Consider the following 108,737-nt stretch of genomic DNA (forward strand, 5'->3'; position numbering starts at 1 on the left):
TAATTTTAATTTTTTAACTTATTTTGTTTTTTCATTTTCAATTTTGTTTTGTTTTAGTTTTGTTATATTTGTTGAATTATTAAAGTTTGTTATTTGTTTTATGTTTTATATTATTTTCGCTTTTCATTTTTGTTTTCATTTTAATTTAATTTGATTAATAAAAACACATTTAAGACATTGATTTATTGAAAAAATTTCCAACTCCAATTAATTTTTTAATTGAAAATAATTTGGTAATATTTTTTTCTGTGTATGTGCTTGTATATAATAACATTAAGTAATTAGTAATTGGGCATGGAACAAAAAATTTGACGACGTAAAACGAGGGAATTGAAATTCATGCAATACTCACCAATCAAATTATTTAATAATAATGTGGGCAATATCGGATTGTGTATACTTGGCACCCCATCGAAGTGCAATGAACAACTCCAAGTTTGGCAGAACATCCTTAAGGGCATCAATCCACTCATTCCGATGCGTACCAAACCTATAAAGATTGAAATTTAAACCATCTGCACTAGTCCATGAGGGACAGTTATTTCTTTTTACAAAACTCAAAACTCAACTCAACAGCGCGGGTATTGTGATAACATTATATATATATACATATATATGTCAAGTTACATGACAAATCACATTAAATATGTCATGTTATATGTCATATCACATCATCATGTTACATGACACATCTCAGAACACGGAACACAAAACTTAGTTTAACAGCCCATGTGGGACAAGGACCATATCCCTGCAAATTATGTAAAAAATCAAATTAAATTAAATTAGTGCTGAATTACAATATCATCTTAAAATAAGAATAAGTTAACTTATATTCCGCCCTATATACCGAATATTCAATTCAATATTGGAGTATGTGTGTGAAAAACAAACCATATGTAATCGTGTCACAAAAGCCTATCTTAATAGAATAATTACACGTGAATATCAAAAACTAAAGCTACAGAATAAATGGATATCACTCCATCTGATTATATATAACTTCTTTTTCTATTTCCCTTATCACCAAGTCCTGCCCGATTCTATGTTATTTCGACAACAAAGAAGAAAACAAAAGTTAGTTCCTCGTGAAGTCTTCACCACCACATCTGTGGCTAAATCGTATTTCTAAATTAAACTGAATTTTTATATGTTTTTATTAAATAAAAGAATTTAAATTGTTATTTAAGTTAAACAGTTCGTGTTTTAATTTATACAACCTAAACAACTATACAGTTATCGAAAAATTCAAGTCTTTCTAAACGGCTTCTAAAGATTTCCAGACCAACATAAAGGTGGGTATTAAGTTCGATTACTTTTCTTAATTAATCCACTTTAAGGAATGCAAACTTTGTGAAAATTTGCTTTGGTCTATTCCCCATCAAGTTACAAAAAATTTGCAAAAAATATGTATAATTTTATGCATTTTTTTAACTGATTTAGTTTTCACTTTAGTGAAAAAATTACGATTTTAGCGGCTAAACTGGAACTTAATACCCACCTTAAGGAAAAATAATTCAAATTCAAAATCTTTATAATTTGAGGTTGAAACCCATTCTCAACATGTATACAACTGGGTTTGCAAATTGCTTTCCTTTAACCCTAGCTTTGGCACTATATATAAATGTAAATATTTCATTTTTGACACTCTTGCCATTTCAACAGTATTTATCCAATTTTTATGAAATTTGGACTCAGTTGCTAATTTTTCGTGCACTTTCATAATATGTAAAAATTTAACAATATAGCAATTTTTCAAAACATTTTTGTATTTTTCTTCAAAATCTGCCACTATTTACAAATGTAAATATTGTGGTTTAAGATACTTTTAGTTGATTTGTTTTGAATTATTTCATATGAAAATAATACAAATAAATGAAGAGGATATAAAAACTTAAAATTAAAAAAAAAAAAATATATATATATATATATAAAGGGTGATTCTTTTGAGGTTAGGATTTTCATGCATTAGTATTTGACAGATCACGTGGGATTTCAGACATGGTGTCAAAGAGAAAGATGCTCAGTATGCTTTGACATTTCATCATGAATAGCCGAACGATCTGCCACAACGTCGAATTTTCAGTGAATGGGCCCTAGAAAAGTTGGCAGAAAATCCGCTTTTTTATCGACAAATTTTGTTCAGCGATGAGGCTCATTTCTGGTTGAATGGCTACGTAAATAAGCAAAATTGCCGCATTTGGAGTGAAGAGCAACCAGAAGCCGTTCAAGAACTGCCCATGCATCCCGAAAAATGCACTGTTTGCTGTGGTTTGTACGCTGGTGGAATCATTGGACCGTATTTTTTCAAAGATGCTGTTGGACGCAACGTTACGGTGAATGGCGATCGCTATCGTTCGATGCTAACAAACTTTTTGTTGCCAAAAATGGAAGAACTGAACTTGGTTGACATGTGGTTTCAACAAGATGGCGCTACATGCCACACAGCTCGCGATTCTATGGCCATTTTGAGGGAAAACTTCGGAGAACAATTCATCTCAAGAAATGGACCGGTAAGTTGGCCACCAAGATCATGCGATTTGACGCCTTTAGACTATTTTTTGTGGGGCTACGTCAAGTCTAAAGTCTACAGAAATAAGCCAGCAACTATTCCAGCTTTGGAAGACAACATTTCCGAAGAAATTCGGGCTATTCCGGCCGAAATGCTCGAAAAAGTTGCCCAAAATTGGACTTTCCGAATGGACCACCTAAGACGCAGCCGCGGTCAACATTTAAATGAAATTATCTTCAAAAAGTAAATGTCATGGACCAATCTAACGTTTCAAATAAAGAACCGATGAGATTTTACAAATTTTATGCGTTTTTTTAAAAAAAAAAGTTATCAAGCTCTTAACAAATCACCCTTTATATATATATATATATATATATATATATATATATATATATATATATATATATATATATATATATATATATATATATATATATATATATATATATATATATATATATATATATATATATATATATATATATATATATATATATATATAGCATTTGTTTTGGATCCAGCTGTGTACCAGCTGGATCCAAGGGTTATAACGACACCAAGCAAATATGGCCCCATTTCAACTTAAACCGCACACTAGATATGCTAATGTTCTCGAGACGTCAGATATCACTCCTGATATCTGCTATAACGGGTCGCTGCCTGATAGGCGATTTTGCAAAAACTATTGGCGCGAAGTATAATGACTATTGTATGAGCTGTCATGATGCGGAGGAAAAAGAATCAAACACCTCTTGTGTGAGTGTCCTGCATTTTGTGTAAAGCGCAAGCAACTTTTAGGAGCATATAGCTTCAGATTACTGGCGGATCTGGAAAACGTTAACTTAACCAGTCTGCTAATGTTTTTGGAACAATCTGGTTGGTTCAACAAAGAAAAATAATCAAGAAGTTTCAGCGGTTAAAACTAGAAGTGCCCATATGTAATAGGTACTTTTAGTTAATGTGGTATCACAATGGACTGAATAGTCTAAGTGAGTCTGAATCTTAATCGGGCTGCCATTTTAACCTAACCTAACCTATAGGTTCACCGATAATGTGTCTACAATGCTCAATTTGTTTTTTGTAATTGGTTTAGAGCCGTTAAAACAAGATTCACGAAAAATTTCATGTTTTCGCTCCATTTAGGATTTTTATCCAATTTAAATCCGTTTTTACTAACTAAAAATTGCTACCTGTCTAATTCAGATAGTTCGCCGTTGTTTTCCATATGATATTCCCCCACTTCATTCTCATGTAAATCGGAGAATTTGGCCTCTGTGGTCATATGTGTATAAATCGGACTAAAGATATACATGGGAGCTATATCTAAATCTGAACCGATTTAAACCAAATTTGGCATGCATAGTAAGAATGTTAAGTCTACACCCTGTTCAAAATTTCACGTAAATCGAAGTAAAATTTAAGCTTCTGTGGCCACATCTGTATAAATCGGGCGAAAGATACACCAACCCTAAAAGTTTGAGCGAGCGGAAAAGAAATCAAAGGGGCAAACAGGGCAATCTCTCTCACTCTCGTTTGTCAGCGGTGCTGAAATGCCCGCAATTTCCTCTATGCATGGCACTATTTCCACAACAGAATTCGAACCTTGTTTTTTTATAGAAGAAAGGTGAGTATTAAGTTCGAGTTTAGCCGCTAAAATCGCTAAAGTGAAAACTAAATCAGTAAGAAAAATGCATGAAATTATACATATTTGTTGCAAATTTTATTATAACTTGATGGGGAAAAGCCCAAAGCAAATTTTCACAATGTTTGTGTTCCTTAAAATGGATTATTAAAGAAAAGTAATCGTGAAAAAATTACGTTTTAGCTGCTAAACTCGAACTTAATACCCACCTGAATCCAAAAAGTACATTTTCCAGTCAAAATCCAAAAAAGTGGGCATTTTTTACAAGAAAAGAAATGTTTTGTGGAAATCACACCAATAAATAAGGAAAAAACTACATTGCCAAAATATTTTGAATTTGACAACAATTCTTAGAAAACAGTTGTATTATAACCAGGGATCCGGAGCGGTCCATTTTTTTCGCTCCGCTCCGCTCCCGCTCCGGAGAAAAAAAAACCGCTCCGCTCCGAGAAAAAAAAATCGCTCCGCTCCGCTCCTCTTCGAGAAAATTATAGTACAAACATTGTATTATTTGTTCAATTGAGTTTTATTATACCCTGCTCCACACTGTGGAACAGGGTATTATAAGTTATAAGTGCATATGTTTGCAATACCCAGAAGGAGACGAGATAGACACATGGTGTCTTTGGCAAAAATGCTCAGGGTGGGCTCTTGAGTCGATATAGCGATGTCCGTCTGTCCGTGAACACATTTTTGTAATCAAAGTCTAGGTCGCAGTTTTAGTCCAATCGACTTCAAATTTGGCACAAGTATGTGCTTTGGCTCAGAATAGAACCCTATTGATTTTGGAAGAAATCGGTTCAGATTTAGATATAGCTTCCATATATATATTTCGCCCGATATGGACTTATATGGCCCCAGAAGCCAGAGTTTTACCCTAATTTGCTTAAAATTTTGCAGAAGAAGAACAATTAGTACTAGAGTCAAGTGTGCCAAATTTTATTGAAATCGGTTCAGATTTAGATATAGCTCCCATATATATCTTTCGCCCGATATGGACTAATACGGTCCCAGAAGCTAGAGTTTTATCCCAATTAGGTTGAAATTAGGGGTACAATTAGTAGTGTAGTCAAGTATGCCGAATTTTATTGAAATCGGTTCAGATTTATATATAGCTCCCATATATAGCTTTCGGCCGATTAACACTCATATGACCACAGAGGCCAATTTTTAACTCCGATTTAGTTGAAATTTTCCACAGGGAGTAGAATTAGCATTGTTGCTATGCGTGCCAAATTTGGTTGAAATCGGTTCAGATCTAGATATAGCTCCCATATATAGCTTTCGCCCGATTTACACTCATCCGACCACAGAGGCAAATTTTTTGTTCCGATTTAGTTGAAATTTTGCACAGGAAGTAGAATTACCATTGTAGCTATGCGTGCCAAATTTGGTTGAAATCGGTTCAGATTTAGATATAGCTCCCATATATATGTTTTTCTGATTTCGACAAAAATGGTCAAAATACCAACATCAACAATCGCCACTGCTTAGTCGAAAAGTTGTAAAAATGACTCTAATTTTCCCAAACTTCTAATACATATATATCGAGTGATAAATCATAAATAAACTTTTTCGAAGTTTCCTTAAAATTGCTTCAGAGTTAAATGTTTCCCATATTTTTTTACTAACATTGTGTTCCACCCTAGTGCATTAGCCGACTTAAATTTTGAGTCTATAGATTTTGTAGAAGTCTATCAAATTCTGTCCAGATCGAGTGATATTTAAATGTATATATTTGGGACAAACCTTTATATATAGCCCGCAAATTTAGATCTACAAAGTGATGCAGGGTATAATATAGTCGGCCCGCCCGACTTTAGACTTTCCTTACTTGTTTTATTTAGAAAAATCGGGTGGTACATATATGGGAGCTATAGCTAAATCTGAACCGATTTCGATGATTTTTTGCACATATAGTTAGTGCTATAGAAGATTACATTTAGCCAACTTTGAGTAAGATCGGTTGATAAATAAGGGTTTTATGACCTTATTTGGCAAAATCGGGCGATACATATATATGGGACCTATATCTAAATCTGAACCGATTTCGATGAAATTTTCAGACATAAAGGGTGATACAGAAGATTATTTTGTGCTAAATTTGACGACGATCGGTTAGTAAAAAAGTGCAACGTGACCCCATTTGTCGAAATCGAGCAATACATATATATTGGAGGTATATCTAAATTTGATCCGATTTCTTCCAAATTCAATAGCGTTCGTCCAAAAAAACTCCCTGTACCAAACTTCATCAAAATCAGTTAATAATTGCGACCGGAATCCTGTGAACAACAAATACATGGACAGACGGACGGATGGACGGACGGACACCAAGCGCTAGATCGACTCAGGAGGTGATTCTGAGTCGATCGGTATATATTTTATGGGGTCTAAAATCAATATTTCTGGTAGGCACATTTTTTGGCAGATCAAACTTATTATACCCTAAACCACATAGTGACTTTAAAACAATGTGTTGAAACATTTTATTAATTTTGAAGATTTTTTCAAAAATATTAAATCCATTTTGACTTCATTAAAACGAAATTTTCATTCATGTTAGGATACACATTTTTATGTCGAATCACTTAGCTATAAGGACAAACAGACTTCATTGAACAGTTTAGAGACTTTTAGACAAGGAAACAATTTTATTTCAGAGAAATACGTCTTCTATTCTAAGCAAAATTCGTATTTTAAGCATGTGAAATATTTGGCCTCCCGATAATATTCTTTGCGGTGCACCATCTACTATTTAATATGTGATAGAAATTTATGAAAATGGACCAATTCTGTTTGGTCCGACCATCGGACCAAATTTAAAAATTAGAATTTTGGTCCGATCGGACCAAAACGGCAACGCTGATTGATTAAGAAATGTTAGTTCTCAAAGAAAGTAGATAACATGCAATAATACAAACATTAGCGTAGCTAGACAATTTTTCTAGGGGGGGCTATAGCCCCCCTAGCTAAAACTTTATAGACTGAACTTATAGGTTCAACTAATGTTTTATTTCATAAAATTGAATAAAAAATAGACATCAAAATAACTCGACAATCAATTTATAATAAAGCAACTAAAAGTACCCTACGGGAAATTGGTGCAAATTGCCACTGACGAACCTATCACAGAACTGATACCTGTGCTCCAGTTACACGGATGAAAAAGACTGTTTTTCATATGTTTGGCTATAAACATTATATGTTTGGAACACAAATTTTTAAACACAATATTTTTGAGTGCAAGCATATAATGTTCATAAACTAGCATAACATGTTTGGGACATATATGTTAATATGTTAGAACATATTATGTTTGGGACATAAAATGTTTGTAAATATAATATGCTTGGATGCAAACATATATTAATTTAGAAATAGCCTATAAACATATATGTGTTTAGTAGCTTGGAGCGCTATTTAACAGGGAGCGATATTGATTTAAGTTGGTGGTTGTTGCTTGTTATTACAAAATTAACATCTTATTTTTCCTTGGGCAATTGATCAGCTACTTCTTTGATCCTTACAAACTGTGTGGTCCGCTGTTCGAATCCCCGTCCGGCAGAAGGTAAAATTAAAATAAAAAAAATCATACAATTGAATAATTTCTTCTACAATGTTTGTATTACAGAAAAAGGTGCTAAGAACTAAAAAATCTCGTGGAAGTGAGAAAGATGTGGGGGAATATACAATTGGGCAGAAACAAAATTTTGAGCATTCAGGTCGAAAACCTATGTTGTTAGCACCTATATTACCTGTTTATTTTCATAATTCATTATGATTGTAAATATATAAATAAATAAATAAAATTTTGAGCACTATATTGTTTGGGAGAATTTTTTTTAAGCATATAATATTTTTGGGTGCAAAATGCTTCCAAACATATTATATGTTCACATAATAACATATTGTTTTTTGGAAGACAACATTATTGAATTTGGATGCAAAAATACAAAATGGTTGGAACTTAGACTACCCAAACATATATTGTTTAGACAAATATGCATTCAAACATATTATATATTGGAAGAGATCAAACATATAAATGTTTGGGCAATACCCAAAAATGTATATGCTTGAAGCAAAATATGTTTGGGAGTATATGTTACAGAAGCGATTTTTTGTGAGCGTGCATACGTTTTGATCAGAACTGGGACTGGTCCATACACACCAGGGACTAGACCTGTAGCAGTTCTGTGGTTGATCCATTTCCCGTAGGGTAGTTCCACACTTTTCCCAGCAAAAAATTGGGAGTTGTTCTAAAGGCACAACTTTAAAAGCACTTCCAAAAATGTCCTCACAAAGAAGTTAACTATTTTAACTACACAGGAAGTTTTTTAGTTCATTTTTTTATATTTTAATGCGTAATTTTTTGTTTTATTTTTTCAAATAGTTTAAAAAAAGAGTAAGAATAAATAAAATGGTACAAATTATTCAAATTTTGCCACAAAAATGCTAAATCCATTATATAAAAATCGATAATATTTGAAAAAACGTTTCAAACAAGCGTTAGAATGCATTAAAAATCATAAAAAGTGTAAAAATTATTTATTTGGGAAAATATTCAGATCACACCTTAAGAAGTGATGCAAATTCATTGCAACGGTTGTTGAAACGGTGGGCATTCGTTCTATGACAAGTTCATATTACATTCATCCCTTCTCCGCCAATTTTGTACCACTTCCAGACCCAAAAGGAACATTTTCACTTCTTTTTTGGCGACGCTTTTTTGCAGCATTATTAAGATATTAATTTATGAAAGAATAGTTTTAATATCAATTACTATTTTTTATTCAACTAAATCATAAGTTCAACCACAGCTTTATTTCATAAATATCAGACTTCTACCACAACCCAAGTAATTCGATTGTGCATGAAAGTCTTTAGTGAAACTTTGTGCGTTGTACGAGTATATACTTGTTTAATTTTTATAAAAATGTAAATCGTAAATAGGTTTTCAAATTCTGGGGGGGGGGCTAACATTTTTCTGGGGGGGTCTAAGCCCCCTCCCCAGAGGCCTTCCTACGCTTATGAATACAAATCAAGTCATTAGTTTTCAATGTGAGAAAAAATTAAAATAAATGTATATGCGCACATTTTTCAACCAAAATTGAAACTATCCATAATTTTAATTAAATTTTCGAGAACTAATATCAGAAATAAGAGAATGCTAGAATATAGTACGATAATAAAGCAAATATGAATGTCCTTACACTGAAAAAAAGAATTTTTCTTAATTATTAAAGTCGCGTTGACCTTACCTCAAAAAATTTATCTTTCATGTTATGATACACATTTTTAAGTAAAATCATTTAATTATAAGGACATTACAACTTCATTCAAAAGTTTATTGACTTTTGGACAAGGAAAAAAACTTTATTTTAGAGAAATGCGTCTTCCATGTTAAAGGCCGGTATGCACCTCTAGCGAAAAATTTCATTCCCATAAGAAATGCATTGCTATTTATGCTAACAAAATTTTCGGCAGCGTTCAATTTCGTAAGCTGGTACGCACCTCTAATGAAAATAACAGGGTTGTCAAAATCATATTTTGGCAGCAAACATTTAATTTATTACAATCATTGTGTGCGTAAGAGTTTTAAAAGGGCTGTAAATAATAAACAATTTATTTGAGGAATATTTGGAACATATATTAACAATTTTTAAAAGCGATTAGCTGGTTTAAAATTTGTGTACACAGCCCTGTTTTTTTGTTGTAGACTTAAATAAATTTTTGCTACCGAAAATTTCGCTAGAGGTGCATACCGGCCTTAAGCAAAATTTGCATTATTATTCTAAGGACATGAAATCTTTGACTTCACGACAATATTTTTTTCAGTGTAGAAAAAAAAAATTAAATATAAATAAGATCGTTTAATTGCATTTATTTGACGTTCATTACAAACATCTTTGTAGTAATACGGGATGAAATTGATCGAAAGTACTGTTGTTACTTTTACAACACATACTAGAGATATATTTTGACATTTGCCGTTTTTGAAAACAATTACTAAAAAAACACGTTGTGTTTTCCCCAATGTACGTACGTACAAAAATACATATCGTACATTTTAAACGTTTACTCACACTACGCTAAGTACTAGCTATATTTGAAATTACCTACACAGTGTAATTGCAAAGTTACACATTTCATTCAAGTAATATTTTATTCGGAGCGGAGCGGTTTTTCATTTGGAAACCGCCTACGCTCCATCTCCGCTCCGGATTTTAGAAATGCCGCTCCCGCTCCGGCAAAAAAAGGGCTTGCTCCGCTCCGCTCCACGCTCCGCTCCGCTCCGGATCCCTGATTATAACACCCACCCAGTCGAAAACAGTTGTATTATAACAAAAATGCAAATGGCACAAATCACGCAGATCGTCTCTCTCGCTACAAAATCCACAACAGTTGTTTTCGTTTTCCAATGATGTCTATGTGTCAGCATCTGGCAGATAATGTTTTTATCCTTATCACTTTGAATTTCGACAATTTTTCACCAATATACCTTTTACAATTTTAATCGTAAACAGGGAGCAATATTGAATTAAGTTGGTGGTTGCTGTTTGTTATTACAAAATTAACATTTTATTTTCCTTGGGCAATTGATCTGCTGCTCCTTTGATCCTTTGTATAGTTTCGGAACAAAAATATAATCCGTGTTTGTGTTATAAACCCACACAAATAGTTTTAATAAATAAATTATTTCTTAATTCACATTGCAAATGGCGCCATGCTATAAACGTCAGTTTTTCAACTCGAAAAAACAAAGTACCACAAATGGAAAAATTTCGCTAGTTTTTCGCATTTTTTAATTTTGTATGGAGTTTCAACGCGAAAACCGAACAGAGTACCGGCCTTAATATCTGACAAAATATCACTTTATTCCATTATGAATTTCTACAAGATATTGAAATATATCTCGAAAAGTTGGACACGGGCGTTATATCATGCATAAACTGACCATTCAAATGATGATAGGGCTGTTTTCTTTTTGCACTGGATACAACATTTGTATGGGCTATCCAGAACACCGTTGCACTGGTGTTCTATCCAGAATATCTCATCAGTGCAAGTCGCACCGATCTTGCCAGATTGTGTTTTGGTAAAGTGACGCTTCATCGATTCACAATAGCACTTTATTGTGACTAATTTATCGAAAAAACATGAAATTCAAAGCGGTATAGTGTCATAAATAATCGCAGCAGTAAATATTTATTACTAATGGAGCATTTCATACATTAAAAATGCAAGATTTCACTTCTTTTCTGTGATTTATTTTGAACAGCTGATGACAGTGTTGCATATTTTTGGAGATGTCCTGGATAAACGAGTACTCTGTTTTCTTTTAGTCCTCCACGGCTTAGGGTATCCAGTGCTAAAAGAAAACAGCCCTGATGATAAAATCGAACTTTGAAATGCTGGCAGATACTGTACTTTCATTTAGATTTTTTGGTGATTTTACATAAAAAACTTGGCAACACTGGTTTAAATCAATAGAAATCATTACCCAAAAAAAAACAAAGATGAGCAATTCATATACAACCGCATACCCATTTGAGAGTGGACCCATTCTCAGTATAAATTCAACTGTACAAAATGCTTGCATTCAACATATTTTCCAATATGTTTGAAACATAAAAATTACAGATTTAATTAGATAAGTAATTTTTACCAATATATTAAATTCTACTGTTGAGGGCAATGTCTGTTTTTGACAATACGATTTCCTGAACAGTTTCTCAAATTGAATTCTAAGCTAATTTTATGAAAGTATTTAATTGTGTTGTGTTGGACATAAATACTTGTATTTGTTGGTTAAGAATGAAATCAGCGTTGCCATGTGTTTTTTTTTTCATACAAAAGTACAGTATGAACGCGCTATACCGCCGAAAGCGTGTTGGTGAAATCGCCGTACTGTAAAAGGCTTTGTACTCTGGTAGTAACTCATCCAAAAATTCTATAGTTTTACAAAAACGACTTGTCAACTTGAAAGTGGTAAATAAAGTGATTACAAACTTGCAGACACGATGTCTTCTAGTTCTTATCAAACACCCAACAAAAAACTTCCACCCAGGAACAATGCATCATGTGGAGATGTTACATTTTTAATGCAAGCTCAACGAAGAGTCTACGCTTTGAATTGCTGTTTTTGCAATCAGATTAGTTTACAGTGGGATTCCTTCATCGACCACATGGAACAGGACCATGACGAAGATTTGGATTTTGATCAAAAGGGATTTTCAGAAAGTTTGAAAAAGGTGGAGCAACATAGTGCATCAAAGGTTAAATCAAAGAAATCTATGAAACCAGTATATGTCTATGAGGTATGATGCTATTGTTATTACCCATCTTATTCTGGTTGATCAATGGGCAAAACGTATCTTTTTGAGTTGTTTAAAGATTGTAAGACTTTCCATGTTGTACCATGAAATTACGCATCATAGCTCTTTGTAGTTTTAATAAAACAGAGGGCTAAATGTGTTTTTGTGCCTTTTGGTATTCGTCGTCAACCAGAACAGAAAGGCGGGCAATGTAGTATGTGTGTGTATGAATTCCGCTCACCTCTTATTTTCTTATTTAGGAAGATGAAAATAATGCAGACTTGCATTCCGACCCACTAACAGATGGATCTAATTATGCCGAATGCTCGAAATTTGAAGGTGCAATTGAATTGATGGATCAGTACGAAGGCACATCTATCATTATAGAAACACAGGATCCTTCATATGATGATGAGGTATTTATCTATATAATTAATAAATATGCATATCGTTATAATAGATTTTTGAAAGATAAAAGAGAATTACAAATTGAGCATGAAAGGAAATATTACGACAAATTCTTACAGCACATATTTAGTACTTAAGGCCGGTATGCACCTCTAGCGAAAAATTTCATTCCCATAAGAAATGCATTGCTATTTATGCCAACGAAATTTTCGGTAGCGTTCAATTTCGTAAGCTGGTACGCACCTCTAATGAAAATAACAGGGTTGTCAAAAGCATATTTTGGCAGCAAACATTTAATTTATTACAATCATTGTGTGCGTAAAAGTTTTAAAAGGTCTGTAAATAATAAACAATTTATTTGAGGAATATTTGGAACATATATTAACAATTTTTAAAAGCGATTAGCTGGTTTAAAATTTGTGTACACAGCCCTGTTTTTTTGTTGTAGACTTAAATAAATTTTTTCTACCGAAAATTTCGCTAGAGGTGCATACCGGCCTTTAGCCAAAAAAAAAAAAAAGACAATTGGTTCGATATAATAGTTTTCCACTCGAAATTTATTTTTAAATATTTAAAAAAAAATCGTTTGGATAGAGCTTTGTTTTAGCGATACTCACAAAACATTTCCTGAACATTAATTTTATTTTTGCAAAACCAGACATCGTACGAGCAACCCCACTCCATAGAAAAGCAGTCACCCGAATTCGAATCAATTTGGTTTTTTTTCTATTTTGGAAAAAGCCTTTCATTTGTATGAGTATAGATCGAATATTTTCAATTTGTTGGCCCGATAATTCATACAAACAAAACATTTCTGCCTTCTTTCCTACCTTTCGAATTAGTAGAAACAAATTTATTTCGTTTGAAATGCGAATAACAGCTTTCGCAATCCTTTAATTATAGCCTTTAAATAAGAGTCAAAACTCTCTCTCATCGTCCTATAATAATGACCGACTGATATACTTTCATTGTCTGATATCCTCTAAAGGGGAAATGTCTGGGTCCCATATTTGATTTAAAGCTGAGACATCTATCTACTTATACTATTTATATTCACCATATCCACCAAGTATCTAGATGTAAAATTTAAGTAATTTGTTTAACAAAAAAATTTGATCTTTTCATTATGATCCGTCTATTCGAAGTAAAAGGGCTGTCCCTCAAATCGTGTATTTCCTTCGTACAATTCTGGGTTTTGGGTATAATCTTTTACACTATTGTTGTCTTCCTATGGCTTTCTGGAAATCGAGCTTAAAATTCAAGTTCCTTCGAGGTATTGCCACACTCGCCAAGTGTATTTCTATCCCACCTAAGAAGAAGGGTTTCTCTTGGACAATTTTATGCCCCTTGTGCAATGGTTACCATGCCCGCCTTGCATACACAAGGTTGAGGGTTCTATTCCTGCTTCCACGGAACACCAACAAGTTTTTCAGCGGTGGATTATCCCACCTCAGTAATGCTGGTGACATTTCTGAGGGTTTCAAAGCTTCTCTAAGTGGTCGGACTATGCTATAAAAAGGAGGTCCCTTGTGATTGAGCTTAACATGGAATCGGGCAGCACTCAGTGATAAGAGAGAAGTTCACCAATGTGGTATCACAATAGACTGAATAGTCTAAGTGAGCCTGATACATTGGGCTGCCACCTAACCTAACCTAACGTACGGCCCTTGGTCTGTCTTTGTTGCACTGGCTGCTAGTACCAGATCTTTTTCTTTTCTAATGTCATCACTTTTACCTTTGTTTTTAGAAACATTCCAAGATTATAGAGTGCCTATGTTCATATACTCTTGAACGTTTTTTTTTTCGCTCTAGTAGCTAAAATACGTCTTTGCTAGGAGTTTGACTATCAGACCTTGTATCCCGTGACACTGTTGGAATCAACCGCAAGTTGATACTGTTGCCACTTTATTATACATTCTGATAACATTTCTTTGTTGATAGCCGAATTGAGTCTTGTGGGTATTGCTAGTAGATGGCTAAGATGCCTAAACCAGGAAAATGAGTGCCCAATATTCCTGCAACGTCTTTAATGGTCTCAAAATGTTTAATGTAATACGGAACGGAGTGAGTTGGTTGTGTTGATCCCTTCTCATTTCTTTGCTTATATCCTCTTGTTCTTCTAGGCATGTCAGTCCTCCGGAGCTTCAGTGAAGTTTGCCGTGTTAAAGACCTGCCCATAGAAAAATCTAGTGGTATTTAACTCTTTTTAGAACACCATGATGGCCGAGTTGGTCCACTTGACTTTTCGCCGCGGATATACTGCAGAGAAGTTGAAGGCTGTTATATTTGCAGACCTTTTCGAATTTTTTAGTTAGAACTATTTTCATTTATAATTTTAGATACAATATAATTATATAAAACAATATATAATTATATAAAATATATATTTTTTCGGATATCATTGTGCGAAAATTTAACTTTAAGGTTAAACATTAAAAAAAAAAGTTAATTGAAAGTTTCAAAAAAGTGAAATTTTTGCAATATACTAGTTCCTATAAATTCATGTTCTTCTGTGATATGTTGATCTAAGTGTCGTATATATTTTGTTCCTATTTTTCAAAGACGTATGCCATCTTCTATAACGTCTTAAAAATATCAAATGAACTGAATATTTTGACTCGGGCCAAGTTAAGTGGATTTGTTTGTTATTTTTCCAATAGAGGTTTTAAATGTTAAAGTGTTGGGTATATTAGTGCCGGAAGACAGCTCCCTCCAAATGTTTTACGACTGAAATTTTAAATTTTCTGTGTCATGTAGTTATTCAAAGATTCTCACATTGAATGGTTGTGGTTTAAAAATATTCAAAGTTTTACATGTTGTGCATTTTTAATACAATAACAATATAATTATAACACAAAAATATACAACATAAAACTCATATATGTTTATAACGTTTGTAGGTGGACTTTACCAGCCAATCCAAAATTTCGAACCAAGCAAATAAAACGGCAACCAAATCAGGTAATAAATTAGCATCAAAAATTGTTTCAAACATATTTTGTTATAAAAACAAACTGTATATTTTCATTTCAGATGTTAAAGCATTAATGAATAAACTTGATTATTCACAAAAATTAATATCTCAGTTAATGGATGAGGTAAAGATGTTACGAGGTCAGGCAATGAGTGCGAAAAAACTCCTAACAAGCAATGGTAAATTGCCAGCAGTTTTACCTAATGCCCCGTTTACCGAAAAAGAGGACTTTTTCCGATTTGAAAAAAAGATACAGTCATCTGATGAGCAATTTATGGATTTTGTAATAGTGTATAAATATTCTTTATTTGTTTGGGAGTTAAGGTTTGTGTTTTTTTATTTACAGGTTGCCGAACTAAAAGAAGGTGTTTCGGGAAATTCTGCTAAATTCATTAAAAGTTGCTGGAGAAGAATTATGATTGACGATTTGGCTCAAAACTTTTGTTGGCAAGGTTCTAGTGTGAAATCGGCTTTGAAGAACTTATCGACAACAATAGCTATTAAAAGTAAGAAGCATTTCTATTACTACGCTGGTGGCACTATAATTTAAAATCTATTCTGTTTTATAGGAGCTTATACTGAAAAATATGCCGATCATTCAGATGCAGAATTTGAAAAGTGTACGATTGGTCTATTCCAGCAAGCAAAAGGTCGAATCAGCAAGAAATTCAAATTTAAGCACATGTCATAAGTTATCACAATATTTGTAGATTTTTCGATATTTTTTAGTATATCTATATTACTTATTACAAGACAAGCAATTACATTTTGGAAAACCAACGGAAAAAGAGATAAAATTTTCTTTTTTGCATATAAGTTTCAATGTAAATGCCTATTCAAACAAAAATATTTTTTTTTTTGGCACGACTACAAGCACTTTATCGTAATAGAAACCAAGCGATTTATTCAGATTTATTTTATTTAGACTTACTTTGAAACTCTCCTCTAAAATCGAGACATTTGATAAGAAGTATGAAAATAGAGCTAATCGAAATTCTCCAACCAATTCAGGATATATTTGATACTTCATCCATACCTTTAATTTCCAAGCAAGAGCTTTGTATTGCGAATATTTTTTGAACTATGCCTACGGGAAAAATTGACATCAGCAATGGTCTAATTTATGTATGTATGAACAATTAATACATATCATTATTTTGCGATACGCATAAGCAACAAGCAATAGATTTCCGCTATTGTGCATTTGTAATATCTTGTCAACTATTTGTACGTTTTTTGTACACTCATATAGAAAAAAGTTAAAAAAAAAAAAAACTTCAAGCCTTCCTTTACCATGAAAATTCCTTCGCTAAATTGTCAATTTGACTAGATTTTAAACAGAGCGAATTTAATTTTACTGTTTTCTAGACCTTAAGTATTTTTAAAATCCATCTAATGTTATGGCCAAACATGTGTTTTTATTGTTATGTGCTATTTTGAAGAAAATTCTTCCAAAAAACATTCCTTATGTTTGGCATTCATTTTTTGTGTGCCGTTACCAATATGAAATAGTGGCAAATTTACTCTTTTCATTGTTGTACTAAATCTCATATTTTTTTTAGTTTTTGTGAGCTATGGATACGTAAGGGCAATTAAAAATAATTCACACAAAAAAAGATGTTTGTCTTCATTCACGAAATTAATTGAACCAATTAATTTTTAATTGAAATGTCTTCAATCACAGAAATCATAGTGTCAATTAAATAATTGATATTATTAATTTTTGTGATTGATTTACGTTTCAATTAAAAATATTTGTTGAATCAATTAAATTTTTAATAGAATATTTTTTAAAACTCGAGACTTTAATTGGGAAAATTTTCGGGAATTTTCTGTGCATTAGGGGGTTTCGTTTAATAAATTTAGGAACAAATTGTATACTCTTAGAACAGTGTTAGGTCGCCAAAAAGGGAATCTGGATGTTGGGTTAACCGATGCCAGATTTGTAACCAAATTGACCGAATATTAGACCTTTAAAAAATAAGTTTTTTTGTGCTTGCAACAGTGTGACTAGATTCAAAATTTTTTTTGAAGCTAAATCAGCATTTCAATAGTACTAACAAATATAAAATGCTAAAATATAGTGCTAAATTTTAGGACTATTTTTTTAATTAGATGATCAATAAAAAAGCAAATTTTTATTTTCAATGTTGTCTTCGAAATAGGCTGGAATAGCACAAAACATTGTCGAACAGATTTTTCAGATTTAAAACATTTTTTGTCAATCGTCTAATACTACGTTCGCACTAGACACGAAATCCTCGTAAACGAGGATTTAGGCCGAAATCCTCCTAAATCTCAGTAGATGATTTCAACAAAATCTCCTTCAAAATCCTCTATACACAAGGCAGTATAGAGGACTGTTGTTTTAGTGCTAAAAACGCCCTTTTTGCAACCCTGCCCCAATTTTCCTTGTAGATGAATGTGTGTGTGCGTGTACGCGTTTGTGTTTGTATTGATATATTTAGAAACAGCTCTTAGATCCCCAAATCTACGAAATTTCGTTATTTGGCCAGTCCGAACACTTGAGATTTGAGTTCTAAATAGAGAGATTTCGTGCGTAGTGCGAACGTAGTATAAAGCCTCAAAATCGTGTGCTCGGTGCGAGCATTTCTTATGGGAGCCAAATTTAGCTAAATTGTAAAGCTATTTTTTTAAAGATGATTAATATCACTATTAAAATTTTCTTTTCAATGTTGTCTTCGGAATGGCACACAAACATTTTTTTTCTGATTCAATCACGAAATTAATTGATCTAATAAATTGTTTAATTGAAATGTCTTCAATCACAGAAATGATAGTATCAATTAAAAAATTAATTGAAAACCAATTAAAAAATTAATTACAAATTATTAATACTATTAATTCTTGTGTTTGATTTTTGTTTCAATTAAAACATTTGTTGAATCAATTAAAATTTTAATTGAATATTTTTTAAAACTCATTTAAGACTTTAATTGGAAAAATTTTCGTGAATTTTTTTCTGTGAGGATGTAATAGTATAAAACATTGCCAAACCACAAAAAGGATGTAATAGTATAAAACATTGCCAAACAACAAAAAAAGGAAAATTTTGTAACTTTAAGATTTGGAAAATTTTCTGGCAAAATCTCTAGTGAAAATTTCGTGTATTTCTTATGGGAGCAAAATCTAGATATTCAATAATAACGTATGGAATTTTCGGTAGCTAAGGCATTCTTAATGGGTATCGGATATTCCAGCTGGCGGTTCGATAGCAAATATGCCAATACATTTCTATCAGATATTCTCGCCAGCGGAGTTAATATCAAGCTTATGCTGACACACTATATTAATGCGGCAAGTAAAAACATTTTTCTAACCATTCTTCAAAGTTTTCTATAAAAATAAAGTACTAACGTATTTTATTTTTCGGGATATAATCATGAATAGAATAATGCAAAAAAAAAAGTAATAGTCCTTTCACATTAGTCTCGAAATCTACAAAAATTGGATTTGAAATTCATTTTTAGAGGACTTTGGAAGCTAACTTTTTTTGGAAATTTTATTATAACTTGATTTTATTATAACAATGAAACAAATGAAAATGTTGATCAATATTATTAAAGAAAAGTTATTCCGGACAGAATGTCGGTGTTTGTAAAGAATCTTACAGTGTGTCGGATCGATACGACTTGTCGGCGATGACTAAATAATCGGTAAATGTGTTATCGATCCCATAAACATGCAGCAGCATCGATTATGCCTTCGGACTTAACTTATAATGTGCACAAGGGATTTGTTCGACACGAGCACTGTCGTCCGGAATAACTGATAGTCTGTAAAGCGCATAACAGTGGAAAAATGGCTACTTTAGCGCGATAATGTAAAGTTAATACTGGGCTTTAGGCAAATTAGAACTAATGCTGATGTAAATTGCTGTAATTATTTTTTTTTTTTCGGAAAAAAGATACAGTCAGGTCCATATATTAAACTGAATATAGTGGACTTATTGATTGATCTTAGAGAATCTGAAGGTAAGGGAATTTTATTAAACATACATATTTTTCTATACCCAAAAATGATGAGTCCGTAATGTTACGATAGCAGCTAATATGCACTTCGTTCCTCGCATATACATTATATAATGTATATGCGAGGAATCGTTACAGTCATTCATCAAATTTTCCGTATGCAAAGAGAAAAGTTTCAGTTTAAATAATTATATCATAACATAACTTTCCGATTATAATAACTATGAAGACTCCATAGATTTTTTTCTATTAACGAAGGAATATCAATTATTATTCTATTCAAGCAAACTTTTAACTCTATCAACAACCAATTTTTATTTTGAGTTTATACATTTTAGTAATGAAAAAGATTTTTTTTTATTTTATTAAGTTTTTAGTTTAATAAGTTTCTTACTTACAAAATTTAATATAAGATATATTTTGTGGCTAGAATTGTTGTTTGCAACGGTTACAGCCTCCCAAAATTTACACAAATACAATCCAAATATATTTCATTAATATTTTTGAGATAATATATTAAGTATATATAATATAAGGACTTACTCTTGAAGATGACCGAATTATTCCGCTTTTATTATTTTAATTATTATAACATCTATATGTTGTTATTTATACTGTGTATATGTAAGTTGAATATAAATAAACGTACGTTTTAGAAACCAACCATTCCTTTCTTTTTTACTTTAGGATGTACTCTACTTTTTCTAGGGAAGTTTGCTATTCAAATGAACCGAATTGATTACCATTTGTTGTTGGCAAAATTTTATTTCTATAGAAAATTTTGTAAAAAAATTTATCTCTCTAGAAAATTTTGTCAAAATTTTATTTCTATAGAAAATTTTCTCAAAATTTTATTTCTCTAGAAAATTTTGTCAAAATTTTATTCTCATAGAAAATTTTGTCAAAATTTTATTTCTACAGAAAATTTTGTCAAAATTTTATTCTTATAGAAAATTTTGTCAAAATTTTATTCTTATAGAAAATTTTGTCAACATTTTATTCTTATAGAAAATTTTGTTAAAATTTATTTCTCTAGAAAATTTTGTCAAAATTTTATTTCTATAGAAAATTTCGTCAAAATTTTATTTTTAAAGAAACTTTTGTCAAAATTTTATTTCTATAAAAAAAATTGTCAAAACTTTATTTCTATAAAAATTTTTGTCAAAATTTTATGCTTTAGAACAATTGTCACCATCTTATTTCTATATAAAATTTTGTCAACAATTTATTTCTCTGTTAAATTTTCACAAAATTTTAATTCTCTAGTAAATTTTCTCAAAATTTTATTTCTCTAGTAAATTTTATCAAAATTTTATTTCTATAGAAAATTCTGTCAAAATTTTATTTCTCTAGAAAATTTTGTCAAAATTTTATTTCTGTAGAAAATTTTATTTCTATAAAGAATTTTGTTAAAATTTTATTTCTCTACAAAATTTTATTTCTGTAGAAAATTTTGTCAAAATTTTATTTCTATAGAAAATTTTCTCAAAATTTTATTTCTCTAGAAAATTTTGCCAAAAGTTTATTTCTCTAGAAAAATTTGCCAAAATTGTATTTCTCTAGCATATTTTTTCAAAATTTTATTTCTATAGAAAATTTTGTCAAAATTTTATTCTTATAGAATATTTTGTCAAAATTTTATTTCTATAGAATATTTTGTCAAAATTTAATTTCTATAGAATATTTTGTCTAAATTTAATTTCTATAGAAAATTTTGTCAAAATTTTATTAATCTAGAAAATTTTATTACATTTTTATTTCTATATAAAATTTTGTCAAAATTTTATTTCTCTAGTAAATTTCATCAAAATTTTATTTCTCTAGTAAATTTTATCAAAATTTTATTTCTATAGAAAATTTTGTCAAAATTTTATTTCTCTAGAAAATTTTGCCAAAATTTTATTTCTCTAGAAAAATTTGCCACAATTGTATTTCTCTAGAAAATTTTGTCAAAATTTTATTCTCATAGAAAATTTTGTCAAAATTTTATTCTTATAGAAAATTTTGTTAAAATTTTATTTCTATAAAAAATTTTTGTCAAATTTAATTTCTATAGAATATTTTGTCAAAATTTTATTTCTATTGAAAATTTTGTCACTATTTTTTTTCTATATAAAATTTGGTCAAAATGTTATTTCTCTAGTAAATTTTCTCAAAATTTTATTTCTGTAGTAAATTTTCTCAAAATTTAATATTTTGTTAAAATTTTATTTCTATAGAATATTTTGTCACAATTTTATTTCATTAGAAAATTTTGTCAAAATTTTATTTCTATAGAAAAATTTTGTTACAATTTTATTTCTGTATAAAATTTTGTCAAAATTTTATTTCTATAGAATATTTTGTCAAAAGTTTAATCCTATAGAAAATTTTGTCAAAATTTTATTTCTATACAAAATTTTGTTACAATTTTATTTCTATAGTAATTTTCATCAAAGTTTTATTTCTCTAGTAAATTTTATCAAAATTTTATTTCTATAGAAAGTTTTATCAAAATTTTATTTCTCTAGTAAATTTTATCAAAATTTCATTTCTATACAAAATTTTGTCAAAATTTTATTTCTATAGAAGATTTTGTCAAAAATTTTATTCCTATAGAAAATTTTGTCAAAATTTTATTTCTATAGAAAATTTTGTCAAAATTTTATTTCTATTGAAAATTTTATCAAAATTTTAGTTCTATAGAAAATTTTGTCAAAATTTTATTTCTCTAGAAAATGTTGTCAAAATGTTATTTCTATAGAAAATTTTGTCAAAATTTTATTTCTCTAGTAAATTTTATCAAAATTTTATTTCTATAGAAAATTTTGTCAAAATTTTATTTCTATAGAAAATTTTGTCAAAATTTTATTTTTATTGAAAATTTTGTTACCATTTTATTTCTATATAAAATTTTGTTACCATTTTATTTCTATATAAAATTTTGTAAAAATTTTATTTCTATATAAAATTTTGTAAAAATTTTATTTCTCTAGTAAATTTTCTCAAAATTTTATTTCTATATAAAATTTTGTCAAAATTTTATTTCCCTAGTAAATTTTATCGAAATTTTAGTTCTATAGAAAATTTTATCAAAATTTTATTTCTCTAGAAAACTTTGTCAAAATTTTATTTCTATAGAAAATTTTGTCAAAATTTTATTCGCATATCGATCTTGAAAGACATGAGAAAAAAACGGTTGAGCACATACATATGTACATATTTGGCAGAAATAAAAATAGAATTCGTTGCCACAGGAAAACATTTTGTGATTCCAAAAAAAAAGAAAATAAATAAATAAAATTAATTTTTCGTTTTAGCAAATGCGTGATGGATCTAAAAATGTGGAACCCCCAGGGCAGAAAACTATTGATGGGGATACCACTATTAATATTAGTGGTGACGATAACTATGAAAATATAGATTTGGAAAAAAGAAAGCTTATAGAAATGCTGATATGCTATTACAAATCACGCCCACAATTATGGAATACTTCACACAGTGATTATGGTAATCAGAAGAAGGCCTATGAAGCTTACAACTATATAACCAATCAGATTAACGAACAAATGAATACACATTACAAATGGATCAACATAAGATCTGAAATAGACAAATTAAAATCAGCTTTCCATAAAGAACATGAACTACAATCCACTTGTAGAAATATAAAACGTGAAATAGACGCTGATGACACCTCACAAATTCCAGTTAAGCCATCATGGGTATATGAACAGTTAAATTTTCTCAAAGACTGCATTGAAGATCAAACTCAGCATGACCCACCTACTCGGCACGACGCACGTTCGGTAAGTACAACACTCTATAATTAATTATTTTTGTCAAAAAATAACTCGTTTTTTTTTTTTAATAATTTTTTTTTCACTTTGTAACCGTAGAATTATCCGAACTATCAAAATAACGATGTATTGGAATTATTGGAAGAAATGAATCGAAAAATCCATTATTTAACAGGTTTGTACAAAATGCTGCCATGCAAAAATATAAAACAAATATTAATTAATATTTTTTCGATTTTTAACAGTTAAATTCGATGTGTTTCAAAGTGATGTCAAACAACAAAATTCAATCGTTATTAGGGCTTTGGGTAAAAATAATGTCGCTATAGATAATATTGTTAAAACGAACGCTCCAAAATACACCAAAATATTTCCACTAAAATCTCTGGAGGAGTTTAATAAATTGGAAGAATCGATTAACGAAACTAATGAAAATGAATATGTAAGTATATTTATATATTTTACTATACTATATACTGTACAATCCAGCAAAAATAGATGACCGAATATGAAATCTTTACTTATTAGTTTAATTGATAATAAAAGAAGGATGAAAAACCATTAATATTGCTAATGCAGGACATACATGAAACATGGCTTATACATACAAAGGTTGATGGATTCTATTCCAGTTTCGAACACACCCAAAATCAAAGTTTACTTGGATCCAAAGATTTTGAATCCGAGCCTAATGTGCGTCTTCTTCAAAATATAGACAATTTTTATTGGTTTATCTATCTTTAAATCTAGGATCAATTCAAATTAGGATACAGATTCACGGTTGGCACTAGAACCAAAATTAATTCTACCAAAAAAAACTACCAAACAAAAATTTTATTTCCATAGAAAATTTTGTCAACAGTTTATTTCTATAGAAAATTTTCTCAAAATTTTATTTCTATTTATTCTAATTTTACAAGATTTTTATTCTATAGAAAATTTTGTCAAAATTTTATTTCTATAAAAAATTTTGTCAAAATGTTTTTTCTATAGAAAATTTTATCAAAAATTTTATTTCTATAGCAAATTTTGTAAAAATTTGATTTCTATAGAAAATTTTGTCAAAATTTTATTTCCATAGAAAATTTTATCGAAATTTTATTTCTATACAAAATTTTGTCAAAATTTTATTTCTATAGAATATTTTGTCAAAATATTATTTATTTTTGTAAAATTTTGTTTCTATAGAAATTTTTGTCCAAATTTTATTTCTATAGAAATTAAAAAAAAAATCAAATATTTTTTTTCTATAGAAAATTTTGTCAAATTTTATTTCTATAGAAAATTTTTTCAAAATTTTATTTCTATAGAAAATTTTGTCCAAATTTTCTTTCTCTAGAAAATTTTTCCAAAATTTTATTTCTATAGAAAATTTTGTCAAAATTTTATTTCTATAAAAATTTTTCCAAAATTTTAATTCTGTAGAAAATTTTCTCAAAATTTTATTTCTATAGAAAATTTTCCCAAAATTTTATTACTTTACAAAATATTGTAGCAATTTTATATCTATAGAAAATTTTTGCAAAATTTTATTTCTATAGAAAATTTTGTCCAAATTTTATTTCTGTAGAAATTTTTATCAATTTTTTTTTTTCTATAGAAAATTTTGTCAAAATTTATTTCTATAGAAAATTTTGTTAGAATTTTATATCTCTAGAAACTTTTCTCAAAATTTTATTTCTCTAAAAATTTTTTCCAAAATTACATTTCTATAAAAAATGTGGCAAATTTTTAATTCTATAGAAATTTTGGCAAAATTTTAATTCTGTAGAAAATTTTCTCAAAATTTTATTTCTATAGAAATTTTTGTCAAAATTTTATTCCTATAGAAAATTTTGTCCACATTTTATTTCTATAGAGAAATTTTGTCAAAATTTTATGTCTTTAGAAAATGTTGTCAACACTTTATTTCTATAGAAAATTTTGTCAATATTTTATTTCTATAGAACATTTTGTCAAAATTTTATTGCTATTGAAACCTTTGCCAAAATTTTATTTCTCTACAACATTTCCTCAAAATTTTATTTCTATAGAAAATTTTGTCGAAGTTTTATTTTTATAGAAAATTTTGTAAAAATTTTATTTCTATCGAAAATTTTATCAAAATTTTATTTCTATAGAAATTTTTCTTAAAATTTTATTTCTATAGAAAATTTTGTCCAAATTTTATTTCTATGAAAATTTTCGCAAAATTTTATTTCTATAGAAAATTTTGTCAAAATTTTATTTCTATAGAAAGTTTTGTCAAAATTTTATTTCTATAGAAAATTTTGTCAAAATTTTATTTCTATAAAAATTTGACAAATTTTTAATTCTATAGAAATTTTGGCAAAACTTCATTTCTGTAGAAAATTTTCTCCAAATTTTATTTCTATAGAAAATTTTCGCAAAATTTTATTACATTCGTGTTTTGTTTTTTATTGTGGGTTTGTACTTCAATCGTATTTGTTGTTTTGATCTCAGCTTTAAAACCATTGTGTTGACTAAACTACAAGAGTAGCTTAATCAACAGAGGAAAAGAATGTTGTCAAAGGGGAAGCACGCTCAAAATAAACCAAACCAACTGCACTCAAATCGATGATTTGATGGTGGCAAAGGAAAAGAGAAATGTTTGTATGAAGCCAAACCAACCGCACTCAAATCGATGATTTGATGGTGGCAAAGGAAAAGAGAAATGTTTGTATTTAGCAATTTCTAATCTAGAAACTTCCTAATTTACTTTCGTTATATACACATATTCTCCAAATTATCTTCGCTTTTATTGCATAGCCATTTTACTTTTCTAATGAACTATTTTTATTATATTAACAGGTTGCTTCTATACGAGCTATTGTTGGAAAGCGTGGTGTGAAGAAAGGTCTAGCGGATCTTATAGCCCCCGAGGTATTGGTGCATTTCAATGTTGAAGGCATTCATAATAAAATGAGACTGTTAAATTACGAAAAGTTTATCAACGTATTATGCAGTGAGTATAGCTCGGATAGTACCAGCGATTTGGTCAAATTCTACAATAAAAACTAATTTTATTACAGTGGGTACTTACGACATGAATGAATTTTCCCAAAAAACCTTTAAAGAAGAGCTCAAATATGCTGTGAAACTGGTAAAAAATCGTTTCTTTAAAGAAAAAGTAAAGACACGTGAGAGTTCTGCGGCAACACTTGCATCATTAGCGAATACTCTGGACGACTCTATGTCATTTCCACAATAAAGATTTATAGCATTATAGTCATTGTCTTCAAATCGATATTTTTAATTAATTTAATATTCATATAATAATCTAATAGAATAGAAATTCCATAATCTTTTGTTTTAATAAAACCAAAGAAAATATTTTAATTAATTGATTTATCTATATTGATAAATGGGATCGAGAGAAATGCAACCAGAGGCATTTTTTATATTGCACTGTTATTCTTAAATGTTGGTCGTGGGGGCGTTTAGTGGTATTAAATAGAGGTCTGCATCGAATAACTTTTCACTACATGTATGCAATTCGCTGTCGAATGTAGTACATACACTGTCTTTCTCTCAGAGCGCAAGTAGTGAAGTGAAGAGAACACTTCCTTCTCAAATACCACCAAGTACTTATCCGAAAAAAGGAACAATAAAAATGCAAGTACTTGAGAAAAAGTACAACATGGATTCTCTTCACTTCACGTGGTACCACAAGTATTTCTCAGTTATGTGTGAAGCAAAACTTTCCATTATTATTAATCATAGATACGTACATATGTATGTCACATATTTCATATATTTATATATGTCACACACTTACCTTAACGTTTGCCGTTCTTTATAACAAACCGAAAACATATATTATGGAGAGTAACTGTTTTTTGTATTTCTGAAACTGCACGTGGTACATGGAGTACTCTATGAAGTTTTGTTCTCGCAACATACTCGACGTGATCACTCTGAGTACACTTCAATAAGAGAGAAAGAGGAATATGTGTTTGTTGGTAGTGAAGACATCAGAGTAGCAACAAGAAGTTACTCGTGGCTTTTGGTGTTCATCAAAATGCGTACCAACTGTTTTGCGACTCTCAAATAGATGTACTCATGTAGCAAGTACACGTGTATTTACAAATGGAATTGTGCAGACCTCTAGTATTAAACCAATCGGCATCGGTTAAAAAACGAGTGTATATCGGGAATGTGATTGCAATGAACGTGGGAGATTTTCAATGTTGACAACACTCATGTTTTTAAATAGATTTGGCGATTTATTCATAATAGTTCTGTTAATTTTAGTAAATAAAAGAGCCATTGAAATTGTCTTTAATGTTTCAATGGGGTCTGTATATATTTATGGTCGGATATGGACACGGATATTTATAGGCGGAGACCAATGTGTAATCTGTCCTGCTGTATGGATATAGAACAGCGGAGATTATACTCATGAGACTGAAGAGCCTGGACTCGCTCGAAAACTCGGTAAGCAGACACACGGAACTCGTTGCTTCAGTTGGGCGAGATATTAGGACGGACTTTATGGCGACTCAGCATGTATATTAGGAGAGACCTGAATATATACAGATGGCTCGGGAATGGATGAGGGCACTGGCAGTGGTATCTACTGCGAAGAGTTGGGTATCAGGGAGTCATACAAGATGGATGACGGATGCAGCATCTTTCAGGCGGAGGTATTTGCCATTGCGAAGGCTGCTGAACTACTGTTGATGAGGCCGACATTCAATGGCGATATCAGCTTATTCATCGACAGTCAGCAGCAATAATGGCCTTACGAAATCCGAACACAACGTCGAAAGTGGTCAGCCGCTGTCGTAGAGAGCTTAGAGCTCTCACTGAACAGCATAATATCACTCTGTGCTGGGTACCTGGACATTATGGAATAATGGGAAATGTGGAGGCGGATGTGGCTAATGAAGGCGCATGCGGGAAGAAAATCATCGTTACCGATGTCTTCCCCCCTGCTATCTATATATACTTACAGGATCAATGTCAGATACGATGGTTTATGGAAGGAACGTTGGGCTTCCTCTGCAAATCCTGAAAAAATATAATTGTTTAATTGGGAACCCCTATTTTGTTCATATCTTTTAAACTATGCGCCTTAGAGCGAAAAGGAACTCAATTCGTGATCACCTTTAGAAAATACAAAATTCCACCTAAATCCCAAAATCGAAATTTTTATATGAACAATTTCTATTGCTCATATCTTTTAAACTATACGTCCGAGAGCGAACTTATAGAAGCCATCGTAGTGCAATGGTTAGCATATCCGCCTGAATACAATCCCCCTACACCGAAAGAATATTGCATGCATCATGGGATTACGTTTAGGCGCTCATAAAAGGGATAACAGAAACACAGAAAAAATATGAACACACATTTTTTGAAGAAAAACGAAAATATATTCCATGGTGATAAATTAAATCAATTTCGTTGCAATGACATATTTTTGTTAGTTTTCCTGATTTATTTACAATAAAATTACGTCTAGGGGTATGCATAATTAATCTAAGTTTTCAAAACTTTTTCAGTAGTTTTGCATGTCGTTTCATGTGTAATTGAAGACTACTCAGTGTGGTGAACATTATTCCACAGTCGTGGCACTTATGATAAGAACTTAGTGCTAAAGCAACGGGTCTCTTTGTCACACCTTTAGAACTTGTATTTAACAGTATATTAGAATTAGCAGTAGATTTTATTGTTGTTTGCTTTTGTTGTTTGTGAGCCTGCATGTGCGCTTTCAGTTCAGATGCATTTATAAATTTTTTATTACAAAGTTTACATTCGATATTTAAGTCATTCATATGCCATTTAGCATGGTAAACGTATAGGTTGGACGTTCGGAATTGTTGTTTACATAAAGAGCATGTAAAAGGCATCGGACCACCATGAGAACTGAATTTGTGTATTCTCAGTGTAAATGGGCATTTTATCTCGTCTTCACATTGGGGACACTGGAAAGGCCCCACGTGATGCCAAAGGAACGTCATATTTTTATAAAACTCGTCCGAAAAATTTGTCATGGATGAATTATTTTTTATGAGTATCCGCTTCTTCTTTTCTCTTTGGCAAAAACTGTGAATACATTGCAAATATTTCCTTAATGCATTAACACTGACTTTTAAATCTAATTCCATTTCTAGGGTACGTGACATTTCTTCAAGGGCTACACGTCGTTTGTTATTACAACAATATTCCACTAAATTTGTATTCCACAAATATGGAAATTCTTGATATATCTGCAGGATTTTCAGAATTATTTCATGGGTCAATTTCGAGGGATGATTTTCTATCTGGTATATGTTTCCATCCTTATTATATATTTCCAGAAAATTTAAAAATTGAATATACCAATTTATTTTTATGCTTTTCTCGCCATTGGTTTCATTCAATTCTTTTGAAGACTGATTGTATTGATGCTGCAGAAACTCGATAACAGCATTTATTTCTTGACAGGTTGTATTCAATCGGCGTTTGTTATTAAATTTCGATGTGATATTTTCTAAATCACGCCGCTTCAATTTTGGACAATAACTAAGTTTTGTTTCGTTATCCAGCACGTGTCGCTTATAGATAGCTATAAGTTCAATAACATTTGTCCGTGACTCCATAAATGTTGTGACAAATGATGATAATGTTGTACTATCAGCAGACATATTCTGAAAATAGATGATCATAATTAGTATGTGCAAATATTTAGCGATATAATAAAACAAAATATTCAATTATATGGTCCGTTATATTTTTTATACGAAGGCAGCGAGTTGTTAGGGACGGATGGACGCCAGATGTACAGAATTTTTGTACCTAATTATATAATCATGAAACTCGGGTCTCTTTTTGATAATAGCTTAAAAAGTATCTTGTCTGACATCCACACTGTTCCCTGTACAGAAAACGACTATCAGCAAAATATATAAAATTAAAAACTTGATTGAAGTTGAAAATTTAATTACATTTTGTGGCAAAAATAATTTAAATTTTTAAGTGAACCAATTAAAAAAATAATTCAAAGTGTCGAAGAGATTAATTATCTGTTTGATACTACCATTTTCGGGATTGAAGAAATTTCAGTTAAAAAAATCAATTGGATCAATTAATTTCGTGAATGAATCTGTGTACATGGGAGCATATTATGACTATAGAAAATGTTGCCAAAATTTTATTTCCATAAAAAATTTTGTGCCAAATTTTATTCTATAGAAAATTTTGTCAAAATTTAATTTTTGTAGAAAATTTTGTCAAAATTTTATTTCTATAGAAAATTTTGTCAAAATTGTATTTCTATAGAAAATTTTGTCAAAATTGTATTTCTATAGAAAATTTTGTCAAAATTGTATTTCTATAGAAAATTTCGTCAAAATTTTGTTTCTATAGAAAATGTTTTCAAAATTTTATTTCTATAGAATTTTTTGTTAAGGTTTATTTTGTAGAAAATTTTGTCAAAATTATATTTCTATAGAAAATTTTGTGAAAATTTTATTTCTATAGAAAATTTTGTCAAAATTTTATTTCTATAGAAAATTTTGTCAAAATTTTATTTCTATAGAAAATTTTGTCAACATTTTATTTCTATAGAAAATTTTGTCAACATTTTATTTCTATAGAAAATTTTGTCAAGATTTTATTTCTATAAAAATTTTGTAAAATTTTTTATTTCTATAGAATTTTTTGTTAAGGTTTATTTTGTAGAAAATTTTGTCAAATTATATTTCTATAGAAAATTTTGTCAAAATTTTATTTCTATAGAAATTTTGTCAAAATTTTATTTCTATAGAAAATTTTGTCCAAATTTTATGTCTATAAAAAATTTGTGAAGTAAGCCTTAGTTGGAGAGGAATATTCTGCAAAATCTACCAAAGCATCAGGAATTCTACCAAACAGAAAAAAATATACCATTTTCGGTAGAATTCTACCGATTGTGGCAACCGTGATTCAAGGTCCACATGACACACGTCCCTTGTGACAAGTTTAGAGAGAGTAACAATATTCTGTCATTGCTGTTTATTTCGTCTATGATAAAAAGTTAAAGACATACAGCCCTTATGGGAAATTGGGTCAAATTGCCACTGACGGAGGAATCACAGGACTCTGGTACCGATGATCTAGTTTATCTCAATTTTCATATACAAAAACGTGTAGTTCACAGCTGTTTTATTGAATTTGCCTAATATTTTTCTCGGATAATTGTTTCGCTGCAAGTAAAGGATGTTAATGAGGAATGAGGCAGTTCCGAAACGATCGTCTATCTAACCTTTTTGTGGTCCTAAGCGTGGCAAATTTAACAAACATAGTTTTCCACTGTTGGTCGTTCTCTTTTGGTAGTTTAGTCAACATATATTAAAATGTTATTGGGTAAATGAAATGAAATATCCAAATGCCTAAGGATTGAAACGGTTCGACGACTTGTATATCGGAATGAGCCCACGACCTCGTCAATGACAAAACCATGCTAAAGCAACTGGTCCGTTACATACGTTTTGACCAGAATTGGGATAGAACCATACACACCAGGGATTAGTCCCGTGTCGATCCTGGGTTTTGGTCCATTCCCCGAAGGATAGTTTTTCAAAACATAAAATAGATGAGACGAGCATATTCGCTAAATTAAATTTAACGTAGATTAAGTCATAACTGTGTACGCAGTTGAATGGGGTTTCTGAAGATATTTAGTATAGAATTACCGTGTTTAAGTCGTCCAAATGCCTGGGCAACATTTTCGACTATAGGTCCAGCTTACATTGCCTTATTGATTGTCTAAAGAATTCTTTGCTTGCAATCGTTTTGCTTAATTTAGTTTCGTAGTTCTTTGACAAAACCCGACATAAACTTACAACGTCATCATCGGAATCACTTATATCCACCACTTCATAGACTTCAAAACCATCACACCCTTCATCCGCATCATCTGTACTTGATCCATTTTCTGGGACAGCAGCAATATTACCACTTTCTTCTAATATGACTTCCTCAAATTCAATATTTTGTATTGGTTCATTTTTTACCACAACAACCTGGAAATTATAAGACTTCAAATGTTTGTAGTTTGTACTCGAAATGTTGTGCTGTGTCAATTACCTCTTCTTCAATTGGGGTTTCTAATTTCTGTTGCGTTGCAAGAGTTTCATCTTCATCATGACCACCGCTGGCACTGCCATTGCAATAATCTTCAATGTGAAAAATAAAGGACTCCAAAAGCAGAAATATGTCAGCACATTGATAACATTTCAAAATATAGGGGGTTTTGTTGGAATGTGCAGGGGATTTGTATATCTCCCCACATCTCAAATAGTCAGCATATTTTTCCATTATTTGTCACTTTAGCACAATTTCTTTTAAACAGATGGTATAGTTAATGGAATTAGAAACGCCTTTATCCACCGGAATTTTACTGAAATAATGTTGGTGTGGTGTCAGACCAAATGTTTATCAAATAATTGCGTTAGATTTGTGCAACAACAATTTGTACAATTCTGTCAAAGTTTTTGATTTCTCTTCTTCTTCTCTTTGTGATATCAATGCTGAGGAATTTTGGAAATAGCGATAGCATAATCGAGTTGTTGTTTCGGTTATCGATAACTACGAAAATATTTTCGCAGATTTTTTTATTAATGCTATGTTCCCACCGACTCGTTTTTCCAAAACATTTCAACGTTCACACCGGGTTGAGATGTTTTAGTTTGACAGTTACCATGGAAACTAGAAATTCACATTTACTCGAAATTCACATATATGCAACCTATGCCAAATAATTACCGCGAGCGCAAAGGCAAACAATTTTTTATGTTATTTTCACATGTCCATGTTCTTAAAAGCCTTTGTTTATTCTTTTTTTTCTATGAAACTTATTTCATTATTTTGACATATACTTTTGAATAGGGTATGTTATTCGGGGTATATTCCAAATTAAGGTGTGTACTATGTTCTGTTTTCGAGTTGAAAACCACTTTATTTTCGCGATTACTTTTCCTTAAATAATAAAAATTGTAAATGATAACAAACATATTCCCATAATATCTTGCCGAAATTTAGAGGAACAAGAAACTGTGCATCAATTGAATTAATTTATCTGCTTTATATTGAACTGTATTAATAAAGTAACCGCGAAAATTTCAACTCGAAAAGCGAACATAGTACTTACCTTTAGGTGGGTTCACATTCTAAAATTGACGTGTTTTGGAGGAAAACGTGTGTTTTGAACTTGTTTTGTAGTATAGGCCGGTATGCACCTCTAGCGAAATTTTCGGTAGCAAAAATTTATTTAAGTCTACAACAAAAAACAGGGCTGTGTGCACAAATTTTAAACCAGCTAATCGCTTTTAAAAATTGTTAATATATGTTCCAAATATTCCTCAAATAAATTGTTTATTATTTACAGACCTTTTAAAACTTTTACGCACACAATGATTGTAATAAATTAAATGTTTGCTGCCAAAATATGCTTTTGACAACCCTGTTATTTTCATTAGAGATGCGTACCAGCTTACGAAATTAAACGCTACCGAAAATTTCGTTAGCATAAATAGCAATGCATTTCTTATGGGAATGAAATTTTTCGCTAGAGGTACATACCGGCCTTTTGTCTAAAATTTTCCATTTTTTAAATTTCTTGCAATTGACCACGAACTTCGTTGCACAAATAAATTTGAAAACCACATGGTTTTTTCGTTGCATTTTAGGGTAGTGTTTTGTCAAAGTTTTCTCATATTATCTTCAATACCTTTTCAAAGATTTCGTCAACATTTTGGCAAATTGAAAGTAATTCGCAAACAATTTGAAGATGTATTGAAGATGAGCTATTTCAAGTCAAGTTGAATTTATGTTGAAAATTATATTTACCCTCAAACTGAAAAGTTGTTGCATTTGAAAAACGCTCTTCCTGTGTTTATTGGGTATAACCATAGTGATAGGCGAACCCTTGTAATCCTTATGGGAAGCCCAACCTCCGCGACGAAATATCGTGACGGATAGCGGCGTGTCGCCAAATTAAAATCTATTCTAATTCGTTGGCGGGAAATGGTGTAGTATTGCCATCGCTTAACAGATTTTACTATGCATTGTTGTTGCCTGGCCACGTGGTCAATCTTTAATCTTGAAATAACTCAACAAATAAAAATATATTACATGTTTTTATTCATTTCCAATATTAAATAATGAAAAACCATTGACATCAAAAACACTCTGAAACAAGTAGAGTGGATTTTTTGCCGAAAGCTTATTATATTTGTCGTTGCGGAAAAAATCGCCCTTACTCCTGAAATCGCCCTCGCCGTCGCTTTTTGTCGTCTGTCGCTTTTAAATCGTCTCGTCATTCATTTGGTATTCCTGTGAAGTGGCGACGGCGAGACGACGATTACTTTTTGCACCAATTACAATACTCGGTAATAAAATCAGTTGATGTGCAAAAAAAGAATTTTAATTTTTTCGGTTTATTTTATTTCTGACGCAATTATAAGTCGGAAAATCAAGAAAAAATATTTAATTTGACGCGGATAAAATGTGGATATATATTCGAGGACAGTTAAAGCTTCCAAAACTACAAAAATGGCGACGACGCTGAGATCAATGGCACAAGGATCATCGTGAAAGAAAACAATGTGCAAAACTGAATTTTAATTATTTGCTTTTAAAAATAATATAATAAATGATTTACATTATCTAAGTTTTGTGCTAAATGTATTTTACATTGGCCTTAAAGGATCTCTATTAAAAATAAATGGAAATATCAACACGTTTACATTAATTTGCAGTTTTCTTTTCTATGATGTGTATGTGATGACCATAACTACTACGAGTATATATACAGATCTATGTGGTATAAATAACGCATTTTTATATCAATAGATTTGTGATCGTGGTTAGCTCAGAACATGAGTTCCTCAAAGAGTGGAAGCTGGAATAAATACTTGAACAATATAGATTTTGTTAATAATAGTTACAGCTTTTCTATCATTTGTTACAATTTGTCTCTAAAGTTCAAAGACATTAAACTAAAAACCATTTGTTCCAACCGGTTTTAAATCGTTGGAGTCAGTCTAGCTCATCGAATGGCTGATCTCTAGTTCCTTTTTTCCCATTTTTTTGTAATTAGTCACTTTACCTCTTACCAATACCCATATTTTAAATTTATTTTTCAATTGTTCTTCAAAACTTCTTCAAAAATTATCACTAAACTCGTCGCTGGTAAATTTAACGGCAATAAAAAGCTACGATATTGGCGACACCAGGAATACCGATTTTCGTCGATAGCATAATATATCGACGAACGGAATACCAATTAGTGGCGACAGATGAAAAGCGACGGCGAGGGCGACTTCAGGAATACGGGTGAATATTTCGCCTACCGCCTACACTAATGCGCCGTCCAGACTAAAAGTTTAACCGGATGGAAAGTATGTGTTTGTAAAGAATCTTACAGTGTGGCCGAAAGCTAAAAAAGGTAAGTAAAATATCGATAAATGTGTTATCGATTCTATTAACAAGCAGCAGCAAGACATAATCAATTTCTTCGAACATGACTTGTAGTGTGGCCAATATCTGAGATATGTTTGACACAGAGAATGAAGCCGACTCATTTTATATCCATTATAAATTAAATTTTATGTTGACCAAAAGGCAAACACAATAACTAAATATTGAACACCTATACCGAGTTGTTTTGAATATATTCTTTATTTTTTATTTGGTATTGTATAAGATTCCGTACCGACTTTGCTGCGATGTGTTCTCAAATGTTGCGATACTCCGATGGTATTTTTGTACATTTTTCCGCACAGTGGACATGGATATTTTCTACCTTCTTCGTGCGTTAGTTCATGACACACCAAGTTAGTCTTAGTCTTAAAGGCTTTTCCACATTGTTTACAGACAAAATTTCGTACATTTGAATGTTTTGTGTTTAGATGGCGTTTTAGCTGCTTTTTAGTGTAGAAACCTCTGGAGCATATCGAACAAAACACTTTGAATTCATTACTATGTCGTTCCTTGTGATCTCGAATGTAATTAGGATTTGAGAATGTAGCACCGCATATCTCGCAAAAATAAGGCTTTTCTCCAGTGTGCGATCGCATATGGAGATTTAGTTCAGCTTTCCTTATGAACATTTTTCCACAAACTGTGCACTGGTCATGTAGATCATGCATATGACGTCTGGCATGTGCTACATATGGTAGTACTTTGTCATATTCCTTTCCGCATTGGGGACATGATAGAGGTTCGCCATTATGGCATTCCTTTTTGTGTACCTTTAACTGCAAAGGGCTCCTATATTTTCGATCGCATTCAGAACAATAGAAGGGTCCCACATGATCGGTTAGAAACTGCATGTGTTGGTAATAGACGGATGGAGTAAAATTATGTCCTCCAGTTCTTATCATAGTGGACTTTTCTTGGTAAAATTGCTTTTGTATACCATCTAAATATTTGTTTAAGGAGTATTCATGAATCGTCATTCCAAATCTGGCATTTATAGCCTCTGTCATTTGTTGCAGGGATTCGTCTCTTTTATTTTTGCACACATTCTCCAATAGATTTGTGTTCCAAAGATTCGGAAATTTCTCGTATATGTGAAGTAATTCTATTATTTCATCTTGGCTCAATTCTGCTTGACATGGGTCTATCTTTGCTATACAGTGTTTGGTTAAAAAAGGCTCTAAAAATGATAATTTTGACATGTAACCAGAACGGGAAGCTTTGAGCGCAGCTTGTTCATCGCAAATAGCCAAACGATCCAATTTTCCCTTATAAACTTTTCGTATACGAAATATTGTAGCATGAACTTGTTGAGAGGTCATTTGTATGTTGAGTCGGTCTTCGATATCTTTAGCAATATTCTGGATACACATATCCTCTTCCTGTTTGGAAATATTAATAGGATATAGTTTGTAATTCCAAAGCTGGGGTTGACATTTATATGCATCTACGAAAATATTGAAATTTTCCTGGGATGCTAGGAAAGTGGAGATGAAGTTCTTGTTTTTGACGGCATTTAAAGTAATCTAAAAAGGAACAACAAGTTTGAAAAAAATATTAACAAATAATCATAACAAAACTTAAATTAAAAGAATTAACATATTATAAATCAAAATTTTAATAAAGTGTTGCCTTTTACCTTCAAATAACTAAACAAAAATTAAATATTGAAAATTCATGCTATTTTTTTTATTATCTCGTATTGTAGTCCATATATTTAAATGTCATTAAGTATAAAATTAATTGTTTTGAAATGTCCTCCATCCAGAATTTTGTTATTCATAGAAGCAAAAATGTTTGCTAGTTTGGGGACAATCGCCTGTTCTATGAATGTCCTGCATCTAGAATTTTGTTATTCACAACAGAAAAAAGGTTTGCCAGTTTGAGGTAGGGCTGTTTTTCGGGATCGATTTTTATGAATCCCGGTATTCGGGATTTTTAAATATAAAACCTCGGGATTTTCCGGGATTTTTTTTTTTTGGATCCCGAAATTTTCGGGATTTTTTAAATATTTTAATTAATAAACATCTACAGCGCCATTTGTACATTTATTTTAATTCAATTTTATTAACAAAAGAACACAAGAGAAAATTAAAAAAAATTTGAAATTGCTATAATATCTAACGAACATCTAGTCTAACTCAACAAGAAAAAAAAAAAAACAAGTATATACGGCCGTAAGTTCGGCCAGGCCGAAGCTTATGTACCCTCCACCATGGATTGCGTACACGCTCACAAAAAATCGCTTCTGTCACATATACTCCCAAACATATTTTGCTTCAAGCATATACACTTTTGGGTATTGCCCAAACATTTATATGTTTGATCTCTTCCAATATATAATATGTTTGAAAGCATATTGGTTTAAACAATATATGTTTGGGTAGTCTAAGTTCCAAACATTTTGTATTTTTGCATCCAAATTCAATAATGTTGTCTTCCAAAAAACAATATGTTATTATGTGAACATATAATATGTTTGGAAGCATTTTGCACCCAAAAATATTATATGCTTAAAATAAATTCTCCCAAACAATATTGTGCTAAAATTTTATTTATTTATTTATATATTTACAATCATAATGAATTATGAAAATAAACAGGTAATATAGGTGCTAACAACATAGGTTTTCGACCTGAATGCTCAAAATTTTGTTTCTGCCCAATTGTATATTCCCCCACATCTTTCTCACTTCCACGAGATTTTTTAGTTCTTAGCACCTTTTTCTGTAATACAAACATTGTAGAAGAAATTATTCAATTGTATGATTTTTTTTTATTTTAATTTTACCTTTTGCCGGACGGGGATTCGAACAGCGGACCACACAGTTTGTAAGGATCAAAGAAGTAGCTGATCAATTGCCCAAGGAAAAATAAAATGTTAATTTTGTAATAACAAGCCACCAACAACCACCAACTTAATTCAATATCGCCCTGTTAAATAGCGCTCCAAGCTACTAAACACATATATGTTTATAGGCTATTTCTAAATTAATATATGTTTGCATCCAAGCATATTATATTTACAAACATTTTATGTCCCAAACATAATATGTTCTAACATATTAACATATATGTCCCAAACATGTTATGCTAGTTTATGAACATCATATGCTTGCACTCAAAAATATTGTGTTTAAAAATTTGTGTTCCAAACATATAATGTTTATAGCCAAACATATGAAAAACAGTCTTTTTCATCCGTGTAATTAAGTTTAAAGTTTCTATAGAAATAAAATTTTGACAAAATTTTCTAAAGAAATAAAATTTTGACAAAATTTTCTATAGAAATAAAATTTTGACAAAATTTTCTATAGAAATAACATTTTGACGATGTTTTCTATAAAAATAAAATTTTGGTAGATTATTTTTGGCTCGAGTGGCAACCATGATTATGAACCGATATGGACCAATTTTTGTGTGATTGGGGATCGGCTATATATAACTATAGACCGATATGGACCAATTTTGGCATGGTTATTAGCGGCCTTATACTAACACCACGTTGCAAATTTCAACCGGATCGGATGAATTTTGCTCCTCCAAGAGGCTCCGGAGATCAAATCTGGGGAACGGTTTATATGGGGGCTATATAATTATGGTCCGATATGGAGCAATTCTTGCGTGTTTGTTAGTTTGTTTATTCCAAATTTCAACCGGATCGGATGAATTTTTCTCCTCCAAGGGGCTCCGGAGGACAAATCTGGGGATCTGTTCATATGGGGGCTATATATAATTATGGACCGATGTGGACCAATTCTTGCTTGGTTGTTAGAGACCATATACTAACATCACGTACCAAATTTCAACCGGATCGGATTAATTTTGCTCCTCTAAGAGGCTCCGGAGGTCAAATCTGGGGATCGGCTTATATGGGGGCTATATATAATTATGGACCGATGTGGACCAATTTTTGCATGGTCATTAGAGAACATATACCAACACCACGTACCAAATTTCAGCCGGATCGGATGAAATTTGCTTCTCTTAGAGGCTCCGCAAGCCAAATCGGGGGATCGGTTTATATGGGGGCTATATATAATTATGGACCGATGTGGACCAATTTTTGCATGGTTGTTAGAGACCATATACTAACACCATGTACAAAATTTCAGACCGATCGGATGAAATTTGCTTCTCTTAGAGCAATCGCAAGCCAAATTTGGGGGTCCGTTTATATGGGGGCTATACGTAAAAGTGGACCGATATGGCCCATTTGCAATACCATCCGACCTACATCAATAACAACTACTTGTGCCAAGTTTCAAGTCGATAGCTTGTTTTGTTCGGAAGTTAGCGTGATTTCAACAGACGGACGGACATGCTCAGATCGACTCAGAATTTCACCACGGCAACGATATATACTTTATGACAAAGTTAATATACCCCCATCCTATGGTGGAGGGTATAAAAAATAAAACAAAATATTATGACAAAAAAAAAAACAATTTCATATCGTTATCTTATTCGGTAAAACATTTCAAGGATTTTGATTAGATTAGGTATAGTTTCGTACACTTGTGTTAATACTTTTGTACTTCATGGTATTATGTAACTTCTTGAAAATATCAAGGCATCCAAATTTTTATCACATCAACGCGATCTTGATATATTGTCGACGGACCTATTATCATTGTTTGAGGACCTTATCGTTTACTTCGATTTTTGTGAAATTGTGCTTTTTATGGTATACCTCATGTATGAAATCTAAGTGCCGTTTGCACTGAATGAAGATTCCAATTTATTAATAATGCTAAAAAGCCACAAATTTAACAAATTTGAATTAGTTTTTCGGGATCCCGAAAAATCCCGGGATTCAAAACAACAAATCCCGGGATTAATCCCGTCCTGAAAATCACGGGATTTTGTGACGGGATTTATCCCGGGTGACAGCCCTAGTTTGAGGACAATCACCTAGTTGATGAGGGCCCAGAATTTTGTTATTCATAGAAGCAAAAATGTTTGTTAGTTTGGGGACGAGTGATAGAAAAATATTGGCAACATTGATTGGTATGCATTTTTTGTATTTTAGTCGTTTTTTGAATTGTGTCGATTCAAAGGAATATAATCCAATATATCGTATAAGTGTCCTGCATATAGAATTTTGCTATTCACAACAGAACACAGAAAATAATATTATAATTTTTGAGCTAACAATCAATTGTTGTTACAGAAGTTTTTTAAGTTCAACAAAATTTTTGTTGATATAACAAAATGTTTGTTGATATAACCAAATTGGTTGCTAAAGTGACTAAAATCGTAATTGTATTTACAAACTACGTTCAAATTAATTGATATTTTTTTGTGTGAATAAAGGGTTTGCTAGTTTGGCGACAAGCGCTAGGAAAATACTGGCAACACTGTTTGGTATGCATTTTTTGTTTTAATCGTTGTTTTGAATTGAGTTGATTCGGAGGGATATAAACCAATCAATCGCCTATTATATGAGCGTCTTACATCTAGAATTTTGTTATTCACAACATAAAAAATGTTTGTTAGTTTGAGGACAAACACTACCTTAAATCATTGTTGATAAAACCGGAAAATGACCATAACTAAGGATAGTCCGATGAAAATAAAAGCCGACCCATTCGCCAGAAAGGTTATGGCCACCGTTTTCTAGGATTCCTAAGATGTGATTCGCATCCATATTGGGCTGTACTAAGGCGAAGTTTTGGAACAATGTAACATTGAATTGAAGATATGTATATTGGCTCCAATAGGGTAATGAATCTCCTGATTTGCCTTTGTGCGAGTTTTTCGTCTCAAAACATGCCTAGTTACTCACTAGGCACAAATATTGGTCGAATGAGACTGACATGGTCGCCATGGAGGTATATCTGGAGAAAATTAGTTTTAAGTGGTGATTAAAAATTGAACAATAAATCGTTAATTTTTTTAAAATTTGTGTTATATACAGAGAATAAAGCCGAATTATTTTTATCGGCGGCGGCTGATATTAAAATCTTGCCCTCGGCGGCGGACATTTATACATTATAAAATCAAATTGAGGTTATCTAAATGGTTATGAGATTAGTTGTACAACCAATCTTACAATCAAATTTACATATCATTCAAATCTTTTGAGCAAAATTTTTGCGAAATTGTTATAGAAACCTAATATTGAATAATTGTGGATCAAAAGTTCAAAATACAACAATTATTAATAGATTTTTATATTTTTAATAAATATTTTTGATTATTTGGAGGCTAAATTCTAATCGTTATGAGTCGAAATATTTGGCGGCGACGTCGACTGCAAAAATCGGCGGCGGCTAAAATCAGCGGCTTCATTCTCTGGTTATTTAGGCTGAGTTCTTATTGGACCACCCTCAAAAATCGTACAGGCATTATAAAAATAAATAAATTTCTTTATTTATGTTCTTTCTCTTCTGTTTTTTCTCACTACCTTCACTCACAAATAAAATTGAAATAAAAATACGCTTGTTTAGTGGACAATAGCTTATAATTTATTGGTTAAATAAGGGATTCGATTTTGTTTCAATCTTAGCTCGGTGGATTCTCAAGTGCTGAGATACACCAATTGTATTTTTATACATTTTACCACACAATGGGCATGGATATTTGCGACCTTCCTCGTGTGTAGATTCATGTCCCATCAAAGTTTTTTTGGTTTTAAAAGCTTTTCCGCATGTTTGGCATTCGAAATTTCGTACATCGGAATGTTTTGTTTCAAGGTGTCTCTTCATGTGATCGTTAGTATAGAACGGCTTAGAACATATTGGACAATGGCATTTATAATCTTTCGTATGTCTTTTTCGGTGCTGTTGAAGTGCGGTCGGCATGGCAAAACGGGCACCACACGTTTCACAAAAATAAGGCTTATCACCTGTGTGTGAGCGCATATGCAATTTCAAATCCGCTTTCCTTAAGAACATCTTCCCACATACTGTACATTTTTCATTTAAATCATTCATGTGACGTCTAGCATGAGCCACATACGGTTCCACTTGTTCAAATTGTTTGCCACACTGAGGACATGACAAACGTTCGCACCCATGACTTTGGCATTTATGTGCTTTCAAATGTAGGGGATTTCTGTATTTACGACTACATTCGGAACAGTAAAAGGGTCCCACGTGATCAAAAAGGAATTTCATGTGTTCGTAATAAACGGAAGAATGTAGGGGAGTGCCATCTGCTTTCAAAACATTGGTTTTTTCTTTGCAGAAGCGAAAGTGTAAGCCATTCAAATACTTTTTTAAAGAGAATTCAGATACTTTCAATCCCATTTCCGAATGTATTGTCTCCGCCAATTGTTTTAAGGACGCATTTCGTTTGTTTTTGCATACGCTCTCAATTAGATTTGTATTCCAAAGATGTGGATATCTCTCGTATAGGTTCAGCAATTTTTTAATTTGATTTTCTTGCAAATACGGTTGATTCGTATCTAATTTATCAATGGAGTTCTTGCAGAGAAATGGTTCCAAAAATTTCAATTTCGAAAAGTACCACTTAGGTCTCGCTTTAGCTGATCGTACACCTTCATTTTCTTCACCAGATGCTCCTGAATTCGCACATTTATTTCTATAGCATTGGCGTAAACGATATATGGCAACGCGTATGTAGTCATTGGGCACCTGAACATTCAGCTTATTTCTTAATTCATTAGCAATATTTGTGAAATATGTATTCCGTTCGGTACTCGACCTTACATAGGGATATTCTTTGAGATTCCAAAGTTGAGGCTGGTTTTTATAGGCCTCGACGAGAGTAAGAAATTTTTCTTCCGTTTCTAAGAAGTCCGAAACAAATGACCTGCATAAATTGTCTTCCATATCATACTGAAAAGTGGAGAAAATAGGCGGAAGATAATGCGCTGTTTCTATCATTCATGGATTTTTAACACATTTAACACAAACATTAAAAAATAAATATCGCAATTGTTCATACACTGATTGGAAAGTACATAAAGCCCACAAATAACAACAGATGTATAAAAAATTGAATGATGTTGAGAACGTAATCAATTAAAAAATAACTAATACAAATAACTTTTTAATCAATTTAAACAATAAAGCAAAAAAAAAAAACGATTTAAAATTTGTACATTTGTAATTAAAATATTCATTATGTGGTTAAATTTCAACCATACCTAAACGCCAAGTTTGTTTCCGAATTTTATTTGACATTTCTCTATTTCAGACTTACTCAATTTGAACTATTAACGTCGTGAATGGGCAGAATGGTTCCAAGAAATGGTTCGAAGAAAATCATCTTCAGTGATGAGGCACATTTTCACCTCAGTGGATTCGTTAATAAACAGAATTGCCGCATTTGGGCGAATGAGAATCCAAGAGTGATTGTCGAAAAACCAATGCACCCACAAAGAGTGACTGTTTGGTGCGGTTTATGGCGGCATCACCGGGCCGTATTTTTTCCAGAATGAGGTCGGTCAAGCAGTTACTGTGAATGGTGTTCGCTATCGTGAGATGATAACGAACTTTTTATGGCCCGAATTGGAAGATATGGATGGGGAAGATATGTGGTTTCAGCAGGACGGTGCCACTTGCCACACAGCTAACGAAACAATGGCTCTTTTGCGCAACAAATTCAATGGCCGTGTTATCTCACGTAATGGCGATGTCAATTGGCCGCCAAGACCATGTGATTTGACACCGTTGGACTTTTTTCTTTGCGGTTATTTGAAAGAAAAGGTGTACGTCGATAAGCCAGCAACAATTCAAGAGCTAAAGGATGAGATAATTCGGCACATTAACGGCATAGAACCTCCATTATACCTCAGCGTCATCGAAATTTTGGACCATCGGATGAAGGTGTGCCACCGAGGTCGCGGCGCCCATTTGGCCGATATTTTGTTCCATACATAATTGAGTAATATCAATATATCATAATAAAATAAAATTACAATAATTTCCTAAATAGTTTATTCAAAATCAACATCGGCCCTTGAAATTTTAACCACCCTTTCGAGATAAAAAAGTTAGTTCGGCATAAACGTTGACGTTTTTTACTAGCAAAACATTTTTTTAAACTGTCTGGCTAATTTTATTTTCTCTATATTTTTCTCACTTCTAAACCAAGTAATGTAGTAAATTTCAGATTTCATAAATTATTTTTAAATTTTAGCTTTTGCTCGGATAAAGAATCGAAACAGGTTTTATAAAACAAAATAGAAAAAATATCGCCAAAATATAAAAAACCAGTTATATGATATAAAATAATTGTTATATCATATAATGCCACATTCAATAAAAAAAAATACCATCCCTAAAGTAGCTGGAAACACCCAGCGAAACTTTGGATGACAAAAATGGAATAAAAAAAAGCCCACAAATAACAACCGATGTATAAAAAAATTGATTGATGTTGAGAACGTAATCAATTAAAAAACAACTAATACAAATAGCTTTTTAATCAATTTAAACAATAAAGCCAAAAAAAAAACGATTTAAAATTTGTACATTTGTAATTAAAATATTCATTATACAAGTTGTAACAAAACATATTTTCCAACAAAAAATAGATGAATATTTTTAGTTTTTTTTTATACCCTCCACCATACGAGGGCGGTTCGGAAACTTCTTAGCCTATCAATGAAACAGAATATTTAGTTTTTCAAAAATATTTTTATTTTTCAATATAATCTCCCGAAACTTCAATACACTTAGTCCAACGCTTTTCTAGCAATTCTATTCCTTGATTTAAATATTATCCTCAAGGTCTTCAAAATAGTGGTTTACAACTGTAATTGCATCTTCAATTGAGGTAAAACGCTTGCCAGCAAGGAATTTTTTTAGATTTGGGAACAAGTAAAAGTCACTGGGAGCTAAATCAGGAGAATAAGGTGGTTGGTCAAGCAACTCGTACTTTAATTCGTTGGTTTTAGCCATTGTTAAAACACTCTTGTACGCTGGTGCGTTGTCTTGATGAAAATTTTTTTTTGTGTTGTAAGCCAGGACATTTTCTCGAATTTGTACATTTAATTGATCCAAAAGGTTGCAGATAGTCAATCAATAAAAAAACCGTTGTCATAACCTTACCAGCCGATTGAATTGTTTTTGCCTTCTTAGGGGCACTTCCTCCAGCTTCAGTCCATTGTTTGGATTGTTCTTTTGTTTCTGGAGTATAGTGGTGGATCCATGTCTCATCAACGACGCTTAAAATCCATTTTTTTTCGCTTAAAACGATCCAACAAGCTTTAGAAATGTTCATTCTTATGCGTTTTTGATCGACTGTTAACAAATGTGGCACCCATCTTGCAGAAAGCTTTTTCATCTGTAGTTCTTCATGCAAAATTAAATGGACTCGATCATTTGAGATGCCTCGATCAGATTGAGATGATATTAGCAATTTCACGTAATTTTATTCGTCGATCATTTAATACCATATCATGCACTTTGGCTACAATTCCTGTTGTTGTTGCTGTTTTTGGACGTCCACTACGTGGTTCATTTTCAATGCTTGTACGACCACGTTTAAATTCAGCAACCCAATTTTTTACTGTTGCATATGAAGGAGCACTTTCACCTAACACATTCACCCTATCATTAAGAATTTCTTGTCCCGATAAACCTTTTTTATGTAAATATTTAATGACAGCACGCATTTCTAATGTTTCCATTGTAAAAAAAAATTGCAGATGCGTCTTTTTTGAACACCTGTTTCTATATGAAGTAGTTGCTAGATCGAAACAAAATTTAACACGTGTTCATAACAGAGAATTTTCCAAAACACTTAACTTTTTTTGTTTATACCGCGGATGGTATAGGATCACTTTTACGTATAGCCCCAATATAACCGATCTCCAGATTTAACCACCGGAGCCTCTTGGAGGAGCAAATTTCATCCTATCCGTAATTGGTGTAAGTAAATCTGGTAATTGGTGTAAGTATATAGTCTATAATAACCATGCAAGAATTGGTCCACATCGGTCCATAATTATATATAGCCCCCATATAATACGATCCCCAGATTTGACCATCGGAGCCTCTTGGAGGAGCAAATTTCATCCGATGCGGTTGAAATTTGGTACGTGATGTTAGTATATGGTCTCTAACAATCATGCAAGAATTGGTCCATATCAGTCCATAATTATATATAGACCCCATATAAGCCGGTCCCCAGATATGACCCCCGGACCCTTTTGGAGAAGCAAAATTCATCCGATCCGGTTGAAATTTGGTATGTGCTGTTATTATATGGTCTTTAACAACCATGCGAAAATTGGTCCATATCAAACCATAATCATATATAGCCCCCATATAAACTGATCCCCAGATTTGGTTTTGGAGCCTCTTGGAGGAACAAATTTCATCCTATCCAGTTGACATTTGGTAAGAGGCGCAAGTACATAGTCTGTAATAACCATGCAAAAATTGGTCCATATTGGTCAATAATTATATATAGCCCCCATATAAACCGATCCCCAGGTTTGAAGTCCAGAGCCTCTTGGCGGAGCAAATTTCGCCCGAGTTGAAATTTGGGATATTGTTCAGTATATGGCCGCTAACAACCATGCTAAACTAGGTTCATATCGGTCTATAGTTATATATAGTCCTCAGATAAACCGATCCCCAATCACACAAAAATTGGTCCAAATCGGTTCATAATTGTATAAAGCCCCCATATAAAGCGACCCCCATATTTCAAATATATCTCTCTATTTATATATACTATTATCTGTATATACCTTTTTAGTATAATATATACCACGTATGGACTAACTTACAATTTAAAAGACGATGTTAAGAAGTTTTAAGATACCTTGCCATCGGTAGAAGTTTCTACGCAATCAATGGTGGAGGGTACATAAGATTCGGCCAGGCCGAACTTACGGCCGTATATATTTGTTAATAATTAGTTTCAATCTACTCATGGATTTTTGATTTTGACTCAATTTAAAAAAAGTATGAAAATATTTCATCTAAAAAGTAATCGTCGCTTTTTTTTGAAAATAATTCTGGAAATTTTTTAATATTGTGTGAAAACTGAGGTGTTTTTCTATATGCTTGCAAGCTTGTGGGTCCACTGACTTGTATTTTTTTCTGGATGGTCCGTTCTTGGGCGGACTTTTTTTCGAACGGTCCCATCGCCCACAAACCCGCCCTTTCAGACCGTGAGGGCCTCGTGCCCACGACGTAGGGGCAGCGTACACACCATGATCTGGACCATGGCGGGGTGGAGGCAGAGGGATTTAACCAGGTACAGAGAAGGACTCATAATTCGGATATATTACAACACAAGACCAAATATTAGGTTATTCAATAAAACAAATGTATTACCCAGTAAAAAAAAGTGTCGTCAAAAAACTAGTGAAAATGTTTTTTTTTGGATCCGGAAGTGGTGCCAAATTGACGCAGAAGCGATAAAACACGGGCTTGTCATAGGACGGATGTCCAACATTTCAACAGTCGCTGCACTCAATTTGCATCACTTCTTAAGGTTTGATTTGAATTCAGTGTTTTAAGAATTGTTGTGATATTTTGACAAATAATTTTTAAATTTTTTTATGATTTTTAATGCATTAGAACGCTTGTCTGTAACGTTTGTCATCAAATATTTTCAAAAATTTAATATTTCTTTCGGCTAAATTTAAATAATTTGTACCATTTTATTAATTCTTAATTCTTAAGAACATCTTTGGGAGAGCATTTTTGGAAGTTCTTTTAAAGTTATGCCTTGAGAAGAACTTCCAAATTTTTTGCTGGGTAGTTATCCAAATATGCTAAAATTCTGGACTTCACCATATCAATACTTAAGTTAGTGTCAACTATATGATAGATTGAATTAAAATTAATGCACATTCTACGAATAAGCTCCACAGAAGCATAATTCGAACGTTGAAAATCAATAAAAAGAAACTGGTAATTCCTGGCGATCGGTTTATATGAGGGCTATATATAATTATGGACCGATGTGAACCATTTTTTGCATGGTAATTAGAGACCATATACGAACATCATGTACCAAATTTCAGCCGGATCGGATGAAATTTGCTTCTCTTTCAGGCTCCGCAAGCCAAATCTGGGGATCGGTTTATATGGGGGCTATATATAATTATGGACCGATGTGGATCAATTTTTGCATGGTTGTTAGAGACCATATACCAACATCATGTACCAAATTTCAGCCGTATCGGATGAAATTTGCTTCTCTTTGAGGCTCCGCAAGCCAAATCTGGGGATCGGTTTATATGGGGGCTATATATACACACAAAAAAATGTCACGAAAATTTTTCCAATTAAAATTTTAATTGAGTTTTAAAAAATATTCAATTAAAAATTTAATTGATTCAACAAATTTTTTAATTGAAACAAAAATCAATCACAAAAATAATAGTATCAATTAATTTTTTAATTGGATCAATTAACTTTTTAATTGACCTTCAATTAATTTTTTAATTGATACTATCATTTCTGTGATTGAAGACATTTCAATTAAAAATTAATTGGATCAATTAATTTCGTGATTGAATCAGAAAAAAAATTTTTGTGTGTAATTATGGACCGATGTGGACCAATTTTTGCATGGTTGTTAGAGACCATATATCAACACCATGTACCAGATTTCAGCCGTATCGGATGAAATATGCTTCTGTTAGAGGCTCCACAAGCCAAACCTGAGGGTCCCTTTATATGGGGGCTATACGTAAAAGTGGACCGATATGGCCCATTTGCAATACCATCCGACCTACATCAATAAAAACTACTTGTGCCAAGTTTCAAGTCAATAGCTTGTTTCGTTCGGAAGTTAGCGTGATTTCAACAGACGGACGGACGGACATGCTTAGATCGACTCAGAATTCACCACGACCCAGAATATATATACTTTATGGGGTCTTCGATGTGTTACAAACGGAATGACAAAGTTAATATACCCCCATCCTATGGTGGAGGGTATAAAAATAAGACAGGGCCCTAATGACTATCCTGAGGCACACCTGATGGGACATCAAAGCACCTCGAATAGGAATCACCAAAAAACACAATCTGCGTACGGCACTCAAGATACGATGAAATCCAAGCCAAAAGTGTACTGGACAATCTAATCCTGTCCAGCTTATATAACAACGTAGTAGTCGATAGGCCCTTACGAAAACCATGCTGGCAAGAATCCAGTATCGAAGAAATGCTAAGCGACAAAACATCCGTCACACTCTTCTCAACCTTGGGAATAGCACTCAATCTTGCTATCCCCCTATAATTACTCACATAAAAGGGGCTCCCTGACTTTTGAAGTGGTACGACAAAAGAACTCCTCCATCACTGTTTTCTTTTCTTAACTCATTCCCTACAAAATTATACGAATTTTGCAATTCAGAATTTCAAAAAAATATTGAATTTTAGATCAATTTTGTTCGTCCTAAATTGTTCTGTCGTAACATTTTGTTTTAGACTTCTCCCAATTTTGCTTGCTTCATATAGAACAGCAGATAGGGATACATTTTAAGATTTTATCGGCCATTTGGGTCAAGTAGTATATGAGTTCTTCTCATCCTACAATCTACAAAGAAAAATTTTTGTTTTAAAAATTCTCATTTTGTAAGGCACCGATTTCTAAGCCAATTTCTTTTCCAGAATGCCTCATGTGTCGACTCTAACTGTAAAAGGTTTCACGTCCTACCGGCAAGCAGCTGGGAAATAGGCAAATTATAAAAATAAGGCTTTTTTACATGGGGGACACAAAATTCGACCGAAGCGTGTTTTTTCGGCGGAAGCCGATGTTCGGTAAAAAAAAACAATAATTACCGAATAATGGCCGAAGCCGATTATTTTCCTGAAATTTTTAACGAAAGAAAATTTGGAGAGTTTTAGTTCAATATTAGCATATTTTATTTAACAAATGCAAAAAAAAAACTACAATAAAAGGTAACTCAGTCTATGTCTTATAATACTCATTTAGAACTGACAGACTTTTCAGTATTCAAAATTCTGTAGTTTGATATTATAACGACAAAGATTTTTGTACAGTTTTTACGTTTTATTTGTACTGGGTGTTTTGACTGAGACAAATTCAACACTGGGATTCGATATGAAAGAAATTATTCAAAAAGCTTCGGCTAATCGACCTCTTGCCCCGAAAACAAATATGTGGCCAATGCCGCAGCCGATTCTCTAGTCTCCAACTTGGAGAGTTTTGATACGAATTTTATTTATTATTTTTTAAAACTATGTTTCCTGCAAAACTAAATTATAATGATATCATAATTTGTTAAAGAATTATAAAGGTTTCAATTAATTCCCAAAAAATTGTATTTTTTAAAAGAAAATATTCGATGCCCAAACAAGTTTCAATTTTCGTTTTTTTTTTTCGATTACATTAGAAGAAAGTCCTCTCATAAAAGTAACGTATACATATGACGCATGAAGTTGGCGAACTTTTAACTTTTCGGGCGCGTTGATAACATTAAACAACATGTAAACAAATCAACAAACGAAAAATAATCTAAAATATGGACGAGAAATTATTGAGGAAGTTGAAAAACATAAAGTCCTATACTTTAAAGAGTGTGTGAAATATAAAAATATAATAAAAAGCGCAGAGGTGGAGCATATAATTAGAAAATTTATTTGTTGGTGTTCCAACGCATGCTGTGTAACTCAATTGAAGAATAGTATTCGCCAACGCATTCGAATATAACGTACGAATGCATGACCGCATTGTATGTAATTCCACCTTAAACTCTGGTGAAGTAGTGCATTTTTGTAAACGTAAACGTTAGGTGGCAGCCCGATGTATCAGGCTCACTTAGACGATTTAGTCCATTGTGATACCACATTGGTGAACTTCTCGTTTATATGGGGGCTATACATAAATCTTGACCTATTTCTGCTAAACTTAGCCAACATGACGATACTATCAAATATGTAAGCCTTTTACATTTTTTTAGGAATAAATTCTCAAATATTAAAAAAAATTTTCGCATTTTTAATTTGAGCTCACTTCATATGTTTCTACCTTCAAATGTTTACATCTGAGTTTGTCCTTAAATATCTATAGCAACAATGATCATGCAATTATGTATTTTAAAAGCAAATTCTTGTATGCGATGGGGGGTATTTAAAATTCTGACCTATCGAATTTACCACTGGGATTTACATCTGCTCAGATGAACCCGTTCGATCGGATCTATACACATCTTGGTTCAGATATTATCACATCAATGTCAATAAAGTGATAGAGTGAATTAAAATCAATATAAAAAAGAATATATGATATTCAGTTACTTACCTCATCCTCATCCGATTGAAATTGTCCATCATTTCCCTCATCCTCACTATCGGGATTTGTTTCTGATGTTTTCTTAACCGATTCAGGAACTTGCACTAAATTCTGAAAGAGATACAAACATGCATATGTTAAAATAAAGATGGTGAGGTGTGTGGATTGGAGTTTATCATAAGATATTATGTTTTCGATTCCTTAATAGTTCTGAATGTTGGCGTTGAATTCTGCTAAGGACAAATTCAGATTAAATTTTGCCATGTATCGCCCACTTTCCTGCCCCTTCCGACCGTTAGGACCTCGTCCCCATGATATAGGGACAGCGTATACACCATGATCCGGACCATGGCGGGGTGGAGGCAGAGGGATTTGACCAGCTACAGAGAAGGACTCATCGGCCGGATATATTAAAACACAAGATCAAATATTAGGTTATTCAATAAAACTAATGTATTAGTTATCCAAATATGCTAAAATTCTAGACTTCATCATATCAATACTAAGGTTAGTGTCAACTAGATGATAGATTGAATTAAAAATAATGCACATAATACGAATAGGCGCCACAGAAGCATAATTCGAACGTTGAAAATCAATGTAAAGAAACTGGTAATTCCTAGATACCCTAAAAGGAACATTTATCCTTATCCTAGATATCAATTCCGAGCATGGAATATCCCCACTAACTAACCTATACATCATCATGGAGCTCAACATCGTCCGTCGGCTCCTAAGAGTAGGCAAATTAATCAGCCTCAATCTCAGAGCGAACAACAAGAACCGCTTCTGAACCGATTCTATCTTATCAATGTAAACTTCATACTGAGGATCCCACACGATAGAACCATACTCTAGAATGGGTCTAACAAGGGCAATAAAAAGCCTCTTTATAACATAAGGGTCCGAAAACTCCTTCGCCCAACGCTTTATGAATCCTAGAACCCCATACGCCTTACTCACCATCGAATCAATATGACCATTAAAATTATGCCTACGATCCATAACAATGCCAAGATCAACAAAAGAATCAACCTCTTCCAATAACGAGCCCCGTATACTATACCGAGCATCAATATGCCTAAACCTAAAGAATCGCATAAACTTGAATTTTCTCAGGTTCAAATCTATCAGATTTACCCTACTCCAATCATCAAAGCTATCCAAATCACCTTGTAATAAGGTGATTTGGGGCCCCAAACTAAGGAACCGTATTCCAGGTTGAATCTTACTAATGAGGTGTATGAAGTTTTTGCAAGTAAAGCCGACCTTTGCAAAATTCGAAAGGGGAAGTAAGTTTAAACCATCACAGACGACGATGGGATTCTTAAGATGTTTGTATCAGAAATTCGTATAAATGTTTTATGTCCGCTCAACTCAAATTCCATTTTTGAGTATTGAAATTCTGCAGATTTGGAATTCTTACCTCATCATCTGTTTCAGCTTCATCAATTTCCTCAAATAATTCTTCTATACATCGATTATTTGTACTTTCCTCTTTCTCATCGATTTCATCAAAGACTTGTTCGACTTTTTCTTTACAATACTCATGCTGTTGAACTTCATCCAAAAAATCATTGCCTTCCAAATGCTGGTCACGTTCGTCATCCACATGCAGGTCGGAGTGATGTATAATGAAATCTTCAAATAGGAAAAATTCTTCATTACAACTGCATTTAAGGACGTATTGTCTTTTGGATTTAGACAAATTTCCCAACAGGATTTCTCCACAAGTTCTATAAGGAGCTGCGGTAGTATCCATGATATTGTTATTTACATTACAAAAAATCTATCGTATGTTCAGTTCAGTTTTGTTTACTGCCATATGCTACCAGTGTTGTCAACAAATTAAATTAACCGTGTTTTGAGATACAAATCCAATATTAATACTAAGTTCACACTATAACCTAACCCAAAACACAGGTTGAGCGTTTTTCAAATGCAACAACTTTTCAGTTTGAGGGTAAATATAAGAATACTATGTAATATATTTATTGGCCGCGAAGGCTTTTGTATTACATGTCTAATAACCCAATAAACACAGGATGAGCGTTTTTCAAATGCAACACCTCTTCAGTTTGAGGGTAAATATCATTTTCAACATAAATTCAACTTGACTTGAAAAAGCTCATCTTCAATTCATCTTCAAATTGTTTGCGAATTACAACCAATTTGGCAAAATGTTGACGAAAACTTTGAAAATGTGTTGAAGATAATTGGAGAAAACTTTGACAAAACACTACCCTGAAATGCAACGAAAAAACCACATGGTTTTCAATACTACTTTGGACAACAAAGTTCGTGGAAGAAATACAAAAATGTGGAAATTTTTTAATGATCAATTGAAATTGCTTATAATAATTGGTAAGTAAAACTAAAACACGAAATGAAAACTTTAAGGAAGTCACTAAACTCAAATCTCTTTGCATACAACTAAAATATTTGGATGCTGATTCTTGGACACATTAAGAGGCTGGCCGATGAAAAATGGTAGTGGCTTATCGAGAAGAGAAAGTTTCCATAAATCAAAGTGCAACCAAAAAAACTTGGTATTTATGCTTTTCCATATCAACAACTACTGGATGATAATTCGCAATTCACAAAATAACAAATTAAACCGATGATGCGATATAAATTAAACTATCGATGCGATATAGTTTAATTTATATCGCATCATCGGTTTAATTTGTTATTTTGTGAATTGAAATTACTGGAAATTTATTCCAATTATCTGGACATCAAGTTCTTGAAAATTGCCAGTATTTTAATAACAACAATTTTGTAACACCAACGTTTTTGAGGAAATCACGAAGTACGTGGTCAGTTGGAAGAAATACAAATTGGTAAGTCAAAATAAAAAGTGAAATTAAAACATAATGGAAATCACAAAACTCGATTGTTTTGCAGAAAACTAAAATCATTGAATGGTATATTCTTGGAAGATGTTGGCCGATGAAAAACCGATGAAGGGAACAACAAAAAAAGTTTTCAGAAAACTTACAAAGTGCAATCAATTAAACCAAAGTGCAACAATTCCTATATCAAGAACTTCTGGATGAAAATGTGCATTACATCAATTTACATCCCGTCATCAGTTTGATATTTTGTGATTTCCTCTTGCTGGAATCTATTCTACACACAAGCCAGCAAGTTCCTCGATAGTAATTATTTCAAATTGCCAGCATATTAATGACACCAACATTATGGAGGAAATGGAATTATACATGTAAAAATGTTTAAGATATTTAAAGTTGTATTCATAGTTTTATTTATTAATACGTTTAATAAGATAATTACATTTTGATTGGTATTATATTATTATTTTTATATATTATTAATGTTATTTTTAAGATTATTATATTTGTTAACGAAAAAAATAATAAAATTTACAAAATCCCTAGAAATTTAGTATTGACTTTCAGTTAGAACTAGGATTGACTTTCATACAAATTGTGGTTTGAAAGTATTCGCAACAATGGTAATTTTTTATTTTTCTCACATTGAAAACTGTTTGAGAAATTATTGAGTAGCGATGCATTTCAATTTGAGGATTACAATTGAGAAATTATTGCTATTGTGTTGAATTTTACTGTTGAGGGTAATGTCTGTTTTTTGTTGAGAACGCGATTTTCTCAACAATTTCTCAACTTGAATATTACCCTAATCCTTTGAAAAAATGTTTGAAAAATTATTGAATTTTAGTATTTTTCAAACGTTTGTGTTTATTGGGAAATGAAATGAAATGAAATATAATTTTCAACATAAATTCAACTTGACTTGAAATAGCTCATCTTCAATACATCTTCAAATTGTTTGCGAATTACTTCCAATTTGCCAAACTGTTGACGACATCTTTGAAAAGGTGTTGAAGATAATGTGAGAAAACTTTGACAAAACACTACCCTAAAATGCAACGAAAAAACCATGTGGTTTTCAATACTTATTTGTGCAACGAAGTTCGTGGTCAATTGCAAGAAATTAAAAAAATGGAAAATTTTAGACAAATAACCAAATAGTTTATAAAAATAGGTAAGAAAAAATGAAATAAAACTTTAAGGAAGTCACTAAATGTATATCTCTTTGCAGAAAACTAAAATTATGGATTGTACGTTCTTGAAAACATTAAAAAGCTGACCAATGAAAAAATGGTGGACAATTAACTGGAACTGCTTCAAATAGTTTATAATAATTGGTACGTCAATATGAAAAATTAAATCAACACTTTAAAGAAGTCACTAAATTTAAATCTCTTTCCAGAAAACTAAAATCTTTGGATGCTACATCCTTGCAAACAATAAGAAGCTGACCAATGAAAAATGAGTGGCTTATCGACAAGAAAAAGTTTCCAGAAACATTACAAGTGCAACCAAATAAAATTGTTAAAAACAACAAATTGTTGAAATTAACAACTACTGGATGAAAATGTGCTTCACATCGTCAGTTTAATTCATATGCTATTATCAGTTTAAAATGGATATTTTGTGAATTCCTTCTGCTGGAAATCAATTCTAACACGCGGTCCAGTACGTTCCTAATTTCAAATTGCCCGCATGTTAATAAATTTTAATGCTGTTTTATGACACCAAAAGGAAGGAAATCGAATTATCAATGCAAAAGTGCTTACTAATAATGTTGAAGATATTTAAAGTTTTGTTGTTTGTTTTTTTTTTGTTCTTATTTGTTGATATGTTTAATAAGATTATTATTTATCAATTGGTATTGTAGTGTATTATGTAGTGTAGTGTATTATTATATATTTTATTTTGATGAAAATGAATAAATTATACAAAATTCATAGAATTTTGGCTTTGACTTTCAATTTGAAGTGGGGATATCATTCATACAAATTTAGGTTGAAAAGTATTTGCAACGATGTTAATTTTGAATTTGACTCGCATCGAAAATTGTTTGACAAATTATTGAGTAGCGATGCATTTCAATTTGAGGATAACACTTGAGATATTATTGCTAATGTGTTGAATTTCACTGTTGAGGGTAATGTCTGTTTTTTGTTGAGAACGCGATTTTCTCAACAATTTCTCAACTTGAATATTACCCTAATCCTTTGAAAAAATGTTTGAAAAATTGTTGAAATTTAGCATTTTTCAAACGTTTGTGTTTATTGGGAAGCATAATTTGTCAAACAATTTTCGATGCGAGTCAAATTCAAAATTAACATCGTTGCAAATACTTTTCAACCTAAATTTGTATGAATGATATCCCCACTTCAAATTGAAAGTCAAAGCCAAATTCTATGAATTTTGTATAATTTATTAATTTTCATCAAAATAAAATATATAATAATACACTACACTACATAATACACTACAATACCAATTGATAAATAATAATCTTATTAAACATATCAACAAATAAGAACAAAAAAAAAAAAAACAAACAACAAAACTTTAAATATCTTAAACATTATTAGTAAACACTTTTGCATTGATAATTCGATTTCCTTCCTTTTGGTGTCATAAAACAGCATTAAAATTTATTAACCTGCGGGCAATTTGAAATTAGGAACGTACTGGACCGCGTGTTAGAATTGATTTCCAGCAGAAGGAATTCACAAAATATCCATTTTAAACTGATAATAGCATATGAATTAAACTGACGATGTGATGCACATTTTCATCCAGAAGTTGTTGATTTCAACAATATGTTGTTTATAACAATTTTAATTGGTTGCACTTGTAATGTTTCTGGAAACTTTTTCTTGTCTATAAGCCACTCATTTTTCATTGGTCAGCTTCTTAATGTTTGTAAGAATGTAGCATCCAAAGATTTTAGTTTTCTGCAAAGAGATTTAAATTTATTGACTTGTTGATTTAATTTTTCATATTGACGTACCAATTATTATAAACTATTTGAAGCAGTTCCAGTTAATTGTCCACCATTTTTTCATCGGTCAGCTGTTTAATGTTTTCAAGAACGAAGCATCCACAGATTTTAGTTTTCTGCAAAGAGATATACATTTAGTGACTTCCTTAAAGTTTTATTTCATTTTTTATTTTCACTTCCATATTTTTATAAACTATTTGGTTATTTGTCTAAAATTTTCCATTTTTTAATTTCTTGCAATTGACCACGAACTTCGTTGCACAAATAAGTATTGAAACCCACATGGTTTTTTCGTTGCATTTTAGGGTAGTGTTTTGTCAAAGTTTTCTCATATTATCTTCAACACCTTTTCAATGATTTCGTCAACATTTTGACAAATTGGAAGTAATTCGCAAACAATTTGAAGATGAGCTATTTCAAGTCAAGTTGAATTTATGTTTAAAATTATATTTACCCTCAAACTGAAAAGTTGTTGCATTTGGAAAACACTCATCCTGTGTTTATTGGGTTGTGTTTATTGGGTCGCATTATTAGCCAAATGTCAAACAAACGCTGCAACAAATAGAACTACGGCAACACTGAGCAATACGAGATAGTTGGCAACTCCCAATGCAAGAACATAAACAAAACTTCACCGCATTGAACATACACCAATACTTCATTATTTTGTGGTCAGGCATCCAAGCCGTCATCGTTTTTAACTATTGGAAATGGAGGAAAATTTAGAACCTGTTAGTTATATTAGTTGCGGGGAGATTCTAGTTGCACACTCTCTCACTAATAAAGAAGAATATTTCTTGAAGTGCAACAATTGTGACGAAGGATATTCATTGCTAGAGGATTTCATCACCCACCATCAGTACTATCACAAGGAAGTAAAATCGGAACTTGAAGATGAAGAGGATTTGGAATTCCAGGATATGGGAGCATGCGATGATGATACTCGGATTGATAAAGACGAAGACATGGACGAAGGGCAAATAGAATATCTTGAGGATATTGAATATGCTGATAATGAGGAATACAATGAGGACATAAATACCAATGCTGTGCAGTGTAAAGAAGAAAGAAATGATGACATTATAGAAGATATTAAAGTACAAATTGAACATGAAATAGATAACAGAAAGATTAACGATTCCCAAGACTATGAAAGCCAAGAAAATGAGGAAAATGATTATGCGGAAGATGATAATAATACTGCAGATGAAGAGGTAAGCTATATATAGCTTCGGCGGGAATTTCGTTAAGCTGCTAGGCTGCTTCTGATGTTTCTTATGAGATATTGTCATTGTAATGATAAACTAATCGGAGTTTTAATGTTGGGTCGAAAACGTCCGCTTCGGTCGAGCTTTATAGGCATATAAAACTATGATTATTTATATTTTCCGAATAAAAAGACTACGTACTTGCCATTCGCCGTTTGAATTACATTCTTAAAGCTTGAAATCTAAACTGAAAGAAATATTTTATTTAATTTCAGGATCCCTTAGAGGATGAAACTTTGCAAGATGACGATGACGATGATGATGATGACAACGACAAAACTTATGAGGAGGATGAAAATGCGAATTATTCGGCCTCAGATGAAGAGGTAAGTTAACTAATTGCCTACTGGACTTATATTAAAATTTTGTATATCTTACTTTCAGTTTGAACCTCGCCAAGATAGTAAAACAAGGCATTTCGTAGGTGAATTTTTAAAGAAGGAGCAACATTATTTATCATTTATAGCGGCATATAAAAATCAACCTCGTTTATGGAATTACAAAATATATCCGAAAAAATTCAAAAGCAAAAAAGAACGAGATAGTTTCTTGTTAAAAATTGCAAACGACATGAGAAACCGCATAAATGTAACAATGTCGTGTGACGATGTTTCAGCTGTAATAAAACGTATACGACAAGATTACAGGGATAAACTCAAACGCGGACAAACCAATGATAAAGATCCTGGAAGGGAGCCTAAGTCTAAACGTTCAGTATTGGAATTTTTAGATCCATTTTTAGACTGCTATTCAATTTTCAAATTAGATACCCACAGAGCATTATTGAAAAAGGAGGAAATACTTGATATTCTCTGCATATATAGGAGATATCCTTATCTATGGAACTCGAATTTATCAGAATATGTTTGCTCTAACAAGCGTTCGGAGGCTTTAAAACAAATGACAGAAGCCGTACGATTGGAAATGAATTTGGATATAAACGAAAATGCCTTAAAGAAGTATCTCCTTAGTGTTCACAGTCATTGTTCCAAAGACAAAGGAAATGCTTTGATTGGAAAAGAAACTTCTGGATATTACAATCATATGAAGTTTCTTCATCGCCATGTGGGACCTTTTTGCTGTTCAGATTGTGGGCGGAAAAATAGAAATCCTTTGCAATTCAGAATACATAAGTACCTCAATCATGGTGGTGAACCCTTGAAATGTCCTCAGTGTGGAAAGGTATATGAAGCCCTGGAACCTTACATTGCTCATTCGAGACGGCATATGAATGATTTGAGAGCCAAATGTAAAGAATGCGGAAAAATGTTTATGAGAGCTGCCGATGTTAGAATTCACATGCGGACCCATACAGGTGCCAAACCTTATTTCTGTGAAATTTGTGGGTCTTCATTCACCATGCCATCATCTCTGAAAGAGCATAGAAGGCGACATGATAAATTATATAAAGTTTTCTGTGAAATCTGTGCTAGAGGCTTTTATAGTAATGACAAATTGGTAGCTCATATGGACACACATTCCGATATAAGAAAATACGCCTGCAAGAAGTGTGGAAAGGCTTTCAAAACAAAGAAAACATTGAGAGCTCATGAACACACACACGAGGAAGGACGAAATTACCCATGTCCCATGTGTGGTAAAATGTACAAGAATAGAATAGGCGTGGCCCAGCATTTGCGAACACATCGTAGCAATGCAGAAACTAAATCTAATCCATTTTTAGAAAAATGAGAATAAAGTTCAGATGTTAAGCTGATATTCTGTTTCCTTTTGTTTCAATCGCTAAGAGTGTTAATGTGTATAATGTAAAAAATAAAGCTTGACTCTTTACACATTCCCATATTAGAATGATTTTTATAAAAATATATGAGGAATAGTTTTCGAAGAAGGTTTGACCAAACACAAATAATGTTAGATACCTACATGTTTTTATTTTATCGATTTTGTTAAATATTAATAAAAAATATCAAATAAAAAATTTTGTAATTTTCGAATTTGCCTAACAACCTACCATTTATTGGGATTTTTTTCAAATTTTTTATATTATTGAAGAATCGGCGAAATTAGGTATTTGGAAACGATTTTTATGACTAAGAATGCTGCCACCTATCGTAGCTACGAATTTGGAGCAGGAGACTAAGCCACACTATTGAGATTTTCGCCTCAAAATGTTCAGAGCGAAGCCAACCCCTTAACCCGCGGCCTTATGGGAGATCTATCCTTATCAAGAGAGGTATCCCTCCCTTCTACGTAACTCAAAGAAACTTACATTTTTAAAAATACTAAATTTTTTAGAATCTATTCTAACACAATAATTAAAACAATATTTTATGAATATCTTCAGTATTTGCCCAATAATCTGATTATTTATTAAATTGAAGCATAACAGCATACAAAGTTTTTGCTGATCACATTTAGCAGCTTGTAAGTATGTAAGACACCGTGGTGCAATCAATGGTTAGCATGCCTGCCTTGCATACACAAGGCAGTGGATTCGATTCCTGCTTCGACCGAACACCAAAAGTTTTTCAGCGGTGGATTATCCTACCTCAGAAATGCTGGTGACATTTGTGAGAGTTACAAAGCTTCTTTAAGTGGTTTCACTGCAATGTGGAACGCCGTTCGGACTCGGCTATAAAAAGGAGGTCCCTTGTCATTGAGCTTAACATAGAATCGGGCAGCACTCAGTGATAAGAGAGAAGTTCACCAATGTGAAGTATATTACAGTGCAAAAATATACCAAAAATTACTTTTGGTTCTTACATATGCTTTGGGGAAAATTTTATAACCTAAAAATTTTATACTTTGTTGTTCGTTAGATCCTGAAGTAGAAAAATATAACAGCAGACATCGAATGCTGTTTTCGGCAGACTTTTCTATGAGTGTACAAAAAACATAACAACTAATCATAAATTATAGTACAGGAGCTTAAAAAGTTTACCTCCCTTGCAAATTTCAAAAAATTAAGTACTTAGCCCCCATTGACCACTGTGGTATTACAACGGACTGTTACTATATCTAAAATTTCAAAAGAAATCGAAAAATTTTCTATAAGTCGGGCAAGGAGGAAGTGAACCTCCCTGACCAGATAACAAAAACTCGCATACCCTGCATTCTTTTCATGACCTTCCCCATGTTCCCTATAAATTCCCAGCAAATCGAAGAAGTTTATATTTTTTATATTTTTCCCCAGTCTAGAGACTACCTTCAACTTTCCCTTTAAAAACAAATCGAAGACTTTTCTTCATGTTTCCGAATGTTGGACAAAAGGAAGATCCCCTCCCCGATCAAATATTACAAAAAAATAGATTAGCGGATCATTGCCTAGATATCAAGCCAATCTTCCTTGAAAATTTCTAGCAAATCAGAGAACTTAAATTCGGGTAAAGGGGAAGTCCCCATCTCCGTCCAAATATCACAAACTCAGGTCCCCTATATTTATTTCACAAATACCCCCCAGCCTCTGTAAATTTCAAGTGAATCGGTGAAGTTAAGTACTTAGCCCCCATTCACCACTGTGGTATTACAACGGACTGTCACGATATCAAAAATTTCAAAAGAAATCGAAAAATTTTCAGTAATTCGAGCATACCCTGCATTATTTTCATAACCTTCCCCATGTTCCCTATAAATTCCCAGCAAATCGAAGAAGTTTATATTTTTATATTTTTCCCCAATCTAGAGACTACCTTAAACTTTCCCTTTCAAAATATATTGAAGACTTTTCTTCATGTTTCCAAATGTTGGGCAAAAGGAAGATCCCCTCCCCGGTTAAATATTACAAAAATAAATTTGCGGATCATTGCCTAGATTTCAACCCAACCTTAAGTTAGGTTAGGTGGCAGACCGATGTATCAGGCTCATTTAGACTATTCAGTACATTGTGATACCACATTGGTGAACTTCTCTCTTATCACTGAGTGCTGCCCGATTCCATTTTAAGCTCAATAACAAGGGACCTCCTTTTTATAGCCGAGTCCGAACGGCGTTCCACATTCCAGTGAAACCACTTAGAGAAGCTTTGAAACCCTCAGAAATGTCACCAGCATTACTGAGGTGGGATAATCCACCACTGAAAAACTTTTTGGTGTTCGGTCGAAGCAGGAATCGAACCCACGACCTTGTGTATGCAAGGCGGGCATGCTAACCATTGCACCATGGTGGCTCCCAATTCGGGTAAAGGGTAAGTCCCCATCTCCGTCCAAATATCACAAACTCAGGTCCCCTATATTTATTTCACAAATACCCCCCGGCCACTGTAAATTTCAAGTGAATCGGTCAAGTTTAGTTTTTCCAATCTATATATAAAAAAAATTGGGCCAAAGGCAAAGTACCCCTCCCCGACCAAATATCGAGAAATAAATTAGCGGACTTTTGTCTAGACGCCACCCTCAATTTTCCTTGAAAATTTCAAGCAAATAGGAAAATTTTAATCTAATGTTCAAAAATTCGGGTATGGGGTAGGTCCTCCTACCCGTCCATATAACAAAATGTCACATACCCTATTTTCACCACATGTTTTCCCTATACGTTCTCTTACTCCACGTCCTCTCTTGAATTTTCAAGTTAATTGTGAAGTTTAGTTTTTTCACTGTATGTACTTTAACAAAAATCTGCCTAAGGGGAGTCCCCCTCACACCGGCCACATATCAAAAATTAAAGTAGCGGATCTTTACGACACCCCAATATTCTCCGAAATTTTCAATCAAATCGGAGAAGGTTAGGTTAGGTGGCAGCCCGATGTATCGGGCTCACTTAGACTATTCAGTCCATTGTGATACCACATTGGTGAACTTCTCTCTTATCACTGAGTGCTGCCCGATTCCATGTTAAGCTCAATGACAAGGGACCTCCTTTTTATAGCCGATCGGAGAACTTTGATCCAATTTCCAAATAGTAGGCCAAGGGGAGGTCCCTCTCCCCGACCAGATATCAAAAAGTGAGGTATCCTTTTTTCACCACATGATTACCCTGTACCTCTCTAAATTTCTCACGTCCTCTCAAAATTTCAAGTAAATTGTGGAGTTTAATTTTTTCACTGTACTTTAAAAAAAAGTGGACCAAAGGGGAAGTTTCACTCTCCGACCAAATATCTATAAAAAAAGTAACAGATTTTTTTAGAAGCCATCCAACCTTCTAAAAATTGAACATTCAAAAATGTATCTATGTAAGTGGAAGATTATTAAAAAAAAAAACTCACGTAAAATAAGACACTTCATATATTTATTACATGCTAACAATTTTTACATACAAAAAATACAATCCAAAAATACCAAATACTGAAAAATTATTAAATGTTCCTTAATAATGTGGCTGAGGTTCAACTGATAAAAGAACATTCACAGAAAGAGAAATTAATTTTCGAGATAAAAAATATTAAAAAAAAATAATATGCAAACTGTATTAAAGGGCAACATTTATTTAGTGTCAAACGTCGAAATTAAAAAAAAAGAACTATGAGGTGAGCCTTCCTTTCTTATAGAGGTAACAAAGTACAACAATCCGCATAGGTATAAAAACTTTAATCACACAAACTTAGAGGTAAAGAGACAAGGGAAATTATGTTAGATATTCCACATCAATTATTTCACATTTTCGATGTATTTTAAGGTGCTGTGCTAATCCAGTTTTGTTTTTGAAATTTTTCCCACACTGTGTACACAAATGCTTTCTACCCTCTTCATGGGTCGAAAGATGTTGATGCATTGTCTTCTTGGTCTTGAATCCTTTTCCACAGATTTTACATAATATGTCACGAATGTTATTGTGTGTCCTTAGATGATTACTCATTTGATCTTTTTTATAGAAGCCTTTCAGGCAAATGGGACAATGGTGCATGTATTGTTTCTGGTGGCGCCTTTTATGAGTTGTAAAGGCCTGACTGTGACGGAATGAAACACCACATATTTCACAGCAGTAAGGCTTAGCACCAGTGTGACATCTTCGATGAATTTCCAAGTCTGCAGGTCTGGAAAATTTCTTGCCACATTCTTTACATGCAAATTTTAGATCATCCATATGTCTTCGGGCGTGGGCCATATATGCATCTGTGGTTCTATATTCCTTACTACATAGCGAACATTTCAGAGGTATTGAGCCATCATGTTCCGCACAATGAACTTTTAAATTAAGCCGATTTAGGAAAGCTCGTCGACATTGGTAACATTTGAATGGGCCCACATGATCCATTAGGAACTGCATGTATTTGTATAGAGCAGATCTTTCCAAACTGGTGGGCATACCGGTCAGACTCTTACGTTTTTCTTTTGTAAAGAACGCATGGATACAATGTGTATATTTTTTCAGAGTATTCACACTGACTTGTATCCCCATTTCTGTCTCCAAAAGATTTTGCATTTGTTCAAGGGCTTCTTGGCGTTTGTTTGTGCAAACATTCTCTATTAGATCGGTATTCCATAATACGGGTATTTGTTTATATATATCGATAACTTGGACAATTTCATCAGATGTCAAGGGAGGCAGACAAGGATCTAAATTATAAATTGATTGGTGCTCCATGAAGGGTTGCAGAAAGTCCATGTTGTCAATAGCTGACGTAGAGTTCTGGTTCTTATTTCGCATATCACCCCTACATTCAGCCATACGTTTTTGTTTCTCCCTGTAGTCATGTCGAAGTCTGGCAATGACTGCTCCCACTAGATGACTAGTCATTGACACATTTAATTTTGATTCCATTTCATTAGCAATTTTTTGCAAACATCTTGGCCGTTCCTTTGCCCGAACTTGCGATGAGTTATTGCTGTTCCACAGGAAAGGTTGCATTTTATACGCTGTTATCATTGTTCGGACATACAATTCGTTATTCATGAAATCTCGTACGAATTGCGATGTTTTATTGTCTGCAGTTTCAATGCTCTAGAGAAAATATAAAGAACTTGGCTAAATATATGGGAATGGCACAGTTATGTATTTACGTACTTCTTCATCAGACTCTGGATATTCGAGCAAAGATTCTTCTACTTTATCGCAGTCTTCGGATGATACTTCTGCTTTATCGCAAGCTTTGGGAGACTCTGTGCTTTTATCGAAAATCTGTTCTCCAATATCAAAGAAAGATTGATCCTTTTTTAAAAGAAGAGTAAGTAAGGAGAGTGTATTTTAAAACAAAATGTAAAGTTGGTCGGAAAAGCCAATTTTTCAGATGTCGACCCCTGAAAATTCTTGGATACCACATCCAATATAAGCGATAACATCACCGGCCTTTAACTCCGAAAATAGACTTTTCCGACATCTGATTTAATCCTATTCTACTCGAGCATTTACTACTTACCATCTCCTCCACCACTTCCGATTCTGATAGATACTCGTATTTTATTGTTAGAGTTTCATCATCTTGTGGGTCAAGAATTTCAATTTCGTGTTGCTCTTCGCCCATATCAACCTCCTCAAAAATTTCTTCAATTAGACACTGTGGTGACTTTTTGCCCTCATCATCCTGGTCATGGTCATTGGATGAGTGAGTTCGGTGATAGTGAAGAATGAGTTCCGAAATTTCTGAGAAACAATCTGCGCAATCTGTGCATCTTAGTATACAATCATCTTTATTGTTTAAAGACGACGATGATATTAAAACTTCTCCACATTTGACATAACTTTCGCTCATATTTGGTCTGTGTGATTTGACTGATTTTCGTATTTTGTTTCGCTCCCGTACCCCGCATACCCGTCATAACAACACCCCCCCCTTAGACGATCGTTCGACAGGCCGTATATGGTACGTTCAGACCGTATACGGTATACGTTCAGTTAAGGCTGGTTTATTCAGTGTTGCCAACTTAATTATTTTTGGGTATTTTTTATAATACAGGTAGTGTCAACTGATACTTTATGCGCTTTACAGATTATCAGTTATTCCGGACGACAGTGCTCGTGTCGAACATATCCCATATATTGTGCACATTATAAGTTAAGTCCGAAGGCATAATCGATACTGCTGCATGTTGATGGGATCGATGACACATTTACCGATTATTTAGTCATTGCCGACAAGTCGTATCGATCCGACACACTGTAAGATTCTTTACAAACACCGACATTTCGCCCGGAATAACTGATAGTCTGTAAAGCGCATGAGAGAAATTCGTCAAAATGGCAATAAATCGCAAAATTGCTGGTCATAAATTTGTAATACTTTGTGAATATAAGAATGTAATAAAATAATAATAATAACCCGACTTCGAACTTGATGTGCATTATAACAGAGAACAAAACCCAAAAGTGCGAGTGAGAAAAGTAGAGCTCAACTTTATGTTCTCTTCAGGGTTGATAAAGTTGACAGTTTTGTACTTTTTTTGATACATTTTAACTGCCAAAAGCACCGTGGCACGACCGCGAGTCATTTGGTTCTTTTTCATTACAATTACTCTATCTATAAATAGAGTTATTCTACCCTAAATGTGAACGTTTCTCAGATATCAACTCAACTCTAAAAATTATAAATAGCGGACATTGAGAGGAAGAAGAAACTACGCATCAATTGAGTAAATTTATCTGCTTTATATTGAACAATTTTAATAAAGTAACTCGAAAAGCGAACGTAGTACTTATCATTATAAGATAGTGTATATATTTGAAACGCCTAGAAGAAGACGAAATACACACATGGTGCCTTAAGCAATAATGCTTAGAGCTGGCCCCTGATCCGGTTGCCACAGTCGGTAGAATTCTACAAAAAATGGTAACTTTTTACTGTTTTGTAGATTGGTAGAATTCTTGATTTTGGTAGATTTTCATACAAAATGTTGTCAAAATTTTCTATAGAAATAAATTTTTGTCAACATTTTCTATAGGAATAAAATTTTATCAAAATCTTCTATGGAAATAAAATGTTGACAAATTTTTCTATATAAATAAAATTTTGACAAAATTTTGTATAGAAATAAATTGTTGACAAAAATTTCTATAAGAATAAAATTTTTCCTATAGAAATAAAATTTTGAAAAAAATTCCTATGGAAATAAAATTTTGACAAAAGTTTCTATAGACATAAAATTTTGACAAAATTTTCTATGGACATAAAATTTTGATAAAATATTATAGAAATAAAATTTTGACATTTTCTATACAAATAATATTTTGACAAAATTTCCTATAGAAATAAAATTTTGACAAAATTTCCTTTAGAAATAAAATTTTGATAACATTTTCTATAGAAATAAAATTTTTAAAAAATTTTCGCATTTTGACAAAATTTTCTATAGAAATAAAATTTTGCATAATAAGATTTTGTTAGAAAAACTAAAAAAATTGCCTAAATCGGTTTAGATTTTGGCATCGAAAAGTACATTTTGAATACCTTTTTAGTACTTTTTCGTCAACACCATTTATCATCCCTGGTTCCTTTCGATAAAAAAAATTAAAACAAACCAGTGTTGCTAGGGGATTTTTGATTCTTCCCCCCAAATCTTAAGTTAAGAAAAAAACCCCTAAATTGGTCTAGACGTTTTTGAAAAGCCACCAAAAATTTTAAGAATGTAAATAGTACAAAAATGGGTCCCAAATTTCGTGGAAAAATCCTGTAGTGTTTCACTTTAAAAATTAAATTTAACAGAAATGTATACATAAAGAAGATTTTTCTTTTCTGAGGAACGAAATTTTAGACAAAGTAAGTTTTTTTTTATTCTAAAATTTTCTTTTGAAGTAATGAAAAATTTAAGAAAATACTTTATAACTTTTCGTCCCAGAGGAAAGTATTTTTTCTTAGGGTGTAATGTGGTATCACAATGGATTGAATAGTCTAAGTGAGCCTGATACTTCGGGCTGCCACCTAACCTAACCTAGGTTGTAATAATTAGAGGTGTGCGCGTGACGCGAAATTATCGTGACACACGAATCACGTAATTCTCACGTGATTCATGAATAAAATCTGAAGCAACTCTCGTGAATGTGCGTGAAGGGGACAAACACAAATATGAGCGTGCGGGAGTAATAAAATTGATTCGTGAATGTGCGTGAATAAAATTTCTGCAAAATCACGCTCACGAAAAAAAATAAATATTTAATTCTTACTCGTATGTTAGCTGTCGAACTATATTTTATTTATGAATTTTGTTACCCTTGCTCATTCCCGATGGGAAAATGTCTTGAGTCTCGTGAATTTGTCGTGAGTCACGTGAATCGTGCGTGAGCCTGTAAAATTACTTCGTGCGTGAGCGTGCGTGAATAAATATTTGACTTCGTGAATGTGCGTGAGTCTGAGTGAAATTTCACTCAGGCGCACGCCTCTAGCAATAATACACTATGCATATCAATTTAAAAAGCAGGGAAAACAAAATAATTCAATGTATAAATCTTTTAAATTAAATTAATTAAAAAAAGGGTTTATAAAGTATAAACAATAGAAATAAAAAAGGAAAAAAAAATTAAAGTTCAGTAAATATATACATTACTCGCCGAAATTGTTGACGTGGAATTATGAGACCAGCAATTTAATGAAGATTTAAATCTTAAAATGTTTTCAGCTGCTAAGTTAAAATAGGATTTCTTAATTTGTTCTTAGTTGTGTCAAATACTAACAAGTAAGGAAAGTCTAAAGTCGGGCGGGGCCGACTATATTATACCCTGCACCACTTTGTAGATCTAATTTTTCGATACCATATCACATCCGTCAAATGTGTTGGGTGCTATATATAAAGGTTTGTCCCAAATACATACATTTAAATATCACTCGATTTGGACAGAATTTGATAGATTTGATAGACAAAATCTATAGACTCAAAATTTATGTTGGCTAATTCACTAGGTTGAAACACAATTTTAGTAAAAAAATATGTGAAACATTTAAATCTGAAGCAATTTTAAGGAAACTTCGCAAAAGTTTATTTATGATTTATCGCTCGATATATATGTATTAGAAGTTTAGGAAAATTAGAGTCATTTTTACAACTTTTGGACTAAGCAGTGGCGATTTTACAAGGAAAATGTTGGTATTTTGACCATTTTTGTCGAAATCAGAAAAACATATATATGGGAGATATATCTAAATCTGAACCGAACTCAACCAAATTTGGCACGCATAGCTACAATGCTAATTCTACTCCCTGTGCAAAATTTCAACTAAATCGGAGCAAAAAATTGGCCTCTGTGGTCATATGAGTGTAAATCGGGCGAACGATATATATGGGAGCTATATCTAAATCTGAACCGATTTCAACCAAATGTGGCACGCATAGCTACAATGCTAATTCTACTCCCTGTGCAAAATTTCAACTAAATCGGAGCAAAAAATTGGCCTCTGTGGTCATATGAGTGTAAATCGGGCGAACGATATATATGGGAGCTATATCTAAATCTGAACCGATTTCAATAAAATTTGGCACACTAGACTACACTACTAATTGAACTCCTAGTGCAAAATTTCAACCAAATTTGGGTAATACTCAGGCTTCTAGGGCCGTATAAGTGCATATCGGGCGAAATATATATATGGGCGCTATATCTAAATCTGAACCGATTTCTTCCAAAATCAATAGGGTTCTATTTTGACCCAAAACACATACTTGTGCCAAATTCGAAGTCGATTGGGCTTGAATTACTACCTAATCCCTTGCTTAAAAAGTGTGTTCACGGACAGACGGACATGGCTATATCGACTCAGGAGCCCACCCTAAGCATTTTTGTCAAAGACACCATGTGTCTATCTCGTCTCCTTCTGGGTGTTGTAAACATATGCACTAACTTATAATACCCTGTTCCACAGTGTGGTGCAGGGTATAAAAACGAATTTTTACCAAAAAATGTGATTTTCTTTGTTAGACCGGGGATGTATTAGCCAACCTGTTATATTGGAAAAATTTCCACAGTGTGGCGCAGGGTATAAAAATGCCCTTTCGACAGAAGCGCTTGAAAAAATAGAACGAAGATAATGCTATTGCATACTTACTTGTATTTAGGAACTTGGGTTGACTTTCCGCTTCCTTTTTTTCTCAAAATTCATGTCAGAATTGTTTCGACATGATACCTCATTCACATTAGTCTCGAAATCTACTAAAAGTAGATTTGAATCCATTTTTTATAAGGCAAATGACAGTTGAAATCTAGCTAAAGTGGATTTTGGAAGTGTAATGTGAATGAGGTATAAAAGACATTTTTTACCCCCAAAAATCCCCCCAAATAAATGTTACCCCTAAAAATCCCCCTAAATGTGAAAAACCCCCAACCAGGCAACACTGAAACAATCAAACATTGAGAGAGCTTCCGTTACCATCAATATGAGTTGCATGGGTATAATATCCGCTTCCTCTCCTTGCTCAACAGGTTATTTTATTATAATCCCAGAACTAAACTAACAGTTCGGTTTTTATGCTCGTGCCGTATAGATCGTGTTGTGTGTTATGAAAATTTTGCACTGCCGTGTGTGTGTGTTTTTTTATTTCTTCGGTGGACTACATAACAGTGTTAATAAACTATATTCATGACAAACATAGTCGCCAAATAATTTGAATAAATCCAATTGGTGCTTTACATGTAAGTTTGTTTACTGTTCAATGTTTTTAAAATGATTACATAAATTTGTTGTTAGTGGAGAAATTCATTTTGTCCAATACATAACTGTTAGATCACTTACGTGCTGTACTTTTGTGGTAGAAGTTTTAGTGATTTGTATTTCTTCACACACACAAGCTTGAGCATACATTGCTTGTGGTCTACCGTTCAATTCACCATTGTTTAAGAGTGGTCAGTGTTGTCAGTATTTTTCTGGCTCTTGTCCCCAAATTATGATGTTTTCGTCCCCAAAAATCTTCAATTTAAACATAAATTCCTCACAAAAATCCCCATTACAATTTTGACAAGTTTTTTTTTTGAAAAAAAAAAAAAAATAAGCAAACGGCTCTGTTGTAGAAAATCAGTAATAATTTAAAAATTAAAATTTTGTCAAATTCAGAAAGCTGCAATAAAATCAAAATTTCAAACCACAACACCAAGAGACTGGTGATCGTCTTCCAAATGCTGGAGGTATAAAAATGTTCACCTTGTATTCATGAACGAAAATTTACTTCTAAATATTAAAATTAGGTGTTAGACACGTTGCCAAAGTTGGTAGAATTGGTTGGTAGATTTGTTTGGTAAATTGATAGAATTTTTGATGGTTTAGTAGATTTTGCAAAGAGGTATAAATTATGAAGTATAAATTTTCTATAGAAATAATCTTCCGAAAAATTTTTTCTATAGAAATGAAATTTGTTTTGTTTTGTTATTGTTGGTTTTGTTCTTTAAGCATTGTTGTTGTTTTTTTATTTCAGCTTAAAACCATACATTGACTAAACTACAAGAGTAGCTTAACCAACAGAGGAAAAGAATGTTTGTCAAATTTATTTGGGCAAAGCCCTATAGACTGCAAGATGGTTGGATGGACGCACGTTTCGGAATTACCACATTCCTCATCAGCATCCTCTACTTGCAGCAAAACTATCAACCAATTATCAGAATAAATTCAGGCAGTTTATTAAACCCAACAAAAACCACACTTGAACCCTCCGAAAAAAGGTTTTACATTGCTAGCCGGCTTATGCCAAATAAATTCGAAACAAACATATCTCTTTTCCTATGCCACTGTCAAATCATCGATTTGAATTCACATGGCTGGGTTTATTTTGAGCGTGCCTCCTCTTCTTTTTCCATTTGTTTTGTTTTGTTATTGTTGGTTTTGTTCTTTAAGCATTGTTGTTGTTTTTTTATTTCAGCTTAAAACCATACATTGACTAAACTACAAGAGTAGCTTAACCAACAGAGGAAAAGAATGTTTGTCAAATTTATTTGGGCAAAGCCCTATAGACTGCAAGATGGTTGGATGGACGCACGTTTCGGAATTACCACATTCCTCATCAGCATCCTCTACTTGCAGCAAAACTATCAACCAATTATCAGAATAAATTCAGGCAGTTTATTAAACCCAACAAAAACCACACTTGAACCCTCCGAAAAAAGGTTTTACATTGCTAGCCGGCTTATGCCAAATAAATTCGAAACAAACATATCTCTTTTCCTATGCCACTGTCAAATCATCGATTTGAATTCACATGGCTGGGTTTATTTTGAGCGTGCCTCCTCTTCTTTTTCCATTTGTTTTGTTTTGTTATTGTTGGTTTTGTTCTTTAAGCATTGTTGTTGTTTTTTTATTTCAGCTTAAAACCATACATTGACTAAACTACAAGAGTAGCTTAACCAACAGAGGAAAAGAATGTTTGTCAAATTTATTTGGGCAAAGCCCTATAGACTGCAAGATGGTTGGATGGACGCACGTTTCGGAATTACCACATTCCTCATCAGCATCCTCTACTTGCAGCAAAACTATCAACCAATTATCAGAATAAATTCAGGCAGTTTATTAAACCCAACAAAAACCACACTTGAACCCTCCGAAAAAAGGTTTTACATTGCTAGCCGGCTTATGCCAAATAAATTCGAAACAAACATATCTCTTTTCCTATGCCACTGTCAAATCATCGATTTGAATTCACATGGCTGGGTTTATTTTGAGCGTGCCTCCTCTTCTTTTTCCATTTGTTTTGTTTTGTTATTGTTGGTTTTGTTCTTTAAGCATTGTTGTTGTTTTTTTATTTCAGCTTAAAACCATACATTGACTAAACTACAAGAGTAGCTTAACCAACAGAGGAAAAGAATGTTTGTCAAATTTATTTGGGCAAAGCCCTATAGACTGCAAGATGGTTGGATGGACGCACGTTTCGGAATTACCACATTCCTCATCAGCATCCTCTACTTGCAGCAAAACTATCAACCAATTATCAGAATAAATTCAGGCAGTTTATTAAACCCAACAAAAACCACACTTGAACCCTCCGAAAAAAGGTTTTACATTGCTAGCCGGCTTATGCCAAATAAATTCGAAACAAACATATCTCTTTTCCTATGCCACTGTCAAATCATCGATTTGAATTCACATGGCTGGGTTTATTTTGAGCGTGCCTCCTCTTCTTTTTCCATTTGTTTTGTTTTGTTATTGTTGGTTTTGTTCTTTAAGCATTGTTGTTGTTTTTTTATTTCAGCTTAAAACCATACATTGACTAAACTACAAGAGTAGCTTAACCAACAGAGGAAAAGAATGTTTGTCAAATTTATTTGGGCAAAGCCCTATAGACTGCAAGATGGTTGGATGGACGCACGTTTCGGAATTACCACATTCCTCATCAGCATCCTCTACTTGCAGCAAAACTATCAACCAATTATCAGAATAAATTCAGGCAGTTTATTAAACCCAACAAAAACCACACTTGAACCCTCCGAAAAAAGGTTTTACATTGCTAGCCGGCTTATGCCAAATAAATTCGAAACAAACATATCTCTTTTCCTATGCCACTGTCAAATCATCGATTTGAATTCACATGGCTGGGTTTATTTTGAGCGTGCCTCCTCTTCTTTTTCCATTTGTTTTGTTTTGTGAATTCAAATCGATGATTTGACAGTGGCATAGGAAAAGAGATATGTTTGTTTCGAATTTATTTGGCATAAGCCGGCCGGTAAAACCTTTTTTCGGAGGGTTCAAGTGTGGTTTTTGTTGGGTTTAATAAACTGCCTGAATTTATTCTGATAATTGGTTGATAGTTTTGCTGCAAGTAGAGGATGCTGATGAGGAATGTGGTAATTCCGAAACGTGCGTCCATCCAACCATCTTGCAGTCTATAGGGCTTTGCCCAAATAAATTTGACAAACATTCTTTTCCTCTGTTGGTTAAGCTACTCTTGTAGTTTAGTCAATGTATGGTTTTCAGCTGAAATAAAAAAACAACAACAAATGAAATTTTGAGAAAATATTCTGCATAAAAATAAAATTTTGAGAAATTTTTCTACATAGAAATAAAATCTTGAGAAAATTTTCTACATAAAAATTTTGAGAAAATTTTCTATGAAAATAAAATTTTGACAAAAAAAATGATAAAATTTTCTATACAGAAATAAAATGTTCTCTATAGAAAAAAAAATTTGAGAAAATTTTCTATATAGATAAAATAATAAAATAGAATTTTGACATAATTTTCTACTGAATCAAATTTTGACAAAATTTTCTATAGAAATAAAATTCTGAAAAAAAATTTATATCAAAAGAAGTACTTCATAAATTTTCTATAGAAATAATCTTCCGAAACAATTTTCTATATAGAAATGAAGCTTTTGAGAAAATATTATGCATAAAAATAAAATTTTGAGAAATTTTTCTACATAGAAATAAAATCTTGAGAAATTTTTCTACATAAAAATAAAAATTTGAGAAAATTTTCTATGAAAAAAAAATTTTGACAAAATAAAAAAAATTGATAAAATCTTCTATACAGAAATAAAATTTTGACATAATTTTCTATACACGCAAAGAAAAAAAAACGTTTGAAAAACGTATACCGAAAACGTTTTTCTTTTGTTAGATTTTTTTGAATTGCTTCGAAAAGTATACACTTTTATCACCAAAAAAATTCGTTTGTTACAAAATTTTTATTTTTTCAATAAAAAAAGTTATTTTTGAACCAACAACACAGTCCATTTCGTTTATATCAAACACTGTTCTTTTCTGACTTTAGGTCTTTAATAAGACACATTTTACAGTTCATAGTAAAAATTTAATATAATAGAATGTAATGTTGAACATTTTTTCGGAATCTTCCGACCATATCTGGAATATATGTAAAAAAACAAAAACTTTGGTCGAACCCACGACCCTTGGCATGCAAGTCGGAGGTAGCAACCACTGATCCACGGTGCCCAACTAAATGTATTTTTCTGTTAAATAAACTTTTTTTAATCGGCTCGTGGGCGCCGCAAGCTATGCAATATAAATATAACTTATATGGGTAATTGTCTATTGATGACAATAACGACTACATAGCTCAGTGGATAGTGTGTTGGCTTACAAATTGCATGGTCCGCGGTTCGATTCTCCCTCCAGGCGAAAGGTAAAAAAAAAATTTTAAATTTATAAAATCGTATAATATCTTCTACATTGTTTGTATTACAGAAAAAGGTGCTAATAACTAAAAAACTTCGTGGAAGTGAAAAAGATGTGAAGGAAAATGCAATTAGCTAGAAATTTTGTTTTGAGGTAGTCTTTATGAAATTGTTTTTACATCCTGGAAAAGAATAAACGTTTATCACAAAAAGTATATACTTTTCTTCCAAATACACTTCCTTTCAACGAAAAGCAAATGAGAAACGAACTTTGTTTGTCTAAAATTTCGTTTGGGAGGAAAGAATTATTTTTTGCGTGTAGAATCAAATTTTGAGAAAATTTTCTATATAGAAATAAAATTATGAAAAAATGTTCTATATAGAACATTTTCTATAAAAATAACATTTTGGAAAAACTGTCTATAGAAATACAATTTTTACAAAATTTCCTATAGAAATAAAATTTTGTTAGAATGATTAAAAAATATCTCGAAAAAATTCTCACAAAAATTCCCAAATTTATGGAAATTCCCCACCAAATCCCCATGTCCCTAACTCAGAAATTTCATCCCCAATACTAGAGCTGTTTTCTTTTAGCACTGGATGCAACATTTGTATGAGCTATCCAGAACATGACTTGTGGCACGGTGCGTTGTCTTGGTGGAACAACACTTTTTTCTTCTTCATATGGGGCCGCTTTGCCGCGATTTCGACCTTCAAACGCTCCTATAACGTCACTGTTGATGGTTTTCCCTTCTCAAGATAATCGATAAAAATTATTCCATGCGCATTCCAAAAAACAGAGGCCATTACTTTGCCAGCGGACTTTTAAGTCTTTCCACGCTTCGGAGACGGTTCACCGGTCGCTGTCCACTCAGCCGACTGTCGATTGGACTCAGGAGTATAGTGATGGAGCCATGTTTCATCCATTGTCACATATCGACGAAAAAAATGGACTGCTCCTGATCCCTGTGGCAAACATATATTCATAATTACAGGTTGGCTGATAAGTCCCCGGTCTAACAAAGAAAAACACATTTTTTTGTCAAAATTCGTTTTTATTATTCAACATAGTTCCCTTCAAGAGCGATACAACGATTATAACGACCTTCCAATTTGTTGATACCATTTTGGTAGTACTCCTTCGGTTTTGCCCCAAAATAGACCTCAGTTTCGGCGATCACCTCTTCATTGCAGCCAATTTTTTTCCCTGCGAGCATCCTTTTGAGATCTGAGAACCAGAAAAAGTCGCTGGGTCCAGATCTAGAGATTACGGTGGGTGGCGAAGCAATTCGAAGCCCAATTCATAAATTTTTGCCATCGTTCTCAATGACTTGTGGCAACATGAGAACAACACTTTTTTCTTCTTCATATGGGGCCGCTTTGCCGCGATTTCGACCTTCAAACGCTCCAATAACGTCACTGTTGATGGCTTTTCCCTTCTCAAGATAATCGATAAAAATTATTCCATGCGCATTCCAAAAAACAGAGGCCATTACTTTGCCAGCGGACTTTTGAGTCTTTCCACGCTTCGGAGACGGTACGCCGGTCGCTGTCCACTCAGCCGACTGTCGATTGGACTCTGGAGTGTAGTGATGGAGCCATGTTTCATCCATTGTCACATATCGACGGAAAAACTCGGGTGTATTACGAGTTAACAGCTGCAAACACCGCTCAGAATCATCAACACGTTGTTGTTTTTGGTCAAATGTGAGCTCGCGCGGCACCCATTTTCCACAGAGCTTCCGCATATCCAAATATTGATGAATGATATGACCAACACGTTCCTTTGATATCTTTAAGGCCTCTGCTATCCCGATCAACTTCATTTTACGGTCGTTCAAAATCATTTTGAGGATTTTTTTGATGTTTTCGTCGGTAACCACCTCTTTCGGGCGTCCACTGCGTTCACCGTCCTCCGAGCTCATTTCACCACGCTTGAATTTTGTATACAAATCAATTATTGTTGATTTCCCTGGGGCAGAGTCCGGAAACTCATTATCAAGCCAAGTTTTTGCTTCCACTGTATTTTTTCCCTTCAGAAAACAGTATTTTATCAAAACACGAAATTCCTTTTTTTCCATTTTTTCACAATAACACAATCATTTTTTCACAAAAGACGCTCTTCTCACAAACTAATTGACTTACAGACGTCAAATTTTGACACGAATCATTTGAAGGTTGGTACTATATGAAAATAATATGCATTTAATACTAGCGACGCCATCTATGTGGCAGACCGGGGACTTATCAGCGAACCTGTTATATTGTTTTTATTGTATTACTATTATTATTAACCAAACTAAAACTAAGGGTAAATCTAGTTTAAAATTAAACAGACAATGTTTGTTTTTCAGCAGAGACCGCTTTCCCTTTTCAACAGAATTTTTTAGCTTTGTCTGCTAATATTTTTGTGGGTTATGCTCTCATACCATAGACCAACTATTTGAATTTTTACTCACCAATCCATAATATAAATCGATAGACACACATATTCATTATTTTATTTTCTTCTTTATTTAATATCAATCTCCAGGGAAAACAAAATTGCTAAATTGAAACACAACCTGAAAGCCAGGTAATACAACTCTGTGTTCATAGGAGATTTAAAAAAAAAATTGTTTCAATTATTTTATTGTTGAGTGTTGTAACTCTTATTTGTTTATTTGCTCATTGTACAGCATTTGCGATTTTTTATGTATATATTTTGTTTATCATTTTTATTTTATATAATTATATTAACAACTTAAACTAAAAACGAAAATGTACATAAAAATTTTAAGTGTACATAAACATGTGAACTGATAATAGGAAGGGAAGTGAAAGGAAGAAATTACAAAGTTTTATGGAGCGTATGATGTTTATTTTGCAAAATTTACAAAATTCGAAATTTTTTTTAAATAATTTTCAGTTAATTGTTAACATGATTTGTGGTTGTTAATCATAAGCGTGGAACCGAAATACAGGACTGTGGTTTTGTAAAAGAAAAAATTCTGTGGGAAATACATTTACAATGACCAGTTGTAGCCGCTTTTTTGCCACTAGAATTTTTTTCTTTAGAAAACTTTTTTTTGGTATTGGATTGGCAACAAGTTAATATTCCGATATAGGGCGTACTTAAAAATAAATATTTTGTTTTTCAATTATTATTGTTTTTGAAACGTTTCTGATATTATTGCTTCGTTGAATTTTTTTTTTCATATATTTATAATTATTATAAATTCTTTACAACTTATTTTTCTCATGAGTTTATTATAAAATCATATTATAAAGCCATTTTGGAAACTATTGCGAAATTGCTTGTAGATGTATTTTATGTTTTATGGAATAAAAACAATAAGTTTTTAAACATTATTAATTTTACTTTTTAATTTATAGCGTTATTTAATAATGATTCGTTTGTGAGTTGCATGGTTCTATTTGTTATTTAGCTAATTATGAGTATTATAGGGCTTTTCTGGTTGGTATTGGTTTTATACATGTTTAATTTATTATTATTATTATTTTTATGATTTTATTTCGATATTTTTTACTTTTTAAATAAAGTATTCACAGCCAATTTTTTTATAAAAATTATTTTATTTTGTAAAACATTTTTTCCATATAAAAAGTTAATATTATTTTTGCATAAATGACCAGTTTATGCAGAATAATATTTTTACAATGCAAATTAAACATTTTAATTATACACATTTTGGAATAAAATAAAATGGTACATAAATAAAAAAACAAACAAAACAAGGGAAGAATAATGTTGAGAGATTGAGCAATTTTTTCACATTTGTTTCAATACAACAAAATTTTAAACATTTTTTATATATATTTTTTTATCAAAGACAACAGATTAAAAAATATGGGAAATTGGCTTCAGACATTCCAAATGTTTATAATTCATAATAGGTTCATAATTTTTTAATTGTATTTATTTAATGAAAACTTAAATTCCTTCAACTAAAAATTATTGAATATTAAGTAAATAATTAAATACTCCCTTTATATTCCAATTTATATATATATTTATATTAATTTATTTTTATGGATCGATAAAAAAAACGCGTGATGCTGCCAATTTCACATCTTCTTCATACTATTGTCTTACAACATACTGTCTTTGTTATATAGTTTCATCCATGCCGATAATACAGTTTTTCACATATTTCTTATAACTCGGTATATATCTCTAAAGGAAATTTCGCTTGTAAGCAAACCATATAATTTTGCTTTGTATTTATTTTGACACTAAATTATAAACAGCATATAAAAAACACCTATTATAAAAAGTGGTATGTTTTTAAGAGTACGCCCACCTCTAGCGGAAATTTTGTATGCATGCCAATAACAGTATTCTACCTTGGATTTCTTACGGGAGAAAAATGTCCATCAAGAAAAATCTAATCGAAAATCCCGCAATAAAACTACGAGTACTTCTTATGGGTATCAAAAACTTGTAAACTTTGTCAAAATATTATTTCTATAGAAAAATTTGTCCAAATTTTATTTCAAGAGAAAATTTTGTCAAAATTTTATTTCTATCGAAAACTGCGTCAAGATTATGTTTCTATAAAGAATTTTGCCAAAATTTTTATTTCTATAAAAAATGTGCCAAAATTTTATTTCTGTTGAAAAATTTGCCAACATTTTATTTCTGTTGATAATTTTGTCAAAATTTTATTTCTATAGAAAACTTCGTCAAAATTTTATTTCTTAAAAAACTTCGTCTAAAGTTTGTTTCTATAGAAAATTTTGTCAAAATTTTATTGTTTTAGAAATTTTGTCAGAATTTTATTTCTGTAGAAAATTTAGCCAAATTGTATTTCTAGAGAAAAATTTGTCACAATTTATTTCTATAGAAAATGTTGACCAATTTTATTTCTATAGAAAATTTTTGCCAAAATTTGATTTTTTATGGAATTTTTTGCCAAAATTTTATTTCTATAGAAAATTTTGTCAAAATTTTATTTCTATAGAAAATTTTGTCAAAATTTTATTTCTAAAAAAAATTTTGTTAAATTTTTATTCTATACAAAATTTTGTCAATATTTTATTTCTATACAAAATTTTGTAAATTTTTTTTTCTATACAAAATTTTGTAAATTTTTTTTCTATACAAAATTTTGCCCAATTTTATTTCTATAGAAAATTAGAAAATTTCTATAGAAAACTTCGTCAAAATTTTATTTCTATAGAAAATTTTATTTCTTAGAAAACTTCGTCAAATTTTATTTCCATAGAAATTTTTGCTAAAATTTTATTTCTGTAGAAAAATTTTCCAAAATTTTATTTTAATAGAAAATTTTGTCAAAATTTTATTTTTATAGAAAAATTTGTCAAAATTTTATATTTAATAGAAAATATTGCTAAAATTATATTTCTGTAGAAAATTTTGCTAAAATTTTATATCTGTAAAAAATGTTGTCAAAATTTTATTTTTATGGAAAATTTTGTCAAAATTTTATTTTTATAGAAAATTTTGTCAAAATTTCATTTCTATAGAAAATTTTGTCAAAATTTTATTTTTATGGCAAATTTTGCCAAAATTTCATTTCTATAGAAAATTTTAGAAAATTAGAAAATTTCTATAGACAATGTTGTCAACATTTTATTTAGAAAAATTTCTCAAAATTTTACTTCTATAGAAAATTTTGTTTCTATAGAAAAATTTGTCAAAATTTTATTTCTTTAGAAACTTTTGCCAAAATTTTATTTCTATAGAAACTTTTGCCGAAATTTTATTTCTATAGAAAATTTTGTCAAAATTTTATTTCTAAAGAAAATTTTGTCAAAATTTTATTTCTAAAGAAAATTTTGTTAAAATTTTTTTTCTATACAAAATTTTGTCTATAGAAACTTTTGCCAAAATATTATTTCTATAGAAAATTTTGCCGAAATTTTATTTCTATAGAAAATTTTGCAAAAATGTTATTTATATGGAAAATTTTGCTAAAATTTTATTTCTTAGAAAACTTCGTCTAAATTTTTTTTCTATAGAAAATTTTGTCAAAATTTTATTGTTTTTGAAATTTTGTCAAAATTTTATTTCTGTAAAAAATTTTGTCACAATGTTATTTCTATAGAAAATTTTGTCCAATTTTATTTCTATAGAAACTTTTGCCAAAATATTATTTCTATAGAAAATTTTGCCGAAATTTTATTTCTATAGAAAATTTTGCCGAAATTTTATTTCTATAGAAAATTTTGCAAAAATGTTATTTAATGGAAAATTTTGCTAAAATTTTATTTCTTAGAAAACTTCGTCTAAATTTTTTTTCTATAGAAAATTTTGTCAAAATTTTATTGTTTTTGAAATTTTGTCAAAATTTTATTTCTGTAAAAAATTTTGTCACAATGTTATTTCTATAGAAAATTTTGTCCAATTTTATTTCTATAGAAAATTTTGCCAAAATTTTATTTTTCTAGAAAATGTTGTCAAAATTTTTGTTTCTATAGAAAATTTTGTCAACATTTTATTTCTATAAAAAATTTTGTCCAATTTTATTTCTATAGAAAATTTTGCCAAAATTTTATTTCTATAGAAAATTTTGCCAAAATTTTATTTTTATAGAAAATGTTGTCAAAATTTTATTTCTACAGAAAATTTTCCCAAAATTTTATTTCTATAGAAAATTTTGCCAAATTTTGTTTCTATAAAAAAATTTATCAACATTTTATTTCTATAGAAAATTTTGTCAAAATTTTAGTTCCATAGAAAATATTGTCAAAATTTTATTTCTAAAGAAAATTTTGTTAAATTTTTTTTTCTATACAAAATTGTATCTATAGAAACTTTTGCCAAAATGTTATTTCTATAGAAACTTTTGCCAAAATATTATTTCTATAGAAAATTTTGCCGAAATTTTATTTCTATAGAAAATTTTGCCGAAATTTTATTTCTATAGAAAATTTTGCTAAAATGTTATTTATATGGAAAATTTTCTCAAAATTTTATTTCTATAGAAAATTTTGCCAAATTTTGTTTCTATAGAAAAATTTGTCAAAATTTTTTTTCTATAGAAAATTTTGTCAAAATTTTATTTCTATAGAAAATTTTGTTAACATTTTATTGCTATAGAAATTTTTGTCAAAATTTTATTTCTAAAGAAAATTTTGTTAAATTTTTTTTTCTATAGAAAATTTTAGAAAATTAGCAAATTTTTTTCAAAATCTTATTTCTACAGAAAATTTTGCCAAAATTTTATGTCTATAGAAACTTTTGCCAAAATTTTATTTCTATAGAAACTTTTGCCAAAATATTATTTCTATAGAAAATTTTCTCAAAATTTTATTTCAATAGAAAATTTTGTTTCTATAGAAAATTTTGTCAAAATTTTATTACTAAAGAAAATTTTGTCAAAATTTTATTTCTAAAGAAAATTTTGTCAAAATTTTATTTCTAAAGAAAATTTTGTTAAATTTTTTTTCTATACAAAATTTTGTCTATAGAAACTTATGCCAAAGTTTTATTTCTATAGAAACTTTTGCCAAAATTTTATTTCTATAGAAAATTTTGTCAAAATTTTATTTCTATAGAAAATTTTCTCAAAATTTTATTTCAATAGAAAATTTTGTTTCTATAGAAAAATTTGTCAAAATTTTATTTCTATAGAAAATTTTGTCAAAATTTTATTTCTATAGAAAATTTTGTCAAAATTTTATTGCTATAGAAAATTTTGTCAAAATTTTATTTCTAAAGAAAATTTTGTTAAAATTTTTTCTATACAAAATTTTGTCAAAAATTTTTTTCTATAGAAAATTTTAGAAAATTAGAAAATTTTGGCAAAATCTTATTTCTATAGAAAATTTTGCCAAAATTTTATGTCTATAGAAACTTTTGCCAACATTTCATTTCTATAGAAACTTTTGCCAAAATATTATTTCTATAGAAAGTTTTGCTAAAATTTTATTTCTATAGAATTTTTTACCAAAATTGTAATTCTATAGAAAATTTTGTCAAAATTTTATTTCCATAGAAAATTTTGCTAAAATTGTTTTTTTTTAGAAAGTTTTGCCAAAATTTGCTACTATTTTATTTCTATAGAAAATTGTGTCAAAATTTTATTTCTATAGAAAATTTTCTCAAAATTTTATTGTTTCAGAAATTTTGTCAGAATTTTATTTCTGTAGAAAATTTAGCCAAATTGTATTCCTAGAGAAAAATTTGTCGCAATTTATTTCTATAGAAAATTTTGCCAAAATGTTATTTCTATAGAAAATGTTGTCAAAAATTTATTTCTATAGATTTTTTTTCCAAAATTGTAATTCTGTTCAAAATTTTATTTCCATAGAAAATTTTGCTAAAATTTTTTTCTGTAGAAAGTTTTGCCAAAATTTTAATTCCATACAAAATTTTGTCAAAAATTTTTTTTCTATACAAAATTTTATTTCTGTACAAAATTTTGTCAAAATTGTTTTTCTATAGAAAAATAGAAAATTTCTATAGGAAATTTTGCCAACATTTTATTTCTATAAAAAATGTTGTCCAATTTTATTTCTATAGAAAATTTTGCCAAAATTTTATTTCTATAGAAAATTTTGCCAAAATTTTATTTTTATAGAAAATGTTGTAAAAATTTTATTTCTACAGAAAATTTTCCAAAAATGTTATTTCTATAGAATTGTAATTCTATTGAAAATTTTGCCAAAATTTTATTTCCATAGAAAATTTTGCTAAATTTTTTTTCTGTAGAAAGTTTTGCCAAAATTTTAATTCCATACAAAATTTTGTCAAAATTTTTTTTTCTATACAAAATTTTGTCAAAATTGTTTTTCTATAGAAAAATAGAAAATTTCTATAGGAAATTTTGCCAAAGTTTTATTTCTATAGAAAATTTTGCCGGAACTTTATTTCTGTAGAAAATTTTGCTAAAATTTTATGTCCATAGAAAACTTCGTCAAAATTTTATTTCTATAGAAATTTTTTCCAAAATTGTAATTCTATAGAAAATTTTGCAAAATTTTTTTTCTGTAGAAAGTTTTGCCAAAATTTTATTTCTATACAAAATTTTGTCAAAATTTTATTTTTATAGAAAATTTTATTTCTATAGAAAATTTTCTCAAAATTTTATTTCTATAGAAAAACTTTGTCAAAATTTTATTTCTATATAAATTTTTGCCTAAATTGTAATTCTATAGAAAATTTTGCCAAAATTTTATTTCCATAGGAATGTTTGCTAAAATTTTGCCAAATTTTATTTTAAAGGTCATTGATAGCTTATGAAGAAAAAAACAGAAAAACTAATAAATTCAAATTTTTTCCTAGTCAAGTACGCAAAACTCAAATTTAAAAGTGAATTGAGTCTTACTTACTTCGATTCTCCGCTTCTTTGGCTCGGAATCAATATCAAATCTTTGGAACCTTTCCCAGTTCCAAAGATTTTTTAGTGTATCCATAAGAAATTCATGGGCACTTTTGATGGAGGAATTTAGTTAAGACGATATTATCGACTGTTTACATTTCCCCCCATAAGAAAAAAATTACAAAACTGTCTATAATAATTCCTAATGGAATTTTTGTTAGCAAATATATCAAAGGATTGCTTATGGGTAGGGGAAATTTCCACTAGAGGTGCATACTGGGTTTAATAAAACTACCGATAACAACGCTTCATGGATTTTTTTAAACAAATCTATCAATGTATTTCTTATGGGTAGCAAAAAACTTGCATATTAGACAGAGGCCTTTATCCAGTACAGGCAGATAAGAAATATGATTATCCAAAAATACAGTTTTGAAGAGAAAATATTATATTTGGACGGGGAATATAAATATAATGTGTGACTTTTGACATAAATAAAACAATGACCAGTTGTAATGGATATGCCAAAGAGAACACAACTTTAATTTTTACCACTCATGAATATACTCGCAACAATGATGTCGTACAAAAGAATAAAAAACATGGAAAACAGTCTTACGAATTTGGCATGGATCTTTAGAAAATAATTTTTTATACCCATTTTTGTATTCGATTTCGTTTTCAATCTTGCATTTTTAAAGTCTGGTATGGACCTTAAATGCTAATATTTTGCCACCCATAAGTAGTGTTTGGCTACTTTTTTAAATTTTCTGGTCTGGTAGACCGATAATGCAGTTTTCTTTGAAATTTCTTATGGGAGCAAAATGTAAATAATATATAGCGACTTATCGCTGAATTTCCGAAAGCTCCCTAAGTCGTAGGTATCGAATGTTGATATATTATATTTATATGCAGCTCTAATTCCCATAAGAAAAGCATGGTACCTATGCTGGCAAAATGTTCGTGGACACGATATTATCGATTGTTTACATTTTCACCCACACTGAAAAAAATATTGTCGTGAGGCCAAAGATTTCATGTCCTTAAAATACGAATGCAAATTTTGCTTCGAATAAAAGACTCATTTCTCTGATATAAAGTTTTTTTTCTTTGTCCAAAAGTCGATAAACTTTTCAATGAAGTCGTATTGTCCTTATAATTAAGTGATTTGACTTAAAAATGGGTATCATAACATGAAAGAAAAATTTTTTGGGGTAAAGTCAACTTGACTTTAAAAATTCAGAAAAATTCTTTAAAATTAATGAAATTGTCTTTAAATTTGTTGCCTTTTTGCATCGAAGCAAAAAATCGTTCAAAAATAAGACATGTGTTTCAACACTTTATTTTAAAGACGTTTTTTACTTGAAACATATCAAATTTCTACTGGAACTCGAGTCTGAATTTGGAAAATAAAGTTGTCGTTAAATCGTTTTTAAAGGACTTTAATAGCATATGAAGAAAAAAAGCTAAAAAAACGAAAAATTAAAATTTGCTTCCTAGAAGCAAGAACACAAAACCTAAATTTAAAACAGAATAGTGTCTTAAAATTATCCTTACTTGTATTCTATGCTTCTTTGGCTCGGAATCAATACCAAAATTTTTAAAGTAAAGACAAAATCTTTGGGTATGCTTTTTTTCAGTGCATAAGAAATAATTGACAAAACGGTTTTATTGTCATGCAACAGAGGAGCATATCGTGCTTAAGCCCGTTAGCGGACATTTCGCTTGCATGACAATAACACATAAATTCGATAATAGCTCCTCATGAAAGTTTCCTTAGGAAACATAGCATTGAAAGTTAAAACTGTTTTATCGACGTGTTTGCAAAAATTCCTCTAAAGATGAATATTTAAATTTTGCTTTCAGATGACAAAACTTTATTATTTGAATGACTGCAAAAATTCCGCTAGAAAAATAATTAATAATTAAAACAGATTTGATAATAAAATAAAATTAAATTTCTTATTGTTTAAAATTGTATTTTTTTTTGTGTGTTATCCCATACACGTGGGAAAAACTATAGTACTTCATTTAAAAACTCTACTCCTTCGCATTAGTTTACTTTATACAGTTGTAGTTGTTGTCATTTTAAGTTACTAAATTTATTTTTGTAATTAATTTTAGTATTACATAAGTTTTTTACTTCATTATGCTTGTATTAACTGTTCTGTTTTTGTTTTTTTTATTTTAATATGTATGTGTATAATTTATATTTTTTGTGGTTTTCTAGTTTGTTTTTTTTTTTTATTAAATTGCTGTTGTTTTTGTTTTGTTTTTAAAACTTAGGCACATTAACACCCTAACAATATATTTGTTCATTTATATTTTTATTTATATGTGTATATAGTATTTGATTTTATTTTTAAACTATTGCTTTGAAATGAGAAATTAAAAAGGAGATTTACACATGGATTTAAAATGTAGAGAATTTTGATCAAATATTAACTGTTTTTTTTATGGAACTTTCGTTCGAATCGAACGAAAAGAAACTCATTATTTCTTTGTGGGAGCTAAATTTAAACAATCGATAACGACGTTTGTTTTCATTTCATGTATTTCTTAATTCTGGTATGAACCATTAAGTCCTGTATGTAACGCCAAATAAATTTTGTGATACCCATAAAAGACGCATAGCTTGCAAGTTAATCGCCCATATTCCGAAATTCGGAATCGCATAGCGCAAAAATTTCGTTTGGCCATAATTTTGTAACCCTGAAACTTTTATACTTAAACCTTGGTGATATAGTTCTCCTTAATGAGAAGTTCAAATTAAAATTGTATTGGAGTCCGAGAGTATCTTTATTTTTTTCATTACAAGAAAAATAAAATCTTGCGATTAGCAGTTCCGAATATCGGAACATGAGGGTATATGTTGCAATGATGGTGTTATCGAGTGTGGTACTCAACATAGGGTTGTTAACTAATTTGTGCGAAATAATATACTTGCCTAGTTCACCGTGCAAAAATTGCAGAGTTGCATCTAGAGTGATCAAAACCGGTGGACCGGTTTATCTTCTTATACCGATTGTTGGTTTTCGTGAAAATCCCATTTTCGGTGGACCGGTAAAACCGGTGTTTTCTAGACCATAACAATTGGCTTTCGGTTTTTTTTAATTTCATTGTAAAATTTAGATTTGAATTAAAAACAATTGTGTGCAACTTTTAACAAATTATCGAATTATTTTTTCATTGATTTTTTGTGACAATAAAACTAGAATTTCCTTTAAAAATTACGTGTTTTTATGAAAACCGGTTATATCGGTTAATTGTTTCAAAAAATACCGTCCACCGGTTTTGGAAAACATAGCTCACTTAGACTATTCACTCCATTGTGATAACACAAGTGCTGAACTTCAAAAACCCGGTTTTTATCACTCTAGTTGCATCACTATTTGTTCGAAAAAAAAAAATCAGAATAAAGATTTCGCAGTTATTCCGCACAAACGTTTTTTATGGAATATAACAGTATTTCGTGCGAAAACGTGATCTTAATATTGGGCTTAAGGAAGAAACGTGGAAAGTCGATAACACCGTATATTGGAAAACATAGCTCACTTAGACTATTCACTCCATTGTGATAACACAAGTGCTGAACATCTCTCTTATCAATGAGTGCTGCCCGATTCCATATTTAGCTCAATGACAAGGGGCCAACTGTTTATAGCTGAGTCCGAGGTCCATTCTTATACCGGAAGAAATTATTGGAAATATATTGCTGTCTATTGTTCTTTCCCCTAAAATTACAAAATTTCTGCTACCCATTAGAAATGCACGGGCACCTTTACAAGCGTTATTTTCGTTAGGACTTTAAGTCCGCGGTAGTTTTTCCAAGTGTTTCTGATGGAAGAAAAATTTTTATGGGTGTTGGATTCGACATTGTCGAATCGTTGCTTGCCTTCAGTATCGGAATTACTCAAAAGCAATCGCTTTGTCAATTTTCCAGACGCCTTGGATGAATGAATTAGAATCAGCATAAGAAATTCCGCCTGGCCCAACAGCTCGTTGATCTACTCCTGGTTGATTGCATCTGCAGCTTCGGTCTATCATATCCGTCAAAGTACCGTTGTCAAAGGTGTAATAAGCAGGGTTGCCATTTTGGTCCGTTCGGACCAAAATCGGTCCATAAAATTATTAATTTTTAAGTTTGGTCCGATGGTCGGACCAAATGGAATTTGATTGATTTTGCTCCATTTTCGTCAAATCTGTAATTTTTCAAAATTTTCTAATGAACTAAAATTTTGCCAAATTTCCTATAGAAATAACATTTTGACGACATTGTGACAAAATTTTCTAAAGAAATAAAATTTTGCCTAATTTTCTATAGATATAAAAGTTTGGCTAAATTTTCTATAGAAATTAAATTTTGGCAAAATTTTCTATAGAAATAAAATTTGGACAACATTTTCTAATGAACTAAAATTTTAACAAAGTTCTCTATAGAAACAAAATGTTGACTAAATTTTCTACAAAAATAAAATTTTATTAAAATTTTCTATAGAAATAAAATTTTGACGACATTGCGACAAAATTTTCTAAAGAAATAAAATTTTGCCTAATTTTCTATAGAAATAAAAGTTTGGCTAAATTTTCTATAGAAATTAAATTTTGGCAAAATTTTCTATAGAAATAAAATTTGGACAACATTTTCTAATGAACTAAAATTTTAACAAAGTTCTCTATAGAAACAAAATGTTGACTAAATTTTCTTCAAAAATAAGATTTTATTAAAATTTTCTATAGAAATAAAATTTTGACGACGGTTTCTATAGATATAAAATTTTGTCGACATTTTCTATAGAAGTAAAATTCTCACAAAATTTTCTAAAGAAACAAAATTTTTAATAGAAATACAATTGTGACAAAATTTTCTATACAAAAAAAAATTAACAAAATTTTCTATACAAATACAATTGTGACAAAATTTTCTATAAAAAAAATTTAACAAAATTTTCTATAAAAATACAATTTTGACAAAATTTTCTATAGAAATAAAAAAATTAACAAAATATTCTACAGAAATAAAACTTTGACAAAATTTTGTACAGAAAAAAAACTTTGACAAAATTTTCTATAGATATGAAATTTTGACAAAATTCTCTATAGAAAAGAAATTTTGACAAAATTTTCAATAGAAATATAAATTTTACAAAATTTTCTATCGAAGTAAAATTTTGGCAAAATGTTTACTTTTAAATGATATTAAGTTAATTTGGAAAAATGGTCCGCTGGTACGAATTTTGGCCCAATTTTGGAAAAATGTTGGTCCAAAATAAAAATTTATTGTGGAAACGCTGGTAATAAGTCACTTCATCCATTCTGCCATGGTTAGAGAAGTCTTTTGCAGTGGTTCCCAACTTACTTACAGCTGAGCCTCTGAACTCGTTTCGCTCACCTCCAGATTAAGTTACTTAATTGTAGGATCAGCTAGGTGCGTCCCTCTCTTCATCCAATAAGTTAGATGGGACCTTAACCAGCAACCAGTGTATGATGCGTTGATGATGTCACCGAAATTCATCTCATCAGCAACATAAGCATGATAAACGGGAGATTGTTGACTAGAAAGGCGAAGAGGTGAGCGGTCACAGTAGACATGCTTTTATTGATGTATATTCGGAATTCAGATAACTGATGTTAGGTTAGGTATAGTGGCAGCCCGATATTTCAGGCTCACTTAGACTATTCAGTCCATTGTGATATCACAGTGGTGAACTTCTCTCTTGTAACTGAATGTCCGTGTTTGAACATTCGATTGTGTATGAGAAAAAAAGACTCGTTTATGAAAATGCTTATTTAAAAAATGGTTAGCCCGAAAACATGCTTGGCAGCAATTCTATTCACCCCATTGCATTGCAATTCTATAGACATCTATCGAGATATCAGCCGAAATATACTTCAGGCATAGTGTGAACGTAGTATAAGACATCCAATAATAGGTTATTTGTTTCCTTATTGCTTTGCAAAACATTTCAACTATTCACTCCACCAAACCAAAATATATATTTTGAAATTCAGATTTGTATAAGTTTTGCAAAAATGATAATTGCCCAGCAAAACAAAAAAATTGGAAGTTGTTCCACAAACATTTCTTTTAAAGCGCATCCCGGAATCCCCCATCCAGTTTTTCCACTTCCGATGCAGTCCTTTTGGACAAGTCCACAATTGGACAATTAAATTTCCCAAAAAAGTTTATTTTTATTTTATTTTTCATTTATAATAATAGACAACATCTCAGGAAGTAGTGAGCATATCATGCCGTGGTGTCATATTAGTTTCATATCAGAAACATTTGAATAGACGTTTTGATGTATCGTGTTCAATAGCGTTTGTGGCTGAGTGTGCTAAGACGTTCTGTTATGGTGCCAACAGACCCAGCCCAGCAAAAAAAAAGCGTCGCCAAAAAAGTAGTGAAAATGTTCTTTTTGGATCCGGAAGTGGTGTCAAATTAACGCGAAGCGAAGAATTTAACATGAGCTTGTCATAGAACGGATATCCAACATTTCCACAGCCGCTACAGTGAATTTGCAAATAAATAATTTTAAAAAATTTTTATGATTTTTAATGCATTATAACGCTTGTCTGGAACGTTTGTCATCAAATATTTTCAAAAATTTACAATTTTTCTAGAAAGGAATTAACATTTTTTTTTTGGCTAAATTAAAAAAAAAAATTTATACCATTTTATTAATTCTTAATATGTTTTTAACATATTTGAAACAAATAAATATAAATTTCCCATTAAAAATATGAAAAAACCAAGAACTTCCTGGGTAGTTAAAATAAAGAACATCATTGGGAGTGCATCTTCTGGAAGTGCTTTTAAAGTTGTGCCTTTGGAAGAATATCCAATTATTTTTTTGCTGGGTATATATGTGGCCGCTAATAACCATGTCAAAATTGGTCCATATCGGTCTATAGTTATATATAAACGATCCCCAATCACACAAAAATTGGTCCATATCGGTTCATAATCATGGTTGCCACTCGCACCAAAAATAATCTAACATTTCTATAGAAAATTTTGTCAAAATTTTATTTCTATAGAAAATGTTGTCCAAATTTTATTTCTATAGAAAATTTTGTCCAAATTTTATTTCTATAGAAAATTTTGTCAAAATTTTATTTCTATAGAAAATTTTGTCAAAATTTTATTTCTATAGAAAATTTTGTCAACATTTTATTTCTATAGAAAATTTTGTCAAACTGAGTTATATACGATTTAATCGCCCTTTTTATACCCACCACCATAGAATGGTGACGGGGGTATAATAAGTTTGTCATTCCGTTTGTAACACATCGAAATATCGATTTCCGACTATATAAAGTATATATATTCTTGATCAGGGAGAAATTCTAAGACGATATAACGACGTCCGTCTGTCTGTCTGTTGTAATCACGCTACAGTCTTCAATAATGAAGCAATCATGCTGAAATTTTGCACAAGTCTTTTGTCTGCAGGCAGGTCAAGTTCGAAGATGGGCTATATCGGTCCAGGTTTTGATATAGTCCCCATATAAACCGACCTCCCGATTTGGGGTAGTTTTTATCCAATTTGCCTGAAATTTTAAATCTAGAGGTATTTTATGACCATAACATAAAGAGGTGTGCCAAAAATGGTGAGTATCGGTCCATGTTTTGGTATAGCCCCCGTATAAACCGACCTCCCGATTTGAGGTCTTGGGCTTATAGAAACCGTAGATTTTATCCAATTTGCCTGAAATTGGAAATCTAGAGGTACTTGAGGACCATCAAAAGGTATGCCGAAAATGGTCCGTATCGTTTCATGTTTTGGCCCCCCATATAGACCGATCCCATATAGACCGATCTGCCGATTTTACATCTTGGGTTTATAGAATCCGTAGTTTATATACAATTTGGCTGAAATTGGAAATGTATAGGTATTTTAGGACCATAAAGGGGTGTACCACAAATGGTGAGTATCGGTCCATGTTTTAGTATAGCCCCCATATAGACCGATATCCCGATTTTACTTCTTGGGCTTCTGGAATCTGAAGTTTTTATGCAATTTGCCTGAAATTGGAAATCTAGAGGTATTTTCGGGCCATAAAGAGGTGTGTTGAAAACGGTGAGAATCGGTCCATATTTTAGTATAGGCACCATAAGAACGATCTTCCGATTTAACTCCATGGGTTTCTAGAAACCGTAGTTTTTATCCGATTTGCCTGAAATTGTAAATATTCTGGTATTTAAGACACACAAAAACTTGTATCGGATTAAGTTTTTATCGGTCCATTTGGTAATGCCTCCATATAGACCGACTTTACTTCTTGAGGATATAGAAGGCGCACTGATCATGAAAATTGCTTGAAACTCAATGTAAAATTTCCAGATTTTACTTCTCGGGTGAAAATCTACAGATTTAAGATTTCAAATCAAGACTTTATTTTATAATTTTCTTGCACACTTACAAGAGATGTTAATGATTCCTCTAAAACTCAAACAAAAATGGTTCATATGAATCCAGAATCTGATATAGTCCTCATAGGTGAAATCTTTAAATTTATCTTCGGGAAGTGTCCTCAAGTCCTCAAGCCCTCCTGAAATTTCAAAGGAAATCCTAATATTTGGTTCATGGTGGTGGGTATTTAAGATTCGGCCCGGCCGAACTTACTGCTGTATATACTTGTTTCAATAAAAAATTTTGTCAACATTTTATTTCTATAGAAAATTTTGTCAAAATTTTATTTCTATAGAAAATTGTGTCAACATTTAATTTCTATAGAAAATTTTGTCAAAATTTTATTTCTATAGAAAATTTTGTCAAAATTTTATTTCTAGAGAAAATTTTGTCAAAATTTTATTTCTATAGAAAATTGTGTCAAAATTTTATTTCTAAAGAAAATCTTGTCAAGATTTTATTTCTATAGAAAATTTTGTCAAACTGAGTTATGTACGTATTTAATCGGCCTTTTTTTAGTTTAATAACAGGTTGGCTGATAAGTTCCCGGTCTGACACATAGATGGCGTCGCTAGTATAAAATGCATATTATTTTTATATAGTACCAACCTGCAAATGATTCGTGTCAAAATTTGACGTCTGTAAGTCAATTAGTTTGTGAGATAGAGCGTCTTTTGTGAAGCAACTTTTGTTATTGTGAAAAAAATGGGAAAAAAGGAATTTCGTGTTTTGATAAAATACTGTTTTCTGAAGGGGAAAAATACAGTGGAAGCAAAAACTTGGCTTGATAATGAGTTTCCGGACTCTGCTCCAGGGAAATCAACAATAATTGATTGGTATGCAAAATTCAAGCGTGGTGAAATGAGCACGGAGGACGGTGAACGCAGTGGACGCCCGTAAGAGGTGGTTACCGACGAAAACATCAAAAAAATCCACAAAATGATTTTGAATGACCGTAAAATGAAGGTGATCGAGATAGCAGAGGCCTTAAAGATATCAAAGGAACGTGTTGGTCATATCATTCATCAATATTTGGCTATGCGGAAACTCTGTGCAAAATGGGTGCCGCGCGAGCTCACATTTGACCAAAAACAACAACGTGTTGATGATTCTGAGCGGTGTTTGCAGCTGTTAACTCGTAATACACCCGAGTTTTTCCGTCGATATGTCACAATGGATGAAACATGACTCCATCACTACACTCTTGAGTCCAATCGACAGTCGGCTGAGTGGACAGCGACCGGTGAATCGTCTCCGAAACGTGGAAAGACTCAAAAGTCCGCTGGCAAAGTAATGGCCTCTTTTTTTTGGGATGCGCATGGAATAATTTTTATCGATTATCTTGAGAAGAGAAAAACCATCAACAGTTACTATTATATGGCGTTATTGGAGCGTTTGAAGGTCGAAATCGCGGTAAAACGGCCCCATATGAAGAAGAAAAAAGTTTTGTTCCACCAAGACAACGCACTGTGCCACAAGTCATTGAGAACGATGGCAAAAATTAATGAATTGGGCTTCGAATTGCTTCCCCACCCACCGTATTCTCCAGATCTGGCCCCCAGCGACTTTTTCTTGTTCTCAGACCTCAAAAGGATGCTCGCAATGAAGAGGTGATCGCCGAAACTGAGGCCTATTTTGAGGCAAAACCGAAGGAGTACTACCAAAATGGTATCAACAAATTGGAAGGCCGTTATAATCGTTGTATCGTTCTTGAAGGGAACTATGTTGAATAATAAAAACGAATTTTGACAAAAAAAAATGTGTTTTTCTATGTTAGACCGGGGACTTATCAGCCAACCTGTTATATTCAGTCAGCGTTGCCACAATAAATTTTATTTTGGACCAATATTTTCCCAAAATTGGACCAAAATTCGTACCAGCAGACAATTTTTCCCAATTAAATTAATATCATTTACGGCCATTTTCATGTAGCTCCGTTAGGCTTTAACTGCCAGTTAACAGAAAGTAAATTGAAAATATCTTCTCTCCGGTTAACTTTAACTGAAAAAATTTCGTCAGTTAAGCTCCTAATTGGCCTATGGAATATAAAGGCAAGATGACAGCTTCGTCTATAATACGGTTTAAAAGTTGGTTAGTTAACGGAACACTAACGGAGCTTTATGAAAATGGGGGTTAAAAGTAAACATTTTTCCAAAATTTTACTTCAATAGAAAATTTTTTAAAATTTATATTTCTATTGAAAATTTTGTCAAAATTTCATTTCTATAGAAAATTTTGTCAAAATTTTATCTATAAAAAATTTTGTCAATGTTTTTTTTTTCTGTACAAAATTTTGTCAAAGTTTTATTTCTGTAGAAAATTTTGTTATTTTTTTTTTCTATAGAAAATTTTGTCAAAATTGTATTTCTATAGAAAATTTTGTTAATTCCTTTTTGATAGAAAATTTTGTCACTATTGTACTTCTATTGAAAATTTTGTTTCTTTAGAAAATTTTGTGACAATTTTACTTCTATAGAAAATGTCGACAAAATTTTATATCTATAAAAAATGTCGTCAAAATTTTATTTCTATAGAAAATCTAATTATACAATTATTCTTCGAGCTTTATGGACAGGTATAGATTAAGGAACATGGTTAATAGAGCCATTGAAAAGAAAACGCCAGATACCAATCTATACACGCCTGGAGTGTACATGGTTCATTCGGTTCGGGCGAATGAACCTTTCCACAGCCTTTAGTCATAAGCGTAGGAAGGCCTCTGGGGAGGGGGCTTAGACCCCCCAGAAAAATTTTAGCCCCCCCCCCAGAATTTGAAAACCTATTTACGATTTTACATTTTTATAAAAATTAAACAAGTATATACTCGTACAATGAACAAAGTTCCACTAAAAACTTTCATTCACAATCGAATTACTTGGGTTGTGATAGAAGTCTGATATTTATGAAATAAAGCTGTGGTTGAACTTATGATTTAGTTGAATAAAAAATAGTAATTGATATTAAAACTATTCTTTCATAAATTAATATCTTAATAATGCTGCAAAAAAGCGTCGCCAAAAAGAAGTGAAAATGTTCTTTTTGGGTCTGGAAGTGGTACAAAATTGGCGGAGAAGCGATGAATGTATACACGCAAAGAAAAAAAACGTTTGGAAAACGTGTACCGAAAACGTTTTTCTTTTGTTAGAGTTTTTTGAATTGCTTCGAAAATTTTAAACTTTTATCACCAAAAAAATTCGTTTGTTACAAAATTTTTATTTTTTGAATAAAAAAAAAATATTTTTGAAACAACAACACAGTCCATTTCGTTTATATCAAACACTGTTCTTTTGTGACTTTAGGTCTTTAATAAGACACATTTTACAGTTCAAAATTTAATATAGTACAATGTAACGTTCAACATTTTTTCGGAATCATCCAAACATATCTGGAATATATGTAAAAAAAAAAACAAAAAACAAAAAAAAACTTTGGTCGAAGCAGGGATCGAACCCACGACCCTTGGCATGCAAGTCAGACGTAGCAACCACTGCTCCACGGTGCCAAACTAACTGTTTGTTTCTGTTAAATAAACTTTGTTTATTCGGCTCGTGGGCGCCGTAAGCTATGCTATATAAATATAACTTATATGGATAATTATCTATTGATGACCATAACAGGTACATAGCTCAGTGGTTAGTGTGTTGTCTTACAAAGTGCATGGTCCGCGGTTCGATTCTCCGTCCAGGCGAAAGGTAAAAAAATTTTAAAAATTTATAAAATCGTATAATTTCTTCTACATTGTTGGTTTTACAGGAAAAGGTGTTAAGAACTAAAAAACCTCGTTGATGTGAGAAAGATGTGAGGGAAAATGCAATTAGCAAGAAAACAATGTTTTTTTGTTTGTCTTTATGAAATTGTTTTTACATCCTGGAAAAGAATAAACGTTTATCACAAAAAGTATATACATTTCTTCCAAATACACTTCCTTACAGCGAAAAGCAAATGAGAAACGATCTTTGTTTGTCTAAAATTTCGTTTGGGAGGAAAGAATTATTTTTTGCGTGTATGAACTTGTCATAGAACGAATGTCCACCGTTTCAACAGCCGTTGCAATGAATTTGCATCACTTCTTAAGGTGTGATCCGAATTCAGTATTTTGAATGTGAATTAAAAATTTTGTGATATTTTCCCAAATAAATAATTTTTATACTTTTTTAAGATTTTTAATGCATTCTAACGCTTGTTTGAAACCTTTTCCCTCGAATATTTTCAAATATTATCATTTTTGTGGCAAAATTTGAATAATTTGTACCATTTTATTTATTCTTACTCTTTTTTTTTAACTATTTGAAAAAAGAGAACAAAAAATTACGCATTAAAATATAAAAAAAAAATTAAGTAAAAAAACTTCCTGTGTAGGTAAAATAGTTAACTTCTTTGTGAGCACATTTTTGGAAGTGCTTTTAAACTTGTGCCTTTAGAACAACTCCCAATTTTTTGCTGGGAAAAGTGTGGAACTACCCTACGGGAAATGGATCAACCACAGAACTGGTACAGGACTAGTCCCTGGTGTGTATGGACCAGTCCAGGTTCTGATCAAAACGTATGGAAGGGACCGTCCACTTTAACATGGGTTTGTCATTGACGGAGTAAACTTACATTTTAGGACGCGTCTTGGACTCATCCTAAAGGATTCTAGGACACGTCCTGGGACAATTTAGCAGGAGCAACCCATAAACAGGTCCTCAGGAACCAGTCTCGGACAAACTCTTAGAAATCTCTTTCAATTTGGGCTCCTAATCGAACCCGAAATGAAAAAAAAACTTTTGAAATATGTCGAACAAAAGGTTATTCTGATAATTATATTTCACTAAATGTGAAAATTGCAACTAACTGGAGCACAGGTACCAGTTCTGTGATAGGTCCGTCAGTGGCAATTTGCACCAATTTCTCGTAGAGTACTTTTAGGTGCTTTATTATAAATTGATTGTCGAGTTATTTTGATGTCTATTTTTTATTCAATTTTATGAAATAAAACATTAGTTGAACCTATAAGTTCAGTCTATAAAGTTTTAGCTAGGGGGGCTATAGCCCCCCCCCCCCCTAGGAAAATTGTCTAGCTACGCTAATGCCTTTAGTATAGATCTGGCTGGGAGAGATAACTCAATTTTGGGCCCTTTATGCTAACTCCTTATGGAGAAAACATTTGGGAAATTTCCTCTTACAAATTGAATCATCTTTTCTCCCACTGTACATCATCTTTTCATATAACTTACAAGTCTCTTAATCTTATTTTTATTTCGTTTTGTTACATGGTAATGCAACAACACGAAATTTATTTTTAGAAAGCTACTTTGTTAGCTTTTTATTTTTTTTTATTTTTGTAGAAAATTTAGTCAACATTTTGTTTCTATAGAAAACTTTGTTAAAATTTTAGTTCATTAGAAAATTTTATCCAAATTTTATTTCTATAGAAAATTTTGCCAAAATTTAATTTCTATAGAAAATTTAGTCAAACTTTTATTTCTATAGAAAATTAGGCAAAATTTTATTTCTTTAGAAAATTTTGTCACAATGTCGTCAAAATATTATTTCTATAGGAAATTTGGCAAAATTTTAATTCATTAGAAAATTTTGAAAAATTACCGATTTGACGAAAATGGACCAAAATCAATCAAATTCCATTTGGTCCGACCATCGGATCAAATTTAAAAATTAATAATTTTATGGACCAATTTTGGTCCGATCGGGCCAAAATGGCAACCCTGTATTCAGTGTAAATACTATTTCAATAAATCTATTAGAAAACGATTCTACGGGAAACGCTTGTAAAAAAATCTCAAAGTCCTCTACATTATATCTCATAAGTGTAGTAAATCCCCCATGTTCCGATATTCGGAATCGAAAATCACAAGAATTCAGTTTTCTTACAAAGAAAATAATCGGATACTATAGGAGTTAAATTCAATTTATATTTGAACTTCTTATTGAAATTGGCAAAAATTTAATTTGTATGTTTTAGGGTTAAGAAAATAGGGCCCAATGAAAATTTTGCAATTCCGAATATCGAAACATACTCCAATAATATGTTATTTGTTGTATATTCTCAAAAACTATTATATGATTATTGCGAATGTCTATGTACGAATGTTTTACCAACTGTTTCGAATAAAATAAATTTATAAAATTTATCAATATTTTTTTTTGCATTGAATGACCTGTATTTTAATTTGTATTGGATTTTTGATTTTTTTTTTAGAAAATTCTCATGCTACGTATATATGTAGTAGTTTCAATTTGTATCTACTCTCTGCTGGTTTTTATAAATTGTGTATAATTATAATGTTATATTTAATTTGATTTGATTTTCTCTTATTTTTTGTTTGTTTGTTTTGTTTTTTTAATAATATAATCATGTAAAAATTACATGTTTTGTTTTTTTTATTTATGTTATACATAAGTTCTATATGGTATCTGTATATATGTATATATACTATATATATAGGTATGTGTGTACGTTTGTATATATTCAATATAAATATATTTTATATATGTCTGCTAATATTTATGTAGACTTTATCATAGGTATTTATGTATACATATATATATGTATATATAAATATTTATATAAATAGTAACTAAATGTTTTTTTTGTTGTTTGTTTGTTTTTGTTTTTTTTTGTTTATTTAAAAACTACTATTGTCTGTTTACTATCTTTTAGGGATTTCTTTTTCTTTGCTTTACTCGTTTACTCGGCTTAGTTGTTTTAACTAATTCTAAAGATTTGTGGTTGTTTTGTATTTATTTTATTTTAAATAGTTGTCGTTGTTTATAATAGTTAATTTAATTTAAGTGTCAAGTAGTTTTTAACACATTTTATAATTCATCATTTGCAGTTTAGTAACCTTGTCATAGTTTAGCTTCTTATAAAATTATATTTATTGTTGTTTTTTTTTTTATATATATCTTAATATAATTGATTTTAAATGTTGCATACAAAAAAGCATTCTTTTATGAAGGATATTTCTTGATTTTATTCATTCAAAGTTCATTTTGCATTTGTGTTTTTAATTTTCTTTAGCATAAAAGGAACCTGTTTCTCTTTGAATTTTTGTATGTGGTTGTTTTCTTTTCGTTGATTTAAAAACTAAAAAATTAGCGTTTTTTGCTTTCTCTGCTTTGTTTAACTTTTTTTTTAAATATTTTAATAAATTCTAGTTTTAATATAAAGCACCAATATAATAATATATTTTATTTAAATTATATATTTATTTTATGTTTTTTTTCATGTCTCTCATATTTTTTTCAAATTTTTTTTGTTTCAAATGGCCGCAGGAGTTTCTTTTTTGTTGCTAATATAAAAATCTAATAATATATCCTAGTATCGTTTTAATATATATATATATTGTATATAACCATATCATTTCTATAGTAAATATAATTGGGCATAACTTAGATGATAATTTCTAGCATTTAATTATTATTAATTTATAATTCATAATTGCAGTTCTAGTTTTTTAAACTTTTCTGTTCTGTGTCTCATTGAGCTTTTTTCGATTTTTTTTTAAGATTTTGGTTCTTTTCTTTTTTGTTAAAAAATGTTGTACATTTTTGTTTTCATTAATTATTATTATAGTTTTGAGCTTTAGGGTTTGTTGTTGTTGTTGTTGTTTTTTTAACGAAGTATTGGTTAGCAAATTTTATGTATAACAAACAAAAATTTCTTTTCAAAAGAAAATTCTATTATATATCTTTGAAACAAGTAGAGATTGCTGGCCAAATTTATATTAAAGTGAATTATAAACGTCCTACTTACACCCGAAGCCAAAGAGAAGATGTCAAGTACTAACCCAGCAAAAAAAGCGTCGCCACAAAAGTAATGAAAATGTTCTTTTTGGATCCGGAAGTGGTGCAAAATTGACGCAGAAGCGATGAATTTAACATGGGCTTGTCATAGGACGGAAGTCCTCCATTTCAACAGCCTTTGCACTGAATTTGCATCACTTCTTTAGGTGTGATCCGAATTCAATTTTTGGATGTAAATTAAAAAATTCTGTGATATTTTGTCAAATAAATAATTTTTATAATTTTTTATAATTTTTAATTGATTCTAACGCTTGTCGGAAACGTTTGACCTCAAATATTTTCAAAAATTCACAATTTTTTCAGATTGAATTTAGCATTTTTTCGACAAAATTTATATGATTTGTATAATTTTATGAATTCTTACTCTGTTTTTAACCTATTTGAAACAAAAAAACGTTAAAATTACCCATTAAAAGTATGAAAAAACCAAGTTATAAAAAATCAAATTAAAAGAACTTCCTGGGTAGTTAAAATAAAAAACATCACTGGGAGTGCATCTTCTGGAAGTGCTTTTAAAGCTGTGCCTTTGGAAGAACTTCCAATTTTTTTTGCTGGGAAGTAATACCTAAACATCACGAAAATTAATTGATCCAATGTCTTCAATCACAGAAATGATATTATCAATTAAAAAACTAATTGAAAGTCAATTAAAAAATTAAATGATCCAATTAAAAAATTAATTGATACTATTAATTTTTGTGATTGATTTTTGTTTCAATTAAAAAATTTGTTGAATCAATTAGATTTTTAATTGAATATTTTTTAAAACTCAATTAAGACATTAATTGGAGAAATTTTCGTGACAATTTTTTCTGTGTAAGCTATCGTATGAATTGTTTTGTATTTTTATTCACCAGAATAACAGGTTGGCTGATAAGTCCCCGATCTGACACATAGGTGGCGTCGCTAGTATTAAATGCATAATATTTTTATATAGTACCCACCTTCAAATGATTCGTGTCAAAATTCAACGTCTGTAAGTCAATTAGTTTGTGAGATAGAGCGTCTTTTGTGAAGCAACTTTTGTTATTGTGAAAAAAAAAATGGAAAAAAAGGAATTTCGTGTTTTGATAAAATACTGTTTTCTGAAGGGAAAAAATACGGTGAAAGCAAAATCTTGGCTTGATAATGAGTTTCCGGACTCTGCCCCAGGTGAATCAACAATAATTGATTGGTATGCAAAATTCAAGCGTGGTGAAATGAGCACGGAGGACGGTGAACGCAGTGGATGCCCGAAAGAGGTGGCTACCGACGAAAACATCAAAAAAGATCCATAAAATGATTTTGAATGACCGTAAAATGAAGTTGATCGAGCAGAGGCCTTAAAGATATCAAAGGAACGTGTTGGTCATATCATTCATCAATATTTTTGATATGCGGAAGCTCTGTGCAAAATGGGTGCCGCGCGAGCTCACATTTGATGATTCTGAGCGGTGTTTGCAGCTGTTAACTCGTAATACACCTGAGTTTTTCCGTCGATATGTGACAATGGATGAAACATGGCTCCATCACTACACTCCTGAGTCCAATCGATATTCGGCTGAGTGGACAGCGACCGATGAACCGTCTCCGAAGCGTGGAAAGACTCAAAAGTCCGCTGGCAAAGTAATGGCCTCTGTTTTTTTGGGATGCGCATGGAATAATTTTTATCGATTATCTTGAGAAGAAGGGAAAAACCATCAACAGTGACTATTATATGGCGTTATTGGAGAATTTGAAGGTCGAAATCGCGGCAAAACGGCCCCATATGAAGAAGAAGAAAGTGTTGTTCCACCAAGACAACGCACCGTGCCACAAGTCATTGAGAACGATGGCAAAAATTCATGAATTGGCCTTCGAATTGCTTCCCCACCCAACGTATTCTCCAGATCTGGCCCCCAGCGACTTTTTCTTGTTCTCAGACCTCAAAAGGATGCTCGCAGGGAAAAAATTTGGCTGCTTGAGGCAAAACCGAAGGAGTACCACCAAAATGGTATCAAAAAATTAGAAGGTTGTTATAATCGTTATATCACTCTTGAAGGGAACTATGTTGAATAATAAAAACGAATTTTGACAAAAAAAATGTGTTTTTCTTTGTTAGACCGGGGACGAATCAGCCAACTTGTTATATACCCATGATTGCCGTTTAATTTGCACCAATATGAATAAGCTGGCATTTCGCGACCTTAGAATGACAAGATTCTAAGTGTACACTAAATCCCTATTCTCTTAGAACCTTGTTATTCTAAGGTCGCGATTTAATTATGATTCCAGTAATGCCAAATAACTTATTTACATTGCTAAGGGAAATATATGTTTTATTTGTAGCTTTATAAGAAAATTGAATCTTCGAATCTACACCAAAATTAAGTTATTGTGTTTTTTTTTTCTCCTACTTGTGAAAAGTCTACATATCTAAAGAGTTCGACCAAAACTCTGAAGATAGGTTTGAATATTGACTGTATTTAAATTTGGGTTAACTTCCGTTTTTCTATCAAAAAGAGTTCGACCAAAACTCTCAGGATATAAAATTCCATTCTTTTTACAAACAATTGTGTCAGCTGTTTATTTAAGGCTTGTTTGTCAAACTGTATATAAAGCTACACAGAAAATAATATTATAATTTTTGAGCTAACAATAAATTGGTGTTACAGAAAATTTGTAAGTTCAACAAAATTTTTGTTGATATAACAAAATGTTTGTTGATATAACAAAATTGGTTGCTAAAGTGACTAAAATCGTAATTGTATTTAAAAATTACGTTGTTAGCTCAAATTTAAACATAATCTTAGTTGTATTGACAATCAAATTAATTGATATTTTTTTGTGTGTAAAAGAAATAACATGTGCTTTTTAAACTGTATTGGGAGGGGGGCAACAATGTTTCATATGCATGGTTTAGTATAATAATTTGGTAAATACACGAACATGAAAATGAATTTAAGTCGGTATCGAACGAAGATAGACTATAGATTCACATATTAAAATTAACAAGATCGTATATTGTAACTACACAGAAAAAAAAAATTACAAAATTTTTTCTAATCATTGTCTTAATTGAGTCCTAAAAAAATATTCAATTAAAAATTTAATTGATTCAACAAATTTTTTAATTGAAACAATAATCAATCACAAAAACTAATAGTATCAATCAATTTTTTAATTGGATCAATTAATCTTTTAATTGACTTTCAATTATTTTTTAATTGATACTATCATAGGGATCTATAGTACAAACCAATAATCGATTTTTCGACTTTTCGATTATTGTTGACTTTTAATCAAAAATCCATTTTTGATTATTTTTACCATTCAAAATTCGAATATTCGATTTTTCGTAATCGAATTTCATAGAAATAATGATTATACAAAATATTCGATTTTATGAAATCTATTTTGTTTTTGCGAGTTGGAGAGAGTATACAATTTTTAACATGTACGAATCATTTATCATTATTTCCCCAAATAAATTCAAGGAAATTGAAAGCACAAAGGATTCATTTAAACCAATTTGATATTTAACTTAATCAAATCAATATTTTTATTCTTATTGGTAATAGAATTCTATAAATAAAAATGAAGAAATATCTCGGTATTTTTCAATTAAATTGAAACCAATGAATATGAAAACAGAAAACAATAAAATCTAGTTTTGATAGTCAAAATTAAAAATTAGATGAAAATCTAAAATCGATTTTGCGATTATTTTTAGGTTAATAATCGATTTCGATTTTTTTAGATTTTCATGCCAAAATTCGAATAATCGATTAATCGATTTTCGATTTATAGATCCCTATACTATCATTTCTGTGATTGAAGACATTTCAATTAAAAAATAATCAATTAATTTCGTGATTGAATCAGATTTTTTTTTGTGTATGTGAAACTCTGCACCTACTACCCAGCCAAAAAAGTACACAGAAAAAAATTTCACGCAAATTTTTCCAATTAAAATCTTAATTGAGTTTTAAAAAATATTCAATTAAAAATTTAATTGATTCAACAAATTTTTTAATTGAAACAAAAATCAATCACACAAATTAATGGTATCAATTAATTTTTTAATTGGATCAATTAATTTTTTAATTGACTGTCAATTAATTTTTTTAATTGATACTATCATTTCTGTGATTGAAGACATTTCAATTAAAAAATTAATTGGATCAATTAATTTCGTGATTGAATCAGAAAAAAAAATTTTTTGTGTGTAGTGAAAATGTTCTTTTTGGATCCGGAAGTGGTGCCAAATTGACGCAGAAGCGATGAATTTAACATGGGCTTATCATATGGCGGATGTTAACCACAGCCGTTGCACTGAATTTGCATCACTTCTTAGGGTGTGATCGAAATTAAGTGTTTTGGATGTGAATTAGAAAACTTTGTGATATTTTGCCAAATAAATATTTTTTTTTTTCATTTCTTATGATTTTAATGCATTCTAACGCTCGCCTGAAACATTTGACATCAAATATTTCCACAAATTCGCAATTTTTCTAGAAAGGATTTAACATTTTTTTCGGCTTAATTTAAATAATTTGTACCATTTTATTAATTCTTAATATGTTTCTAACCTATTTGAAATAAATTAATATAAATTTCCCATTAAAAATATGAAAAAAAAACGAATTATAAAAAAATTGACTCATATTTATGAACTTCCTGTGCAGTTAAAATAAAGAACATATTTGGGAGAGCACTTTTGGAAGTTCTTTTAAAGTTGTGCCTTGAGAAGAACTTCCAAATTTTTTGCTGGGTATGAGTTCAACGAAAAGTCTGAAGACAAACCATATATATAATTAAATCTTAAACAACTTCAAATTTTCTATCCCAAAGAGTTTGACCAAAACTCTCGTAGTAGATATTCGAAGCTGAAAGATATTTGCATTTGCTTTTTACTAGCAATCGTATCAGCAGACACAAACGGTCCAGATAAAAAAAAAAAACTTAAAAACACAAGAATTTACAACAAGTGCTTTTCAAACTATAATAAGAGCAACAATGTTTCATATGCACTTTTTTTTAATAATAGCTAGAAAAACATACGAAAACGTGTACTTTTGAGTCTAAAAAACAATATCGATGAAGCGTTATGAATATCGACTATATCTAAATTGTAAACATAGATACAGATATTAGAATTAAGAAGATCGTATATTGTAACTAATTGCCTGTTCACAAAATCGACTCGAGACGAATCGTTCGTCTAGATTGAAACTAAAACAACTTTAGATAAATTTGCTGAAATTTGCCATGAACTCATTATTTATGATTTACTATCGAACACCGAAACAATTAGGATTTCACAGACTCTGGTTTTCGAGATATCAATATGGGATTTTTGACGAATCGTTCGTCTCTAAGCGAATGAAAATTCCACGAACAGGCTGTTAATGTTTGAAAATAGTTGAAACTGCGCCTGATATGAGTTTTATGAAAAGTCCGAAAATATATTTTAAAAATATATATCGATATCTATTTCGATAGTAATAAAAATTTGGAACAACTTCAAGTTTTCTATCCAAAAGAGTTCGATCAAAACTCTCAAAGTAGAAATTTGAAATTGGGAAATAGCGTTTTGAAATATATTAGCATTCTTTTTACAAAAAATATGTACCGGCTGACTAAAAAAAGGCCACATAAAACACATGATTTTCAAACTGTATATGTAGCTATAATATTTGATATGTGATCTTCAAAATGTATGCAATTTCAATATCAAGTGTAGTTAACTTTTGAACATAGACACAAAATTAACCATTGCACATAATATCAGTTCGACGAAAAGTCTAAGATATAATAAATACAATTATATATATCGATAGTAACTAAATCTGGAAGCACTCCTAATTTTCTATCCTAAAGAGTTTGACCAAAACTCTTCAAGGAGAAATTTGAAGCTGAAAAAGTTCAAAAAGTCCACATAATGAGACTTAAAAACACATGTTTGTAGAATGGTATATGAAGCTACAATATGTGCTTTTCAAACTGTATTAGGAGAAACAATGCAAATTTTTGAGCAACAATGCAAATCAGGTAAGCACAAGCAATAGCAATATCGGATGAAGATAGTTTAATATAGTGTATAGCTAAATTTTTTGGTAACATTTTGGTAAAAACATAAAAACAGGAGCCTGAAAAACAATTTGGGATGAAGATAGTTTATCAATTTGAATATAAACTGTATTATTCAATTTAGAATATAGATGCAGAAATTAGAATCAACAAGATCGTATATTGTAACTAAGTGTTAGAATATAGAAAATTTTACGAATAATATCGGTTCGAGGAAATGTCTGAAGATATATTATATGCAATTATACAACGGCATAAATTAAATCTGAAACCACCCCAAGATTTCTATCCAACAGAGTTCGACCAAAACTCTTCAAGGAGAAATTTGAAGTTGTGTTTTGAAATTGAATTAAATCTGAAACCACCCCAAGATTTTTATCGAACAGAGTTCGACCAAAACTCTTCAAGGAGAAATTTGAAGTCGTGTTTTGAAGGATATTTTTGAATAAAGAAATTTAAAAAGCACATGCTTGTCAAACTGTACATGGGGCTCTTGTTTTGTAGGCAAATACCGATTAAAATTTTAGAAATTAAATATATATTATTATTAAATTAAGAAAAACTATCAATTTTCTATTTAAAAGGATTTTGACCAAAATTTTTAAGGTAAAAGTTGAAGTTAAAAAAGAGATAAAAACATCTTAAGAAAGTAATTACGAAATAAGTACCTTTAAAACTGTATTAGGAGCAACATTATTTCATATGAACTTTTTTTAGTTAATGTGTTATTGTATTTAAAATTATGAGCTCTTATTTTGCAGAAAAATATCGATTAAAACTCTATATATTGAATGTAAATAATTATTAAATTTAGAAAAAAAATTTCAATTTTCTATCCAAAAGAATTTGACCAAAATTCTTAAGGTAGAAGTGTAAAGCTAAACAAGTGATTAAAAACTACTT

General features: G+C 31.2%; 5 protein-coding genes and 3 long non-coding RNA genes across 8 annotated transcripts; 4 read left to right on the forward strand and 4 right to left on the reverse strand.

Annotated features, from left to right (window-relative positions):
* Positions 1-11,987: 11,987 nt before the first annotated feature.
* LOC142228400 (uncharacterized) lies at positions 11,988-26,967 on the forward strand. Its single transcript, XM_075298820.1, has 7 exons — positions 11,988-12,478; positions 12,736-12,891; positions 23,149-23,637; positions 23,728-23,803; positions 23,874-24,070; positions 26,440-26,593; positions 26,661-26,967. Exons 1-7 carry the CDS (start codon positions 12,182-12,184, stop codon positions 26,837-26,839), a joined length of 1,548 nt encoding a protein of 515 aa, XP_075154935.1. The 5' UTR covers positions 11,988-12,181; the 3' UTR covers positions 26,840-26,967.
* Positions 26,968-29,048: 2,081 nt separating this feature from the next.
* Positions 29,049-54,115, reverse strand: LOC142230806 (uncharacterized). Its single transcript, XM_075301430.1, has 7 exons — positions 53,708-54,115; positions 52,291-52,392; positions 36,279-37,601; positions 33,074-33,183; positions 32,683-32,917; positions 32,439-32,618; positions 29,049-30,263 (listed from the first exon to the last, which is right to left on the reverse strand). Exons 1-7 carry the CDS (start codon positions 54,041-54,043, stop codon positions 29,121-29,123), a joined length of 3,429 nt encoding a protein of 1,142 aa, XP_075157545.1. The 5' UTR covers positions 54,044-54,115; the 3' UTR covers positions 29,049-29,120.
* On the reverse strand, positions 42,520-50,161 carry LOC142228868 (uncharacterized). The gene is made up of 4 exons (XM_075299404.1): positions 50,000-50,161; positions 45,188-45,327; positions 45,020-45,023; positions 42,520-43,880 (listed from the first exon to the last, which is right to left on the reverse strand). Exons 1-4 carry the CDS (start codon positions 50,159-50,161, stop codon positions 42,546-42,548), a joined length of 1,641 nt encoding a protein of 546 aa, XP_075155519.1. The 3' UTR covers positions 42,520-42,545.
* A 198-nt stretch (positions 54,116-54,313) lies between the features above and the next one.
* Positions 54,314-55,685, forward strand: LOC142228476 (uncharacterized). Its single transcript, XR_012720174.1, has 2 exons — positions 54,314-55,124; positions 55,189-55,685. It is a non-coding gene; the product is annotated as an uncharacterized LOC142228476 (long non-coding RNA).
* Positions 55,686-56,187: 502 nt separating this feature from the next.
* Positions 56,188-57,081, forward strand: LOC142228477 (uncharacterized). The gene is made up of 2 exons (XR_012720175.1): positions 56,188-56,473; positions 56,539-57,081. It is a non-coding gene; the product is annotated as an uncharacterized LOC142228477 (long non-coding RNA).
* A 450-nt stretch (positions 57,082-57,531) lies between these two features.
* On the reverse strand, positions 57,532-58,444 carry LOC142228478 (uncharacterized). Its single transcript, XR_012720176.1, has 2 exons — positions 58,135-58,444; positions 57,532-58,078 (listed from the first exon to the last, which is right to left on the reverse strand). It is a non-coding gene; the product is annotated as an uncharacterized LOC142228478 (long non-coding RNA).
* Positions 58,445-58,744: 300 nt separating this feature from the next.
* Positions 58,745-61,348, forward strand: LOC142228473 (uncharacterized). The gene is made up of 3 exons (XM_075298912.1): positions 58,745-59,339; positions 59,609-59,719; positions 59,778-61,348. The coding sequence occupies exons 1-3, from the start codon at positions 58,836-58,838 to the stop codon at positions 61,083-61,085; spliced, it is 1,923 nt and encodes a 640-aa protein (XP_075155027.1). The 5' UTR covers positions 58,745-58,835; the 3' UTR covers positions 61,086-61,348.
* A 3,207-nt stretch (positions 61,349-64,555) lies between these two features.
* LOC142228474 (uncharacterized) lies at positions 64,556-67,073 on the reverse strand. Its single transcript, XM_075298913.1, has 3 exons — positions 66,646-67,073; positions 66,294-66,437; positions 64,556-66,230 (listed from the first exon to the last, which is right to left on the reverse strand). The coding sequence occupies exons 1-3, from the start codon at positions 66,976-66,978 to the stop codon at positions 64,914-64,916; spliced, it is 1,794 nt and encodes a 597-aa protein (XP_075155028.1). The 5' UTR covers positions 66,979-67,073; the 3' UTR covers positions 64,556-64,913.
* Positions 67,074-108,737: the final 41,664 nt, after the last annotated feature.

This window comes from Haematobia irritans, chromosome 3 (assembly GCF_050003625.1).
Source record: "Haematobia irritans isolate KBUSLIRL chromosome 3, ASM5000362v1, whole genome shotgun sequence".
NCBI classification, from domain to species: Eukaryota; Metazoa; Arthropoda; class Insecta; order Diptera; family Muscidae; genus Haematobia; species Haematobia irritans.

Bases quoted from the DNA above. Each gene is read 5' to 3' on its own strand.
- LOC142230806 (XM_075301430.1), bottom strand. From the start codon at position 54,043: ATGGATACTACCGCAGCTCCTTATAGAACTTGTGGAGAAATCCTGTTG. The intron at 33,184-36,278 runs TAAAGAATATAT...ATATTTTCGTAG, and splicing joins ATACAATACCAAATAAAAAA to TTATCGATAACCGAAACAAC. The intron at 32,918-33,073 runs GTACAAATTGTT...GCTAAAGTGACA, and splicing joins TCAAAAACTTTGACAGAATT to AATAATGGAAAAATATGCTG.
- LOC142228473 (XM_075298912.1), top strand. From the start codon at position 58,836: ATGGAGGAAAATTTAGAACCTGTTAGTTATATTAGTTGCGGGGAGATT. The intron at 59,340-59,608 runs GTAAGCTATATA...ATTTAATTTCAG, and splicing joins ATAATACTGCAGATGAAGAG to GATCCCTTAGAGGATGAAAC. The intron at 59,720-59,777 runs GTAAGTTAACTA...TCTTACTTTCAG, and splicing joins ATTCGGCCTCAGATGAAGAG to TTTGAACCTCGCCAAGATAG.
- LOC142228474 (XM_075298913.1), bottom strand. From the start codon at position 66,978: ATGAGCGAAAGTTATGTCAAATGTGGAGAAGTTTTAATATCATCGTCG. The intron at 66,438-66,645 runs GTAAGTAGTAAA...CTTTTAAAAAAG, and splicing joins CGGAAGTGGTGGAGGAGATG to GATCAATCTTTCTTTGATAT. The intron at 66,231-66,293 runs GTACGTAAATAC...TATTTTCTCTAG, and splicing joins ATCCAGAGTCTGATGAAGAA to AGCATTGAAACTGCAGACAA.
- LOC142228400 (XM_075298820.1), top strand. From the start codon at position 12,182: ATGTCTTCTAGTTCTTATCAAACACCCAACAAAAAACTTCCACCCAGG. The intron at 12,479-12,735 runs GTATGATGCTAT...TTTCTTATTTAG, and splicing joins AACCAGTATATGTCTATGAG to GAAGATGAAAATAATGCAGA. The intron at 12,892-23,148 runs GTATTTATCTAT...TTTTCGTTTTAG, and splicing joins ATCCTTCATATGATGATGAG to CAAATGCGTGATGGATCTAA.
- LOC142228868 (XM_075299404.1), bottom strand. From the start codon at position 50,161: ATGGTTTTCGTAAGGGCCTATCGACTACTACGTTGTTATATAAGCTGG. The intron at 45,328-49,999 runs GTGTGCCTCAGG...CAGCTACTTTAG, and splicing joins GTGCTTTGATGTCCCATCAG to GGATGGTATTTTTTTTTATT.